General features: G+C 40.8%; 1 protein-coding gene across 3 annotated transcripts; it reads right to left on the reverse strand.

Annotated features, from left to right (window-relative positions):
• Nucleotides 1-39,457: 39,457 nt before the first annotated feature.
• On the reverse strand, nt 39,458-118,267 carry LOC148023288 (peptide transporter family protein). 3 transcript variants are annotated; one of them, XM_087695198.1, is made up of 9 exons: nt 118,111-118,267; nt 117,957-118,015; nt 117,825-117,884; nt 117,678-117,722; nt 116,903-117,557; nt 41,376-41,448; nt 41,113-41,230; nt 40,854-40,971; nt 39,458-40,129 (listed from the first exon to the last, which is right to left on the reverse strand). In XM_087695198.1, the coding sequence occupies exons 5-9, from the start codon at nt 117,491-117,493 to the stop codon at nt 40,082-40,084; spliced, it is 948 nt and encodes a 315-aa protein (XP_087551324.1). In that variant the 5' UTR covers nt 117,494-117,557; nt 117,678-117,722; nt 117,825-117,884; nt 117,957-118,015; nt 118,111-118,267; the 3' UTR covers nt 39,458-40,081. The 3 variants fall into 3 exon arrangements, with proteins under 3 accessions (XP_087551324.1, XP_087551323.1, XP_087551325.1); XM_087695199.1 differs by having other exon boundaries at nt 39,463-40,129; nt 41,391-41,448; nt 117,678-117,884; XM_087695197.1 differs by having other exon boundaries at nt 39,459-40,129; nt 117,678-117,884; nt 117,957-118,267.
• Nucleotides 118,268-144,179: the final 25,912 nt, after the last annotated feature.

Genomic DNA, 144,179 nt, shown 5'->3' on the forward strand with positions numbered 1-144,179 from the left:
TTGTGGAGTCTCTCTCTCTCTCATGCCAGTACTTTCCAAATCACTGTAGTCTAACAACCTACAGGCTACAAGGGTGCCACACTGCCGCAAGCTCCCCCGTTCACTCAACACTGTCACAAAAAAGGGACGACGGTCGACCCGACCCAGCGGGAGAGTCTGTCACTTCTGCTATTGCCCAAGGCATCTGAGCCGTTGCACTCCCCTGGCACTGCAACTTCCCTATTCATCTTTGCTGGCACAAAAGCTCTAATCATTTAGTCTCAGCAATGGCAAGTTGGTGCTATCACCCAAGAAGGAGTTGGGCCATGCGGCGAGGTTTGGAGGAAGAAGACTGACATCTCTCTCTCTCTCTACTCAAATCATGTAAATCAAACAGAGAGAGAGAGAGAGAGAGAGAGAGAGAGAGTAGCTACCAACGGCTAGCCTGTAGGAGATTCCGAAATCCACGCCCAGGAGATTCCGCCCCGACTAGCTTGAAGGGTAGCTTGCAGGTCCTAGAAGCTGGGCAGTGGGGGGGCATAGGATGCAAGAAGCCTGAAGCTTGAAGGGCGGCCCTTGCCTCAGGCCTGTAGGATGCAAGAAGTTTTACACATGAACTAGGAATGAGGAGGTAGCAGTGAGCACTGAGCAGAAATAACATTGAGGAAACAAGTCACTTGAGTTGCATGATGAAACCAAGTTTTTGACACACACACACACACTCTCTCTCTCTCTCTCTCTCTCTCTCTCTCTCTCTCTCTCTCTCTAGTTTGTTGACATCAGTCCAGACTCCTGAGTCAATTTTAATTATAATTAAGGCTAAAATGTTTAAACTTTAAATTTTAAACTTGAAAATTTAAATGGTTAATAATTATTAATTCAAAATTAGAATTTGAGAATTGATATATATTATTAAAAATCATTTTTCATATATATTTAGAAGGATCTTATCCTTCTACTTTAATCATGAGAAGGATATTCTCCTTCTATGATAAAGATGCACTTGCCTAAATCCTTTTCATTCTAATTTTTTACAAGTAGGCAATTCCTCCTCACATTGAATCAAATGAGTTTTCTCCTAAAATGAACCAGCCTTAGGATAAAGAAAACCCACCTTTTCCCAAACACTAGCCCACCCACCTAGGACATACACATGTTTACTCATACACAAACCTAGAAGTCGACCTCACACACACTGTTTGACTTGCACGAGGAATGGTGCTAAACAACTAGCCTACATTTTATGGCTAAAAAGAGATGGTGGCACTCACTTTGCATAAACATGAGTGCATGCTGCTAACTTAGAAACTTAAAGGTGGAAACCACAATCCTCTCATAATCCCACCACACTGTTGGCCATATTTGTCTCATTCTTGAACAATGTTAGCTCTAGTAGTGCCAAGGTAACCCATGCGTCCATTGGTCTGGCATACAAGATGCTCCCAAACCTCTCATGGATGCCTGTCAAGGTATTAATCCATTGAGATCATGCATCTTGGAATTGCAACTATCTAAGGTCCCAAGCACAGGGGGAGCATTGTGTTAGCATCACATAAGCAACTTAGCTATACCCAAGAGCATAAGACCTTGATCTAGCCAAGATATATGTCTACCTTTTCTCGATCGAGAGCAACCCAAGGTCTTGCTTGTGGGAAAACCTTGAGACTAGTGGACTCTTACCCCATACCTCCTTTTTCCTTGGCCTCACACTAATTTTAAGGTCTCGCACAAGATAATCTCATCATACTAGCACCATAGGAATACCTTGTTGGGACGACAGAAACTTTGCACTAGGAGGGACCCATATACCCTTGGATTAGCACCCTTGAGATATTATTAGTGAGCATGTAGGAAGGGTTATTTTAAGGAGCATCTCATCATCCCTTGCTTCAAGTGAAAGTGCTATGCACATACAATTGGAGAGCCTTACATTTAATCTTCGGTGCATTTAAAATTTGTCCAAGCTTTAAGAGATATGTTGGATCAAAGGCAATAATACTAGTGGGCATCCCACGAATCACAAGAGCACTTTACCTAGTCACCAAGCATTATCTCTAGGGGGTGTAGCTATTGGAGCCAATGACCACATGATCTTGTCTCCCAAAGGACCTCATTCCTATCTATCACCAAGGTAAGAATGCTTGGTGTGGGGATTCTGACTAGTTGCAACATAATATCTCTGCCCACCTAGGCCATGAACTTCATTGACCCCTCTAGGCCCACTCTAAACCAAATGCACCCTTGAGCAAGCATAAGCCCTAAGAGCATCAATAACTAGAGATGATTGGACTATCACATAGCTAGTTGAGGACTTTTGGGGAAGGGAACTCATTGGAGTCACATTATTAATATGGAGGGTGCTTCAACAATCATAAGGACTATCTTGCAATTGAAATTGCGAAGCAAACCCTATGACCTATTAGAGAGCCTAGTTGAAGCCATACTTCTTAGACAACCCAGCTAGGAGCACCTCAATGTAGCTAACTAATTCTTAGTCACAAGGCACAGTGGAGTTAGGTGCATAACACTTGTCCTAGATCATAGGAAGTAGCCTCATCTAGACCGTGGGATTCCTAAGGAAGCTCTAGAACTCTCTAGAACAAGAGTATCTTAGATAGCACCATTTGGGAGCCTTGTGAGCCAACCCATATTAATCGCTTTCCTAACACAGCCCTCAACCATAGTCTGTGACATTCTAGATGAATATTTTTAGACACTTGAGGGAGCTATTCTTAATCAAAACTATTAGAGCAACTAAGGGGCTTGGAATCCCTATGGAACCAACAAACTTAAATCAAGGGAATAAACCACATTCTGCTTGGAAAATCATTGTTTGAGAGACCGCGAAGACTTGAATTGAGAGTCAAGGAAAGAAACTATAGAGCTAACCCTCAAAGGCATGAAGTTGATCTTTAAACTAAAAGGTTTATGTGATCCTTAGACTTGTAATAAGCTCAAGCACCTAATTGTGGAAGACAACATCAATTTTTTAGTGCTACTTTATATCTTCTTGAGCTTTGGTGGTTGTGCTAACTTTTGAATAAAGATGAAATTGCATAACAATTGATGGAAAAGTTTGATTGAGCATCCCTAACATGATAAAAAACCACATTGAACTCATTCACCTTGCTTGAGAAAGAATTGAAAGCATGTTTGTGCATGATCCATAGTTAGTTACATTTGGCAAGAAAGGGATTGTCTACTGTGATAAGAAGCAAGTATTATACATGTTAAGTCATACGAAGAGGGGGGGAAAGAATCAACCAATCACATGAAATGAAACAAGAAAATGGAACTCAAAGATCACACGAGAATTGAACCATAACAATACTAAGCCAAAGGGGATATGTGACAAAACAAACTTGTAAAGTACATAAGTTAGAGTGAACCCTCATGGGATACGCATCTAGGCAAAGTGTCTTTCATGAGAGAATCTGATGCTCTACCAAACCTCATTAGCATCATCAAAACCTTAGTTGCAAAAGAAAAAAAGTGACCATGTCAGCATTAGGATCAAAAGCTAGCAACCTAGGGATTGACCCTCGAGAGTTTCCAACCAAAATCCAATAGCTCCTGGCACAATATAAGCACAAGGTGCGAATAATGCATGCGGGTAGACCGACACATGAAATCATCACTAAGATAGAGGAAGAAAGAAGGCTAGGAAAGAACCTATTGCCACAAGTCATGAGATTCACACAAGCACTATGGATCAATATGCAAAGGAGAGAGGCCAAGCTTGACCAAATGCAATGCATCTTGGCATTCACAAGGTGCATGAAATTGGGGTTAATGCTCACATAGACCGAGTGCTTGAAGTAGATCTCACACTAGCCAAACACCTCACCAAGTGACTATTAGACAATTCAGTCAATAAGTAAAATAGCACTACACTAGCTACCTCAATCTTAGCTAGATTAGGAATTGCTCCCAACACGAGAAACTCGATAAAACCAAACACACTGATTTTGATATCTCGAAAGACCTCTTTATTAAGAGATTCTCTAAAGCAAGATATGTGGATAGTCTAATTGTTAAATTGTTGAATGCCAATCAAAAAGTATTAGGGGAGTTTTGAGGTCTCAAAAATGCCCTATAAGCAATCCTAGAGAGAGAAAATATTTTAGGAAATAAAATTATTTTTTATATTTTTTACACCTTTTATATTTTGGTAAATAAATATATAAAAAATTGTTAATAAGTCATTGTCGCGATATTCTCATGGTCACATCAAATCTAGAAATCTAGGCCGCCATAAAGGTGTTGGATAGTGAGCATGAACCAATAAGGAAGAGAACAAAACCCATTACTATTAGAGAGTCTACGAAACATATACTCAGGTTTGAAGGAAAGAAGAATCTTGATCTTTGGTTAGATGGCAGGCTATATCCCAAAGATCCTAGCAAAAATAGCACTCCGCCTTTCTATAATAGCTCTTCATTGTTGAGGTTCATTGGTGATGGTTATAATGGGTTTCTAGGTTATACACTTAAATTGGTTTCAGAAAAGGATGTCCTCAAATTGAAGAATCATCTTTTATCAACAAAACATAACAACGAGTTACTATAGAAGTTAGAGGGCTATCAACAAAGGATTCATTCGTTGGAGAAAGGCATCAAATCTTCTCAACAAAAGCAAACTATTTTAGGCCTTTGAAATCAACAAAAGGCTCTTAGAAATATTAAGAGTCTTAGACAAGGAGGAGGTGGTTGTAGTAAAAGAATCCAAGCAGCAAGATACATTTTTTTCACTTTAAAAATATGAAATATGAATTTGTTTATAATTAATTGTATTGATTTGTGATGTTGATTTTGTATAGGTCTCTTCTTCAACCAAATGCAAGTGAAAGAGATTCTTTAAAAGCATATCAATTTTATTATCATCTTCTTCCTTCAGTAGTTTCAAAATGTATTTTGGAGAGAAAGAAATTTAAAAAGGCAAAGAAACAATGCTTGGAGTCATTTATAAAGGATCATTCTTTGGATATTGAGTTAGTGTAGAAGACACTAGATAATATAGGTATCAGTCAAGATGCTTATATACAACTTTTTCAACTTTTACAATCAAATATGAAGCAAGGACAAGTACATAATTGCATATTTTCAAGGCCATCTATGGTTAGAACTACTAAACATAGAGTGAATAACAAAGTGATGGAGATTCTGGTTGAGCCTTTCCATATCAAGGCTAGCTTCAAGAGCAAGAAAAAGGAAGTTGTACTCAATGAATTTAACAATATTTTCCTTGGCTTACCCACCCTACAATGTTTAATGATTAGATTCTATGACTTGTCACTAGAAGAGGCATAAGGAGTGGCTAGATTTGTGGTTAAACGTGATAAAAGTGAGATTCTAAAATATACAAAACTAGAGAGGGTCTCTATAAGCTTGATGAATATAGCACTTTCATCGGATCATTGCAATCACTCAATGTCATTTAGTGTTCAATTGGAACACAACATCTGGCAAATAAGAGCATTCAAAGTAGATACATAGGATTTTGATATATTGTATTGGGTTTTTCATCGAACACCAATGCCTGATGTTATTAAGAGATAACAAGAAAGAGAATAGCTATTTGTTGAAGGATTTGGGAACTATAAGATTGAGTGGCACATAGTTGGTGACTTAAAGACACTTAAATATATGTACAATCTAGATCTCCTTGCCTATATTGCATGTCCCCAGCCATAGAGTTGAACTCAAGCGATTGGAATAGAGCTCCCTCTAAGCACAATAAGGATCCACAGTTTAAACCAGTCCTAAATATTCCTTTAGTGAATGCCCATATCTATACACTTCATGCACTTGGTAGGATAATTGAAAAGCTTATTCATCTTTATATAGTATTTGCATGGAAGCTAAAGCCATTATCAGCTAGAACAGATGCTATAACAAAGATTGAAAAAGTCTTATCTGCAATTGGTTTGCATGGTGGTAATGTTGTTATTAAACTAGATCTTCAAAAGTCTAAGGATGGCAATTGTGTTTCCAAAAAGCCATCTATTGGTGGAGTGAAGGCTAGAAGGTTCTAAGACTTTCATGGGAGACTTGGTAAGATAAACTCTAGGAATGGTGGATGAACTATTAGATACAATCAATGAAAGTGCCTACATAATGCAATTAAGGATTGTGCTAATAATGGACAAGCTCGAAATAGAAAAGTCAATGTTTGGGAAACACTAGACAAAGTATTCTTTTATTGTGATATAACTGAGTGGAATGATGATGATCTCAAGGACTTTGAAAACCAATTGAACCTTTTAAAAAAGGCAATGACAGAAGCTTGGGAGGCAATCAATATTTCACTCACTATATGGTAAGAAGTTCACATGTGTATGTCTCTTTATTGTCTGACTCATATAAGGCTTTCTAATTGAATTTATTTATTTGTTAACTAAGTAGCATATTTTATACAACCATGCTCCATAGTTTATCAAGAAATATGGATCTCTATCTATCTGGTCAATCCAAGGTATGAAAAAATCACATTATCAAGAAAGAACAAAATACTTTAGATACACAAGACATGGAGGTGGAAGATACAAAGCAAACAGTTTATTAGAGGTCTTTCAATGGTTCTACATATAAATTTGGCACAAATTCAAGCTCAAAGACACAATCGCATCATGTAATACATCATCTTTGGCAAGGACTATATCCACTGTTACCCAAAGAAGAAAAGAGGGATATTTAAACTCTTGTGCAAAGCAAAGATATTCAGAATGGTTACAAACTAGACAAAGAGATGGAAAAAGATGGGTTTCAAGAAACCCCTAACATCTTTTAATATGACTGTGTTGCAGAAGAGTCTTTAGTTTTAGGAAATACACTAGGTCCTCTAAAAGAATCTTTTGTTTCATCCCACTCAATGAGACCTCTACATTTCTAGAACTCTTGTTTCTTATAGCATGGAAGGAGCTTCAAATTCTTGGCATCTTCTACATGGGATAGCAAATAAGAGCCAAGAACTCCAAAGTATCCTGCCCTAGATCCATTGTATCTAGGCATGAAGCCAAACACTCTTATAGCTTCTTTCTTCTCTACCAAAATTATATTATATGAACCTCTTTTAAAAGCTTGGGATCCAATCACCTTGCAGATAGCTTTCAAAGCCATTATTGGTCATCTTGGAGAGCTTGATAGCTTGCTATGATAATTTGCAAACTCTTTGATTATTTAAGCTTCCAATATAATGACCAAGTCCTTGACTTTTGCCAAGCTTCAATGTCCTTGAACCCTTGGCTCTTCCAAGAAAGTTGTCTGCATCTTCAATTTCTATCTACACAATAAACCACAATAGTATAAGATGCCAATAGATAAATATCCAATAATATTTGTCTATAATGCATAACATACTCTAATATAAATCACAATAGATATATTAGAATTATCTTTCATACCCTAGGGTTTTCATATTCTTCAAGAAGACTATCATCATATAGATTTATTGAACTTTTTGGTTTCTCCTCTAATGGAGACTTTAGTTTCTCTTCATACCCCATGTTATCAATACCAAGTCTCTGCTGAATTTGTAAGAACTCTTCCTCTATAGGTATCCCCCCTTTTCATATTCCACGATCTAATTAATACAAGAATGCAAGGCTATAGAGCTATCTTGAAAATTCTCTCCCTCAACATCGAGAGTTGCTAGCAATTTCTCTTCATAACCTATAAAATTCTTATCATTGTGACCCCATGTTGCAAGGATTGCCAAGAAGTAATCTTCTCTAAAATCAAAAAGGTGTTGAATATCATTTAGCAATGCATATCTCTTTTTGTTGATGAGATAACTGGGAAATGTTAGGACACATTCAAGAGGACCTATTTCAATCTCTACACTCAACTCTATCTCCTTTTCTTCCACTTTTGTAATGTTCTCACTTTTAAACAAAGCAACATGAAATCCCTGCACTAATTGGTTCTCAATATCCTCCTGAAACATTTTCCCCTTCTCTTTAACTTATTTGTCTTTGCATGCAATATTCTCTATCTTCTTCTCTTATATTGTATATGAAGAATAACTATCTATATATTGAAGATATACAAGAAATCCAACATCCTTCTGTACAAGAAGACATTGATGCTGGTTCTAATGAAAATGGCAATTTTATTTCCACTTCTTGAATTCCTTATCAATAAGGCTATACCTTGTTTGCAAAGTTGTTCTAGCAGCATTGGTAGCTTCCATTACATCACTATAACGGACAAACCCCTCAAACTCTAGGCCTTCCACATGTCATCATAATACTCCCTAAAATCCTTCAATTTATCTTCAAGATCCTTCAAGAGCTCTTGAGAATCAAAGGGAACATTGAGCATATCTCTGATATAAATAAATCTAGATGAATTTCCAATTACATAAAGAAAATCAAACAGCTTTTCATCACAAGTATCCTCCAAATCCTCCTCCTTCATTCCCTCTAAAGAAAACTTCATTTCGGTCATCCTGATCGCTCACAAAAACAAATCCAGAAAACAAAAAATTAAAATTAAGGGCATAATATACCAATCCACATTTGCTCATATCTAGAACTAAAGAAAGATTGCCAAAAAAATCAAGTCAAAACCTACAAGGCATTGCTTTTGAATTTTGACAAATTTAATATGTTTGTTATGTTAGAGATTAAGAATACAAGATGAATGAATTGAATTCGCTCTTTATGCAGCAGAGAAAGCAAAAAAATTCCACGTCTCATTGATCAAATTTTGTTATAAATTCACTACTCATGAAACGCAAAAACAATGATCCAAACCGTTTCATAGTTCATAAAATCGCATTTCACACGTCACTTTAACTTTTAAAAACTGAGAAATTCACATTTAAAACATTCAAAAAACTTGGTCACATTGCAAAATTATTCTTCAACGCAATGCAACTAAAGAAGGTTTCATCGCCCAGCATACACGCCGAACCCTCGAAAATGTAAGTTCTTTGACAAATATGAGCTTACTCTGTATCACTTAACAACTCTTGCCAAATTACACAAAAAAAGGTTCGACGTATGAAACGTGATAAGTCATGATCTTCCAATGGACAAGAGTTTGTTCGTGTTTCATACGTCATTGAGAATGCAAATTTCTTCAAATAGATTTCTTTTCCACAAATGTTCATGGCTCGACGAGTTTCTTCAAATGAATTTTTTTTCACTAATGCAAGTTTCTTCAAATAATCCCAAAAAATCTCGATGTATGAAACCTGATAAGTCACGGCTCTTCCCATGGATAAGACTTCTTTCATGTTTCATATGTTGTCGGAATGCAAGTTTCTTGATATAAAATCCTTACTCAACGGAAATTGATGACACAAGAGGATACTTGTTGATAATAAGATGTTCTATTTTGAGACTTGTAAAACTTCATGGCACTTATTATCTTTGATCAAATATGTATCCAAAAAAGGAGTGACATGTGAAACGCAAGAGGGTATTTGTTTCTCTAGTCTAGAAGGCCTCCTCGCGGTTTCATACATCTTCTACCTACTTTTGTTCAAATTGGAGGTAGACTATGTGATTAGTGCTTGTTTACTACTAAGTGATTTTAGATAACATTATGTCAGAGATTTGGAGATATGTCCTAATTTACTTGTATTATTTGTTTTCTTTGATGTTTTAGATGGCTAAAACAAAGGCCACTGCAAGGAAGCAAAAAGTTGATCGTAGAGGTCTTGCCTCAAAGATTCACTAATCCTCCAAGCCTTTCAGACTTACAAGGAAATCAAAGTAAAGGAGAAGGTTCTCACAGCATGTTAGATGCATAAAGGAGATTAGAAGTGCAATGAAGGCTCTGTGAATAATGCATTTCCTAAATTGTCTTTTCGGAGGCTTGTCAGAGAAATTTGTGACAAGCATAGTCTTGATAGTTTTAGATGGACTAGGGTAGCTCTCAACTATATTCAGGACGCTACATAAGATTTTTTGATTGAGTTTTTCCACGATTCTTATATCTTTGTTGCTCATGCACATAGGCTTACACTTATGGATAAAGACATGATAATTCTCAAGAGATTGAGATACAGGTTTTCAAAGGTCCTTGAGCCAGTCCCCCTTTCTTATGTGAAGGCTTTCAATATTTTAAATGTCCCTCCATATAGAAAGAAGAAAAATGATCCAGGTCTTAAGGTTGAAGATGTCACCTATGAAAAGGACACAAGACAACATGAGAAAGAGGAAAAGGCCATAAAAGAGCAGGCATATAAATGGAGGCAATATAAAAGAAAGAAGAAAGAAGACAAGGAAGCAAAACAACTCCCATCTTTTAAAGAGGAGTTATCTACCCTTCTTGAAAGGGCTGTCTACTCTTCTTGAAAGGGCTGACCCTAAGGGCTTCAATGTTTGTTGCTTTTTACCTGATAATATTAACAAAATATTTGATATGGTATTTTTGGACTCTGACTGTGTTCAAATTCTCAAGAATCAAGTGAGAGAAGTGAATGACTCTATTCTTCTTGCTGGGATGAGGTATAATATACCAAAATTTGTTTTTACTCACTATATTTTTCTAGCAATAGACTTTCATGTTGATGCTTACTATCTTCATTCCTTTGCTAGGTGTGTAATGCATGAGCTCCCCTTTGATATACAACAAAAGATTGAGGTTCTTAATCCATCTATCTCATATTATATGAGGAGTGAGCTTGATGCAAGTGCATTTGACCATTGATTCAATTCAATTGACTTTGAAACTTTGGAGGTTCTTCTAATTCCATACAATGAAAAATAAATAATATGATATTTTGTTAGATGTTATGAGATCTTGTTTTGCTAGATTATTGAAATATTTTTGTTTGCAATTCTCATTGGAGCCTAATTGGAATAGACTATGTGGAGAGGCAATGTTTTCTCATCAATTCTATAATCTAGGGTCTTCTTGATATTTTGATCTTTTTTTTGTAGTAAGTACTCTAAATATTTTGATCTTTCTTTTATACTTACTCTAAATTTTATTGCCTTTTTGGTACATAGTTATAAAAAGATTGATTGAAGTGCTAGAGAAAAAGCATCCCATGTCTTTTGACTTGCAACAATGCAATATAAACAAGTTGCGGTAAGGTCTTGATTAATATGGTTGGAACATAATATTAAAATTTATTCTAAAAACTACCATAAACAAGTTTTATAGTTTTACTTTATATCATTGATTGCATTGTCCTCATCACGATGACAATTACTCTTATGATTGGAGAGTAATTATAAATGCCAAAAGATTGATTCAATTTATTTATCTCAATGATGATAAACTTATAAAGGTAATGTGAAACATACTAAACTTTAAGATAGAGGTTTATTGCAAAATAGTCCATTGATGATAATCATATAGTCCATTGTAAAAAAATAACAATGAATTAATTTTCTTACAAATGTATGATACTTTACAAGGGATTGCTATACAAGTAAGCATGTTTGGTATATAAGAGTAAAGCTCATGAAGTACATAATGGTCAATTGTATACAACCGACAATAATGGACAATAGTGGGGTCTTGGAGATTGAAGGAGAGGAGGTACATATAACTACAGCAAGTGAATTTATGACTTCAACACCCAAGGCAACCAAAGCATCAAAGATCGACAAAAGAACTCCTAGAAAGGATGTCCCTTCTCCTAAGAAAAGCTCTCAAAAAAAGTAGCTTTGCCTCATTGATTGTAAGCCCTTATGTATAAGTCATGGAGATGGCTGACAAAAATTTACCACAAAATTTGTACATGTATTTGATATTGATAGTAAAGAGATTTTTTCTTCAATATCCTTGCATTGTATATTCTTTTCTCTCCTCATTGATATCTATTAAAAAAATATATTACAAATGTTTATTATTCAGGAAGTGAAATCAGATATACACCTAAGTCGATATAATATGATATAAAAACTTACTTGTTTGTTATTAAGTTCGAACATAAGTAAGTATGGTAGTTCAATATATTCATTTTGTAAATCCATCCTCACTTGATGTAGCGTACATGATGATCTAACCTTTAGGATTGCAATGTCCTCATTGTACCAAACATCAAGATCCACTATAGGATCTTGCCAAAATTAGCAAGATTTTAGTCTAAAGCAACTAGACTACCACCAACATAATGCCATCTACTATAATAAAAACTAAGGATTAAATTTTGAGTAGCAATCATATATTTACAAGCTATAGAGTCTTGATCTATCTTGCATATAATTTTTCATTCTGTCCTAGTGTCCCATCCCTCATCAACAAATTGTATAACATGATCATATGTTAGTCTCTTTACTGAAAGCACGGCCTTTGATCTTCTTATCTCAGCATTAGAAAAGAATTCAACAAATATATTAATAGGCATGAACAAAGTAACTTTGCTTAGCCTACTTGAGATACTTGGTTTTAATGCTCTCTGTATCTCAGAAAATATTTTATATCTATAGCCCTCACTAGTAGCTAGACTTGGCAAAGGCCACTCAAAGCTTGAAAAAACAGGCAAAGAAAGGGGGGATATTGATCCCCATTGGCTATGTTGCATGGGGACAATATAAGAATGGTCATAGAAAAATATTCCATTCTCTACAAGCTCTGTCTTCTTTCTACCTTTGTACATTTCTTCTCCAATCAAGCCATGCATCACATCAATCACATCAACAACTGATTGTCATTCCTCAAGATTAGAGGGATAGACATCTACAAGAAAAATTAACAAATGTTAGAATGGAAAACCTTAAACCAAGTCCAATAAAAGAAAGACCTTAAGAATCAAATCCTTACAATTTGGTTTATGCATTGGAAGATTTGAACTTCCAGGTTCCAAATATAGCTCTCTATGCGTAAACACATGTTGCACCAGAATCTCTTTTATGCTATTCTTATTTACTCCAAGCTTGAAATCTTGGATTCTACCCTTCCAAGCATAGATGAATGAGCTCTCATATCTTCACCTTTTCCCACATTTTGCATGTTGCATGGTGATCTAACTGCCTTTGCTAATGATTGTAGGAATCCATCTTCCATCTTTTTGGAATGAGTTAAACACTAATATGGATGTGATTTGGGAGTTTGGATGCCTTGTTGAAGGTCGAATTTCTGTATCCATGGCGCACAGAGAGAGAGAGAGAGAGAGAGAGAGAGAGAGAGAGAGAGAGAGAGAGAGAGAGAGAGAGAGAGAGAGAGAGAGAGAGAGAGAGAGAGGACTAAGCTACCACACAAAGGAAGGAAAAACATGAGGGATAAAAGAAAGGAGAGAAAAAATTAAGTCATCCCAAGCTCTTTATTAATTTGAATTTAGATTAAACATGTCATTATCATTAATTCAAACATACTATTAAATAAAAGTGACCGAGACTGTATAACATCATTAATGCAAAGATTGTATAACTTCGAGGACATCAATCCAACAGGAATACCAAGACCACCTCGATCCATAGTCACACATTCACCAAGTGACACACTAGTACACCTTGTGCAAGAAACAATTGAAGAGGAATCATATATAAAGGCCCAAGTCACATATGATGAAGGAAGATATCCTATCTTGATGGATTTTTTTACCAATTCCAGTCATGGATTCAGGTAGGGGATGGGGGAAGACATGGGAGGAAACCCACAATAAGGACCACTGACTTGTTGGACATGTGACCACCTGGGCATGTATCATCTAGATGCCTATAAAGGGAACAAGCAAACAAGGAAAAGGTGGATTTGAGGTGTCCAAATTGTCATGTCACACACATGTACATTGATTACCTAAGGTGGAAACCCTCCATTAGCTAGGTAATCATGCCATCTGTGCTACTTCAACTCTTCAATTTAGAAGCACCTAATGATAAGGGCACATCAATTCCATTAAATGTGATGACTAGAGCTCAAGCTAGACACACCGACATTGCAATGTTTGAACCCAAACTCTTGGATGCCTCATCCATGGCAAAAATAATCAAAAGAAAAGGAACCAAAGCAAAACTAACACTTTAGATCGATAATGCCATGACCTTGATGAAAGGGGAACAAACTCTTGATGTTAAAGCTAAGACTTCAACTCCCAAAATGAATGCAAGTGGGAGCACTAAAGTGGGGGAATATAAAGATCCCAAGCAATAATTGGATGCTATTCATCAAGTAAGAAGCTAGGTAAAGAGACTCAAGTGCACCTCCAAGATGCTGAGCCCATCATGGACAAAGGATTGCACAACTTGTCAAAAATGAGTCCACCCACTTCTCCTACCTACATAGGAGTAGATAAAAACCATAGCCCCAACACAACTCCTCTGCATGCAAACTCTGCATGCAAGCAGGGCCATAGCTCCAACCTCAACTGCAAAATGACCATTGGGAGCAAGACATGAATGAATGTGCACATGAAAGACCAAATGCTAGCTTGCTAGTTGCTTTGACCTCAACACCAGTGTTCCTATCATTAGGGTTGATACTGAAGCAAAGCCCTTCACGTTGGAATGCATTAAAAAAGTGGATCGATGGACCAAAGCAGCCAAAAACATCACTCACCTAAGGCAATGCTACTGACACACACATACCTAGTCTAACTCTAATCCCACAATAAGGCTTTTGCAACCAGTAAATGCCTTTGGGAAGGAACAAAGATGTACACATTACTTCCTATTGTTGCATTGGGAGACTCCACCAGAAAGAGAATTGTAGACATAGGAACAGGAGTTAGCATCCTTAGTCATGCAGTATTTCAAGCTTGGGACAATCCACTTGTAGAAATTGTATGATTTAACATTACATTAGCCAATGGAACAAAGGTCAAACCACTTGGTGTGTTGAAGGACTGGGCTATAAAAATTGCATGCTTCAGATTTTCAATGAACTTTATTGTCATGAAGGGAGTTGACTACGATGTTTTGTTGGGTTGGCCATGGATAAGAAGTGCTCGAATGATCAAGGATTGGGGTAACAACTTGACATTCTTCAAAAATCACATAAAAGCTGTTAGGATTGAGATGGATACTTGGAAGATCTCACCCATCAACCTTAATGCCATCTATGCCTTGCTAAAGGGAAACACCAAATCCACACCAAACTACAATCTCCTTACAAAATACATCCCTTGTCTTGATAATGAGAGAGATTGGATGCATATCCTTGCTACCATCGATTTACCCTTCTCGAATGATGAGGATGATAATAAGCTAGCAATCGATACAATTACCATCGATGATGAGGATGATAATAAGCTAGCAGTCAATACAGCTAGTAGTGTGGGGAAATTAGGAGAAATAAAGAATGACTTAGACCAAACACCACCTTTGGTTTCGATTTGCATGACGGCCCCACACAACAAGGCAACCCTTGGCATGTCCTACCATGTGCCTATAAGCAAGTTGGACTTGATGAAGATTCTGAACTTCTTGAAAGAGAAGTTGCATGATGGCCCTAGCGCAAACCTAAACTTTGAAGAGATTTTGAAAGCTAGAAACTGGAAGTGGACCAAAGTCTATGACTTGAATTTGCTATATAAATAGGCTCTCCTCAAAAGAGATGAGGATTGGTGAGAAGAAGTAGTTATGGATGATGAGTACTTTGATGCTAAAGATATAGAAAGCACGTACATGGATTGTGAATCAAAAAAGGAAGCCTCTACAATTGAACTGAAAACCATAGCATATGATATTGATGGGCATGCAATTGAGAAAATCATTACAAATTCCAAACCTAAGGAAATACGCACATTGCTTGTAAATGGAGTAGTCAAGATAGATTGTGACCAAACTTGGCTAGAATACTTAGAAGTATTAGATTATGCACAAGTGGGACTTAGCCAATCCAATTCAACATCATTGCATGAAGTCGAAATCACTTTTGAGTTGTGACCACTAGGGGAAACACCTTTGTTCAGTGAAGACCATGATTTTAACTCCGAATTGGAGGTCAACTTAGATAGAGGCCTAGAAATCCCTTCTCTGCTTCAAACCTAACACAACAAGGGGAATCTTCCAATCCACTTGTGGAACAAAAGGTTAAAGGAGGAGAGGAGAAAGAAGGCAATAGACATTGATGTTAAAAAAGAGAAAGCCACAAGACCTCCTTAAGTGATTTATTAAATTCAAAAATAGAGATCAGGTAGTAGTATTGTTAGGAGCCAAATGTCAAGGACAATCTAGCAAACCTATTGAGGGTTCGATGAAAGTCAAAGAGAGTAACTTAGCTATTGAGGGTGATAAACCTAGACTCATCTTCATTGCCAACGACCTCATTGAGGATGAGGAGACTAATCTTGTGCATCTCTTACAAGAGTTCAAAGATGTGTTTTCTTAGTCACTCAAGGAGCTCAAGGAAATAGACCCCAGTATTGTAACCCATAACATTACCATCATGGTTCCTCATGTGGTGCCAGTTAAGCAACACCCAAATACAACAAACCCAAAGCACACCAATGCAATTAGGGAAGAAATTGATAAACTCCTAAATGCTAAGTTTATCTACAAAATCAAGCACAAAAATTGGGTTTTGCTCCTTGTATAATTGTGTTAAAGAAGAATAGAAAAATTAGAGTGTACATAAATCATAAGAAAGTCAATGTAGCCATGAAAAGAGATAGTTATCCAGTGCCTTATATCGAGCACATGTTGGAAAGACTTGCAACCTATAACTTCCTCAATGGATTTTTAATCTATAATCAAGCACAAGTTCAACATCCAAACGACATGCACAAAATAGATTTTGGTATAGAAGGGGGGAGGGGCATTTGCATACATTGTAACGCCCTTTAGCCTTACTAACACAACTACCACTTTCAAATGATGGACTGATGTGTGTAATTTTCAATGATATGCTCCGTAATGGTTGGAAGTGTTTGTAGATGGCCTCTATGTATACATCACATGGACATATCATCTCAAGGAACTACTAGCAACATTCAAATAAAGTAGGCAATACAATCTTTCCTTAAACCCCTTGAAGTGCCAATTCTACATGAAACACAGATGCATTCTAGGATACATGGTCTTAAAGAGTGGCATTGCAAAATAGACTTCTTGAAATTCAAAGTCATTGTCGAATTGCCACCATCAACAAACTAAAAGGGAGTTCAATGCTTCCTTGGCCACATACGGTATTACTAACATTTTGTGCTAAATTACACACTTATTGCTCGACCTCTATATGAGCTTTTACCTTTTTCACAGATCACTAGGCTCTACTGTATCTTGTTAATAAGCCATGCGCTACTAGTCACATAGCTAATGGTTATTTCTTCTACTTAACTTTGACTTCTTAGTCGTGGTGTGAAAGGGGAAACAACATTACATGCCTAATCATTTATCATGAATACCTAATGGATAGCTAGTAGAATATGGCATTGCAAATGACTTGCCAAATGCACATTTGTTCAACATGTCTAAAATAGAAGTCCTCTTTAAAGTCAGGTCACATTGAGTTGATGATATTGTTGAGCTATTGGAAAATTGAATACTTGATAGACCAATAAAAAGGACATGACTTTGTTGACTGATAAATAATCAAAACATAGCCCTATAAGACGCTACAAGATTCGTCAAGCACTATGGTGAATGCCAATGCATGAAAGTTCCAGTTAGAAAATATAAGATTGAGCTAACACCAATGATCGCACAACAACCCTTTGAAAAGTTGGGGATAGGCTTCATAGGCCCTATAAGCCCCGCAACTCAATATTCTCAAGCTACATACATCATTGTTGCTACTAGTTACCTCATTAAGTGGGCAAATGTTAGGGCCACAAGGAAAAACAATGTGGGAAAAGTAGTAAAGTTCTTATGGGAGTAGGTGATCTCGTGATTCAATTGCCCATTGAGATAGTGAGAAATCAAGATACACACATCATTAATGAAGTGATTTCACAATTGTTGTCCAAATTGATGATCATACACCAAAAATCCTCCCCATATTACCCTCAAACAAATGGTCAAGTTGAAGCTACAAAAAAAATTTTGATTAATGTCCAGACCAAAACCATCTTTGCCTCTCAAAGAGATTGGGATAGTAAGCTAATGGCAGTGCTTTGGGCCTATTACACAATCTACAAGATTGTGACTGGCCAAACTTCTTGTAAATTGACTTATGGTACCAATGTAATTATGCCAGTTGAATTCTTTGTTCCAAGCTTGAGATTGGCAATACAAGAGTAGTGGGAAGGCAAGAAAGCTTAGACCAACCACAACACAAAATTGGAACGATTATCAAAAACCTAATTTATTGGCGACACACACTCTTATCTGTGAAAAAGCACAGAGGAAGGCCTAGTTTGATAAACAAGTCAAACAATGAGCTTTTAGGAAGGATCATCTTATACTGCTCTACTCCATCCAAGGGCATAAGCAAAAAGTGAAATTACAAAGTCTAGGCCCCTTTTGAGTGCATGTGATTAGTCAAATCAGTGATATCAAGCTTGAAACATTGGATGGTGAAGGTGTATGCTTCTTCAAATGAAAGTTGAGTCAGAAAATATTATCCACCTGCACACCCTTTGCAGCATGAAGCCCTAATGGCACTACCACCCATTGCTATATAAGCAGCTAGAATCACCGAACTCGACTCTAAGGATGAAAGTCCCATACCTATAGCTTACTCGAGTATCACCCCAACTGCAAGGATATCTCACCACATCACTATCCTAATTGATGAACGTGCTAATTGTAACATCCTAATATATAATTATTGGGTAGGAATTGGATAGCCACTCATACCAAACAAGGCAAGAGTAAATCCATATGGTGGACCTCATGCATTATTAGGGAAATGTCAAATCACCTTGACCGTCGAGACTAAAAGTCTACTTGCCATCTTCTACATGATGTTTGATATAGAACAAGTTGGTAATGAGGTACTATTGGGATGCCCATTTAAATGACTCACCAAGTGTATAGTCAACCTCGAGGAGTTACCCAATGTAAGGATCATCACAACTTTTAGCAAGGGTATTAACACCTCAATAGAGAAGATAGTACCATCTATGCCCACACACCCCAACTCCCCCCTTAAAAGGAGCAATGAGGCTCTCCTCAACAAATTTCTCGAAGCTCAGATAGACCATGATATACCAACCAATCATGTACATCCATCCAATATGAACCATTAAGAGTGGGTGCCAACACTGAATAGGCAAAAGGTGATGTGCTCACTCACATGTGTGTCCCTAGTGAATACCAAGTACTGTCACATGACACGAATGTTATACTCCAAATCTAACTCAATGGGTTCCTAAAGCTTTGCTCAGAGCAAAAAGCTACTACATTGGCAACAAGCTCATCAAGTTCTACTGAAGCTCACGCACGAGGCTACCCTAGTATCCTTATACATAAAATTCTCAGATACCAAACCCCCACAACTGTTATAAGATCCGAGATACACACTCCACCTTCTTATATACTTAAAAGATATATGGTGAATATTATGCTAGCATAGAGAGAGAACAGATGGGAGAAAAGAAAGATGTAGAGAGAGATATATATATATATTGACAACACACTAGGGACTGAAAGATGGACCAGTCCCCCCCCCCCTTGTGGAGTTATATTATTGACAAGCAGCAAGCTCCTCCGTTACACATAAATCAGTTCTTAACTTGTAGATCTTGGGAACAAGATCACGGTTCTTTGCACGGTATACAATCGGCTAACACTTGCATAACTTGGAAGTTGGCACCTTTTGATCCTTCTTGAGTCTCTCCTTCTCTCCTATACAATATGTGTAGGGATCTCCTCTTGGAGCTTGATTTCAGCAGACCTTCTGAAGCGCTTGCACAACTTGAGGGTTGGCAAGCTTGAACTTACACAAATCCTTGCACGATATATAACCAGTGAGCACTTGCACAACTCAGAAGTTGGCTCATTTGATCTTCTTAATTTCTCTTCTTCTCTCCTACACAATATGTGTAGGGCTCTCTTCTTGGTGCTTGATTTCAGCAGAGCTTCTGAAGCACTTTGTGAGACTCAAACCACCTTCTCTCCTCCTCTTGCATGTGTGCAAAGTGATGCTTCATTCACCTCCTCCACACCCAAGGAGAGCCTCCCTTTTATAGGCTCCAAGAGCTTCTCTTCTTGGAGAGAGACTTGAGTGCCAAGATTGGAAAGGTTGATCATCATGCAAGATGTGGTTGTTCTAGGACCTACTCTCCAGCACCAATTTTGGAATATATCTCTATGTGTTACTCAAATGGAAAAACATCCAACACAAAAGTTGTAGATCTCGTCGTTTCTGATAACTCACATGGGTTGTTTTTAGAGATCAACTTTCTATCACAAGATATTTTAAAAATGGATTCACCATGTCTATTTTAAGAAAAGTAGCTTTTTAAACTCTATTCTTAACTTATGGTCCATGCAACCACCTTGAGCCATGGATAAGGAGAGTTCATAAGATTGCCTTGGGCCTCAACCTTAAGATTGACTTCCACAAAAAATATTGTGTCATCTTAGACCTTAGAAAGAGAAAATCACTCCTATTCTCACTTCTAGAGGATCACGTCTCTCATCTTTCTTAGTGAGAGAATTGCCTCTCTCGTTTTTCTTAGTGAAAGAATTACTTCTCTCCTTAATTCATTAAGAGAGAAAATACCTTAAACCTTGACTTGTAAGGGAGAGGATGATCCCAAATGAATGCAATGCTCATCACACACAAGTAAACGTTCCCAGGTGTCCCCGAATGCACACATAAATGAAGATGGATTGAGTTCTAAGAAGAGGAAGTGCATTAGCATTATGTATATGTATTATTGTAAACCAATAACTCACAACATGCCATTGTGACCATATAGCATGACTATCTTGGATGGATGTGTCCCTATTTATGATAAATATTATATAATCTTGACTTTTTGGTGTATAATTAATTTCCCTACACATAGAGGACATCCCAATGTATAATCAGATCACAAAAACTACTAGCGTTTCCTTAACTTTCATGCACGGGTCCAATAGGCTCATTCGATCACAAGCGTTTGATGTGAAGTCTACAATGTGGATCTTAGTGTTCTTTGCACTTACATAGCTATCAAAGGCTCAAGCAATTTTAATTATTTGATATCAATTTTAGGTTGTAGATCCGAACACTCCTCCAACTTACAATCTCGATTTCAAGAGGCATATAAAATTTGAGGCCCTTATTATCAAGTTTAGGAATCGATCATAAGATTTTAACTTCTTACTATTAAGTTCTTATTATTAAGCTTAGGAAAGTATTAACAATATCATTTACCAAAGTCACAAGTGTTCATTTGTAATCAAACCTTTGTGGTTGCACATATTAAACCTACAAAAGAAGAAGTAACGATAAACTCAAGGGCAGTTTAACCCCAAACACAATTTGTGTCTACCAAGGAGTCTACTTGCACAATTCAAAATGAATATTTGTATAGAGAGAGAGAGGCATAATTCTCTCTCTCTCTCTCTCTCTCTCTCTCTCTCTCTCTCTCTCTCTCTCTCTCTCTCTCTCTCTCTCTCTCTCTCTCTCTCTCTCTCTCTCTCTCTCTCTCTCTCTCTCTCTCTCTCTCTCTCTCTCTCTCTCTCTCTCTCTCTCTCTCTCTCTCTCTCTCTCTCTCTCTCATGCATAGGGGAAAAGCGGGGAAAGAGGGGGAAGAGAAGAATAGGAGAGAGAGAGAGAGAGAGAGAGAGAGAGCCATGAGAGGAGAGAAAATAAACTAAAATAGAAGGTAGAGAGAGAAAGATAGAGATAAAGAGAGAGAAAATTAGACATGGGAAATTAGCGGGGGAAAAGAGAGAGGAGAAAAATTTAGAGACAGAGAGAGGGAAAAAAAGAGGAGAGAAAAAGAGAAGTAGATTGTTGAGCTTCTTGACAACGAAGCTAGAATAGGTGAGCATTACTTGGGAGAGAGCTATGTGGGATAACGACAAATGTTGCAAGCACACCACGACTTGCATTTCTAAGGATGGAGGTTTGGAGACACCTCGATGTCTTCCTAAAGCTCCTCAAGCAACAAATGAATACCTATACGTATCCAAAAGAGTTCAAATGTTCGATTACAAATCTTGATCAAGTAATAAAGGAGGCATGGGGAGAAAAAGATGTCACATTTTATTTGGTAAGAGAGAATATTTAATCCAAGCTTTCTTTGATAAAATTTCCATTAGCATAAAATGATCATTCCTCTTATGAATTTGCAACATATCCTTCATATCCATGGGCCTTATTTTGTGGAGGAGCAAGGTCCCCTAGCAACTTATAGCAGCCAAGGCATGGAAAAATCTCACTATCAAGCACGTACAAGTTTTTTTCGAAGCACAAGACATGGAGGAGGAGTTATAAAAAGCAATGCTCTTGAGGAGCTATTCAATTGGTTTTTTCAATGACAGCTTCAAAGAATGAATACTTCAACTTGAGAATTCATAGTATTTTTCAAGAAAGAAAAGTACTAAGCTAGCTCTCAGGAGCCTTTACATCATCCTCCCCCTCTAGGATATTCCCTCTATAACTGAGAATTTTTTTTCTCCTGTAGCCAACTATTGATTTTATATCAGTTCGGTTTGCTGCCAAAGCATAAGATGAGAGGGCCAGAAAGTATCTTGCTCTAGAAGAAGAGAAACCAGGACCATAACCAAAAATCTTAATTCCCGCAGTCATCTCCAAAAACATCACCTTGTGTGCATTGTCCTGTAACCTAGAGAAACCAAGTAGCGTTGTAAGTGCCTTGATACATAATATAGGCCATGTTGCTTCCTCTGAGAAGATGTTATGAAATACCAAAAAAACGTGCAGATCAATCCTTGCTAAGTGCAACATCTTCAATCTCCAACTGTAAAACAAGATAAATATCAAATGAATGTTGAAATCAAACATATTAATGCATATCTTACAGAATTTGAGATAATAATACCAATTGATTTTTATCATTCTCTAGCTTAGTTGGATTCCATATGTTAATTGATGATTGTGTCTCATTGGTATCTTCCAATTCTTTAACATATTGCCACCCTTCTCTTTCAAATTTGGAAATTCCAAGTCAATCTTGAAGGCCGTGAAACTCCTCTTCAATAATCCCATACTCTTTCTTAGCATTCTTTGCCTTATGAAAACAAAGAGAAAGGGCATCCCCTGCTTCAATAAACTTGTCATCTATAATTTCGATGTCAATTTTAAGTAACTCTTCTTTCGATGCAATGATCGCTAAACAATAATCCTCCCTAAGATTGAAGAGCCTTTGGATGTCTGCTAGTAGTATGTATTCCTTGTCCTTGATATGGAAAGTTGGAAGTGAAGCAACAATATAAAAAGAAGAGTCACATACAAGATCTGCATTTGCATGGTTTTCTTCAATAATGGTCTCAGCTTTGAATTAGGCAACATCTAGTTTGCCAGCAATATATCTTCTTGCTCAGGGTCCAAACATTCCTCTATATCCTTGTCATTTGCTACCTTGTCCAAAAGGCAAAATCTAGAACATTTTGGACCCTCTAATTGTTGTTCATCAAATTTAACAAGATATTTAACAAGAGTATACACAATGAATGCATTAGTTTTTGACATTATCCTATATTTCCTAGAATGAGCAGAACAAAACAAATCTAAGGTACAAAACCAGTCAAAAGTGAGATGTACACTTTCTTGAAAATAAAGCCTTCTCTGAAGGTGAGCTCCCAATAAATATGTGAACATATTCCTTTGCATCCTTTTCAACTACCGGAAATGTAAAACTTTCAAACTCAACAAACTCCTCCAGGAAAAACTTCTTACATGAGTTCAATACATGGTCAATATCCCAGTCAGGGTTGAAAATATCCTTTGCAGTTCCGTAATAAGATAACTCCATGCCATTCTGAATAAGAAAGTCTAGGAGCCTTTGTGATGGAGAAACCTCTGTGATTTGAGACAATCCAAAAACCCTCAATGGTGACTTGCCTTTGATTGGAGACTTCCTAGGCATTCCCACACTTGCTGTTGAACAAGCAAATGAAGCTGTGGGAATTTTAGGGAAGAAGGCAGCACAACCGGAAGCCCTTGTTGACCCTGATGACAATCTTCTTCTTTTCTTATTAGGGGTTACCTGCTCTTGGGAGCCTGCAACATCCTTAGGTTCAAACATGACTAAAAGCATGATATGGTGCGAAAGTGTGCACCCGACCTCATGAACAATGCCTCACTTCGTATTTGTGGATCTATGATATGACACGAAAGTGGGCAAGCGACCTTAGGAAATTGACATATGAAAAACTAAAAGTGGACCTCAACTCTAGCTAGACTTGATAATATGCCAAAAAATTCATAAATGTCTAATTGTTTATATAGACCAACACCTATTTGCCACATGAAAAGCCATGTAGACAGCCACATGGGTGGCCCACGCAAACCCTAGCCAATAAAATAGTGCCACATGTTGCATATCCCACAGGTATAAAAGATCAATGCTAGCTTACATGGCTCACTTTTCAAATCCACGAGCGCGAATACATAGCAATGTCGAGTTCAACGATTGTCGCATCGCCCTGTATCGGTCATCTACAAATACAACGCGAGTAGGTGATTTTTGAACCTGCGCTTCACTACATTCGCACCGTATCAATCATCTACAAATACGGTGCGAGTATGTTAATTTTGTGCGCACGTTTCACTTTTTTCACGCCGTATCGGTCATCTGCAAATAGGGTGAGAGTAGGTTAATTTGTGCCTGCATTTCACTCCTTTCATGTCATATCAATCATCCACAAATATGGCATGAGTAGCTTTATTTCGAACTCATGCTTCACTCCTATCATGTCGTATCAGTCATCTGCAAATACGACGCGAGTAGCTAGATTTCGAGCCCTCGCTCCACTCCTATCGCACCATATCGGTCATCTGAAAATAGGGTGCGAGTAGCTTGATTTCGAATTCTTGCTTCACTCCTATCGCGCCGTATCGGTCATCTGCAAATACGGCATGAGTAGCTTGATTTTGAACCCGCGCTTCACTCCTATCATGCCATATCGGTCATCTACAAATACAACACGAGTATCTTGATTTGGAACCCGTGCTTCACTCCTTTCACGCCGTATCCGTCATCTGCAAATACGGCGTGAGTAGCTTGATTTCGAACCCGCGCTTCACTCCTTTCACGTCGTATTTGTTGTTTCTGTTCGGGATTTAAGGTTTCTTATTTATAGTTTTAAAATGTTTTGACTTGTCTCATTTTCCAACAAATCATGGCTAGGACAAAGCAAACTGCAAGGAAGGTGTATATAGATAGCAAAGAGAGTGAGGAAGAGACAATGCTATATCAACTCCTCAATCTTTCTCTCTTGAGATCCCTCCTACCCCTAGTTGCCCTCAATCTCCTATCATGGAATCTAAGCAATCTAGTGCAAAGACAGTGTCTTCTCCTGCCCATAGTAAGCTTCATCATGTACAGTCCTCCCCTACAACTGCCAAGTTTCCAACCTCCCTTAGAGCCCCTATTCAACAAACAGAGAAACCTCTCGACAAGGCATTGAAGCCCGTTCCCACTACTAATAAAAAACCATTTGAGATCCTTAATGTTCCTCCAAAATTGAAGCTCGTGCCCACTACTAATAAAAAAGCATTTGAGATCCTTAATGTTCCTCCAAAATTGTCTAGGAGAGCGAAATGGCCAATGATTGAGGAGGTGACACATTTATACCCTACAAAGACCGCCCCCAAACAAGTGTCTGCCCAACAAGAATGACCACAAGAGATTATAAAGTCAGAGGATGAAGTTTGCAAGAGGAAAATTGTGGTCCTTGGTTCTGTCAATCTGAAGAGAATGGGGGAGGTATACAAGCAAATGCTTGTGAATGTCTCTTGCACTTCTTCAGAAGAAGACTATCTCAGTATTTCCCTTGAGGACAAATCCATGCTTGTTAAGAAAGATATTCAATTGTCAAATTCTGTAGTCTTTTGTTGCATAAGGTAAGGCTTTCTAACTCAAAAAAAATTTTAATGGAATGATAGTGTTGTTCATTGCAACTGACATTCCTTTGTTTTTGCAATTGGTTTTAGAGCATTGATTGCTTCTCTCAGCTAAGTAATCTCTAAAACTATATTTATCGTTGATCCACTGTTATCAGTGGAATTGTTTTCAAGACATCGTTTAAACACAGAATTATTTTTCAAAACGTTCGATCCAATCACAAACTACCATTTTTTTTTTCCTTACATTGAAATGTATGCACTTTTGCAAAGGGCTTAATATATACTTCTTTATAGTATGCATTTCTTACTAACATTTTACTTTGTAGAGGATATTGGAGCTTGCTTTCTCTTGCAAGAAGTGCCCTTGCAAAATGATGCGCATTCTTGTGGATGGAGAGTGATTTCAAATGTTTCTAGAATAATAGATTCAAAGATTCTCAAGATAGATGGGATTAATGTAAGTATCTTTCACATTCTTTTTTGAGCAACATGTCTTTCAGTTTTCACAACAATTGCATTATCATCAAATTTTAGAATCATTCCATTTCTTTGTTTTAACTCCCTACAAGTACGAACTATCACTGCCCTAGCTTTTGACTTCTTAAGATACATGTTGGGTACAATTTCCAACTTATTACAATTTTCATTGCAGTGCCAAGGTTACGCCGATTCATACACATAAGAGAGAGATGTATTGAGTTAATTTTGGATAGGGCAATCACGCCAGTTGACCCCGACTCTCCTCCACTTAAATCCTTAACTAAGAGTAAGAGTAAGGCAAAAGGCAAGTCATCTAGAAAGACAAGTAAGGTAAGCTCCAAAAAGACAAAAATGCTAACACTTTCTCATCCATCTCCTCATCAGCCCCCTAAAGAGAAGAGGTCCCCTATCCAAGTCAAATTCTTCAACCAACCAAAGAAAAAAGCCACTGTAAGGAGATTAGATATCTTTTCAAAAAGTGATGAAGAAGTTACAAAGCTGAAAGAAGACAAATAGATGCAAACGAAGCAAGATCCTTGTATATCTACACTTCAATTTTGTAACTCTTCATTCAATGAAAAGTTTTTTTTCAAATGTAAATGTCATCAATGTTTTCATATTTATGGCTCGAAGCTTACAATTGTGGGAGGCAAGAAACTCATGCAAGAGAAAGAGCGTTCAACTCTTTTCCCAACTATTTTACCGTTTTCTTTGAACCTATATTCTAGGGATGTACAGTCTAGCATCTCCAAGGTATCCCTTACATCTTTAAGATTCCAATTGGAAATGATATTTACCTTCTTTTCTATAACTTGCACCTTAAGTTTGAAGGGCGTGCAATCTGTATTAGAATCCAAGGGAATCCAGATGCCTAGTTTAAGTTTGTATCTCCTATCATCAAAGCCCAAAGCAAGAGTTTGTCGTGCTATATTATAACACAGAGACAAGGATTGGGGGCATACAATACACCTCATGGTGTCACCCTTATGGTCAACCTCTCTAGATTTCCAAAGATTTCCTCCAATGTTATCTAGTTCTTCTTCTATAAAATTTCTACTTAGCCGAGATACTTTTGCTCTTTATAAGTTTGTTATTTTGAAGCAGCCCACAAAGATATGTAAGGGGATAAACCATGACAGGCATATTCTTATTGAGATCCTTCCAGCTGTCATAGACTTTTGAATATCTTGACATATTTTGAATTTAAAATTATGTGTGGTTGCCTTATCAGGAACCTCCCAAATTAGAGATGAGAGACTTGGCAATGGCAAATCCTCAATATGTCCATATGTACCCTCTTTAGACAGAATCACATATTGTGCAAAATATATAAAAATTCCTCTCACTAAAAGAACCAACGGTCTCATCAGCATATATAACGTTTGCAAATGTCTTATGAATCGCACTGAAAGTTCCACTTAAACTCTCCACAGGTTGCCGTTCAGTACTTGTTGATGGAAATATATCTACAGCCAAGAATTCGATATTAATACTTGCTTAAATCAAATATCACATATGTTATCAACTTAAGACTTACAATGTGTCTGCTGGCAAACACGTTCGTTAGGAGACAAGTGCATATCCTTGGCCATGTAAACATGTTGCACTTTGACTAACCACCCTTCATGCGTAATTTTGAAAGCAATGATATGCTCTTTCCAGTGATGCTTTATATCCTCTCTTTTTCTTCTTTTGACCTTGTGAGAGCCTTTGCAAGAGGGCAACATGGTCACCCAATCGTTTTTACAAAAGGTTTTGGGCTCCCAATTTCCGTCTACTCCTTGGCTATAAACAGAGACAATGCAGGAGTTCATTAAATGCCATGGGCGCCTTTGGGTGCCATACTTAGATTGAATTTGCACAGAAAAGAGCTCACTAAGAAAGGTAAATGAGCAATGAAAGAAGCTCATCGAGAAAGAAAAATGAACAAAGAAGAAATACTGAAAAGACTAATAAAAATATATTGGGGGTGCCAAAAGCGGGTGACTTTCAAAAAAGTCATTATTAACTTCACAACATCTTTATCATAACCAATTTTGTCAACTTTTAAAAGTAAATACTTACCAAAACATGTCAGAGTTTGGAGATTTTGCTAAAAGAGAGAAGAGAATCACGAAGTGGACTCCGCTATCTCCCAAAAGGAGGAGACCAGAATACCATATTCTTACACATGTGGCACACTCTCTTTGGCCCTTTCCTTAATCTTGTGATTAACAAAAATGCATTTTTTGAAGCATTTTTGGCCCTAATGGACCATAGGGAAAAATATCTCATCAAAGTTAGCTCCCTTTTCTTGTTTAAAATACTTTGTAATCAAATGGGCCTTGTATGTTGGATTAGGGTAACCATAGGTGCTCTTCAACATATATACCCACTTGCATGGCAATGCATTTTTACCATCTAGCAAGGAAACCAAGTTCCACATATGATTTTTCTGCAATGAATCAAATTCAAACTGCATGGCTCTTTTCCAAGAGTGACTATCACCTCTACGCATAGGCTCCTCATAGAGGTAAGGGCCTTATCAGAATATGCACCATACATAATTCATAGAGGGCTCAAAATGATCAAGAGGATGTGAGGATCTAGCACATCATCTCAAAATTGAATGTGGGGCATGTATTGCCTATCCTCTCAATCTAATATCATGATCCTACATAATAGATAGATCATGGGCCTTAGAGACATATTCACCCCCAATGTCAAATTGTAGGCATTTCAACCTATGCCTAGTTTGGTTCTCGACCATAGCAAGGAAGCATTAAAATGTAGGGAAAACTTCTAACTTTTTCTTTATAGGATAGGCTAAGACCTTATGCGAATAACTATCAATGAATGTAAAAAAATACTTTGCAGCACCCAAGGATAGATAGGCCATGGGACCACAAACATTTGAATGAACTAGAGCAAAAAACGCACCCATCTACATAGAACCAAACATCTTATGCGTATTAAAAGTCTCCTTGCCATATAAGCAATGATCACTTTAACCAAAACATGAATAATCCAAGGGTGGAAGATGCTGCAAACAAATCGAGACTTTCATTCCTTTGAGAGACATAAATCTAGGACAACAATTCCAAAGAGATACAAGTAAGGGCTGAAGACTACCAACCTTAGGTTAGTACTTTTGGAAAAGATGAGGTTGCCAAGTGTAATCTTCCATTTTGAATCACCAAAAGATACATAGTATCTATCATCATCTAACTGTCTAGGTGAGATAAGGCTTTTAGTCAAAGCCAAGATATGACATACATCATTCAAAATAAATGGAGTATCCATACCAAACTACAATCTCACATCACCTATGCCAACATTATCATATATATAATCATCACCCAATCTAACTAAACCTATAATAATGTGGTGGGTATAAAACAAATGATGATATGGGGTTACATAAAAAAAGCCCCCAATTCAAGATTCCAACATTAATAGTAAGAGGACTAAACATTAGTCAATTGAGTAGCATCAATTGAAGAAGAGCAAGTATGTAATTATATGAACTATACTCCAATGCATTTATCTCCTCAATCTCAACAATGGACTTAGGAACAATGCGATCATCAAAATACTTGGCATTATCTTGCACTTTCCCTTGCCTTTTTCATGCTTACCATTGTGTATTTTATGGTACTATGGCTCCATAGAATCAATGTTCTTCTTGTTTAGTTCTTTTGTAGGAAATAGCATTTAAGGCCACCTTCAAGGGAATTGGCACTCATAGCGATACATAAGTATCCCAAAACTTGCGTAATGTTGACAAAGCAAGAATAAAGACTTAATCTTATCCTCAAACTTAATGCCCTATGAGGTAACCTGATTGGAAATGGAGTAGAACTCATTAAAATGATTAGGCATAAGGGTGTGCCCTCTCATATGAAGGTCCACAAGCTTCTTCATCCAATAAAAATGTGAGGCAATACTTTTCTTTTCATAAAAAATATTACATATATTTCTTCATAAATCATAAGCACCACCTTCATTTGCAATGACATTGAAGTAAACCTCCTTAAACAAAGACATGATAATGGTGGACTTGCATAGCTCATCCCAACCTCTCTATTCCAATCTTATGGCTTTATTCCCTTGGTTTTTAATGGTCTAACTTGCTTCTTTTGCTCCAATACCCACCAAATTTGGGTATTCCAATATTGGAATTTATCTCCATCCAACTTCTCTATATTAAAGATAGCCCTATCATTGGAAGCATTTAAAACACTTGCCCTTATGTTTTCCAAACAAGAGAGTATGTGCTACTATAATAATAGTAAATCACATATGTGTGCACGCACACAAATATGAAATTATGTGTTCATCTTTGGTAGGCATAGGAAATATGTTTGCCTTATCAAGGAGACATTACATTATTACATGTGAATCATCATGTTCAAACAAGTGGAATCCATATGCCTGATAGCGAGACCACATGTTGTCATTAATGGCAAAGCTTGCGAAAGAAAACTCTTTGAAGACTAAACGAAAAAATAGTCATTTGTTCTTTATCACTATATTTGCATGATCTAATTTGGTGTTTTGCTATTCCACCCATGTGCTATTTTACTATTTTGTAAATATAAATGGCCATGTTTTCAATATAATGGTAAGTAAGTCTCCTTGTTATGAATGTATAACATAATAGTAAGTCTCCTTGTTATGAATGTATGACATAATAGTACACATGGGGTGTTGGGGGGGGAGGGGTTTGCATATCCTCATTAGAGAAGAACCTTGTTACCTCTATTTGTGCAGGTGTAGCATGGAACATTAGACAACTAGCCCTTGATGGTAATTAGGAACCTCCATTTGTAGCTTAGACTTTATGAATGCAATTCATGAAACATATAACTAAATCTCTAAATGTGAAAGGGATAATTTTCTTACTCAACAACATCATTTAGAAAAATGGATAAGGAAATAGGAGCAATGCATTGATGGGGTGCAACAATTCTCCATCATGAAAGCAATGAAGTTACCTTCATATTGTGATTTCCTTAGAAAGGTAAAGGTATCGAGTTTGGATATTTTGGCTAATTTGGGGACATTGCCTTAAGGGATTGAGAGTAATCATGACCATGCACATGGACAAAATGTATAGCTTTGGGTGTGTCAAGTACCTCTATTGTGGTATGAGCCTACTACGAACTTAGATTAGGATTACCATATCAAAGATTGACATACAAGAAAAGCTGCTATTTTGCTAGTGTGTCCATGCCACCTTAGCTACCTCAATCGATCTTTAGGGTTTCCATGTTGAAGCACAGTCTGGCATAAATACCAAGATCATGCTAGCATACCCATGCCACCTCATTTAGCTCGATCAAGGTTTATCACCTCATTTACCCCTCATTTACCTTGATTAAGATTTAGGGCTACTGTTTTGGATTATTTGATACTAATTCATGCACTAATGGGTTCTATAATCAATGTAATAATATGCATACTTTATGACTACCCCATGATTAATGCAAATAGCATAATTGTTGTCATGTTGCAAAGTGCATGCACTATGGTACCACAATCAAGGTAACAATTTTGAGTACCTCAATCTTGTCACCTTGGTTGCATCAGCGCACCTCGATTAAAATCTTGAACACCATAGTTGAGATCTCAAATGTGGTGACCGTGCAACTTTTGTTTGGATACCTTGAACAAGGTTTTGGACAAGTGGCATGCATGTGCAATATTGCATCTAAATACCATGATCAATATATTCAACTGTTATACAGAGAGATCTTTATATTTGTACAACATTATGAGGTCCAACACTTGCAAATGTAATATTTAGTATGGATGGATGATCAATCTCTTTTACAAACGCATACCAAAATTTGCCTTCTAGGGAGCCCTACATGTCTATTCCCTTAAGAATGTAGCCTTTACACAATTAGCCTTAGCCTCTTAAAACCATTTAAGATTGAAATTTTGATCTCTTTAGGACTCATAGGATGACTATGCCCATCCCTCCCTTCAACTTTATATCAGTTCTTTGCTTTCAACCAATTGAATGCCAAGATTCTTGATCATATTTAGAGCACATGATCTAAAAGTTTAGCTAGTTATCGAATTCAAACTTTTACAAAAAGGGAGAACATTTGAGACAAAATAGTGAGGGATTGTAAGACATGTTTAGATCAACTATCTTGCTAATGAAGTCCCTCCCAAGACTTCATCTTAACCTTGATCCTTTGATACATCCAACCAAACCTTTGTCTCAGCATAAGGACATCCCTACAATTGTGCATCCCATGTACTTCATTGTCCTTAAGGACAACTTGAGCTAAAATTCTATGATCCATTTGAGAGAACAATAAATATGTAGGATTTTTATGGGAGTTCGATTGAAGGTGCTTATTAAACCAAGAATTTGATTGAAATTTACACAAACACATTATATAAGGGGGCCTTTTAAGGAACTTTTCAAAAACCAATAGGATTCTAAAGATAAATCAGTCATTTTACTAAGTTGAAGTTTGCAAAAAATGGAATTTTTAATAATCATTTGAACACACATAGCATATAGGTATTCTTAAGAGTGAACTCCCCAAGTCGATTTCTCTCTCAAAAAGAATTTTAGAATTTCAATATTTAGCTTTCTAACGAATGAATCAAAAACTATAAAGGTTTGATCATGGAGGGAAAATAAGTTATGGATTCTCTCTCTTTATCCTACTCAATGGCATTTAAGTTAATTCTATCAAAAAAAATTAGAGAAATAATTTTGATCAAGAACGGAGAGGCCCTTAAGGGGTCAATCATGTCAATAAAGAGAATAGGGGGGCAATGGGGTATTCCTATCTCTAGAAGTAACTAGCCCATCAAGATTCTCAATAAGGGGTCAATTATCAAAACAGAGAGAATAGGGGGGCAAGGGGTACTCCTATCTAGTAGGCCTCTTAAGGCTAAAAACAATATAGAAGAAAGCTATTAATGCAAGTCATAGTTGAAGCATTAAAAGACTAAGACCTTACCAAACCCCATCTTTTGAAGGGTAGTGATGAAAATTTTCCAAATGATCTGATCATAAGGCTTTGTCTAGGTCGTCAAGATTGATTATGAAAAACTCCTTATTTGAAGAAAGTATGAAGTACTAAGAAAATGCTAGATCCAAGATAGCCTCGTGAATTTTGCTCTTGTGTATAAACATTCATTGATTGGAGTGAATAATCATAGATAGAAGAAACTTGATTCTTGTGTCCAAGGCTTTGGCCAATACATTTTATACGATACAATGATCATCGCTAATGGTCTCAAGTCCTTGCAAAATTACTTCTAAGGGGTTATAAGGATGAGCTTGATGATTTTGGTGTTAAGAAAAGGGGGAGGGGGTATTCCTCCATTATTGCCTTCATTCACTAAGTTATCAAGATCTTGTCCAGTTGGCTAGTTGGCCATTCACTTGTCCCAAGCATCACCTCGTAGATTCCATGGAACATACAAGCTTAGTTGATTAGGTTGCTCTTGGGTCTACCTTGCAGGAGAGTGTTTAGCTTGATCCATGAGGATTAACTTGAGGTTCCTAATAACTCAACTATAGTATTAATAGTCCTCTAGGGTGGTCAAGCTAAGAAGACCACTACTGCATGATCAATTGTAAGTCAAAGTGAGCAAGCACCACACTTGGTTCAATGAGAGTAAGAAATGAGGGTGAATAGAATGTCAACCCACCTACTCATAAGCCATAGTCTCATACTGCCCCCCTAAAACAGTGCTATGCCAGGATGGAAGATGCGGGATCCTAAGGAAGTCAAGCTTTAGCTCTAAACCTAGTTGTAGAGCAGCCACTTGACTAATTGAGTCTACTAGTTGTAGGAAAACTCCCATTGGGGAAGTTGTTCTCCCACTTCCCACACACGCAATGTTCTTGTACCAAACCAAAACCTCCCTTGGATAGACCATGTGATAACCAAGTAAAAACCACTTTGTATTGGAACTATCGATATTGGGCCTTCACAAGAACCATCCTCTAATTGATATAGATACCTTTCGAACTACATCTAGGCTTGCAAGTCATTGATCTTCTCTTGGACCTGTAAAGGTCTCCCTAGAGCCCCACTAGTTATCGTGGTCTTGAGTGATCAATTGCCTTTGTGGAGAGACCTCTAATTTACAAGCCTAGTCCAACCACCTATGATAGAACTTAGCGATGTGCTCGGGGATATTCACACATGCTCCTTGTATACTCTGTATGGATTCAATTCGCCAGTAATTTTCTAACACAAAAAAGCAACCAATATTTACCTAAAATAATTCTTGCAAATAGTCCTTTCAAATATTGCTTGCTTAATTACACCTACTGCATCAAAGCAACAAAGTAAACATTAGTTCCATTACTTAACAACTGCAAAAAGTATGCTATATTCTTCTATTGATTGGTTATGTATCATGATTACAATATCATAGTTTCAATCTCATGGTTTTATGAGAAGGAAAAGTTTTAGGATAGCTACACCCACTCCCCATATACATTTTGTATAGATTCAATCCATTAGCAACTTTCTTTGGAAAGCATAAATAAAGTAGTCCGTATTCACTTAAAATATTACTTGAAAACAATCCTTTTCAAATAGAGCTTGCTTAATTACATCTAATGAATCAAAGCAACAAAGCAAATAATATTTCCATTACTTAATAGGTGCAAAATGTATGCTATGTTCCTCTTAGAAGCTCGTTATATGGTGACACCTAGCAAGAGACATTGAGATGTCATAAAAGGTATCATGAGATACCTTAAGAGTACTATATAGATGTGTGCATTTCTTATTGTGGCTAAGATATTGGAGTTGTGGGCTACATAAACTGAGATTATATAGGACATATAGAGAGTAGGAAGTCCACCTCTCACTATATCTTCACTTTTGCTAGAGGTGTTGTTTCTTGAATGTCCAAGGTGCAAAAATGCATAGCCTTGTCTATTACCGAGGCAATGAGTACATTGCAACCACTAAGGCTTGTAAGTACGCTCTTTTCACCATGATAACTACACTCCCCCCCCCCCCCTCCCCCAAAAAAAAAGACTTATGGGACATGGGTTCCACCAAAGAGAGTATATAACTATACCACTCTCCAAAAGTACCACATCAATAGGGTGGGTTGATTTTTAACCTAATATATCACTTTTCCATTTCTCACAAAGAAAAGTATATTTTTCCATTTAAAAGGTGTCCAAGTATATTGTATCTCCAAATAACTTTTCATATTGTGTTTTCCATTATAAGACCTCTAGCCAATGTTCTTCTTTGTAAATCAACCAATACCATCACCTCTCTTATATTGCCCAATGGAACCACTTAAAGAGAGAATTCATAACAAAAAAGTAGACTTGCGTGTTCATGTGATGAGAAGTATAGTATAACAAATGCTCCTTTTAGTAATAATTGTGGCTTAGATGCTACAATAGCTTCCCAATATTGCTCATGAAAAAAGAAAAATATTGACTTTGGGTTGATATTTCCTTGTATCCAATTGATGCTAGTACATGATTGGCAAATTTAGTGCATAAATGACAATAATAGAGGTTAAAATTGGATTTTTGGAAAGGTCTATTAAAATATAGTATAAATTTGGACAAATATCCAAAGAATGCTTGTGTAAAATTTTGACATTCTATAATGCTCAAAACCATCAAAAATCCCTCCAAATCAATAATAATCCCACAAAATTGGTGATGACTTTACAAGGTTAATAGTAAATGCATAGGGAGAAATGAGCTTCACCCACTACTAGTACTTTCTTAACACTACTTCATAAACTTAATTTTATTTCAAATAATTGGCCACTAGATATTGGTGGCCCATAATTTTGCTACACATTGTATGTCAGTCTCATGTCATGGCTCATACTTCTAGAGAAATATGGATCTTTCGAAATTTGGAGCATCTAAGGTATGGAGAAGTTGCACTACTTGGTCATGGTGCATATTAAGAACACACACATGCCATAGACATGATTGCATAAAAATCAAGTACCCCTTAGAAATATTCAATTGGTCTTATAGAGGCATCTCTCGCCGCTCATCTGAGAATGCCACAACTATAGCAAAATCCATCAAGCAAGAAGTACAAGCAAAAAATGGTGAAAGATCATGAAGCACTACTACAATAAACACACATGCAACATGGAATGACAAGGGTCTAAATGGGTTCCGCCTAAGCCTAATAATAAATAGTGTTAGTTTCTCACATGTGAACTCCCTCTTAAGTCATTCTTATTATAAGTAGACTTTGCATAGTTTATTTTCGTATTTAAGTTCATATCTCCATCTAAGACAACCATTCACATTCGCATCATGGAAAGGCTAGAAAATCCCAAGCTTTTTGTGGGGTCAAGACAATGGCAAGGAGACTAATGGTGGGGGAGAGGACTACAAGCCTAGCAACCATGAACAGGAGCTTAGAACAAAAGGCAAGAATGATGAGGGTGAAGGTGACAAGGAGACTAGTGGTGATTGCAATAAGTACCATGGTGATGATAACCAAGACCATGGTGATGGCAATGATGATTATAAGGATACTAATTGTGAGAGGACCAAGAGAAATGCCACCAAGCCGAAGAACCAACAACCTATTTAGCTAGATCAAGGGTGTGATAACGATCCCATGACATGTTCCCTCTTCTCCTAGAGCCCATTTAGCTAGATCGAGGATGTGATAAAGGTCCCATGACATGTTCCCTCTTCTACTAGAAGCCATATGTCCACGTTATCGCTGCTACCAAGCCACAAGGACTCCCCAACAACCAACATTAGCAACACAACCGCACCAAGCCTATCAAGCACTTGCATTGTAATGTATGCAGGCACAAGCACTTGCATTGCAATGTATGCAAGCACAAGCATTCAAGCCATGTAACAATGGCATTTAGTAGCACATTTGCCTAGGTCAAGGATTTGAAGGAGAAAAACTACTATTTGGTTACTCTATAGGAGATCAAGAAGCATCAAAAGAGGGTGGACTTGTTGATTCAATGAGGACGTTTTGCTTGTACCATGAAGGAGATACTTTGAGATTGAACATGGCAAATGGATAACGATCCATAATACAAGAGGCCATGCAAGAAGAACCCATAGCTTATCTAGTTTCTTTATTCAAAGCTTCATCTCTTTGCACACTCCATGCCAACCATGTAACTACTATGCATACGTATATGCGAACTAGCTAGGTGGATTAGGGGTAAAAAGGAACTAAATTCCTTTTTGTTCTGAATGTTCATGCCATCTCATATTAATTGTTGATTATGTAATACTAAGACCCTTTTGCAACACACTGATTTGGTCATTTTGAGCAATGGTTTAAATTATGTTAAATGTGATGCGATTGAACACAAATGGCATCATTACCTTTGGCTTGGTGAGATTCCCCTTTGTAATCACTTATCCATCATTTCGGATATCCTTTGGAATACAATGTCACTCTTAAACAAATGATTAGGTGGGTTATGCAAAAGCTTCATGTTGAACATGATGACAAGAAGCTATCTATATGGGCCCTACATGTTCACCTTTGAAATGCACAATCAAATATACATACAATTTTTCCTTCCAATAATTATATGAGAAAATTTGATATTTTAGCCTTTATTTCTATGGTCATTGAGATAATCAAGAAGACTTCCAAAAGGCAAGAAAAGAATCAAGTCTTTCTCAATTGACAAGTTGAGCTCCCCCAAGCCTCGTAGCTGCCTTAATAACTTCAAAATATATTGTTACATCCTCAATAGAAAAGCATCGTTATTGCTTGCAATTGTGCACAAAATTCAATCTTAGACTCAAATGCTTGTAGCCTCGTTTTAAAACATGAATACTAAGAATTCTAAAGATTTGTTTGCTTTCTTACATATTTAAGCTCAAAATCAGATAATCTTTGGTGACATTTTAGATGTTTGCTTTCTTTCAAGAGATCTCTTCAAATAGATTCTTTTGGCAATCAACCCCTTGGTAGGATCACATCTTGTACGCCTATCACTGACCCTGAAGAACTCAAGTGTCTCCATACAAACTTGAGTCTCCTCTTGCATCGTGGCTATGCTGGCTGCCCATGAAACTCACTCGACCTCTACCATGTCGAGACCATCCTTCGAGGTACTTGCCTCGCTTAAATTTCTGGGGCTTTTTGCTGAGAAGCTATCTGGAACGGTCTAAGGCCCGCTGCATCCTTGGAAGTTGGATGCTGTACATATCTTTTACCTCTGTTTTATATAACATCGCATTACAAAACTCAAGGGTGTCTATTCTTCAAATTGAAGAGTGCAAGCCTGATGGCCTAGATAGCTTGCCGATGTAAGTCCTACATTCCCCGTGGGAGTACAGTTTAATGATTTCAGAAATACTGGTTCTCTCCCCAAGCATCGTCACACAGAGTCCGAAGGTCCAGGTTAGGAGTAAGTTCCATGATGCAGTCCTTCGTTTTGGCTTCTACCACATGGACAAGGCAACGACGTAGAGAGATGGCGTCTCTTTTATCAATATGGACCTCACGCTGGGACTTTAAGATATAGCTTTCCAGATTTATCATCCAAGACGTGATTTGTTTCCCTGCAGTAGATGATTTTTCAACATTGTCGCTGTAACTCGAGAGCAAAAACCTAATCAGCTGCTCTATCCTCTGCCAGCATGTCATTCCGAATGGAATAGCAGATGCCACAAAATCAATCCATGAAATCATCACATGCTTAAGAAAGAGGGATTTTGGACCAATACGTGAGTTAAGCAAGTACCCCAGCCAATGGACATCCTACATATCTAAAGACGAATCCACATCCAATCATGTTCAGACATGAATTGATAATCCTATGACCGGCGTCTTGCCAACCCAACGTAAGAACCTCCGTCTTTTCGTCATGGATACTCATCAGTGACCGAAAGGATTATTTCTGAGAACAAGTAAGATTTGAATTATCAATAGAAAATTGCCAGCAAAAATGCTTGTTCTGAGCAACCTTACGTCCCACTCTGATTTCTTTGCTCATGATCCAGGGTCCTACGACCAGACGAAAGAAAAAGGGGGCTGTAAAGACAATCCTTCCTACTTGACCTGCCCAGTCAAAACTGTTGTCAATTGATGCATAATCTAGCACAGAAACACGTGTGGTCAATAACATTCTAAAAGAAGATAGCGATTATACCCTCAACAAAAGAACGAGACCTGACCCACTTTAATCACCTGGACTTCTCCTTTCCTCTTAAAAGCATGGAAGCTAAGAAGGTGGAAGGTGCTTGAGAAGGCTAGTTACAAGTGAATCTTTCAGAAGAGCTGTTTTTAGGTCGAAAAAGCATCTTCTAGCCGGTCCAAATGGGTTTGGCAGCCCACCCTTCTCCTTCTAAAAGGGAGAACATCTAGAGTATTACTGGTTTAAGCGGATTTATGTCAGCCTGTCCTCCTGCCCTTTGTGCAAAAGGCATGAAGATTCCACATTTCAGGTTCCTTTGGAATGTATTGAAGAGTCTTTGGAACAAAATAAGAAGATGCTTCAATTCCACTGGCTCAATGATAGCATAAATTGGAAAAGCATGCTTTTTAGGAGGCACGGGCAAGATTGATCCCAAGAGTATAGGAGGTAGTAAGAGCAGTAGTTCTTCAACAGATTTGGGAGTGTCACAATATTGTAGTGTATTCTCTTTCTATTAGACGAAATGCTTTCACTAACAGTAGTTTTGAGGTCTGTTAACATTTCAAGTATGAAATGATTAATAGTACATTATTAACAAATCACAAGGAAGAGAAACAAATTGTGTTCGAAGTAAAAGATTTAGCCCTGGAGTCATTGGAAAGGAGCTTGTTCATCATGTTGGTTTTCCAATCTGTACCTTACCAAGCAACACTTCCTGGCTTGTATTCACCTATTCCTAGAAGATCCTGCAGGAAAACAACATAGTGATGTCAAAGGTGTGCATGACATGATGTGAAATTGTAAAGGCACAGACATGAATTGCATGTTGAAAACCATCGACTGTGCTAAGATGCATGTTGTAAAGGCACACACATGAATTTCATGTTGAAAACCATCGACTGTGCTAAGATGCATTCCTTTGTGTTTCATGAACATGGACCCTTGAGTGTCAAACCATCCCGTACTAAATTGCTCCCAACAACATCAGAACACAACCTGCCATGAGGCTAGAGGCTTACATCCAAAAATCTGCATGGATGAACTAAGTCCTCTACCAAAATGCTTAAATTAAACTTGAAAGGGAGTAAGTACTCCTGCGAGTTAGTTTACTTGTAAGAACACAATTCATCTTTTATTAGCCTGTATGTTAGGACATCAAGTGAAGTGGAGAAGGTGGTTGAGAATTCTGTGCAACCACTTCAAATTAATCTTGTTGCACTACTATTCCACTACTCTTAATTATCTCACATCACAAGAAAAACAAGTTACACCCATCCTCATTAAAAAGTAATAAACTGCCATGTAGGGCCTAGGAAAACTATGGTACATGATAACCATGCTTTTCTTGTAATGCTGACGCCCATTGGCTCATAGCGTCACCGCTCACTCTAGCTCTCTGGGCCCCAACAATCAATTCTACCCTATTTAATGGACTCAATAAAACTATTTGGCCAAGGGAACATCCAATACCTGGCATGCTCTTGTTTTTGCACGTGTCTCTGCAGTACTAGGTATATCATGATTTGCCTTCAAAAATTTCTTTTCTCCACGATCGCATGAGCCCCATCCATCAGAGAACCTGCCAGACCTGTGAATCCAGACTCATGAAAGGCCTTCATTTACATTGATGCAAGACATTGAACCTATCCTTTCAACAACCTCAAAGCATTTTTGCTTAAATTTATGTGCTTTTCTATAAAGGCTGCAGTATCTAAAGTTAGATGCTTACTGCATACTAGCCCGAACAACAAACTCTGCTCTTTGCACATTACTGTTCTGATCAAACTGTATTGTCCTATCCTTGATCTCAAAGGATATGTTGAAAAAAAATGCAATTTTCCGCCATCCTGCAAGAAAGCCAAAACTTCAACAAAACAAGCACCCATGATTTTCAAGACACTGGGAAAACTTTTGCACTACTAATTGTCACAAAACTTATCCTTCAGAAAAAAAAAAAAATTTGTAAGTATACCACAAGTTAGAAAATGTCACCATAAAATAACCCACCACACTTTTTGATAAAAGGTTTGCCTTGCATCATCACATAATCACCTTTCTCCAAAACCTGTTCATCATCGAGAAGAAAAAGCAGTATCAAAGCCTCAGAGATCCAAACACATAGTTAGCTGTCATAGTTAAGACCTCCATAATACAATTGAATAGAAGAGCTAAAACAGCAAGGTTTGATGTTAGCAAGTCAATCCTTTAAGAAACTTCAGAGGTTAATCATTTGCTACATTTCAATTTAAATGTAATTGTTAAGTTGTTCCTCTAAAGTTTGTTGAAGGCTAAGCAATGCTTGAGACAACAACATACAACACCACCAAAGACTTCAGGTAAATCAAATGATTACCCGGGTCCAAGAAATAAAGCCCTGCCAAACCGCATAAATGAATAGCCTTGCAGCAACAGGAAACTACTTGTCTGGCAGAAAAGAGCTACAAAAGAAACTGCTAACAGACTCACCTAGAATTTTGAAATCATGACAGATTTCCTATATTAGTCACATCCTCTATGCACAGTGTGATTTGCATGGACCTCACTAGGTGAAGGCCACATTCTCGCCGCAGTGTGATTTCCATGGACCCCACTAGGTGAAGGCCATCCCAGAGTGGCTTCCTGATAGAGTTTAGATCCTTTCTCACCTTCCAATGTTCTGCTGCAACATTGTGCAACATTATGCCCACATAATTAATCCCATATCCTTACCAAGGTGTGTCACAAGCAACTCATGTTCCTTTTTACACTGACTTTGCAGGCAATTCAAATTCAAATATTGCGTTGTATCATCTTACTTAGATCAAGCCCTTTGTGGTTTGTACACATGCTTACAATAGCACTACTTCAACAGGATGGAAATTTGTTAAGCTACGAAAAACTAGGTCAATTTTGATCCTTATCAATTGGCCAATTCAATCTGCTCTCAAGCCTCAAAAAGAAATGCACTTAAAGTGAAGCTCCAAAAGTTGTGAGAGTGATCAACAGAAGAGAATCACAAACACGGAGAGAAAAGGAGAGAAGAAGAGAAAGCAGGAAGAAAAGATTGATCTGCACTGAACAAAGAAGAAAGCTGAATAAAATGAGGACTGATCAGTCCCTACACGTAGCCCAAGGCATCAATGATGGCACCAGATCTGGCTGAATAATGATGACAGCACCTTTGATGATGGAGACAGAGAGTGTGCAGCCTGCTGTCCACAACGGAGATGGAGAAGACTGCAGCCACCTGATGGAGCACCTGTGAGACAGAAAAGTGAATGATCTGCCCAGTCAGAGTGCCAGCTATAAATAGCTGAAAAACTCAAACTGATCAATCAGATCTGGCCAACCTGCCCTGACTGAGCCAAGTGCAGTAAATGCAGTCCAGCTGCAGCAAAAAATGGCACAGATGCTGATGTGGCAGTCCTGGGGCCATCACAATCTGGCAGGAGCCTGCTGCATAGCATAACACCAAATATCTTGTGCAAGAGCCTCATCAACTATAGTAGGCTCACAATCTTGAAGAATCTGTGACATAAGGGCATAGTTCACACAGAGTGAGCTATCCCGCTGAACCTGCAATCTCACTGATCTACATGGGCATATAGGGGTAGCAGGAAAATGGGAACCACCTGAGTCCTATAGAAGCTGCCAATTCCACCATGGAATCATGATAGGCTCATCCTGTTGCAAAGGAGACCAAGGAGCCTCCAGTACCTATAAAGCACCAATCTATGATAGGGACCCCCCTCACTAGGTGAAGGCGAATCCCCCTCATCCGAAGAGGAAGGTTTTCTTCAAGACCCCTAAAAGAAACCCGAGGGGATGGGGATAGAGTAGAAACACTCAAAGACAAAGTAGTAGTAGAAGAAGGAGCCATCCAAGAAGGAAGGGAAGCAAGTGGAGAGGGAGGAGGAGGGGGACGAGTCAAAGACCAAGAACTACGAACGGGTGACCTAGAAGGAAGGGGAGGGACTGATGGTGGGATACATCAATCGAATACGAAGAACCACCTACAAAAGAACCCTTAACAACATAAAGCCTCATCAAAGATCACGTCCTTGCTCACCTCGATCTTTTGTTTTGTCGGGTCATAGAGCCAATAGCCCTCCGTGGTCATGATGTAGCTAAAACCAGCCTTTCTTCTTGGAAAGGGTGGTAATTCCCTGATTAAGCACTTAATTATAGCATAGAAACAGGGAATGCCCGTTCCGGCACTTGGGAACCGATTAACGCATTCCGGGAGGTCCGAGCCCAAGAAACACTAGCGGAATGTTCCAGCCCGTTCCCTCTCTCGTTCCCACCCATTCCCTGTTTGGAACGGCCGTTCCAACAGCGGGGCTTTTTTTTTTTTTTTTTAACATTGATCCCATCCTATCTCGCCTCGCACCAATTGGCCTGACTCCCGCCTGACCTACCTCCTGCCTCTCGCACCTCTCTCAACTACCTGGCCCGATTGCCTGGCGCTCAACTGCCAGGCCCACCTCCCGCAACTCCCACCTCTCTCGCCTGCCTAGAGCCTCTCCCACCTGCCTAAATTGATATATATCTCTAGATGAATCTAGGCTTAAGTGTTGACTCTCTCTCTCTCTCTCTTTTTTTTTCGTAAAAGGTAATTGTATTAATTACAAAAAAAATACAAGATTACTTGATTACAAGATACATGACGACAATCCAAGCCATCATGTGAAGAGGTTCTAAGTACTACAAGTTACTATGTCATGGCAAGGATGCGGAGGAAATTGCCATATGCCAGGGACGGAAGTCCTCCGTAGAGAGCAAATCAGAACGATGGAGAAGAGCTAACTGCCAATACAAAAGGCCCTTAAGCCTCGCAATATGCCGCTGAACATTATAGGCGGAGTCAAACAGAAAAGCATTCCGAATGGTCCAGTTATGCCAACAGCCCCAGTATCGAAGAAAGTGATACATGAGCTTCATATGTGGCTGTGCGGGAGTAGGGTATTTGGGCTGGCCAAAAACCCAATCAAAGGGGCGCAGGGTGATACCAACCACCCCTCGCCAAACAGCCGACAAAAATAACCAGACTTTCTTAGCGACGGGACAAGAAATAAATCGGTGGCGGGCGGATTCCATAGTAGTGGTGCAAAAGAAACAGGTGCCATTGGAGATTCGTCGCTTGGAAAGAGCCGAAGCAAGCGGAAGACCCCCAATCATCACTCTCCAAAGAAAGACTTTATATTGTGTCTTGTTCAACCAGCCCTCCATCACAGTTGCCCTCCACCATGACCTGGATTTACGCAATCCCCATAAAGCATTCGCTTTAGTAACTAGCCATTGATGATCTTGAATCAGAAGATGATACACTTGGTTAGCAGAAGCTTTGCTCAAATTCAGCCGGCCTTGTAGGTCCCAATCCTGCCAGGGATGATCCGAAGCAAGAGCAGGAAAGGGTTGTCTGCTCTGGAGTACCATCAAAAGCTGTTCCCATAAAGGCCTACATCCGCGAGGGATCCTGAAAAGCCTCCTAGCTGTACGAAACGATATAAGCACATTGCGACTGGCAAGGGTGGCATCCGCAACCGAAGACAAGCCCAAACGTGCCATCCAGTTGAATTGTGGTCTAAGCTCATGTTTACCTTCCCATGAAAGTAGACGCGAGACTGCCAGTAATTCCAATTGAAAAGAGTTAGTAGCCAAGCGATCCTCCGTTGGATGCCACTGGGCCTTTTGAAGGATGTGTTTCCAACTACACACCAAATGAGTAAGCAGCGATGAAGAAGAACTGGAGAACCGCGAATCAGCATTAAGAACATGCCACCAAGAACTCCGGATTTGGGTATTGCCATGCAGAAGCCCATGGCCCTCAAGGAAATAACAGGCTATAGCGACCCACGGATGATGATCCGAGCGCATGGCGCGGAAAAGAGACCAATGAAGTGCCTGCATGTGAGTTTGGGCATCTAAAATAGCTCCGCCACCCATGCGTTTGGGGGTGCACGCATGCGACCACGAGATCCAGGAAATACCTGCATGCAATGAGTCCTTCTTCCATAGCATGAAGCGAATAGACTGAGTAAGAGCATTCAGAGTCGTAGTAGTCCAAGGCAACAATGGCAAGAAATATGTGAGCATTGGCAACATAATTATCTGGGCTACTTTGAGGCGAACATGGAAGGCCCAGGCCTGAGACTTCCAATACATAAACTTAGCCACCATTTTCTGAGAAATCCACTGCAAAAGCTGCTTTGGGGGAACATCAACACCCAAAGGGTATCCAAGGTGCCTGACAATGGAGCCACGGGGAACAACCAGACCCTGCCAGTCCAAGGACTGCAAATCCGACTCCGTGCAGCTTAGAATGGCTGATTTGAGCGCATTGATACGAAGACCTGACACCTGACCAAAGAGACCCCAAACATCCAATGCTTTTCGAATGTTATCCTTGTCCGCACGCAAAACCATAAAGGTATCATCCGCCAGGGATTGGCTAATGAAGTGTTGTCCTGTAGGAAGCGACAGTCCGGCCAACTGAGAAGAGGCTGCCATATGTGATAACATGGAAAGAACTGGATGAGTCGCAAGGGCAAAGAATAAAGGGCTCAAAGGGCACCCCTGTCTGACAGAACGGGCAAGGACAAATGGCTCAGTAACACCTCCGTTCAGCATGACTCGCGAAGACACCGCAGCACTAATGGTGTAGATTAGACGAGACATCCGAGCGCCAAACCCCATAGCAGACATAAGTTCAACAACGAAAGACCAGTCCAGATAGTCAAAAGCCTTTTCCAGGTCCAGTTGAATCAGTACCACCTCCTGATTAGAATGCCTGGCATAATCAATGGCCAATTGGGCATTCAAAACATTGTGTAGAATATTGCGGCCCTTAATGAAACCATACTGGAGAGGGTGCACAAGGGCAGGGAGATGCTTATGGAGCCGATTCGCCATTACTTTGAAAAAGATTTTGTACATTGAACCCATCAAAGAAATTGGGCGCCACTGTGTCAACTTAGATGGCGAAGGAACTTTTGGAAGCAGTTTAATAAGTCCTTGTTTCCATGAGGGAGGCATGATCCCCGTGTCCCACACCTGCTGAAACAAAGCCTGCAATGGTTTCGGCAGTTGAGAAGCGAAAGCTTCAAAGAACTCATTGGTGAGACCATCCCAACCCGGACTTTTATCTTTGGGCAAGTGTAACAAGACGTCCATAACCTCTGCCTCACCAATATCTGACTCCATAGTAGCTTGCATGTCCTGCGGAAGCTGATTGCGGACCAGGTCATAAAAAACCGAACGGGCCTGAGTAATTTGGGCTGAAGGTGGAGAAGCGGAACCGAGAAGGTCACGAAAATAATTCCTGCACATATGCACAATAGTCTGTGGATCCAGGATAAGGTGGCCTTCTGCATCCTCGAGTCTGGTCATATTCTCTCGAGCAAGAGAGGCATGGAGAGCTCGAAAGAACTTATGGGTCTGACATGCACTATCTTGGAAAGTCTCTGTGAGATGTTGCAATTTGGCCTGCTGATACGATTTTAACTGGAATTCTTTAATAAGATCCGCCACCCGCATGGCCAGTGCAAGCAGAAATGCATCATCCGGAGTATCCATCAGCAGGGAGCGAACCAAAACTAGCAGGTCCTCCGCTGCCTGTCGACGCCGCTGCCTGTCGACGACGCCGACAAAGAGAGGTATGATAGATCCCATACTGGCGAGCAACCCGCTGCACATTAGAGAGCAATCTTTCAAAGGACGCAGTGCCCTGAGAGGAAAAGTCCAAGAAGAATCTGTCAAGCAATTGCTGCATATAGCCATGAAAAATTGCATGCTTCAAGTATGACGAGTTGAAACACAAAGGGAGTCTCTCCAAAAATTGCTTGAAAGGTGCAATAGGCTGTGCAAGCAACTCGAACTGCAGAGGGAAATGGTCCGACAAGGCATATTGCTGCAACACTTTTATTTCGAGCATCTCAGGCAGAAAATCATCATTCTGCATGATATATATACGGTCCAACCGCGACCATGTTGTTGCATACTGGGCCGAATGGAAAGTAAATCCTATAGAAAACGGGTGTAACCAGGACCAGAGATCTTGCTTAAGAACAGCAAGAGCCAACTCCTGCCACATACGACTTTCCGGCGCATCCATTACCGAGTGCTCCGATGTGGACTAGGAAGAATCAACACACATATTGAAATCCCCCATGAAGAAGCCATGTCTGCCAAGTGACAAGGAAGTCTGCAAAGTCTGCCAAAGCTCCCAGCGAGATAACGAATCATTCGGAGCATAGAGGCCAAGTAACCATAAGATTTTCCCTTCGAATAAAATTTCAACCACCAAAAAGCAGCCATGAACATCATTTTTAATAAGAACAGGCTGATATTTGGCATGTACAATCATGAGCACACCCGAATAATGCATGGCCTGTGTTCCTACATAGAACAAACGAAAGCCATGGCAATCCACAACTTTTCTGGCGTCACCGTGACTCTTGTGCTTAACAGCGCACAGGACATGCCACTGATTTTCATACAATGCAGTCCACATGGCATGTTGCTTGTGTCGAGAACAAATTCCTCGCACATTCCACGTGGCTATTTTCATGTGTATGCAAAACAAAATCAGGTACGAGGCACAGCTTGCCTCGATTTGACTTTGTCGAAGAGAATGTGCAGGACTCCCTCATCCAAGAAATCCGCCAATACCGCAAAAGAGTTCTGAGGACCAGATTTGGAAGTAGACGGCATATCTGCTTGCTTGGGGGTGGAACGTGGATAACGACGGTCCCACGGGGTAATGACGTTGCCTCTAGTATCAAAAGCCAGCTTCGCAGGTGGAGCCTTGAGACGATCCGAATACATTTTCCTGGCGGGCTGAGGACGGGGAGCGGAGGAAACCATAGCAGGAGCAGAGCGCTCGGAAGGCAACATTTCCTTCCTACGCATATATGTACGCATGGAATCTTGTGAGGTAGTAGGCACAGTACTCTCCATGCCAGCAACAATCCTGTTGCCTTTTTTTGCACGTACTTCAGCCCAATCAGTGGCACGGGAATCCAGACCCAAAACCTGTTGTTTACCTTTGGCCAGAACTTGGGGCGGGTGGGTAGTATCCAGCGACGGAGCATCACACACCATATCATCCATGGGCGGAGCAACATGGCCCGCATCTGAAATGTGTTGCTGCTCTGGGCATTCGGCCATAAAGTGCCCCAACTGTCCACAAGAAAAGCAATGGCCTGCAAAATTGCCCCATTTCAATCGAAAGTGTAACGGATGCATGCCAGAGCAATTGAGGCGTAACCAAGCAGGCCTTTTCCTTGCAGTATCCCATAACATGCACAAGCGGTTGCGATTCACAGCCCTAAGACTGGGAGGGACCAAAACCGTGCCCACAGCGGCCGTAGCATCCTTCAATAGCGGCCAATAAACAGCCGGACAATTTTCCACTTCTACCCACACAGGGCATTCACGTTGCAGGAGGCGCTGAAAATCTGCCATCGGGCGCCATGGAACCACATGAGCCAACCGATGATCAAAAAACAAAGGCAGTTTAGATAGGAGAGCAGCACAGTGCGTCTCAGTTTTCAAGAGGACCTCAAAAAAACCTCGGGACCCAACAAAAATCTCTTCAACACAATCCCCTTGTAGCAGACTCTGCAGCCATTGGCGAATACGGGAAAGCAACGGGATTCGACCAGTGAAGAAGAGTATCACAGCGCGATCATAAAACACGGAAAAGGAGCGTAGGACAGTTTTTGGGTCAACGGAAGCTTCCAGAACATCGTCAGGTGGAGAGTCAGACAAGGCTTCTTGATTATGTTGAACATATTCGCCAAGCAGAGTGTTGGCAAATTCCAGCAGATGCTCCCAGTCCACCTCCTGAGAGTCCACAGAATCCGAAGCAACCTGCGCATAGGAACGATCTTGAATAACACCTATCTCTTCCGAGGTATGCTTGGTACATTTACCTGCACGCTGGATGTCAGGACCCGGGGGCATCTCTTCAGTGCACGGAACCATATCCTCCGGTTCCTCCGCATCAGAATCTGGGCCAAGTGCTGCCACCGTTTGGTCGATGAAATCCAGATCCAAACCAGCCATCTTGTATGATGAGCTGATCTCGAAGGAGGACTGACGCACAGTGCAGATCACTGTCGGCCGATTTAGAAATCTGCACTCCTGTAAGCTGGTTTCGCACACGGCGGGGGACGACCCGCAGGACGTCACACGAACAGGTTGCAAGCGTTAAAAGTTTGGGGCGACCACCACGGTGGCTGACTGGCAAGGGGCAGATGACCCGGGGTGCCGGGTAACAGGAGAAACACGGGGGAGGCGTAAATGTGGCTGCGTCAACCCCGCACGCGGCCACAGAGGAGTCTACCACAAGCGGAGCAGATGTCAGGCAGGGCAGACAACAGGTAGGGCAGACGTCAGTCAGGGCGGACGTCAGGCGGGGCAATCGTCAGGCAGGGCAGACGGCAAGCGGGGCAGCGTTCGACAGGAGGGGCAGACGCCAGACGTCGATGCAAGCGGGCAGACGAAGTCAACGAAGTCACAGGAGGCGGCCAGCAAGCAGGCGCGAGGTGCGAACGAACGCGTAAACAGGCGATGGTACCTGGGGCGAGCGAAGCGTCAGCTCTGCCAAGGGGCTGACAGGCGATGGCGGGCAGGTCCGTCAACAGTGATAGCGGGCAGGACCCGCAGGTCCGACAGGCAACAACGGCGACCAGGACGTGAAGGTTAAACGGGCGACGGCAGGGCAAAGTGCTCAAGCGACATCGCGGTCCCCATCGCTCCTGTCACGTTCCGCGTTTTCTCTCTCTCTCTCTGTGCAATATCCTCTCTCTCTCTCTCTCTCTCTCTCTCTCTCTCTCTCTCTCTCTCTCTCTCTCTCTCTCTCTCTCTCTCTCTCTCTCTCTCTCTCTCTCTCTCTCTCTCTCTCTCTCTCTCTCTCTCTCTCTCTCTCTCTCTCTCTCTCTCTCTCTACAAAAGTCATGGCAAAGACGCAGAGGAAATTGCCATATGCCAAGGAAGTAAGTCCTCCCGAGGGAGCAAGTCAGAGTGCCGAATGAGATCTATCTGCCAATGCAAGAGACCTTTAAGCCTCGCAATATGTCCCGGAACATTAGAGGCCGATTCAAAAAGAAAGGCATTCCGAGTGGTCCAATTGTGCCAACATCCCCAGTATCTAAGAAAGTGGAACAAGTTCTTCATATGCAACTGTGCCGGTGTGGGGTATTTTGGGCGTACAAAAACCCAATCAAAAGGGCTTAGCAAGAAACCAACCACAGCTCGCCAAAGCGCTGACAAGAGCAACCAGATATTCTTCGAGAGAGGGCAAGAAATAAATCAATGACGGGCCGATTCCACAGTAGTGGTGCAGAAGAAACAATTGCCATTAGAGATTCGACGCTTGGAAAGGGCCGAGGCAAGAGGAAGACCACCAATCATCACCCTCCAAAGAAAGACCTTGCATTTAAAAGGTGTCTTGTTCAACCAGCCCTCCATCACCGTTGCCTTTTACCATGACTGAGATTTCCGCAATCCCCATACAATATTAGCTTTAGTAACTAGCCATTGATGGTCTTTAATCAGAAGATGATACACCTGGTTAACTGAGGCCTTTTCCAAATTTAACCGACCTGCAAGGTCCCAACCCCGCCAAGGACGATCCGAAGCAAGGGCAGGAAATGGTTGCCTGCTCTGGAGCACTAACCAAAGCTATTCCCATAAATCATGGTATCCATGAGGGATTCCGAAAAGCCTCCTGGTTGTACGAAACGATATCAAGACATTACGACTAGCAAGGGTGGCATCTGCAACTGAAGTCAAGCCCAAACGTGCCATACGGTTAAATTTTGGTCTGAGCTCATATTTGCCTTTCCACGAAAGTAATCATGAGGCTGCCAACAATTCCAGTTGAAAAGAGTTAGTATGTAAGCGGTCCTCCGCTGGACGCCAAAGTGCCTTCTGGAGAACCAATTTCCAGGAGCAGACCAAATGAACAAGCAAGGATGAGGAAGGAATAGAAAACCGAGAATCTGCATTAAGAACATGCCACCAGGAGCTCCGAATTTGTGTATTACCATGCAGAAGCCCGTGATCCTCAAGAAAATAACGGGCTATAACGGCCCACGGGTGATGTTCCACGCACATGGCACGAAAAAGAGACCAACGAAGTGTCTGCATATGAGTTTCGACATCCAAAATAGCCCCACCACCCATGCGCTTGGGGTTACATGTATGCAACCAAGAAATCCATGAAATGTTTGCATGCAAGGAATCCTTCTTCCATAACAAGAAACGAATGGGCTGCGTAAGAGCATTCAAAGTAGTAGTAGTCCATGGCAGCAATGGCAAGAAATATGTGAGCATTGGCAACATAATTGTCTGAGCCACTTTGAGGCGAACATGAAAGGGCCAAGCTTGCGACTTCCAATACAGAAACTTAGCTGCCAGTTTCTGTGAAATCCACTCTAGTAGTTGCTTTGACTGAACATCAACACCCAAAGGGTACCCAAGATGCCTGACGATGAAACCACGGGGAACAACCTGTCCCTGCCAGCCCAATGACTGTAAATCGGACTCCGTGCAACTGAGAATGGCTGATTTGAAAGCATTGATACAAAGACCAGAAGCATGACCAAAGAGCGTCCAAATATCTAATGCTTTGCGAAGATTGTCCTTGTCCACACGCAAAATCATAAAGCTGTCATCAGCCAAAGATTGACTAATGAAGTGCTGTCCAAACAGAAGAGACAATCCAGCCAACTGAGTAGAAGCTGCCATAGAAGATAACATCGAAAGAACCAGAAGAGTCGCAAGGGCAAAGAAGAGAGGACTCAAAAGGGCAACCCTGTCTCACATAGCGTGTAAGGACAAATGGCTCTGTAATACCACCATTTAGCATAACTTGCGACGAAGCCGCAGCACTAATGGTGTAGATCAAGCAGGACATCCGAGTACCAAAGCCCATAGTAGACATAAGTTCTGCAATGAAAGACCAATCTAAATAATCAAAAGCCTTTTCCAGATCCAATTGAATCAATACCACTTCCTGGTTAGAATGCCTTGCATAGTCAATAGCCATTTGCACATTTAAGATACTATACAGAATGTTTCTGCCCTTAATGAAACCATATTGAAGAGGATGCACAATGGCCGGAAGATGCTTGTGGAGCCGATTCGCCATCACTTTGAAAAAGATTTTATACATCGAACCCATCAAAGAAATTGGTCTCCAATGTTGCAACATTGACGGCGAAGGAACTTTTGGAAGCATTTTGATAAGACCTTTCCATGAGAAAGGCATGAAACCCGTTTCCCAAACCTGCTGAAACATAGTCGTCAATGGTTTCACCAGTTGGATAGCAGAACTCTCAAAGAATTCATTGGTGAGACCATCCCAACCGGGACTTTTATCCTTGGGCAGGCGTAACAAAACATCCATAACCTCCTCCTCACAAATATCTGTCCCCAAAGTAGTTTACATATCAAATGGAATCTGATGGCGGAGCAGATCATAGAAGACTGAGCGTGCATGCGTAACCTGGTCAAAAGGTGAAGGAGAAGAACCAAGAAGATCTAGAAAATAAGTCCTGCACATATTGACAATAGTCTGAGGATCAGTGACCATTCGACATTCTGAATCCTAGAGTCTAGTCATATTTTCTCGAGCAAGAGATGCATGTAGAGCAAGAGATGCATGTAGAGCACAAAAGAACTTATGAGTTTGACAAGCATTATCTTGCAAATTCTCAGTCAAATTTTGCAATTTGGCCTGCTAATAAGATTTCAACCGAAACTCTTTAATAAGATCAGCCAAACACATTGCCAGTGATAGCAGAAATACATCATCTGGAGTGTCCACCAGCAGAGAACGAACCAAAGCCAATAAGTCCTCCGCTGCTTGTCGACGCCGCCGACAAAGAGAGGCATGATGGATCCCATATTGCCGAGCAACCCGCTGCACATTAGAGAGCAATCTTTCAAACGAAGCATTGCCCTCAGAGGCGAAGTCCAATAGAAATCTATCAATCAATTGCTACATATAGCCCTGAAAGATTAAATGCTTCAAATAAGACGAGTTGAAACGCAAAGGGAGTCTGTCCAGCAATTGCTTAAAAGGTGCAATGGGTTGTGCAAGTATCTCAAGCTGTATAGGGAAATGATCCGACAAGGCATATTGCTGCAACACTTTCGTTTCCAACATCTCAGGAAGAAAATCATCATCTTGCATGATGTACATGCGGTCCAACCGCGACCATGTAGTTGCATACTACGCCGAATAAAAAGTACACCCTGTAGAAGAAGGGTGTAGCCAAGACCAGAGATCTTGCTTAAGTACCGCAAGAGCAAACGCATTCCACACACATCTTTCCAAAGCGTCCATCACCGAATGCTCTGATGTAGACTGTGAAGAATCAACACACATATTAAAATCCCCCATCAAAAAACCCCGTCTGCCAAGTGACAAGGTCTGCAAAGTATTCCAAAGATCCCGACGGGATAAAGGGTCATTTGGAGCATAGAGACCCAACAACCATAAGATCTCTCCTTCAAATAAAACTTCAATTACCACAAAACGGCCATGTACATCATTTTTAATAAGAACAGATTGATATTTCTCATGCACAATCATAAGCACCCCACAATAATGCATGGCATGTATCCCTGCATAAAACAAGCGAAACCCATGGCAATCCATAACTTTTCCTACTTCACCGTGACTCTTATGCTCAACAGCACACAAGGCCTCCCACTGATTCTCATGCAATACAGTCCACATGGCATGTTGCTTATGGCAAGAACAAATGCCTCGCACATTCCACGTGGCTATCTTCATGTGTATTCAAAAAGAAAATCAAGAACGAGGCACAACTTGCCTCGATTTAACCTTTTCTGCTAGAATGTCAAGAACACCCTCATCCAAAAAGTTAGCCAACAGGGCAAAAGAATTTTGACGGCCAGCTTTAGAGGTAGACGGAATATCCACTGTCTTGGGGATGGAACGAGGATAACGACGATCTCGTAGGGTAATCACATTACCTCTAGTATCAAAAGCCAACTTAGTAGGTGGACCCTTTGGACCGTCCGTATATACTTTCCTAGTAGACTGATTAGGGGGAGCAGAAGAAACCATAGTATAAGCAGTATGCTCTGAAGACAACATTTCTTTACTGCGCATATACGTGCGCATGGAATCTTGTGAAGCACTGGGCCCAATATCCGCCAGGCTAGCATCAAACCTTTTACCTTTTTTGGGAACATCTACCCAGTCATTGCCACGGGAATCCAAACCCAAAACATGTTATTTACCTTTATCCAAAACTTTAGGTGGCTGGGTTGCATCCTGTGACGGAGCACCAAGCACCATATCTTCCATGGGCCGCCCAACATGCTCAGCATTTGAAGACGGTTGCTTCTCTGGGCATTCGGCCATAAAATGCCCCAATTTTCCACACGAAAAGCAATGCCCTACAAAGTTGCCCCATTTCAAACGAAAGTGCAAAGGATGCATGCCAAAGCAATTAATACGTAGCCACGCAAGCCTTTTCCTAGCAGTGTCCCATAACATACACAAACGATTACGATTCATGGCCCTTAGGCTCGGAGGGACCAGAACAGTTTCCACAACGACCATGGCATCCTTTAACAGTGACCAATAGACAGCCGAGCAATTTTCCACTTCAACCCACACCGGGCATTCACGTTGAAGCAGGCGCTGAAAGTCTGCCATAGGGCGCCATGGCACAACATGGATCAAATGGCGATTAAAGAACAATGGCAATTTAGACAGAAGATCAGCACGAGGCTTCTCCGATTTCAACAACATCTCATAGAAGCCTCGAGACCCAACAAAAATCTCCTCAACACACTCCCCTTGTAGTAGATTGTGCAACCACTGTCCAATATGGAAAATCGTTGGGATCCTGCCAGTGAAGAATAGTATAACAACACAATCATAAAACACCGAAAATGAGCGCAAGACATTTTTTGGGTCCATCGTGGCTTCCAAAACATCTTCAGTCCAGAGTTAGAAAAAGCTTCATGATTATGTTGAACATAATCACCAAGCAGAGTGTTGGTAAACTCCAGCAAATGCTCCCAGTCAACATCCTGAGAATCCACAGAATCAGAGCCAACCTGAGCATAAGAACGTTCCTAATGACCCATTGTCTCTTCTGAAGTATGCTTGGAATGTTTGCCCGCAGGCTGGAAGTCAAGACCAAGGGGCATCTCCTTTGTGCAAGGAACCATATCCTCTAGTTCCTCTGTATCAGAATCCGAACCAAGGGCTACCACCGTTTGGTCGATAAAAGCCATATCCAGACCAGCCATGCTTCTCTCTCTCTCTCTCTCTCTCTCTCTCTCTCTCTCTCTCTCTCTCTCTCTCTCTCTCTCTCTCTCTCTCTCTCTCTCTCTCTCTCTCTCTCTCTCTCTCTCTCTCTCTCTCTCTCTCTCTCTCTCTCTCTCTCTTTGTACAAGGGCAGGTCAGCTCTGTGATCTGTACAAAGTCGCAGTCGCGTGCTCCTCGATTATCTCTCTCTCTCTCTCTCTCTCTCTCTCTCTCTCTCTCTCTCTCTCTCTCTCTCTCTCTCTCTCTCTCTCTCTCTCTCTCTCTCTCTCTCTCTCTCTCTCTCTCTCTCTCTCTCTCTCTCTCTCTCTCTCTCTCTCTCTCTTATATATATATATATATATATATATATATATATATATATATATATATATATATATATATAATGCCGTTCCCTCCGTTTCCGTTCCATAACTTTGGCCGTTCCCCCCGTTCCCGTTCTTGGTAACTATGAATTATAGCAATCAGCAAATGAACATAACAAAAAATACACAAATTACCTTAATCAGACATTGGACATCCTGTTGGCCCCAAAACTGACGCCCCTTCTAGTATTTCTTTAACTTGATTGCTAATGGAATGCATACATGCTGAGATTTATTGGTGGACGCAATGCAACCTTGGATCAAATAGTGTTGATAAGCAATCATACAAGTTAGCCATTGACAAACTTGTGGAATCTAATGCTCAACTTTCATGCCAAATAACACAATGGATGGCCTTTCATATGGGAGACAGAAAATAGAGAAAGGACACAAGCAAGTGCTGCTCCAAGGGTTCCACTTCAACAAATGAATTCAAACTCCCGAGGCATTATAGGCCAAAGGGAGTTCCCAAACAGTCGATATAAGATTGGCAAGCCATCTCAATGAGGTGATGCTATTTTGGAAATGCTAGCGGCTTGAACTCTGAAGGGCAAAGAAATCCATTACCCACATGAAGATTTCAGCATCATTTTGGTCATCATTAGGGATAAATTTTTTCAAGCAATGGAGGTCAATTAGATAGTCGACATGATCAACCACTTAGTGGACAACTAGTCTTCAATGATCATGAGTTAAGCGATAAGATTGTGTTGTCCAAGTATAATGGTGAATCATCGTCTCCTTTGGACCTTGAAAACCCATTTTTCAACATTATCCAACCATTTAATTAATTTTCAGAATTAAGTAGTCCCGATAATTAATTTCAACCCTTCTGACCTTGCCCAAAATTAAATGTGCCCATCTATAATTAAATTGGCTAGGCCAATTACAACTCGGAGTGGTCTCCAACCTTTGTTGACCCTTAGACTAGCATTAATTGATTAATTAATGCTAGTCCCTAGTATCACTACCAACACTTGTTAGCCAAATAATTGTCCAAAGGTCAAAAACTGACACCAACTGACCCCCAAAGCCCAACTAGCATAACTTATCACAGCTTTTGCCTTTGACACCCACTGCATCCTCGCAATCCTTGGCCTATTACTATGAAATAATTGCCATGTGTATCACATGTGCTAAATAGCCTTGCACATTTGATTAATAACTTAATCAAATGTTATCATCAAGATTAAAGCATCTCAAAATTTCATGTCCTCATGATAGTAGCCCACGAAGATATGCTTCTTTGACTTGGAGTCGAGTTTGCTTTCACTTTTCTTCTTGTCCACATGGATAAATGCATCGTACCCAAAAATGTAAAAGTGGAAAACAAAAGGCTCATTTCCAAAGAAAACCTTATAGGGAGTCATATCCTATATACTGCAGAAGTAGGAGACCGGTTGCGGATATAAACCACAATGACCACCACCTCACCCCAAAGGGAGTGAGAACAAACCCTATGTTCCAACATCAATCAGGCCATCTCCAGCATGGTCTGAACTCCATCTGAATGTCGTTATCCTTGCAAAAATTAGAAAAAAGGTTATAACAAAACTCACCGATGTGGACTACTCGAACGCCTCGAACCTTGAAAGAGATTTGTCTTTTCACAAACACCTTCAAATCATAAAAGTTAGAGTACACCTCACTCTTGTACTCAAAAAAATAAGGCTACACATAACTTGGCCTTCCCAATGAAGGTTATGCCCATAGAACGGCATAGGTCAGTGGGAACCCAACTCTAGTGGGATAAAAGCTATTAGCCGGCATGTTTGTCATGCCTTGTCATCTCTTGCCTGTGAGCCTCAGTTTGAGTCTGATGAGGACTTTAGGAGCTCTCACCTGTCTACCACTTGTTTTGACGAAGGAGGTAGCTCATTCTAGAGCACTCAATTTATTACATTTCAATGCATTTTCTCCTCTAGTCAAGATTTTATGTGCATTTCCAAGGCAATTTTTGCATTCTTCAACCTACCTCACCTGCCAGACATTGTCCACCCTTTTCATGGGTTCGAAGCATTTTTTGCATTTTTACCAACATTAAATGTTTGTCGGCCATATTTTTGGCCCCATATGATATTTGGGCATTTATAGCCATTTTCCACTTGGCAGTCAGATATATCATCATCTTCCCTCCTTCCTTGACAAGTGCACTCTCTGATTCATCATTTTCCTCCGTCTTCAATGCTACCATCACCATCACCTTGATCTTGTGCCCTCGCAAACTCTGTGGGCTGCGTGGAGGAACTGATCAGTCCTCTCCCTGTATTCAGCATTTGTTCCTTGTTCAGTGCATGTTTCTTTTCTTGCAAGTTCTCTCTCTCTCTCTCTCTCTCTCTCTCTCTCTCTCTCTCTCTCTCTCTCTCTCTCTCTCTCTCTCTCTCTCTCTCTCTCTCTCTCTCTCTCTCTCTCTCTCTCTCTCTCTCTCTCTCTCTCTCTCTCTCTCTCTCTCTCTCTCTCTCTCTCTCTCTCTCTCTCTCTCTCTCTCTCTCTCTCTCTCTCTCTCTCTCTCTCTCTCTCTCTCTCTGTGTGTGTGTTCGAGTTCCTTCTTCCGTTGCGCACTCTCACATGGTATCAGAGAATGGTACCTAAAAGAGACACTGAGCTGACTTCTCATGGAGGAGACCACCTCAGACTACCAAGTGGCCTTGGCACATCAGCGATTTGCTGAAAATGAAGCTTTCTGCTTGGAGATGTCTGCTTTTCTTGTGTCAGGTACCTGTTTTACTGCCCACCTCCTCTCCTACTGGAGACAAGAGGCTTCCTCAATCAGTTGACAGTCTTCTACTGCAAACGCAGTGTTCCTTGGTCAAGTGACAGCTCTCCTCAACAAACACACATAGTCCTTGTGCAAGCAACAGTCTATCTTCCCCAAACGGACCCTTTACATTGACTTCCTTGTGATCCTGTAGCCGTTTCCTCCTATTTCGAGGTTGTCTACTGTCAAAACATAGATTTCTTATGGGTGTCTTGAGGATGAGGTCTCTGTTCCTTCCTCTAAGAGACGGAGAGATTTTCATGCTAGTTCACACACAACAACCGGAGATCACCTAGCCCATTTGAATGGAATCCCTCTCCTCCCCATTCTCTCCATGTTTCATAGAAGGCCCGCTTTGTTGGCCTTCATATGCCATTTGTGGCACCCTTTATACAAGTGCATGTACTCCCTTCTTTACCCAAAGAAAACCAGCTTGATGGTTCCAACTACTCGCTTTAGTCATGCAAGGCTTAGTGTATCCTTGATATCTTTGATCTTTGGGGATTTGTTACCCACCCTTTTCTCAGTCCAGTGGAGGATCCTACCGTTGGATCATCGATGGATCATGCAACCTTATGGGATCGGCTCAACTTTAGAGCCCGATCTTTTCTCTTTATAAGCTTACAAGATTCTGTCTTAGTGCATGTGCACAGGTTGTGCAAAGCAACAAAAGTGTGGACAAAGCTTGCTTCTTTGTACCATCAAGAGACATTCACCCACCAGATTACTCTCGAGAAGTTAACATACTCGTTGTTGATGACTCTCCTTCCATGAAGGATCGTATCAACACATTGGAGAACATGAGGGATGAGCTTGCATCCCTTGGCAAGATGATCTCTTCAAAGAATATGGCCATGATTCTTTTGACTCTGTTCTCATCTCTCCAATTGATGTCTTCTACACGAGCCTTCTTACATCGAGGACCCGTGAGAAGCTTCTATGGGAGGAGCTTGCCCCGCTTGTTTTGGAGAATGACGAGCATGCCAAAGAGATAGCATGAAAATCTCTCCGTTCGTTGTGTGAACTAGCATGAAAATCCCTCCGTCAAAGCTTTTGTTGCAGGTTCGAGAGAGGAGACAAAGAAGACAAGGACGCAAAGGCTAAACGATAGGAGAGTTCTTCAAGCTCTCACTCCGACTTGGAGAAGCCTAAATGCCTATATTGTGGGAAGGGGACACATCCCAAGGAGAAATGTTAAAAGAAGTACCCCTTACCTTTATCCTGAGCAAAGGATGGAGCTAACACATCCAAGCCTTCTATCTCTACTCAAACGGTTACCCATGAGTCAGTGTTCCTTCATATTGTTGACTTGGAGAAGCCTTCTTCAATGGTTGCCTCATCTTTTGAGAGGCCTTGGCTGGTTGATAGTGAAGCTTCTAGTCATATGACTCCACAAGGTGACTTGTTGCTTGATCTATGCCCTTTTAAGGGTTCAGTCACTGTTGGTGACATTGTTTCAGTGCCTATTTATGGTGTTGGTACTTTGCCTTTATTTCTCGAGCACGTATCGAGCTCCCTTTCATAGGCCCTTTATATTCCAAGCTTCAGCTTTCCACTCCTCTCGATTTATGGCCTCACTAGACTTGGTACCCGCATTGTCTTCACGGAGCAAGCCATTTGTATTGAGGATTCTACTACATGGGCTGTTATCGCGACATGTTGGCAAGAGAGCGGGCTTGACAAGCTCCATTCCCCTTCTCTTATACAGGGTCCTCCAAGGCAATAGTCTATTGCTCCACCCGTTCCCGCTTGTGCATCATCTTTTCCACAAGTTTCTTTCCATCCCCCACTCTTTCCTTCAATGGTTCCCTCGTACCCCCCCATCTCTTTCAGCGGGGATGATCTCGATGATGTGGCTATGGATTTCTTGGCCCCTAGTGTTTCAACAAGGGTTTCCCAAGATCGTAAGGAGCTTCTTCATCGGCAATCTTCATCGACAGACTTCATTAGCATTGGCATTTCTCTTGCCACCCCAAGATCTGTTTCTTTCGTGGCTTCTTGCCACATCAAGGATCTAAGAGGGGGTGTTAGCCATCATGTTTGTCATGCCTTGTTAACTCCTACCTATGAGCCTCAATCTGAGTCAAATAAGGACTTTAGGAGCTTTGATCTATCTATCACTTGTTTTGACAGAGAAGGTAGCTCATTCTAGAGCGCTCAATTTATTGTGTTTCAATGCATTTTCCCCTCAAGTCAAGATTTTATATGCATTTTCCGAGCAGTTTCTACATTTTTCAGTCTGTCTCACCTGCCAAACATTGTCCACCCTTTTTAAGATTTTTCTGAGCATTTCTAGTATTTTTACCAACATTAAATGCTCGACTATATTTTTAGCCCAAGATTTCAGGTCGGTCAATTTTTGTAATATTTAGCTACTTATAGTCATTTCCCACTCGGCATCAAATATATCATCATCTTCCCTTCTTCCTTGGCAAGTACACCCTCTGACTCCGTTATCTTCATCTCCAATGTTGCCGTCATCCTCAGTCTAATCTGGTGCCCTCACTGACATCGTGGCCTATGTGCAAGGACTAATGAGTCCTCTTCCTGTATTCAGCATTTGTTCTTTGTTTAGTGCAAGTTTCCTTTCTTCTTTTCTTGCAGATTGTCTCTCTCTCTCTCTTCCTTTGTGTTCGAGTTTCTTCTTTTATTGCGCACTCTCACACCTTGTAAGCAGCAATCTGCAGATGGAACTGCCTATGCTACTTGCCCCTCAAACAACTAGGGCAAAGAGTGTGAATGGGAGGAAAATCAAAAAGTTTCTCAACCATCTTCTTCCGAGAAGCCTGCATGATAGCATCGAAGCTAAGATGCTCATATCGGGCATATCAAAGCAATCCAAGCTCGTGGGAAGTTCTTGTGGGAAGGATTCTAAACTGGCATAGCCCACCCTCTTGTATACATGCCCAAATAACCACTCCTGTAGAAACACTCTTTACAGTCAGTGCATCTTACGTAAAGACCACTTGAGTACCTAGTTGTGTAAGACCATGAACAAACAATAGCTTAAATCCCAAATCTGGTACATAGGGAACTTTTGCTAAAGAGTTTTACCAATTTGTCAATAGGAGAATGGTCCCCACTCCACGAACAGGTAAGGAAGAGTTATCACCAATGGTCACGGATTCCTCTTTGGAATGCATGTCCTGAAGCCAATCATGCCGGTAAGTCATGGAAAGAAGCCCCACCATCCACGAGCCAAGGCTTTTCCATAGAAAAAGAAGCAAGAGTGGCATCCTCCTCCACAAACAAATGTGCAAAGACGGACTCAGTGGCAGTTAGGGTAGCTTTCTAATCCTCGGATCCTTCCTTGGGTTTCAAATAGGGATACTTCTACCAACACTTCTCCGGGAGTACCCTTCCCAAAGTGTAGACACTTGGGCTTCTTTTTAGTATCCTTCGTGTCCTCTTTCTTGTCATCATATTCTTGGCCTTTAGCTTCACCTTTTGCTCCCTACCTTCTAAGCATGCTTTCGTAGCAGCAAGAAACGTCAAAAACGTGTTTCATAAGTTTCTTTCAAGAGGGACTAAAATAAGAAGCACGGGTTTTTTTATACAAGGATTTTTTAATAGTTTTAACTAGGGAAAGAGATTTTAGACCTTTATGGAACTCTCTCTTAAACAAAGAAAGTTCAATCGAGCTTTGAGTAATAATACATGAGTCAATTGAGAATAATACGTTACATATCCATGATCCATTATTGACTTATGTCAAAGTTAGTCTTTGGACAAGCTATACTATCGTTCAAACCTCAAACATTATGATTCATACATATCACACAAAGAAAATTGAAATAAACATATAAATACCTCATGTACAAAATGAACTGAGCCAAGTTGCAACATCATGATTCTCATTCCAAAACAAACTAACCAAATGTCAAAATATAGAATGAATCATAATATATCATAAATAACTCATAACTGAGACTAAAGTCGTATAATAATCAACTCTCAAGACAAGAATAGATACTAGATTGACAGAGTCCAATAACTAAATAAAATCCGAAAAAATGAAGTCTATCATTCAAAATCTTAAGACCTCACAAGTCATTACTGTAACCAACCTTCCTCCTCGAATAAGGTGGTAAACAACTTCATCAAGCATTATTTACAACAAATTCACAAAACAAAAAAACACTTTACCATATAATCTTGGACATTGGACATCCTATTGCCCCAAAACTGGTGCCCCTTTCGGTATTTATTTAACTTAATTGACGAAGAAGTTGATATACAATGGGATTCTCCCAATCCCTTTTGGTATTCCAACTCCCCTTGCTGTTCAAAATGACCAACAAGTCTTTAATCTGATTTGGCCCTTCATTTGGGCAATCAATTGGCCTTCACCCACTTTGATGGAGATGAAAAATGCCCCAAATTAAATTATTTGCTGGTCCCTCCACTTGAATAGACTAAAAACAGCTTCAACCCTGTTGAATCCAAGTCTTGGAGCTTCCAATTTCTAGCACACTTCCCAAGGCTACTGTTAAACCCTAATTTCTGCTGTAGATTAGGACTTACAACAAAGAAATCTGAATTTTCTCAAGCTCTCGTAATCTCGATGCTACAATCTTTGGAGCAAGGCTGTAGAAAGACTCGGAGATGAGAGAGAATGCTGAGGAGAGAGAAAATTCAAACTTTCTTCGCGAAGAACTGAAGAAAATCTGTCATTTAATGTTGTTGCAATGTCTCAATAACTTGTAAATGCAAAGAACTGAAGAAAATCAATCATTTACTGTTGCTCCCCTATCTCAACAACCTGGAGATGCTGTCACCTACTGTTGATTGGTCTTCTCCTACCCTTGGGTGCCTCAAAAGGTCCTCTAATGACTGCAAATCAGACCAGCAACATCTTCTCTCTCTCTCTTGCAAACTGAATACACTAAAAATACCTCTTTAGTCTCTAAAGACGTTTTTCAATCTTGCATGGGCATTTTTTACAAGTGGTGGCCTTTCCAAATGGTTTTTTCAGCATTATCCATACTTAAATATTAATTTTCAATCTTTAAATACTGAAAATTAATCTAATAATTATTTCGGTGCCCTTAAAAATAATCTAACTAGCAAATAATTAAATTGGCTATGCAACTTCCATTCTTGAGTGTCTCTACACCATCTTTGACTGTCAGATTGACATTAGGCACCATTAAACGCCACTTCTCTAATGTCACCAACTGACACTTGTGACCAAATGAATAACCTAGGCCAACAACTGGCACCAAATACTACTAAGTATCTGTGTAGCATAACTTATAGCAACTTTTGCCATTGACATCTCGTGATTTCCTCAGATCTCGAGCTCGTAAATTTACTCTTAATCCCAGTTACACATCACGTGTGCAACATTTATTTAACCATGTGATTAAAAATTAATCCATATGTTAAGTGAGCTTTCAAAAATACATGTCCTCATGAAAAAATATGATTCATGGCATATGTGCATTGATCATCGTGCTCTAAATAAAATCACAATAAAGAATCACTTGTTGATTCCTCGAATCAATGATGTTATGGATAGATTGCAAGGAACAACCATATTTAGCCATATAGATTTTAAAAGTGAGTATCATCAAATACGCATTAGACCAGAAGATGTGCCTAAGAAAGCTTTTAGGACATCTTTTGGATTGTATGAGTTTCTTGTTATGCCTTTTGGACTTACGAATGCTCCTACCACTTTTAATCGGATGATGGATCGTATCTTCAAGCCACATAGAGAATTTATGGACACTTCTTTGATGACATAATTATCTATTCAATGAACAAGGCAAAGTACAAAAAACACTTGGACATTGTGTTCAATGAACTGCATGAGCATCGGCTCGTTATCAATGACAAGAAAAGTGAATTCTTCTTGAATGAAATCCACATTTTGGGGCATATTGTATTGGCTAATGGTATTCACATGGACCTTGCAAAGATTGAGGCAATACGATCATAACTACCTTTGAGGAATATGCATGAGATCCGCAGCAATATGTACGCGGGTTCGCTAAAATTGCATCTCCATTGTATGCCTTCCAGAAGAAGAATGTGTCATTTAGATGGACAGCAATGGAAATTTCAGCATTTGAAAAGTTAAAGGAAAAGATGACTTCATATCCTATGCTTGTGTTGCCTGATCTAAGGAAGTCAATCATAGTTCAATGTGATGCATGTGGTAACAATATTGGGATTGTTATTTTCCAGGATAGCCGAGTTGTGGCTTATGAGAGCTGAATTCTCCACAGTGCAAAAAAGAATTTGCAGGTCTATAAGAAAAAGCTCTTGGTTGTAATTCATGCATTGTCTACATGGAAACATTATTTGTTGAGGGCTAATTTTACAGTGCAGACAGACCATCAAGCTTTGAGGTACTTTTTGATGGAGACAAAGTTGTTAGAGAAGCATATGAGATAGGCAAATTTTCTCTCTAAGTTTCATTTTCAAATTGTACATATTTATGGTAAAAAGAATGTTGTGGCTAATGCACTGTTACATAAGCCACAAATTTCAACTGTCAACATGGTTTATCACACTGAGTAAGATGCCATGAAAGAGCAATATTTTGAAATTCAAGCTTTGCTAATGTATATGATCAGCTTTGCAATGGCCAGAGACATGGACACTTTGTGCTAAGAGATGGATTTCTGATGATACATGGACGACTATGTGTCACAAAGCAGTTAAGGCCTAGAGTTATCACTGAAAGTCATGCTCCTCTGTATACAGAACAACACAGAGGTATTAATGCCACAGTCAAGGCAATGGAGCATTTCTTTTATTGGCAACCTTTGAGACATGATATAGAACAATTTGCTAAGAAATGCATCATATGCCAGAAGGTAAAGCATGATAGGCAAAAAATATCAGGTTTGTTGTAGCCCTTGCCTATTCCAGATAGGCCTTGGCAGAGCATTGCAATGGACTTTATTTTTTAGCTTCCTAAGACACCTACAAGGAATGATGGGATATTGACTATCATTTGCAAGTTTAGCAAACAAGCCGATTTCATTCCCGTGAGGAAGAAAATAAAGGTTGATCATATGGCACGATTGTTTTTGCAGCACATCTTTAAGTATCATGGTATGCCAGAGTCGATCATTAGTGATCAGAACCCCTGGATGACCAATTTATTTTGGAAGGGATTGTTTGAGAATATGGGTACCACGCTGAAATTCTCATCATCCTTCTATTTGCAAACATATAGTCAGTCTAAGGAAGCAAATTCCACAGTGTTAAATCTTTTGAGGTGCTATGTTTCAAACCATAAGACACAATGGGAGCAATATTTGCCCTTGGTTGAGTTTTCTTACAACAACACGGTGCATAGTTCTACGAACAAAGCTCCATTTGAGATGGTTGAAGATAGCAAAAAGGTACCACCTATTTTGCAAACTAAGGATAAGATCTTTGAGACTAATCGTTATGTGGAAAACGGGCTTTAGATTTGCAAAGGGTGATTATGTATTGCTGTGTTTTGAAAAGAAAAGGCTAAAAAAGATAAAAGAAAGAGAAAGATTGTATCTGAAGTTAAGCATGAGATACTATGGGCCCTTCCAAGTGTTGAAAAAGATCACCGATGTGGCATATCGGTTGATATTACCTCCACATTGGCAGATACACAATGCCTTTCATGTCAGTTTGTTGAGGTCTTTTCATGGTGATGTGCCAGAGGATATGTCTACTAAAATTCAGCATAAGTTTGAGGAGCTGGATGAGATTTTGATATCTGAGCAAATTTTGGCACATAATGAAAGAAAGATCAAAGGTAAAGTTTCCAAGAGATGCTTGGTGAAATTTCAGAATTATTCATCAATGGATGCCAAATGGATGAAAAAAGATGACTTAGCAGACCATCCTCAATTGTTGTACCTTACCTAGATGCCTTTTAATTAGAGCCGACTTTAATTCGAACTCAGTCAGGTTCAATAGAGCAAGGGTCCGAAGTATTGCCTGATGCTCAAGGGAAAGATAGCACTTCCACTCCTTCAGTTATGGACAGCTCTCGTATGTAGTGGATCTCGGATGTAGTCAGCATGCATCCAAGGTACTGCGCTGACAGTATGTTTACCATGAGGTCACTACTTAGTGTACCAGTCACTGTGAGATATATGCAGATGAGTATAAGTTTTACCCGAGCATTGGAACTATACTTTTGTATCAACTTATGATCAATTGGGCATGAATTTTGCCTCAATTTTAAGACAAAATTTCTGATCAGTTTCAACTCAATTTTTGATCAGTTTGAGAACCATTTATGGTCACTTTTTGGATCAATTTTTACATTGATTCTTGGACAATTTTTGCAATGAGTTTGGGGTCACATTTACAACAGCTTGTAATCAGTTCTCAAATAAGCAAGTGATCCGTTTATGATCAAATTATGCTCAATTTTCAATGGTTTACATCTAGTTCCATGGACAACATCATATGTTATGATGCCATTGATGTTTTAGCCATGGTTTATGCTTGGTTATGCTATTCTATGATTTGGTTTTGCCACATAAGTTGAGCTCATGAAAAATAGACATGTCACATGATAATTTGACAATGTTTTTTTATAAGATTATTTGTGAGTCTTATGGTATGTTATGATTGTCTGGTAATTTTCAGCACGTGTTGGGCATATGGAATGGTTGAGCAATAGTACATAATGTTGTGTTAACTATGATGCCTTATGAAAATTCCAATCCACTATTGTGCTTTTGATGCATATGGCGATGCAATCGTGGACGATTGCAAGAATTTTAAGGGAAAGGGTTATCATGAGGATATGTATTTTTGAAGCCTCACTTAACATGTGGATTAATTTTTAATCACATGGTTAAGTAAATGTTGTAAATGTGAGGTGTAACTAGGTTTAGGGTAAATTTACGAGCTCGAGACCCAAGAAAATCACAATATGTCAAAGGCAAAAGTTACTATAAGTTATGCCGCACAAGTACTTGGTGATATCTGGTGTCAATTGTTGACCTAGGTCATTCATTTGGCCATAAGTGTCAGTTGGTGACACTAGAGAAGTGGCGTTTAATGATATCTAATATCAATCTGATGGTCAAAGATGACGTAGAGACACTCATGAATGAAAGTTGCCTAACCAATTTAATTATTGGTCAATCATATTATTTTTAAGGGTATCGAAATAATTATTAGATTAATTGTTAATATTTAAAGACTAAAAATTAATATTTAATTATGAATAATGCTGAAAAAACCATTTGAAAAGGTTACCACTTGTCAAAAATACCCGTGCATGACTGAAAAACTTCTTTAGAGGCTGATGGAAGGCATTTTTAGTGTATTCAACTTGTAAGAAAGAGGAGGAGATGTTGCTAGTTTGATTTGCAACCATTGGGCGACCTTCTAAGAAGCAGCCACAGTCAAGAGAAGACCAATCAACAACAGGTTATTTACCACCCTATCTAAGGAGGAAGGTTGGTTACATGTTAAGCACTATTTACAAAAATTAACAAATTCACAAAACTGAAAAGTACACTTTACCATATAATCTTGGACATTGGACATCCTGTTGGCCCCAAAACTGACATCCCTTTCGGTATTTATTTAACTTAACTAAAGAAGAAGTCGATGTACGATGGAATTCTCCCAATCCCTTTCGGTATTCCAACTCCCCTTGCTGTTCAAAATTACCAACAAGCCTTTAATCTGATTTGCCCCTTGATTCAGGCAATCAATTGACCTTCACTCGCTTTGATGGAGATGAAAAATGCTCCAAATTGAATTATTTGCTGGTTCCTCCACTTGAATAGGCTAAAAACAACTTCAACCCTGTTGAATCCAAGTCTTGGAGCTTCCAACTTCTAGCACGCTTCTCGAGGCTATTGCTAAACCCTAATTTCTGCTGCAAATTAGGGCTTACAACATAGAAATCTAAATTTTCTTAGCCTCCAATTATCTCAATGCTACAATCTTTGAAGCAAGGCTGTAAAAAGGCCGGAAGATGAGAGAGAATACTGAGAAGAGAGAAAATTTTGACTTTATTCGCGAAGAATTGAAGAAATCTATCATTTACTACTGTCGCCCTATCTCAACAGCTTGTAGATGCAAAGAACTGAAAAAAATCAATCGTTTATTATTGTTGCCCTGTCTCAACAGCCTGGAGATACTATAACCTGCTGTTGATTGGTCTTCACCTTACCGTGGCTGCCTCAAAAGATCCTCCAATGGCTGCAAATTAGACCTGCAACATCTCCTCCCTCTCTCTTGCAAGCTAAATAGACTAAAAATGCGCCTCTCCGACCTCTAAAGACATTTTTCGGTCTTGCATGGGCATTTTTGACAAGTGGCAACCTTCCCAAGTGGTTTTTCCAACGTTATCCATGATTAAATATTAATTTTCAGTCTTTAAATTAATTTTCAGTCTTTAAATACTGAAAATTAATCTAATAATTATTTCGATGCACCGAAAAATAATTTGACTAGCCAATAATTAAATTGGCTAGGCAACTTTTGTCGTTGTCTTCAACTTGTGAATATACACTAGGACGAAATCCTATAAGCTCATGAAAAGCAAGGGTCGACTGCTCGAGAGTTGAGCCTATACTATAAGGTTGCACAATTCATAGTTGTTCCCTCATAAGAATCCTCCACGAGATGGGGTATAGGTAAAGTAACAAACTACCAAAGATCGAAGGTGTCAAGTATGCATTTCACCTTGCATACTAAGCAAATAATCGAAACCATCTAGCCAGTCCTCTTGGAGTAAAAAAGGGAGAACAAGTACTTGGATAGGTGGTGCCATGTGAGGCAATTTAAAGCCAGTAGAACAAGCTCTATGGGAAACATGGAGGGGGGAGGAGAAGGAGAAGGCTGCTCCGAATGATGAGAGCATATAAAAAAGGTTGATGACCTCCTATAATCATGTCGTTGTTTAGAGTGAAGAGAAACCTCCTCGTCCAAATCATCAAAGCATGTAAACCGGGATCAAACATCTTCCTAGAACCTGCAAACACACAAAAGCAGCTGCATTTTGTTGTAGGAGAGCCTGAACGTACGGAAAATCACATAGTGACATGGGACAGATTTTGAGAATAAGAACGAGAATGGGGACGAGGACGAGGACGAGGATTAGAATTGCCATGCCCTATCACCATCAAAGGGAGCTCTAACAAGGGGATAGGATTAGCATGGTTTGAGGATAGGCTAGAACTGGGATAGAAAGCTAGAAAATGGCCATTCCATGTCACTATGGAAAATCAGCAACACGTGCTAAAAGAGAGTTGTAAATATCTCACCTTTGTCAAATGTCACCTCGAAAGCGCAATATTTTGTGGTTACAGCAGCAAACAGGCTGAAAGTTGAGTTTCCAGCAACAATGCGATCTTCTCTTTGGCTGGAAACTCCATGTCCTCGCGTAGCCTATGATACCAAGTCAGAGTGCACAACGGAAGAGAATCATGAACACGCAGAGAGAAAAAAAACAAGAGAAGAGAAAGCAAGAGGAGAAGAATGATCTGCACTGAACAAAGAAGAAGGCTGAATACAATAAGGATTGATCAGTCCCTACACGAAGCCCAAGGCATCAAGGAGGGCACCGGATCAATCTGAATAATGATGACAGCACCTTCAATAGTGACAGAGACAGAGATAGTGACAATGATGGAGACAAAGTATGCAGCCTGCCATCCACGATGGAGACAAAGAAGACTGCAGCCACTTGACGGAACACCTATGAGACAAAAAAGTGAATGCTCTTCCCAGACAGAGTGCCAGCTTTAAATAGCTGAAAAACTGCACTAAGCCAAGTGCAATAAATGCAGTCCGAAAAAAACTACACAGATCCTAATATGGCAGGCCTAGCAATCGCAAGCTAGCAAGGGCTGGAAACTAACTAGCAAAGGCTGTACATATTCTAAAATGCCTAACAAATCAAAGATACACACAAAACTCGGTCATAGCTCCCATGTCTTTGTCAAACCCTGACGGAGTTCACAACAAGGAGATGACATACAGACAAACTAAAATAGGTAGGCTAACAGTTTCAAGGCATTTTGGCACCCAAATGTTGGCTCACTGCTGACTTTGGGGTGCATCAAAGTTTGAACACTCCATACCGATTCACAATGTCATCCTTCAACACCCTACAACCCTACACCTCAAATGGCAAATGCTCAAGTGGGCCTTCTTTTATCTTTCCAATGAGCCTTACTTCTACTCCAAATACATTGTACTTACCTTCCTCCATTCTTTGAACATCAATTCGTTTGTACTTATTTGTTCAATCATCAAATTACAGTTTCATTTAATTTTATCTAAGCTTACATTTTTCGATCATGATATTCATACAATCTACCTACCCTAGTGTTTTCATTTATGAGGTTTGATCTGCTTATAACAAGCACAAGTTCTCTTGACACTTGTAGTTGTCACCACTCACATAGCCTCCTAGTAGTTCGGAAGCAAAGGCAAAAAGTCTTTGCCAAACAACACTTATCCAACAAATTGTCTAATGCATGGGGGAACCTTGACACTTCCGCAAATACCAAAGCCCCTTCCTCATGTACCCTTGTGCCTATGAAGCAACACTTGTTTTGGCACCACCAAATCCTCAAGCCATCAACATTCACTAACTCGAGCTCCTCTTGATCTGGAGTTGCCATAGGACTAGGCTCATTGTCAAGGGGACATGAACTTTTCTTTTATTGCTTTGCCAATAGTAAAGTTGTGCACATGTGAAGTACAAGTTATAATGGTCACGATTGACAATCCAAAATCCTAGTTGAACAATGGAGGACATTGGCAAAAGAAAGTTGTGATAATTTATGTTGGACAAGTGCAAGTGGGTGCCTCGTGAAAATCTTGGCTCTAGGCATTAAATGAGCCCTTCGAAATGACTTGTATCATTGGGCTAGAGAAAAGGAAACATTTAATGCTTATAGCTAAGGTTGACAAAAGTTAAAAGACTTTCATGTTCAAAGGTCTTAGCACATTCAATTGTGGATGGGAGATGGCCAATTTATGGGCAGGGCACCAAGAGAATGTTTGAATTTTCACAAATGAACATTACTGTAAATTCATATTATAGAGGCTGAGTAAACATTAGCAAGTATGCCACTTGTCAAAAGGAGAAAGAACATGCCATGCAAGGATGCCTAAGGCCATTGGGGGTTGGCTGAGACAGAAAGGGTCATTCCAACTAGAACGGCTACTATTGTGTACATTTTCAGTGGTACCAAATCAGGTTTGGAGCAGGCAACAGCAAGTAACACAGGCAACAAGACAAGGGCAGAAATTTTCTTCTTTGCCTCAATGCGAGGGGGCAGTAGAAGAGGAGACCTCAAAAATTATCCTAAATTTTTACCCCTTTCAAAGCTATTGGCGACATCAGAAACACCATTAGAGCTACCATTTGAAGATTCTTCCCCTTGTTGATTCTCATAATAATATTTTGCTGCCATCAAACATGATTACTGCTGTAATTAGGGTTTCTCATGCAGAGATATGCTAGGGTTTGCAAAAGAAAACAGTAAGTATACAAACAGAACTAAAACACAAAGAACTCAAACACAAATGCAAAAACACAAACAAAGAAAGAGAGTACTCTAAAGCAAATGAACAAATGTTGTAAGTGAAGGAAAGAGTGTGCAAGATGGTCAAGGGTAGAGTTGTCCAACAACCAATGGCTCTCTATGTGTTGTCCACCAAAGACGGATCCTAAGTGCTCTAACCACTAGTTGAAGGAGAGACTGATGAAGAAACTTAAAAAAGTGCTGAAAACGCAAAAACGACCTGCTATAGATAATTATGGTGTCACCAAGTTGGGATAAAACACAACCTATAGGAGTTGCCAAGCCAAAGGGCGATAGCTAGTGATAACCATGGCAACAAGTTGAATGAGGCGCTTGATAGATGGAGGCTAGAAAGAACTTGGGTAACTTGCAAAACAAGTATGAACTGATTAGTGTGGAGAGCCTCCTATTTATAGACGTGGATCCTTCCAAAATTTGGGTGTTTGCTTATGGGACACAAAAACTTTGGTAAATTTTTAGTTTTGGGTTGTTTTAATAAGCTAATGAAGATTTGATGTGTAATGCATCTTTTTTAGCTTAGCACCCCCTCTTAGACCCAAAATTGGAACTAAAAAGGGACTATAAGCACAGCTCAACCAATAATACCCCAAGCATCCCACCCCAAAGCAACTACAGCATCAAGCCAAGGGTGCAAATCGGCTGCCCCAAGGACCTACCAAGACTACAATGGCAATGGTTATCTTACCTCAGGAACCCAAAGGGTCATCCGCGAGAGACCAAGGCATGGGACAAAGGGTACTCGTCAGCTGCCCAATGGCCTACCATGGCTTACAATGACATAATTTTTTTGTTGATGTTCTCAAGAAGCAAGACGGTTGGTCGATGACTAATGTGGCATGGGGGGGGAAAAAACTTTTCGGCTAACATGTTGATGTGAATGTGGGTGATGAGACGTTGCATCCGTGTCAATGGGTGCCAGAAGACAAATGGCATCAAATTTGAGCAAGTTACAAAGGGCGACAACTTGTCAGTTGATACATGGCAATGAACATAGGTGGTTGTAGGCCATGACGTGATTGTTTGACATGATAGCCATGACAATGACGAGGCAGCTCTTGCACGCAGATCCACAGATCGTCACTAGGCTCTATTAGCGTCTAGAAGGTGACAATGAACCAAGTCAATTCGAGGCAAGAACAAGGCAATCAAGCCACTGATTTTAGCAACAACTTGAATGATGTTGCAAATGTGCAAACAAAGTGGCACACAACTGGTCTCACTAGCAACAACTGCAGGATTGGGTGTTTGCAGCCATGTAGGGCCCTAGGCCCAACACTCAACAGGGCAATAATTGGAAAAACAAGGCAAGAACAATAGTGGATATATGCTTGTAGGACACTCATGCATTGAAGAGACTAATTGGAGGCGACAATGGCAACACGATGACGTGTGATTGTCAAGGCAACAAAAACCAATGCTACAAAAATTGACCCGATGGCAATGGCTTTCAAGCAGTAGCTGGTCAAGGTGTGACGCTCAATACCAATGGTTGCATGGAAAATGATCAAGAGCGATAGTGAGAGAGATGAAGGAACTTCGCTCTAATACCACTCCTAGCCCAAGCGTGGAGCAATTGTGCGATTAATTTAATGGAAAATGAATGAGAATGAAAAAATTAATCAATCCACAATGATACTCGATCACAAATGAGAAGCAATGTATTAATGAGTGAGAGAAAGTACAACGCTCAAGGCGATCACAATAAATAATATTATACTTGTGTAGTAATGAGACAAAGTGTCTATTTATAATAAACCTAACGGCTTAGTTGTCATATGAAACCCTAAAATAAACCCTAACCCTAGTGTCACTTAGTACCTAGGGCACTAGGGGCAACAACTGCATTTAATGACAATTTAAATGCCTAGGGATCCCGGATCATGGATCAAAGGGAATCAATGCATAGCCCACAAGATAGCCTACACTTCTAAGCGCATCACTTCTTGTCAAGAATTATTCTCATCCATTTCTCATATACCTAAGGGGGGCATAGCCATGTGTGCAAACAATACCTCTTATGCAATTGAAGGCATTGGCATTGTGCAAGTTGATACTATTTCTAGCACTTCCATGACGTTACAAAATGTCTTGTATGTACTAGGGCATCAAGAAGAACCTTCTTTCCATCTCATCCATTGCTACTTCGAGCTTTCATGTCCTCTTTGATGGCCCTCAATGTGCAGTTTATGATGATCATGTAACTTCTTCTATTGTATTGACCAGCACTCTCACATCAAGACTTTATTATTTTGATACTCATGATCAACAGCATGCCGAACTTTCTCTTGATCATGCTCCTTCAATGAGTGATCTTTTTATGGCACATGTTCTTTCAGTAGCAAATACTTCAGATTTGCTGATTTTTCTTCCATATATTGATGATTTACTTACTATTGGGATTGATGCTGTCCAAATTGCAACATTACACCATCATTTCTAGCAACCACTTGCTGTCATTTATGTTGGTGTTCTTCACCCACCTATGGCTTTCCAATTTGTCACCATTGATGGGGGGGGCATATTTCCATCACCAACAAAGTATTCAGCTGCCCAATCAAGCACCATAACTGACAATCCTCTTGTGAATTATTGGCAAACAGTGAACAATGTCTTCCCTTACTTGAAGGACACCAAGGATTTAAGCCTTTTCTTCAAGGGTGTTTCTTCAGTTATGCATGGATTCGTGGCTTGTGATTGGGTTGGTTATTTAGAAGACATTTTGACGAATCTTTTTATGAAGGCTATTCCTCCATTTGAGTTTTGAGCTATTCAGCTATTTCTACTCATGATATCTTTTAAAACATAATCTATCATTCATTGTATTGTCATAGGTTGTTATATCCATTAGGATGAACATGTGCAGCCATAACCACATAAATCATTTTTTCTAGTATTTTGTTATTGATCGTAAATCAGTCCGCCCATTTCATGGAGAGGGCTTTGTAGACCATCTCATGGGCTATGTGTTGATGCCCTTTCATTTAAACTATCATTAAATGCACTCGTTGCCCTTGGTATCATAGGCACTACGTAACACTAGGGTTAGGGTTTCTTTTAGAGTTTCCTATGATGGTTAAGCCGCTAGAGTTCTATTTTATTATAAGAAGACACTTTGTCCCTCATTATCACATAAGCGTGGCATTATTCAATGTGATCGCCTACGGTGTTGTATTTGCTTTCACTCATTAATACATCATCTTTCTTTTTGTGATTGAATAATTTTGCATTGATTAATTCATTCTCTATCAATTCATCATGCAATTATGTCATGCTTAGGCCAACAAGGAAGAGCCTTTGTAAACAAGTCTACCAAGTTATCCTCTATCTTACAACACACCACATCAATAGTCTCATCCAAGATCTTCTCCCCCACATGAAATAGTATTGTATCTCAATGTGCTTTGACCAAGCATGGAAGATAAGATTCTGCACCAAACCAATGCAACTCTCATTGTCGTAATGATGTATAGTAGGACCTTTCTACATGCAACCAAGCTCTCCTAACAACCTTTGAAGCCACACTATCTCACATGGTAGAAAACGCCACTCTATGCTCCGCCTATGTAGACAATAGGGCAACTATGGGTTGCTTCTTACTACTCCAAGAGATAGCATCTGCACTCAAAGTAAAGCAATAACTTATTGTTGACCTCATGTGGTCAACATCTCCAATCCAGTCTGTATCCAGCCCTGTAGAACAGAGATTGTATCTCCTCTACTTGCTAGGTAATAAATACCTAGGTCAAGGGTCCTCTAAGAACCGCAAAATCCCAATAGCAACTTGCCAATGAACCAACTTGGGTTTATTCATGAACCCTATAAGAAAACCAATAACAAAGCACAAATCAATCTGAGTATTAAGGAGTCATATCGACGACCCAATCAACTAGTTGTAACGGATACCATGTACCACCAATGAATCTACATGGGCCGTAGCCTTCTAGCTTGGATCCATGGAAGTAGAAACAGATTGACATCCCTCCATCTCAAAAGGTGGTCAAAAGCTTCTACCCATACTACTACTAAGAGATGAAATTCCCCCTCAGAGTCTGCCAAATCTCATGACCTGGAAAAAAGCAAAGAAGTCCAATATTCGTCATCTCGAACATCTCATATAGTGTCTCCTTTGTTTGCTTGACCTTCTAAGCATAGTCACCTATCAAAATGAGATCATCCACATAAATCACGAACAAAACGCGCTCTCCAACTGATGTGTAGACGTATAACTAGGGATTAACAATGAATCGGCAACACCCTAACTTCCCTTGGAGCAACAAGTCTATCTTCTCATTCCAAGAACATGGAGTTGTTTAAGGTTGTAAAGGGCCTTCTTCAACGTGTAAACTTGGCCATCTAATACCTATGTAGGTGACCAATTAAGAATATGGACCACGGTGTCATACCAACCACAACTAATGTAGGTGACCAATTAAGGATGTGGACCACGGTGGCCACTATATCAACCCATACACATTGTGGTGTCTACGGATGCTCCATCATAGTCCATGCCATCTCGGTCACTGCAATTTTTCCGCTCCAATTTGGGAGGCCCCAAGCATTCTATAAATAGACAAGTTGCCCTGCATTCAGCCCAACCTTGTTTTTGTGGTTTTCAAGTGCTAAAGCTTTGCTATCCACACCCCATTCATGGAGGATGTCTCAACCAGAGCTGTCCATCATCATTATCCATCATCTCGTGCCTGTTTTAAACTCCTCTCAACCTGGTTACTACTGCACACACCCTAGTGATTGCTATCATAGCCTGTCGAATGTTGTACTTGCTACGTTTACCTATCCCATATTAAAAGATGACGTACCAGCGAGACAATAGGGTTTGCGAGGAGAAACACAGAGTGAATTTGGCAAACATGGAGAAGAGAAAAGAAGAGAAAAGAAACTCTGATGAAAGGAATGATGAAGTTCTGAATCATGAAATGAATGTGATACAAGGAAACAAGGGTGCCATAGCCAAGGAAGATGATGAAAACAGCTACGAACCACGAACCACAATGTCCTCTTGAAGGGGTGTGAGGGTAGTGGAGAGGCTGAAGAGAAGTTGACGGACTGAATGAATCAGCCGTGAAGAATGAGTGAGAGAGTGGCCTATAAATAGGCACAGTCAATCTAGGGTGGCACCCCTTTTTGGGACTACAAACCCTAAACGCAAAAACGCAAACTGCAAATGAAAGGTGAAGAGTTTCTCAACGCCCCCTCTCAGGCCCAAAAAGGGAAAGAAGAGAAGAGTGAGGTGGAGATGAAATGCTACATGCTGAAGAATCCTCATGCAGCACGTGCCACTTGAACAGTGTCTCTCGTGGAAAAATTGTTCACTTGCCCAAGCGCCCTAGTACAAAGATGATGAAAACATGCAATGTATAGGAGGAATGTCGGACTTTATGTGGTACTGAGAACCATAAGGATATGCCCGTACTCAATCTTGAGAGGTGGCTCCATGCTAACCAAGGGACAAAGAAGATCCACCCTATAATCTTAGAATACCACCTGAAAGGAGACCTTTGAAGATAGTCAGAAGACTGGATGAGCTATAGAACCCAAAACTCAAACTCGAGAGAGAAGCCACTAGCTCCATGACTCCATGCTGGAAGGAATACGAAGGCTTGGTCACCAAGTCGTTGCCGAAGACCCAAGGGCCCCGATCTAGGTAGATCCTCTAGATCTTGGGTATGAGTAGAGAAAATGACTGCTCAAAGGAAAGCCACTCCTTGAAAGTGAAAGGTGGTGGTGTGTGAGGAACTTCATGGCACATAGGGTCCCTCTATGTAACGTGCCCGCTTCTCAACTCGCGGGACACGTCTTAGCAATCCATCGAGAGATATATCCAGAAGACGCCGCCCGGCACTCCCAAGGAATGACATGGGGTTTGCCAACTAGGGTCTCTCAAGTCTGGCCCGCAACAGAACTAATCCAGTCATTCCCACTAGGATCGACCTGAAGTCCGGATTCCTAGTCAACATTGTCTAAGGTCATAGACCAACTTTTTCCTAACATTTCATGTTAACACCCCCTTTGAGAAAAACTCTCGGCTAACCGAGACCACCCTTTCGTAAGATAGACCCATTGGTCACATCCACCACGCTTCCCTCGAGGGTTGTTTTAGTTATCTAATTACCTAGCACATTATGCTTGACACATAAAAGCAACTTCCTTAATTAACCCGTTAGTCACACGTTCCTTTACGTAATTTAGGCCATAGACGCGAAGACAGGTTAAAACAAGATCAAACACTTCCTTAACTTATCTTCGGATTAATGTGTGTCCCCTGCCCATACAAGAGAATTAAGTGCTCCTTTCTGCCTCCGCAGAAAAATCCTTCCATTTTCCGACAATAAAACCCAAAGGTTTATCCTTCCAAGATTCTGCCTTGTAACTAGTATCAAGACCTCAAGATCCCATCTCGAGTCACGTAGAACACTTGTGTAGGGCCGGGAGGCATTGGGATTTACGGCCAGAGCCCCCACTGGCATCCAAGCATCCTCGTACACCAAGTAATTTCCACGGAGAGACCTCTCGCGACGGGTTCGGTCCACATTCCCGGTGCGGATTCACAACCCCCTTGGTTAGGGTTTGGCAGTTCGCGGGGGGTAGCTAGTGCCATCCTTCCTTAATTACTCCTTTAGGAAATCAATCACAGCTGAAGCACCCAGCTTCAAACAATTACTAGGAAAACATTCCTTTTGTTTCCATGGCAATTAGTCATCTCAAACCCGGCTATGCAATCATCAAACACACCCCATTCGGGTTAACATTCAAAACCACATTAACAAATAGTTAAATGCACAATTCTCTTGCTTCAAGGCATCGCAATCCCATTGCATGCACAGTCAGAATTTTAACCAGATGTATCAAAACAATTGCTTAAGGGATTCACAATCTTTACAAACCACCAAGCATAACTTGGGTCAACATTCCATTTAGAGTCAGCTTACTAGCCTAGCTTAAACTAGGGGGGTATCCACTTCCAATAATCTATCATTAAAAACAACTCACAAGCACGCGTGTTTAATCACTCAACTTCTTTTGAATCTCTCTTTCCCTTGGGTTTTATCCTAGGGTTCCAAGTTGTGAATCCTCGATTCTTTGCACGTCTTTTAACGTACTTGGTAATCTTTAAAACACATTAAATATATTGCAAGACTTGTCATACATTCTTTCCATCCTCTCTTAGTGAGATGCTATGCAGACTTTTACCATCAAACTCATCCCCCGTACACAAAGATCGTTTAATAAACTGACACAATCTTCGATCCTTAACTCCCTTCACATTTAGTCGATGACTTTTTAATCCTAATATGCATGTATTTGTGTGGCTTAAGTACATGAAAGCCTAAATTTCCATGCATTTGTGCATTTGCATGCTAAAAACGGAAACTATTATTTCATGTGTTTATTGTAATCACGAGCGCAAACCATGAATCCTAGATAACTGTTCATGTACTAGATTGGGTGAAAGCCTATTATTTTATGTGAAATATTGAAAAAAACCTATCATTTCATGTGTGCAAACCTATGCCGAAATCCATTTCTCATTATTTCATGCATGCAAGCTTATCAATACCCTATCATGTAAGTCTACCCTCATGTTTCCTTAAATGAATGTAAGATCTTAAAATACGTAAGCATAGAGCCTAGATCCTTAAAAAACCTGGTTTTAATTTGGGGATGGAGGGACATTTGGTGTGTTGGCCGCTTCACTTGGACGGTCTTAACCTTCGAATCTCTCCTTCTTCTTCTTTCACTAACTCCCTTTCTTCTCCTCCTCTTCTCACTCTCTCCTCCTCCTCTTCTCTCTTCCTTCTTTCTCCTCTCCTCTTCCACTACTCTCTCTCTTCTCTTTCCCTCTCATTCTTCCCTTCTCCTTCTCTCCTCTTCTCTCTCTTCCTTCTTTCTCTTCTCTCCTTCTCTTCCACTACTCTCTCTTCTCTTTCCCTCTCCTTCTTCCCTTCTCTTTCTCTCCTCCTCTTCTCTCTCTCTCTCTCTCTTCCTCCTCTTCTCTCTCTTCCTTCTTTCTCTTCTCTTCCACTACTTCTCTCTCTTCCCTCTTCTCCTTTTTCTCCTTCTCTTCTTCTCCCTCTTCTCTTCTTCTTCCCTTCCTTCTCTTCTCCTCCTCTCTCCCTCTTCCTTCTCTTCACCTCCTTTTCTGCTCACGGGGGAGAAATTTCTGATGTCACGCCAGGTGGGGCCGACGCCTGCACAGGGCGTTTTAGGGGGGGGGGGGGGGACTTAGCAGCCTGCAACCGTTGGAGGGGGCCACTACCTCTAAAGGAGGGAGGAGGGGGAGGTTTTATAGAGAGGGGTCGCTACCACCTATGACCTGCATGTCCCCCCCAGCTCCCACACGTTCCCCCCCCCCCTCTCTCTCTCTCTCTCTCTCTCTCTCTCTCTCTCTCTCTCTCTCTCTCTCTCTCTCTCTCTCTCTCTCTCTCTCTCTCTCTCTCTCTCTCTCTCTCTCTCTCTCTCTCTCTCTCTCTCTCTCTCTCTCTCTCTCTCTCTCTCTCTCTCTCTCTCTCTCCATGCCACGACAGGGGGAGAGGGAGAGATTTAAAAAAAATTTAAAATTTAGGGAGGGAACTTCCTATGGAGGAGGCCCGAGGGAGCACTCGAGGATTGGGGGAAAGACATTATACTCTATGAATCGGAAGTAGTAGAAGAAGGGGCCCCCTCTGAAGCCGAAGAAGAACTAGAAGCCCCCTCTGAGGGTAAAGTAAGAAAATCCCCCTCTGAATCCCAATCTGAGAGAGAAAGAGAATCCAACCACTCATGGCTCACAAACTGCAAAGCATCTGATGATGAAGGAAGTACCGCCAGATGTGCCGAAGAAGATATCTGAGGCTCAAAAGAAGAAGAAGCCAAAAATCACCCAGAAGTGGCCTCTCGAACCTAAGTGGAAGAGGATAGGAAAGGAGGAGGCTCAAGAGGAGCCAAGAGTGGGGAACAGTCGCAGGCTCTCAAGAGAGTGGACTATGGAGGAGATGTGGGCCATGGAAGCCATTGTACCCAAAGGTGGATGGGGAAAACCTCCGCACTATAGAGTGGTCTCCAAGAGGACTTATTGCCTCACAAGGTCTTAGAGCCTCTGTATGCTCGAAAGGACTTAGTGCACGTCGGGTGCAGCTTATTGCATTGAGCATAATACTCTGATCATCGATACAGAACAATCTTTGTGGCCTAGAAAGGAGAGGTGGCACAAGGAGTGCCTAGTGGAAGACGCATATACTCTGGAGGGGTGGGGAGCAAAGGTCGATATCAACAATCTTCAATGGAATGACCGTTCATGCCACAGTAGGAGCACCCAGTAGAAGGGCAATCTATCGATGGAGACGCCATGGTACCGGTGTGGTAAACTGGATAAGGAAGGGTGGGAGGGAAAAAAAGGATATCTCCCAATACACAGCAGTAAAGCGCGGCAGTAAAATGTCACAGTAAAACGCATTAGTAGAACGTTGTAGTAAAACGCTGCAGTAGAACACAACAGTAGAATGCCACAGTAAAACGGTGCAATAGAACGCCGCAATAGAACGCAGTAGTAGAACGTCGCAGTAAAACCCCGCAATAGAGCGCAGCAATAAAACGTGATAGTAAAACACAGTAGTAGAAAAAGAGAAGTGGATGCTGAACCTGCCACCAATCTTTGCCTTCACTAGAGTGGAGGATCTTTGCCACTGTTTGAGTAGATAGATCCAGCTCTGATACCATGTCAAAAGATGACATACCAACGAGACAGTAGGGTTTGCGAGGAGGAACACAAAGTGAACTCGACAAACATGGAGAAGAGAAGAGAAGAGAGAAGAAACTCTGATGGTTGGGATGATGAAGTTTTGAATCATGGAGTGAATGTGATACAAGGGAACAAGGGTGCCGTCGCCAAGGAAGATGATGAAGACAACCATGAACCATGAACCACAATGTCCTCTTGAAGGGGTGTGAGGGTAGTGGAGAGACTAAAGAGAAGAGGTGACGAACTAAATGAATCGGCCATGAAGAATGAGAGAGAGTGGCCTATAAATAGGCACAGCCAATCTAGGGTGGCGCCCCTTTTTGGAGCTGCAAACCCTAAACACAAAACGCAAAAAACGCAAACTGCGAGTGAAGGATGAAGGGTTTCTCAACATTCCATGCGTCCTAGAGCTTCCGTATAGTCATAAATGCTGTCTCCTTGATCTGTCCCCATCAACCACAACTGCATTTTCAATCTTTAACTGGTTTGCAGCTCTAAACGCAGCTCAAAACTGCTGTGTTTCAACCTAACATCTCAAGTCCATCCACATTTGGGTTTGCAGATTCTGCCTCCTCTTCTGCCCTCATCTAACACTAATCCAACCCTACATTGCTACATTTGCTCCTGCCAAACACCTTCGGGGGCTGCCTTGCTGTGTTTTGGGATCTGTCAGAGTATGACACTCTCCAACTCATTATCTCTACCTCACTCCTTGAGACACGAGAGTTTGAGGTTCTATATTCATTATTGCAGTGTGTTTGTTAACTATGTTTTGTTATCAATGTGTGTTTTGTCAAATGATTGAAATGCGTTTCTACGTTAGGGCATTTCTTTACATGGTATCAAAGCTAGGGACTCTCTAAAGAAACCTTGGCCCTCGACCTAAAAGCTCTTCTTAGAAGCCAAGAACAAAAGAAGGAAAGATGACTTTAAACACAATACCACCACTTCTCTCTCCCAAACCAAGCATGTAAAGAAACAACTCTCAACTTGAACTGCAAAGTTCCAACATGGAATAAGAGAAACCAAACTAACATGGAGTCCAAAGGCCTTACAAGATTACTCAAGCTGAGCATGTCCTTATTTTGATATATAAAGCTCAATAATAGATCGAAGGTAAGAATAAGATTTCCCCTTTAAATTCAAGGCACTGATCTACTGAATACGCAAGGACGGAATCCCCACTAAGGATTGGTCATCCCCATGTGGAAACTAGCACAGAGTACACATTGTTGGTCCAAGTGTGGAGAAATTGTGTGATTAATTTAATAAAAAATGAATGAGAATGAAAAAATTAATTGACACACAACAACACTCCATCGAAAATGAGAGGCAATGTGTCATTAGGACATGATATTTTATGGCCTACTTAGCATCTGATTATCAAATGTGCAAATGTGACTTGAACATATGAGACGAAAGTTAATTATTTCACAATGTAAAACCCAAGACCCCGAGATATCAATTGATGCCAAAGATAAAAGTTATAATAAGTTACTGATACTATGTGTCACAACTTGGCCTAAAACATTTAATCAGTCATCAATCTCAATTATAACATATTAATTAATTAATTAATGGCAATTCCAACCTAATGAATGCTCAAGATCGCTTCGGTAATAAATTGGCCTAGCCAATTTAATTGTTGGCTAGTTAGATTTTTTTTATATAAATATTTAGTAAATTAATTTTCAAAGTTTATATTCTAAAGATTAATTTAATTGGATGGATAATGCTGAAAATTCAATTTAAAAGATTGCCACTTGGCAAAACTTGCCCATGCAAGTTTGAAAAAACTGAATTGGAGCTGAGAGAGAAACAAACCTCATTTTTACATTTTGGAGCTGTTGGGAAGAGAGGTTGGGTTGTTGCTGCTTGCTTTTGGGACCATTTCTAAACCATTTGAGACCATTTTTAAACCATTGGAGACCATTTTAATAAAGGCGATCGCATATTCCTAACCAAGGAAAGTTGGTGATCGTAGCTAATGCACTTTTTCCCTAAAGATTACAGCCTATATTTCTCCCTTTGCTATCAATGAATCCATTTGGAATTGAAAAACCAAGTCAACAACTCAATTATACCAAATCCTCGCAACAAATCTCTAAATTTTCTCTCTACAACATTCTCTCTCTTTCTACAACCATTTGCTAGCTTTGCTCCAAGTTTCACAACAATCCAACCATTGGAAGTAAAGATTTTGGTGAATCTCTTTTATAATCCCTAATTTGCAACAAAAATTAGGGTTTGATAGCCACCTTAGGAGACGTGCCTAGATTTAAATGCTTCAAAATTGAATTTTCAAAGCTGAAATCATTGTATTTCAAAAGGATTCAAGAGACTAACCAACAACATTGAATTTGGGCTAATTTATTTTCCAAGAAGCACACGTGAAGGTCAATCCCCTAGCAAATCAAGGGGCAAATTGATTTGAAGGCTTTTTAGTCATGTATGATAGTAAGAGATACTTAAATTAGTGGAGGAGGTTGAAAAATCTCTGTTATACTCCATCCATTTGCAATACAAATTAAGGAAATACCACAAGGGACACCAAGTTTTGTGGCTAACAAGCTATCCAATGTTCCAGATTAAGTGATAACATTTGCATTTTCAGTTTACGTGAATTTTATACTTGTTGTAATTAGTGTTAAATCATATTAGTACCATCCTATCCGATGAGGAAAGCTGATTTCATGATTCCATTGCCGGTATATTTTCAAATCCCTTGATTTGGTGGACTCGAGTATGATTGAGGTCAAAATTTTTTCCTCTAATGCTGAAATTGTGTTCAATTGAGCACTTATGGCAAGTATATCATCTTACAATAATGATGCATCTCATTTTGAAAATGATGCATAATGAAGGGAAAAATACAATGTCTAATCTTGGAATAGGTTTATAGCATAGATAGCAAGGAAAAAAATGTGGTTGTTGTCCAAGAAGTGTATCCTTCAAGGCCACACGATGCTAATGACCAACAAGGAGATCAAGAATATGATGACCAATTCAAGGCTCGATTGAAGGCAACACCTGACATCTTTACTTAGTTCGCCAAAGATCCACAATTTGAGAGATTTTTGTATTCTCCTAAAAAGGATAACAAGGGCAAGAAGAAGATGTCATCTTCAAAGAGCTAAGGGCAATAAGAAGCTTCAAAGGCCACTATTGTAGCCTAAAGATACACCCCAAGGTTGGGGAAGAGCAAAAGCAAATGGTATGAGTGGAATTGGATACCCAAATGCAAGGCATCTTGATAGTACCAATCCAATGGGTTTTGGACAACCCGACATACATGTAATGATTAAGCAACCAAGATACTTTAGTAGTGGCAGTATTTTTCATGCTATGGTGGTCAAGGATTGCATACCAAAATGTATGGCACAACTCCTTATGGTATGCTGCTAGCAACCAATGCATGATGCCAAAAGCCCAATGTATCCAAGGATTGTTGGTAATATATACAACCCCATCTATAGCAGCATTGGTATGATGTGAAATCAACCTTCCTTCCATAGATGGGTGGTAATTTTCTAATTACAACCTAGTTACAGTAGTAACATTTATTACAAAAGTGAGAAATGAAAATTAACTTACAATCTTGGACAATGGGCACCCTGATGGCCCCAAAACTAGCGCTCTTTTAAATATTTCTTTAACTTAATTAAGAAGAAGTTGATGTACAATGGGATTTTCCCAATCCCTTTCAGTATTCCAACTCCAAAATAACCAACAAATCTTCAATCTAATTTTCCCCTTGATTCGGGCAGTCCATTGGCCTTCATCCGCTTTGATGGAGATGAAAAATGCCCCAAATTCATCAATTTGTTGGTCCCTCCACCACTTGAATTTAATTGAAAACAGCTTGAGCCCTTTTGAATTGAAGTCTTAGAGCTTTCAATTTCTGACACACTTCTCGAAGCTACTGCTAAACCCTAATTTTTGCTCTATAGATTAGGTTTTACAACAAAAAAATCTAAAATTTCTCAGCCTCTGATAATCTCAATGTTGTAACCTTCAAAGCAAGGGGGTAGAAAGTCTGAGAGATGAGAGAGAATGCTGAGAAGAGAGAAAATCCAAACTTTCTTCGCAAAGAACTGAAGAAAATTAGTCATTTACTACTACTGTCCTATTTCAATAGCCCGTAGATGCTATCACCTGATGTTGATTGGTCCTCTCCTACCCCTGGCTGCCTTAGAAGGTCCTCCAATGGCTGCAAATCAAACTAGCAACATCTCTTCTCTCTCTCTTGCAAGCTAAATGCACTAAAAATGCCTCTCTTCAACCTCTAAAGACGTTTTTCAGTCTTGTATGAGCATTTTTGACAAGTGGCAACCCTTCCAAATGGTTTTTTCAACATTATCCATAGTTAAATATTAATTTTCAGTATTTAAATACTAAAAATTAATCTAACAATTATTTTGGTATCCAAAAATTTTATATGACTAGCCAATAATTAAATTGACTAAGTAACTTCCATTCGCAAGTGTCTATGTGTCATCTTTGACCACACCATCAAATTGACCTTAGGTATCATAAAACACCACTTCTCTAGTCTCACCAACTGACACTTATAGCCAAATGAATAACCCATGCCAACAACTAGCACCAAATACCACCAAGTACTTGTGCGGCATAACTTACAATAACTTTTGCCTTTAGCATCCCGTGATTTTCTTGAGTCCCGGGCTTGTAAATTTACTCTAACCCTAGTTACACCTCACATGTGCAACATTTACTTAACCATGTGATTAAAAATTAATCCATATGTTAAGTGAGATTTCAAAAATGCATGTCCTCATGACATGATGACTAGGGCACAAAGTAGCATGTTTAGTAATGTGTCTACATCTTGGAGTGCTTATAGGGCTCAAGGAATGAGAGCTAGTCATATAAATGTTTCTTTTGGTGTTGTTCATGATGCAATTACATCAAATGCAACCTTTTTGCAATAGCCAATGTATGACAACTTGACTCCCAATGAAGCAACAAAAGTCTATGATAAGGGCAAAAAAAGCGTGAAGCTTGAGTCCTTCAATACTGCATAAGATAGATTGAAAGCCTTGACTTTTATTCAACAGTTTGATACAACCTTCTTGAGGAAAACTTTATAGAATCCTCAAAGATTCTGAAGAAGGTCACTTTCTTAAAGGGGAATGCATTGCAATGGTGGCCACTCTCTTATTACAAGGTAGAGTACCATCAATATGGATATAATTCAAGCAAATGTTTTCATTGAATTGGTTGACTAGTACATTTGAGGTAGATATCGTGATAGCTTCAAACAAGCTTGATGCAATGCAATGCAAGAACTGGAAACATTACAATAAGAAGTTTGGGGAATGCCTTGCTACTAGCACTAACCTCTTATCATTCAAATCCTCTTCATAAGCAAGTGGAAAATATTTATATGGGCTGCCTAAGGAAATGATGGATTCATGCATTGAATCCACTATGTCTAGCATCTCTTAGATTATAGAGACCGTTGCTACAGTTGATGCATTGCTGCGTGAGAAAGATTCAAGCTTCCAAAAAAGTAGTTAGAAGCCAAATAAGAAGTCAAAGTTTGAGAAAAGAAACAAATCTAAAAATCAACCTAAAAAGAGGTCAAACAACAAGAAAAGGGTTGGAAATCAGTTGCACAACATAGGGAATTAAGGGCTGCGAATAAATGCTTTGTTTGTGAACAAGATCACATGGCAAAGGATTGTCCCAATAAGCAATAAGCTAAAAAATCAAAAAATCAAAAAATCAAGAAGATCCCGAGGATAGAAAGCCTAAAACATCAATTGGATTGATGCTGAATGTTGTTCGTGATTAGTTCAATGATGATGCTATTGAGTTAGGCAAAGCATGGGGCAAAATCAAAGATCAATATGCTTTGATTTTCTTTGATAATGAAGCACAAGCCAATTTTATCTCTACGGATATCACAACCCATCTAGGCATCAGAGACGATAAAATGAGATCCATATTAAGATGTCGGGCTCTACATGAGTTGGAATCCACTACGTGTCTTGGTGATGTGGCAAGATATTATTCGCTGGCATGTTAGGTGACTAACATGAGAATACACTAGTGATTCTACACCTAGACTTCGTTATGGCATATTCATTATACCACCTCTTGTTTCCTTAGCGGGTTCACACTTAGTGACTGCGTATACATATGTTGTACTTTTATAATAGTCTTTTACACTATTGTAGACTTAGTTCTTTTGTGTGAAAGAAGAAAAAGAATAAAAATAAAAAGATTTCAATCCTATCTCTCTCTGTGCTCAAGTCTCCACTGCTTTCGAGTGAGTGCTCTTGATCTCTTCACCTCTCTCCCCGCTTGTTTGTTTTCATGGTATCAAAGCCGTCCCACAATTGCGCAAAGCTTTATTGAAAGCTCACGTAAAGGCGTTAAAGAATAAAAGCAAGCAAGCAATGAATAAGAAGCTCTTCCACCTTGCTCAATTTACCTTGGACTATAGTTGCATGAGGCTTCTTAGGCTAGCAAGGCTACAATCTCCAATTGCAGTGAAATGTGGTAAGCAAGAAAAACAGTGTATATACTAGACCTACAAGTGGTCCCAACATACTTTTTGGGTATACTACAGTTTCGACTGTGTCAACCGTTTACAGGTGCACAAGTTACAAATCTTGAATCTATAAGGTTTTACGTGTTTGCTAGGTTACAGACACAAAAAGCATCTGCATAAAAATTGCAGATTGCAATCATTGCAATTTTTGCAAGATTGTCTATTTTGTCAAAAGGTCTAGTAACTTCGAACAAATTATCAGTGAGAAGCTTGATTAAAATAATTATCATACATGAAAGTTCACAATGACAAATCTCTTGAAGGAGCAAAGGTATTTAGAGTTACATTGAAGAACACATGGTAATAGCATCCGAAGTTCTTGTGCGAAATGCTATTGCAGAACAAGTAAAAACTAAAAAAGATTGGGAACATACACAAAGTAAAGTCATGTATTAACTATCTGTCAATGTCACAGATAGTATGATGGGCTATTTGCAAGAATTTGATAGCCCTGCTATTGCACGGAAGAATCTGATAAGGCTGTTTGAAGTAGACACAAAAGACCAAAAAGCTACAGTACAAGTCAGAGCTGAACCAAGTGAAAACGAGAAGCTCGTCCATTAATGAATATACCTTGAAGTCAAGAGTATTGTGGAAACTCTTAGATCTATTAGTGTGATAGTTAATAATGATGATGTTATGCATATATGTTTAAATGGACTTGGAGATGAATACAGGAGCATCAAGTCATCTATGAATATGAGAGATGATATCCCTGATTTTGCAAACTTGATTTCTATATTGATACTTGAGAAAAAAAACCTTGGCTTGGATTCCTCCTCTTCTCAAAACGAGAACAAGTCTAAATAGGTATTTTACTCTACTAGCAGAGGTAGAAGCCGTGACAAAGGCCAAGGTGGTAGCCGTAATCAAAGTTATGATGCACAGCAAAATAGAGGAGAGAAAGGAAAAGTCAAAGCAACCAAGTTGCAAATTCTAATAGACAACAAAATTCTAGTGATAGCAGGAAGTATTGGCATTGTAGTCACAAAGGCCACATTTCTACAAGCTGCTTTAAAAAGAATGTTGAAATTAGAAATGAAAAAAAGCAACAAGGTAATTATGCATCCAATAACAAAAACAATAATGACAAAAGTGAACAATTGTTTGTTATGCAACACTTTATGAATACTATGACTGCTGATAGTTTATCAAGAATGATGTATGGTATGTAAACTTGGATATCTCTAACCACATGACTTCCCATGGAGAGTGATCTAGAGAGATACGTAATCCAAAATCTCCAAGCTATGTGGAAACAAGGGATGATACAACTCACTCCATTACTCATGTTAAAAATGTTCCTTTGAGTATATAGAATGGAAAAACTAAGTACTTGGCTAATGTGTTGCATGTACCAAATGTTATAAAAAACTTGATTTCTATTAGTCAAATGGTACAACAAGGATTGCATATTCGGTTCACATCTGATGGTTGTTATGTACAAGATCTCAAAAATGATTACAAGTTGATTGCAAAAGGAAAACATGCTAGCAGATTGTTTACTCTTGATGTAAGTTTGTCCGAAATGGATGTTGCCATGTTTGCACAAGGTTCACTAATATTAAAATTTGGCATTAAAAAATTGGTCATGTGAATGTACAATGGCTGAAAAACATACAACCAAAACAAATTGTTGATCGCTTGCCTAGCTTAGGATTGATGGAATGCATAAAGTATATAAAGTATGTCAATTTGAAAAGCAAGGTATGCGTTTCCACATGAAAAGCATATATGCAAGAAGCCACTTGAATTGATACATTCTAATGTGGAATGCTACAAAGTCTGCGACTTTAAGTAATTACAAGTATTATGTTTTCTTCATTGATGATCATACTCGCAAAGTATAGGTTTACTTCGTGAGTGAGAAAAATGAGATATTCACTTATTTCAAAAGCTTTAAGGCTTTGGTTGAGAAGGAGACAAGGTTTAAGGCTTTGATTAAGAGGGGGCTCCTATTCTTTGGTTGAGCCCCCTCTGAAGTCACAATAGATATAGATGCCCCCTCAAAGGATAAAGAAAGATCATCCCCCTCTGAGATAGATAGGAAATCCAAAAACTCATGGATCACGAACTCCAAAATGTCTGAGGATGAAGGAAGTGCTGTCAATCGTGCCGAAGAAGATATCTGGGGTGGTTAAGATTGCCCAGAGTTGGCCTCTCGAATCTGAGTAGGCGAGGGTGAAGGGTGGGGCTTAGACTAAGCAATGAGTGGGCTAGCATTGCGACAATCTCTAGAAGGTCATAGCGCCAATCAATCCTCTATGTGCTCGAAAGGACTTAGTGTGTATCGGATGCATCTTAATGCCTTGGGTATAGTACTCTGATAGCCGATGCAAAACGATCTCTGTGGCCCAAAAAGGAGAGGTGGCATAAGAAGTGCCTAGTGAAAGACGCATATACTCCGAGGGGGTGGGAAGCAAAGGTCGAAGTCGGCAAGCATTGGTGGTGTGTCCGATGATGCCACAGTAGGAGCACCCAGTAGTCCGATCATTGTTAGTAAAGAAGCCATGGTAACCAATGTGTCTTACTGAAAAAGGAAGAGGTCAACCATGAACCATGAATTGCAATGTCCGCCTCAAGGGCTAGGAGGACAGTGGAAGGGCTGGAAGTGAGCTACCACCAGTGGAAGGAGCATGCGATCAACAGAGTAAGAGGCTATTGCAACCAGTAGAAAAACACAGGTGAGGAGAGAGAAATACTAAAAACGCAAGTGAGGAGAGAGAAAGACAAAAACGCAAGTTGCAAGAGAGAGAAATACTAAAAACGCAAGAAAAACCAACAACACCAGTCCGTATGCTGAAATCAACTCCGAACAGTGTGTGGTAGGCTGGAAATAGACGCCAAACTGTTATAGACAGCAATGGCCAACTTGGACCACGATATTCTCCACGTCCGGGGTGTGGACAGTAGGCAAAAATACCTGAAATCTGCAAAAACGAGATTATTTTCTGAATGGAGAGTGATCAGCAACAGTTGCTCTGCTGAAAACAATTGCAAACTGCGGGTAGAAGGCTGGTAATAGGCGCCAAACTGTAGATGATAGCAAGGGACAGCTAAGACTACGATGTCTTTTACGAAAGGGGTGTGGGCAATAAGCTGAAAACACCTGAAACCTGCAAAACAACAGCCAAGTTGCAAAGAACAACCGCCAACAACAAGGAGGAGCCACCAGCAGTCTGGCTGAGCCGCCAGCAACAAGGAGGTGGAGGTGGCAGCAGCAGCCCTGAAAGCAGGCTGAAAAACAACACACGCAAGAGGGAGCAGCCACCAGTTAGGATGTTTATGCAACAGAAGAAAAAGAGAAGCAGATGTTGAACCCGCCACCGATGTTTGCCTTCACTAGAGTGGAGGATCTTTGCTGCTGTTTGAGCAGATCCAACTCTGATACTATGTCAAAAGATGATGCACCAGCGATACAGTAGGGTTTGCAGGGAGGAACACAGAGTGAACTTGACAAACATGGAGAAGAGAAGAGAAGAGAGAAGAAACTCTGATGAATGGAATGAAGTTTTGAATCATGGAGTGAATGTGATACAAGGGAACAAGGGTGCTATAGCACAAGGAAGATGATGCAAACAGCCACGAACCACGAAGCACAATGTCCTCCTGAAGGGATGTAAGGGCAGTGGAGAGGCTAGAGAGAAGAGGTGACGGACTGAATGAATCAACCGTGAAGAATGAGTGATAGAGACAGTCTATAAACAGGCACAGTAAGTCTAGGATGACGCACCTTTTTGGGATTGCAAACCCTAAACGCAAAATGGAAAAACGCAAAAACAGAAACTACAGGTGAAGGGTAAAGGGTTTCTCAACAAATACAATATTGTATAGAATGCAATTAGGGTTGATGGACATGAGAGTGTGGTTGTGCAAAAAATAAGTCAACAATCACAAACATTGAGTGAACCACAAGAGTCTCCTAATCATGGTTCTATTAATAGACCTTGGAGTAGCAAATTGAGGTCAAAAGAGAAAGGTGGGGACTCACCTATTATGATAGATGTATCATCAGGTTTCTCTCATGTTGATGTTGATTCAAATGGCTTTGAGCAGAGCCTGGATTTTTCAAACCAAGCTAAAATTTAATGGGACTTCAAACAAGTACAAGGCTTGCAAGTTGCCTTGTAGTGCAAGAGTTTCGACGGAAGCAAGGTATTGACTATGAAGAGAGAGGTTGGCATCGTTCCACTTGTTGATCGCACTAGCTACTCACCACGATTGACCGATCTATCAAATGAATATCGAAAGTGCATTTCTGAACGGTTATCTAAAGAAGAATGTCTATGTGAAGCAACCACCTAGATTTTCTTCTACTAATCAAAAAGACAAGGTCTTTCATTTGTAAAAAGCCCTTTATGGACTAAAGCAAGCACCCCAATCTTAGTTCCAAATGATGGACGAGTCTCTTAAGATCCACGGGTATCATTCTATCCCTATTGACCCAAACTTATATATTTGTATCAATTCAGAGGGGGCCAGCTATATCCTTCTATACATAGATGAGTTACTTATCACTAAATTCTGTTACCATAGCAGAAATTAAGACCTAGCTTAGTGTCACATTTGAGATAACCAATCTCAATCACTTGTGTTATTGCTTCGGATGGAGGTTACTTAAATACAAGGTAGTATTTTTGTGTTACAGCAAAAGCACGCTCTTCGATTAGTGGAATAGTATTGCACAAATCAAACACGAACTACGGCCACACTTCTCAACCCCACTGTCCCTTTATCTAAGGATTCTCTCCGTTTGCCCTTCAATGAGCATACCTATAGATTTATTATAGGGAAGCTTCTTTGGTTTATTCATACTATGCCAAATTTAGTATACGCTTAGGAAGTTCTCCCAATACCACCCTGTCGTGACCCATCTACCAACTGTCATTACCTGGTGAGTTCTACTATTTTAGTATTACTCACTTACTTCCTAAGCTCCCCTTAACCCCGTACAGGCGCCCAAAGCCCCCGGACAATCATCCCTCATACTTGCCTCCCCATATGTTACATTTATTAATGTAACATTTCCTCCCCCTTAAGAATCGGTTTCGTCCTCGAAAACGATGCTTGGAAGGTCCAACTGTAATTTGGGAAACCTTTTTCCTAAGGTACTTACTCGCTTCCATGTTGAGCTTTCTTCTGAACAATCTTTCCATTTTACCAGATATTCTTGATAAATAGTATTCCTCGTTCGTCTGTTATAAACACTTAAAATTCTTTCTGGTTCATGTGGAATAGATTGGTCACCTATTAGCTCCTCAATGTTATCATTTAAGATTAGATTATCCATATCACCTAGCTTTTTTCTTAGCTTACTTACATGGAAAACTGGATGTGTTTTACTACCAGCAGGTAGTTGGAGCTTGTAAGCCTGTTCTCCCACTCTTTTAAGTATTGTGAAAGGACTACCTGGGTGACAACTTTGAACATCGTCCCGTTTTCATGGTTTTAGTTTGTTCAGGCACCTTAAGATAGACCAATACCCCTTCTTCAAAGGAGATGTCTCTTCGGTGAGGATCCGCATAAGCTCTAGCTCGATTTTGAACTTTCTTAATATTTTCTTGAGCAAATTTTAACATACTATTCATATCCTCCAAAAAATCATTTGTTGCCTGAACCTTTTCCTTGTGCAGTCCTACTGCATGAGGAGCTCTGGGCTGAAACCCATACATTAGCATAAATGGACTATATCCAGTGAAAGACTGCTTGACAGTATTATATGCAAACTCTGCTATCGGTAAATACTCTTCCCAATTAGTTTGCCTTTTACTTACATATGCTCTCAACATATCTTCAAGGATTTGGTTAACCCTTTCAGTTTGCTGGTGGTCCGCCGTACTCATGCTAAGTTTAGTATCCAACTTCCTAAATACAGCCCGCCAAAATTGACTATCAAATTTTCTATCCCGATCAAACCTATCCACAATCACCCACACAGAGTCGTGCCCCCTCTATGTTCTAGGTAACGCGACAATAAAGTCCATGGAGATACTCTCCCATTTTCTCGAAGGAATCTCTAATGGGTGGAGAAGTCCTCCCATTTTCAATCTTTCAGCTTTATTAACCTGGCATTTATTACATTTGACCACATAGTCAAGGACGTCCTTATTCATTCCAAGCCAATAGAACTACCTTTTAATAAGACTATATGTCTTATTAACTCCCGGATGTCCCGCACTAGGGGTATCATAACACTCAAAGAGTATCTGGCGCCTTATTTCTTCATCTTTCGGGACACATGCCCTATCCTTGTAAAGTAAATAACCATTATCAATGATAAAATTCTTCCACTTGAATCCCATTTGAGCAACCCCTAATGCTCCATTTCCTTGTTGAACATCCTCAGATGTTCCTTCCTCAGTGGAGGCTCTTCCATTTGGATCCCCATTTTCTATTACTTCCCATGTGTTGAAATATGCCGGATCAACCTGGCATTTCCCTTTTAGGATTCAAGTAAATCCAAAGTGAACTAAGTAAAACTCAATTTATATCTGATGGGCATTCTACTGAGTGCATCAGCCACTATATTATACTTTCCTTTTCTATACCTTATCTCATAGTCGAACTCTTGGAGGAGTTCGGCCCATCTGGCCTTACGTCCTTGTAAATCCGGTTGGTCATTAAGCCACTTAAAGCTTTCATGATCTGACAAGATCAAAAGTTTGGCACCGTACAAATAGTGCCTCCGTTTCTTCATTGCATGTACTATTGCATACAGCTCCCTCTCATAAACAGAATAATTCTGTTTTGCACAGTCTAATTTCTTACTTTCGAAAGCAACTGGTCGACCTTCTTGTAATAAGACCGCGCCTACTGCCCTATTACTGGCATCAGCTTTAACCACGAATGGTTTATTGGGATCCACAATTTATAGTACTAGAGTTGTAACAATAGCTACCTTAAGTTTTTGAAAACTTTCATTTTGATCTATTCCCCAATTAAAACTCTTTCCTTGTCCGTCATTGGAACAGCTATCTTTGCAGAATCTCGAATGAATCTACGATAAAATCCAAATAAACCTAGGAAGATCTGCAGCTCTTCCAGGTTCCTTGGAGATGGCCATTCAATAATTGCCCTTACTTTTTTTGGATCCATCCTGATTCCCTCTTTCGAGATAATATGCCCCAAATATTTAACCTCTTGTGCGAAGAATTCACATTTAGTTTTTTTCGCATAAAGAGAATGGGTTCTTAACAATTGGAATACTAACCGTAAATGTTTCAAATGTTCTTCTCTTGATTTACTAAAGATCAAGATATCATCCAAGAAGACTACTACAAAGTGTCCTAGATAGGGCCGTAATACACTATTCATCAGCTTCATAAAAGTAGCTAGTGCATTAGTGAGACCAAAAGGCATCACCAAAAAATCATAGTGCCCGTATCTAGTACGAAATGCCGTCTTAGGAACATCCTGGGCCTTAATTCTTACTTGGTGATAGCTTGATCTTAAATCAATCTTTGTGAAAAAATTTGCCCCCTTGTAATTGATCAAAAAGATCTTCCATTCTGGACATAGGAAATTTATTATTCACCGTTATTTTATTAAGTGTTCTATAATCAACACAAAGTCGCATAGAACCATCTTTTTTCTTCACCAATAAAATTGGAGAAGCCCAAGGTGAATTGTTGGGTTGTATAAACCCTTTATCAAGGTAATCCTTAATTTGTCTTTCGACTTCTTGGTGTTGTGTTTCACTTAGCTTATAAAGTGGTTTAGAAAGAGGGTGTATATCCATGTCTATGTCAATTGGGTGATTTACATCACCTCTATCTGGTGGAAGGTCACTTGGTAAATCAGAAGGAAACACATCTTTGAATTCATCTAACAAACCACTTAATTCATTATTTACATTCAACTCACAAACATAAGAAAATTGTTGCTTAATATTACAAAAAGTAAAAGTGTTTTGTACATGAAGGGACCATAACATATATACCTCATAAGCTTCCTTCTTTATCAGCTTTTGAACTTCAAGGGAACACATCAAAGGGTTATCAGATACTTCATGTTCACCTTGAATCGCAAAAGTCTTACCATCCCTTTCAAATTCCAATGTATTATGATGATAACTACGCTTTAAGGATAGTTCCAATCCCCATAGCCACTCCCTCCCTAAAGCAATATCGGCTCTTTCCATATTCATAATTTGGAAATCAAGCTTATCTTTATATCCTTGGATCTTGATTTCCAAATTGGATACCATTGTATCCCATATTTTATTATCCTGACCTTGCATCATCATACAAACAACATATTGATGCTCACTCTTTTGTTGGGGAAGTTTCAACTTTTTGACAAGTGCATAATTTATGAAATTATGGGTAGCAGAGTTATCAATCATGACTCTAACCCTCTTTCCCGCTATCAATCCATACACTCTAACTAAATCATGTGGCCCAAAGGTAGGCTGCCACATAGAAGTTGACATACAACACCTGTGTTATACATCCTTGTGCAAGACCTCTAAAGATTTGTACTTTTCATGCCCCTTTAATTCCAAGGTCTGCACTACATGGATTTGTTTCTCTTTTCCCTTGCCCTTGTCATTATCCTTTCCTTTATCTTTCCCCTTTTTTCCTTTGAGGACAATTCCACGCAGCATGGTTAGAAGATAGGCAGTTGAAACACAACCTTTCTTTTTTGGCCTTATCAAAGTCATCTTGACTTAACTTTGGCCTTACATATTGTTTCTTTTCAAAGGGTTGTTTCTTACCCTTAAGGAATGGCATTTCCTTTTAGATTTGCCTACAAATTTTGAGGCTCCAAAATCCCTAGTCTTAGGCTCCGTATCAATGAGACTAGTGAGTGCACCTGGACGCGTATTATCTTCATTGATTAATGCAAATTTAATTGCCTCTTCAAGCGTCTTAGGAAAACTCCTTTTCACTTCCTTTTTACAGGCCTTATCTAGTCCCTTATGAATCCTCTTGTCTTTTGAAATTCATCTATTCCTTCCAATTTAAGGATTATCTCACGATACTCCTCGAGATATGTCAGCAAAGGTCTTCCCTTTCCAATCTTCCCAATTTCTTTCCATTTTATTTTCAGAAAGGAATTCTTTTAAAAAGACTGATTCAAATTGAGCCCAAGATTCAAGTATTTTATTTGCCTCCTTTAAAGTTCTCCACCATTTATATGCTTTCGGTCCCAAGGTTAGACTAGCCTCCAACACTTGGAGATGTGGTGAAGTATTCTTTAATTTATGCAAATCTTTCCATTTTTTAAGAAAATTAAAGATAGTATCTTTATTTCTGTCTTTTTCCTCCCCATGAAACTGAGGGGGGTTCATATATTTTAACACTGGGTTATCCCTCTACTTTTGGTGGGGTTCCCTAGAGTCTTACATAGTCACATCTAAATCTTTCGATGAAGATGGAATATCTAAGGTCTCTACCTTACCTTTATCCCTTTCTAATAATAAGGCAAATTGGGATTTTATTTCAGTGAGTGCTTGAGTTAGCAACTCCATTTGAACCCCCTGTGCTTGCACACGAGCAGTTAGATCATCAAATTGTTCTCGTGTAGCAAAAAATTATTCCCATTGTTCTTCTTGTATTTCCGTTTCATGGGGATCCACCATAGGGTGGTCCTCAGAACTAGAGCCTTCGGTTACCCTCTCTTTCTCTTTCCCCTCCATTAATACACTAGAATTTAGAAAGCAAATATAAGAAATTTGCGTACAAAGAAGAGGTACTGCCCTGATTACAGAGGGGCACGAAGAACGGTGAAGCTTTCCTCAAATCTGCGCTAATTGTGTGCAAATTACGTGAGAATAAAGCCTGTCAGGCAGGAACGTTGGGTAAGGATGTGATTAAACACCCCCCGGCTAGGTCACGTGGAAAAAATCTGTGACCAAAGTTGTAACTGGAAGCAGGATTTCGCCCGACTTGCACCGTCCCACCGAACTTCGCCCTGACTTGCACCATCCCACAGGACTTTGTCCGACTTGCGCCGTCCCACCGTACTCGCCAACACGGAAGTAATCATGTGGGCTTCACCTGCGCAGATTTGAATCCTGCCGTCCACACCAACACGGAAGTGATCGACAAGTCAAAAGACGGGGACTTAAACCATCCCATCGTGGTCGCCAACACGAAAGCGTCTAAAGAGTCTAAAGACGGAACCCGATCATGCTTCGGTAGGAATTTCGAAGCGGCTGAAGACGATAAGAAGCGTGATCGAAGCGACTGAAGACAAGGATAAAACCCTTTCGACAAGACGTGGCCCGACAACTCTAATACCAGTATTAGATGGCTCAAAGTAAGTATTACGTTTTGTATCAGATCTATCTTCTGCTAATGAACAACTCTGTTACGGAAAAACAAGCTTGAGAGCCCTCTCTCTCTCCTCTCGACCACGCTTAGAAAGTTCTCCCAATGCCACCCCGTTGTGACCCATCTACCAGCTGTCATTACCTGGTGAGTTCTACTATTTTAGTATTACTCACTTACTTCCTAAGCTCCCCTTAACCCCGTACAGGTACCCAAAGCCCCCGGATGGGAGCTTTCCATCAAATTGGTGAAATTCTACCCAAATTTTACTATAATATTTGGGGGCTTTCATGAATTTGGCGTTCTTCATTGACATTAAGACCCAATTCAACAAGAAGTGCAGCATTTGATGTCATTCGGGTAAAAATTTCACAAAAATCTTTGATTTCCTCTTGAATTTTCCAATAAAATTTGGGGCTTTTCAACATTCAAACTCCATTTTACCCAAATTTTATCAAAATTTTTGGGGCTTCCTTGAAACTCATCAATTTTCTTCATCATTGATGCTCAATTCACCTTGTGGCGTGGCACTCAACAATATTCAAGTAACAATTTTATCCAATTTCTTTTCAATTTTCAAATCAAATTTGGGGCCTTTACCCAATTCCACCTTTGAGGCACTTGAAATATGGGGCTTTTGCCTCAATTCATTTTCTTTGGTCTCAATGCACTCAAAAATCATATTATTTGACTGTTGACCTTTTTTTTTCCGACATTAAAGACAAATTTCATTATTTTGGCACATTTATTAGGAGAACTTTCATCAAATTCTGCTATTGTTCGCATCATTGAAGCACTTTCAACCATTAATCTCTAATTTGAGCATATTGCTTATTGCCTCCTTGATCATGTAATATTTTATTTTTGAAAATAATTATTTTTTGCATATATTTCTCTCCTTGCAAAAAAAAAAACAACGATGAAAATTTATTCCTCACATTATTCGACTTCATTGAGGTAGGCAGTATCTCTTTTATCAACAACTTATTATATCTTAAGCATCTATTTTCTCTCTTCACTTAGAAAATATTATTTTATTGCTGATTTCCATTCACGGCCAACAATAATAATGATTTATTGGGCCAACGACAAGCTCAACAATGCCAATTACCCAATGTAAGCTTACATGTACAATATGCTCTTGTCACAAAGAATCTATGGCATATTGTCAACATCACTAACCAAAGGCCAGCTTCCCCAACACCAGCACCACCTCCCACTTCCACATCACGAGGTGGCTCTCATGATGCCGAATCATCTTCTTCTACAACACCTCCTACTCAAGATCAAATTCAATGGAATGGCCGTGACACCCAAACGCAAGCCTTAATTGCTTTATCAGTGAAGAGAGGTATCATTCCACATATCCAATCAAGCAAGACAACTAAGAATGCATGGCATAAGCTTGCATTGTTATATCAAGTGCGCAATGAAGTACATGTTGCTTACCTGCGTAAGCAACTAAAAGGCATTTACATAGAAGAAGATAATATGGATGTCTATCTCACCAACATCAAATATCTTATTGAACAATTATTAAATATTGAGATAAAGAGGTCCCAAATGATCATGCATTAGCTTTACTTAAATAGCCCCAAAACATGCTTAATTAATGAAGAAACCTTGTTTATTTAAAAGAAACGCAATCCTAGAGAGTTTCTGTGTCCCATAAGCGCAAACCCACTTGGGAGGGCCCAAACTTTCTATGAATACATATGCTGCCCTCCATTCAACCCTCAATCTCGTTTTTGCAGATTTCAAGTGTTTCAACTTACTGCCCACACCCCGTTTGCAGAGGACATCTCAACCGTAGCTGTCCATTGCTGTCTCCATCAATTGGCACCTGATTTCCAAACCCTCTTCATGAAATTTGGAGCTGATTTCAGCCAAGCAACTGCTGTTCCTATGCAGATCTACTACCGTACAGCCTGCCACATCATCACAGTCCTGCAATCTACATTTTTAGTATTTCTCTCTCTTGCAAGCTGTCTTGCTTGCATTTTTAGTCTTTCTCTCACATTTTGCTTATGTTTTTAGTCTTTCTCTCTCCTGCAATCTACGTTTTTAGTCTTTCTCTCTCCTGCAAGCTGTCTTGCCTGCGTTTTTTAGTCTCTCTCTCACCTACTGCCTGCGTTTTTTTATCTTTCTCTCTCCTCACTGCTGTCTACATCAAATCCAACTTCTCACTGCTACATTTGCTGGTGTTCGACGTCCAAAGACTGCCTTGCTATGATTCGAGATCCGTTTGAAGTACGACACACTCTCCAGCTCATTACCCTTGCCCTGATCCTTGAGATACAGGAGTTCGAGGTACAATATTCATTCACTGTATAGTGTGTTTGCTGTATGAGCATCGTATATTCAGTAGTCATATCACTTCATTCATTCAATGTGTTCATTGTCTCTGAGTTACCCTAACCCTAACTATGTTCGTTTATCAGCCTGTGCTTTGTCATACAGTTTCTGTTTATGTTCCTGTGTTAGGGCATTTCTTTACATGGTATCGAAGCCTAGTACTCTCTCAAAAACCTAGGCCTTTGATCTAAAAGCTCTACACAAAAAGCAAGAACAACAATAGGTTCAAATGACTTCAAATACAACAACACCGATTCAGTCTCCAAAACCAACTATGCCGAGAATCGAGCGAGAGTGGGCTGATCAGCTTGCTCCACAAAGTTCCGACATGGTGGAAGACACTTCTGATTACATGGAAGAAAAGCTTGGTAAGCTAACCTCTGAAGAATACAAACTGATCATAGCTTATAGACGAAAGAAGATTGAGGAGCTCAATTGAAGGATTGCCCTTCAAGAAAAGCTTCTAAATGACGGTATGCACGAATTTCTCTCTTCAGATGTTGCGTGTAAATCTAATGATGTTGCAAGGCCGTCGAGACCTCCATCAAGGATGGGTTCCCCTCTTGGGGAACAAGACCCGAAGTATGTTCCTTTCATTCATCCTCTTCTGTCCACTCCGATGCAAGGTACTTTAGATTCGTCTTTTGTTCCTTCTTCTTTTACCGCTTCTGCTCAGTGCTTTGCAATATTCTAGTAGAGATCATGTGGTAGAAAGAGTCCAATCTATTGACTACAGAAAAGGTCCTCTTGAGAACCAGTTCTTATATGTTAACACACGTTGTGGGGATTATAAGAAAAAGCCAGGTACCTCTTCTTCTAACCTTTCTTCTTTTTTGTCTACTTCACAAAATCAGAATGAATTTGGTGTTTCTTTTTCTTCATTGCATGGTGCATCATCTTCTTCACATTTTCATTTCCAATCATTAAATCATAAAAATGAACAAAATACATCTGCACCTCACACACTACATTTTCAAAACCAACCTATCCCACCACATTCTTCCGCTGCTCCACTTCCATTCACACCATTTACATTTCCATTTCAAACGCCTCATGTCGCACTGCACATCACACCAAGGAGTTATGGAAACGTAGATACATCCTTTAGGACCTTAGTCGCGTGGTGTTCCACCTACTTCACACACGTTTACGGGATCATTGCAACTTGGGTGTATCCCCCCCCAGTCTCTTCGAAATGTGGATCAATTGACTCCACAATTCACCTCCATGGGTTTATCTAGTGGACTTTCTGGTCATACTGATGTGCCCCAGCCTCACTTTGGACAGGGCTTCCGTGTCCCAGTGCCTCCATCTACATCAGCACCTTATGGAAATATTCATGTTTCAATGCCTCCGCCTCAATCGGCACTCATTGGACACTCACAACCTACTTCTGCCTACCCACCTCTACCCCCTCCTTCTACCTATCAGACATATCCACCTCCACCACCTTATCCCCCACATCCATCTTACCCCAACTACCCGACACCTCATGGTTCTAACTTATCTTCTACCAAGCATGTATTTAATGACAAGACTCGTTTTCACAGGTTAAACTTTACCACTTGGTCGAACTTCATGAGACATGTCCTTGACTCCCAAAACCTATGGGATCTTGTGGCAAGGGTTAAAACCCCAACTCAATCCCGCACTTGTCCCATACGAGGTTATCTGCTCATGGAAGGCTAGGAATGCCTCCGCTATTATCGAGCTGATACAAGGCTTATTGCCTGAGTTTCATTCTCAGCTTCAGCATTTTGACTTAGCGTCTGAGCGATCTGCACACTTGACTGACCGCTATGCGGCTCGGGATAGCACCCATCGTATCAATCTTGACCATCAGCTCCAACTTTTCAAAATCACTGACCAAGATGACTTGAAAATCAAGTTGGCTGAGTATCGGCATCTTCTCACTAAATTTTCCACTACGGGAACTCCCAAGCCGTCTAACGATCAGGTCACATTGTTCCTAAATAAACTCCCCATGAAATATTTCAATTTTATGGAAGGTATAGTTTCAAAGCTTACCATGCCTAAATTCTATGAATTTGAGTGTCAGTTGTTGCATTACACACGGTTGTTCGATCAGTTTCATATGAATTCCTCTTTAGAGAGGGCTCTTGTTGCTCATTCTCAGAAAGGGCAACAAGGAAAGAGAAAACAAAACCAAACCTCCACTCAAGATCAAAATCAAAATCAAAATCAAAAGCAAAAGCAAAATCAATCCGGGAAATCATAAGGAACATCCAAATCTCTCAAACCTGGGTCGTAGAATATACCTAAAAAGAATAGATATTGTCAACATTGTCAAAAGGCTGGCCATTTTGACGATGAGTGTCAATCAAAGGCAAGAGGCACAGCACCAAAATCTAAGTCACAGACCCTCGCCCCTCAGTCGAGCAACCCCCAGCAAGGAAGGCAAGGTGATGGCAAAGGGCAATTTAAAGGTCAAACTCATACTGCCACCGCTCAACCATCTTAGTCAATCAACTCTAGAGGGCTTGTCTGATTGGTCTGCAGAGGCCCACATCATCTCCATAGAGACATCCGATGCGTGTCTCGTCCACATCTATGAGTTGCCTCCTAACGAGGTTACCGCAAAGGCCCACTCCTCACAACTGAGAACTTCAACTCCTGTTTGGATTGTGGACAATGAAGCTACACATCATATGACTCCTATAGCGGACATTTCCCATTCTTGAGCCCCTACAACCGAACGGATCCGCATCAGAAACAACTCCTCGGTCAAGATTCATGCTCAAGTTTGCGTCAATTTAGCCACTGACAAGGGTCCGGATCTAGCTTCGCTGGACAATGTATATCATGTCTCTCAGCTTGGGGTGAACTTGTTATCTGTTCAACAGCTTTGCCAGTTGGGGCGAGCAGTCTTCTTTACAGCGACCACTGTCAAGGTCATTGACACTCAGACTGGTTTAGTGATTGCTCGCGGTGAGACACAGCCTAATGGCCTATACCACATGGCACATTTTCTGACCGAGCCGACAATTGCAAGCTCCATATTCCATAGCTTCCAAGCCTTAGCCACATCTTAGGAGCCTACAAACAATGGGCGCCTTTGGCATTTTTTCTTAGGACATCTTGGTTATGACTCTCTTTATGAGTTGTCACGCCGTGAGCTGGTTGAGGGCCTTCCACACCTGAAGCTAGCTCGAGATGTCTGTAAAGCATATCAGCTGCAACACCGTACCCCATTCTCTCAACAAACCTCACATCGTGCTGAGACCCTTTTTAGATTGATTCAAGTTGATCTTTGTGGGCTGACATCCACTGCCGCCTTGAACGGCGCGCTATACTTCTTTTTTATAGTGGATGATCGTTCCAAATACATGTGGATGTATTTTCTCAAGCACAAGTCAAATGCTTTTACATATTTTTCTACTTGGATGCTCCTAGTTTAACCAAACTGGTCATCGTGTCGTTTGCATGAGAGTGATAGCAATGGTGAGTTCATCTCCAACGAGAATTTTGAGTTTCTACAGAAGCATGGCATCTCCCCCCAGCTCACCCTCTACCAACTCCCCTTCTCAAATTGGAGTCGTAGAGTGTAGAAACCAAACAGTCATGGAAATGACACGCTCTATGTTGTTCGCAGCAGAGCTTCTCGAGCGCCTTTGGGTCAAGGTTGTTAACACTTTGATGTACATCCTAAACCGGTGCCCCGATTGTGGCTCTTCCTCAGAAGATCTTGTATGAGGCATTTTTTGGCTCTCGGCCTATCATTTTCCACTTCAAATTCTTCGGGTGTCATGCGTACACACACACGTTTGATGACAAGATAGACAAGCTCACTCCCCGAGCTGATCTCCTTGTTTTTGTGGAATATCCCTCTTAAGCAAAAGCCTATCGTTTATTTGATCCACAAACAAACAAGGTGATCGTTAGGCGAGATGCCGTCTTTGAGGAGAGTCTCTACACCAAATTTCCATCCGATTCCATCTTCCACATCATCAGAGATCGTGTCTACTAAGCTTGGTCTATTTCTCGCTCCTGACATTTTCCCATATTCTCCTACTCCCAAACCCCCTCCACGTGAGACCCATTACCTTGCTAGTACCAACAAACCATGCCGGATTTGAGGATCCTACCGCCGGATTTGAGGATCCTACCACCGGATTCCACTTCAAAGGGACCTAGAAGATCTGCCCGGCTTGCTCCTCAGGCATCATTTGCATCGCTATTTATAGCTAATTACATAGAGCATTCTAAGTTGAATACATGACAGGAGGCTCTTCAATACCCTCAATGGCGAGAGGCCATGGAGAAGGAGCTAGAGAGTATTGACTGAAATGAGACTTTGACATTGGTGGATCGTCCGAGCCACAAGAAAGTCATCGGGACAAAGTGGATTTTTAGGACCAAGCTAGAAGCTGATGGGACTTTAGACAAGTATAAAGATCGTCTTGTATTGCAAGGGTTTCAACAAAAGCATGGCATTGATTATGAAGATACCTTCACCACTACTATGTGGTTGACTTTCTTTCAATTGCTACTCGTGCTAGCCGCTCACCACAGTTGGCCGATACATTAGATGGATGTCAAGAGTGCCTTCCTCAACGGTTTCTTGGAGGAGGAAATCTATGTGGAGCAACCACCGGGCTTTCCTTCAGGGAACCCTAGGGATAAGGTATTCCACTTGCATAAAGCTCTTTATGGACTGAAGCAAGCACTGCGGTCTTGGTTCCATAGGATAGATGAGTTCTTGCAGACTCATGAATGTCATTCTACCCCTAATGACCCGAACTTATATATTCGATCTACTGTAGAGGAGACTAGCTATATCCTGCTATAAGTTGATGACTTACTCATCATAGACTTAGATTCTACTGCCATAGCAGAAATCAGGGCTAAGTTTAAAGCTACATTTGAGATGACAAACCTTGGTTTGTTGTCTTATTTCTTGGGGATGGAGATAGTTAGTTCTAGGGACTGTATTTTTTGTGTCACAACAAAAGTATCCACCTCGGCTCGTGAAACAGTATACTCAGGATCAGCCACAGCCAATGGCCACACCTCTAGATCCTACTGTCCACTTGTCGAAGGATACACTAGGACAACCCTTCGATGAACATACCTATCGCTCTATTGTAGAAAAACTTCTTTGGTTAATTCACACTGGGTCAAATTTAGCTTACTCAGTTAGCATATTCAGTCAGTATTTCACAACACCTAGGATGTCACATTAGATTGCATGTCTTTGTGTGTTGCGTTATTTGCGGTGTACTTATTCTTATGGCTTGACATATGGTTCTGGTTTATGTTTGCAGGGGTACACTGATTTTGATTGGGCAGGAGATCCTGACACCTGACATTCCCATGGCAGCTACCTCTTTACCTTGGGCACGGCTCCCATTTCTTGGTCCAACTGTAAGCAAGGGACGGTGGTGGCTTCCACAGCCAAGGCTGCATGTTAGGCTCTCTTCGATGGCACCACCAAGGCCATCTATCTAAGGAGTTTACTAGCGGAGCTTCACTTTCCATGTGACTCTCCCACAATTGTCTACTGCGACAACCAGAGTGTCATTGCCCTTGCGGGTAATCTCATCATCACACCACAGACACGGCATGTGGGAATCCACTTCCACTTTTCCAACGAGCAAGTTAAGATAGACACTATTCGCCTAGAGTTTATGCCATCATTAGATAATTTTGCAAGTATCTTGACCAAAGCAGTCAACCAACCGATTCTTTAGTACCTACTATCCAAGATAGGCTTGGATACACCCTCCCCTACTTCTTCAACCTAGCGAGGAGAGGATGCTTCCCGCTTGCTTTCCCTTTCAGTTTGAGAGGGAGCGGCTTCTACTCTTGATAGTGACAGTAATGATACTTACAGTTTTTTTAAAACGTTACATTTATTTATTCTTTTGTATTGTATTATGAACATTTGTAACTTCATCCGCACTGTCAAGATGATATGATTGTAAAAGGCCACTTGAACAAGCGAATAATTCCCGTGTGAGGGCATTGTCCCAGTGGCACCGTTGCATAGCATATTGTATGAGCTTGATATCTTGCATCTCCCTTTGCATTACTCCATGCATTGGCATTCTATTCATATAAACATGCATCTGTGCACATTTATCCCTTTTTTATCATTTGGAGTGGTCGACTCTAGGATCCACCACATTCGTAGCATTGCACATGGCAATCTCCAATGCAGTCTTTCCCAACTTGCTTGCTCGCTTTGAGTATCTTGCTTGCTTAACATATTTGCTATACACACACCTTAGCCATTTTCTTCGTCATCGACACCCACTAATGGTAGGGATAGTATGCTTGTTTTGTGAAGGTCTTGGGTTTGGCCATCCCTTATCACTCTCTCATTTGAGGCACGGATACTCAATAGGACGAAACTTGATTTGCAACCCTCACTTAATGCTTAATCTATCAAATCTAAAAAGCCATTTTAGAAAAAAAACAAAAAAAAGTCCATACCTGATTCCATCTGCCTTTGTAGAGCTTGGTAGGCCACTGGGCAGCCGACGTGCACCCTTTGTCCGATGCCCTATCCTCTCTAGGGTGATCACTTGGACTCCCTTGGTAAGATAACCATCACCTTTGTAGTCTTAGTAGGCCACTGGGCAGCCGACGCACACCCTTTGTCCGATGCTCCAGCTGCTTTGGATGGAACGCCTTGGAATAAAAGATAAACCAAGAAAGGGCTTGGCTAACCTCTATTCTTGTAGCACCGTTGTTGGGCCTGAGAGGGGTGTTGAGCTAAAAATGAATTAGCTTTACTTAAACAGCCCCAAAATATACTTAATTAATGAAGAAACCTTGTTTATTTAAAAGAAACACGATCCTTCAGAGTTTCTATGTCCCATAAGCACAAACCCACTTGGGAGGACCCAAACTTTCTATAAATACGTATGCTATCCTCCACTCAACCCTCGATCTCGTTTTGCAGATTTCAGGAGTTTCAGCTTGCTTCCCATTCTCCGTTCATGGAAGACATCTCAGCCAAAGTTTTCCATTGCTGTCTCAATCAGTTGACGTCTAATTTCCAACCCTCTTCACGCAATTTGGAGCTCATTCTGGCCAAGCGACTGCTATTCCTGCGCAAACCTGCTGCCGTACAGCCTACCACATCATCACAGTCCTGCAGTCTGCATTTTTAGTCTTTCTCTCTTCTGCAGATTATCCTGCCTGCGTTTTTAGTATTTCTCTCTCCTACAAGCTGTCATGCCTACGTTTTTAGTCTCTCTCACCTGTTGCCTATGTTTTTAGTATTTCTCTCTCCTCACTGCAAAGCATCAAATCCAACTTCTCACTGCTACGTTTGCTAGTGTTCAACATCCGGAGGTTGCCTTGCTATGATTCGAGATCCGTTCAGAGTACAACACACTCTCCAACTCATTACCCTTGCCCTCATCCTCGAAATACGGGAGTTTGAGATACAGTATTCATTCACTGCATAGTGTGTTTGCTACATGAGCATCGTATATTTAGTAGTCATATCACTTCATTCATTCACTGTGTTCATTGTCCCTAAGTTACCTTAACCCTAACTGTGTTCTTTTATCAGTCTGTGCTTTGACATACGGTTTATGTTTATGTTGTTGTGTTAGGGTATTTCTTTATACTTGTTTCTATCACTCTTAATGATCTACCAAAGCCATATCAAGGCTTTGTTGCCACCTTGGGATTAATAACTATAGGTAACCAAGTTACCTATAGTTTCGATCAGCCTGTGTCTCTCTTGTTGCAAGAACAAAGCCGGCTCACCTACAATGCTACCACGGCAACCAAACAAACGTTTTTCACCCATCATTGTGGAAAACCCAAACCAAATGCAAAAAACAAAGCTATTGGTCAACAAACTTTGATCCTAATCATCCTTGTTCTTCCACCCCTTTTACATCAAAGACAACCTTCCATGCTGATCCATCCTTTTCTAACCCTTCAAGAGGTACAATCAATAAACCTACGGGGTGTAATTATTGCCAAAAGATGAGGCACATCATCATTGAATGTCCTAGGCACATTGCATCAAAGGAGTCTAGTCTTGTTCTTATACATGAAACCACGAACTATTCTCAGTTCAAGGATTATACTTTTTTTCATTCAGTGTCAGTATAATCCTTCCAATCATGACGCTTCTTTTTCTATTATTGATGCAACTTCTACTTGGTATTTTAACAGTGATGCATCTAAGCACATTCCCACATGCCCAACATTATTTTTCACTCTTTGATGTACCTAAGAGAGGTATAGTTATATGTGCTAACAACGCCTCTTATGCAGTTAAAGACATTGGACATATACAAGTTGTCTCCATTTTGGGCACTCCTTTGACATTGCGTGATATTGTCTATGTGCCCAATATCAAGAAGAATCTTGTTTCATTTCAAACATTGCAACTTCAAGGTTTTTACACCATTTTCAATGGCCTTTGATGTGCAGCATATGATGATCAAGTTTCTTCTTTCATTGTCTTGACAAGCACCCTCACTAAAGGTCTTTATCATTTTGATACATATGATCAGCAACTTGCAGAAAATCCTATTGACAATGCCTTATTAGCAAAGGAATCTTTTCATGATACACATTTAGGGTATCAAAGGCTTGGCCACATTAACTATTGAGCATTGATTAAGCTCTACTTAGATGATATGGTCAAAAATCTTTCAAAGATTTACTTGCCATCAAATCGCACCTGTAAAAGATGTTTGTTAAGATGCATCGATTCTCCTTTCCTAAGGATTCTTATATTCATTCGCCATTTATTTTGCATCTCCTTCACAGTGATGTTTGTGTTAGCGGTCATGTTTGTCATGCCTTGTCATCTCCTGCCTGTGAGCCTCAGTCTGAGTCAGACAAGGACATTAGGAGCTCTGACATGTCTGTCATATATTATGATGGGGGAGGCTAGTCACTCTTGACTGGCTGTCTTAGGATGTGTATTTCTTTTTGGCCTCTTTTAGTGGGCAGCCACTGGCTGCCCGGCCACTTTTTTGGTCACTGATATGGGGCACCCATTTTAGGGCATTTTTAGGGTTTGCGCCCATTTTAGGGTTAGGGTTAGGGTTTGTCCTTTTGCCTATTTATAGGCAGCCCCCCTCCCCACTTGATCACTTGTCTTCTTGCAGATTCCGACACTCCTCCCCCGTGGTGGTGCTGCCATCATCATCAGCCTGATCTGGTGCCCTTACTGACACTGTGGGCTACCTGCAAGGACTGATCAGTCTCCTTCCGCCTTCTCGTTTGTATTCAGCATTCATTTCAGTCAGTGCAGATTTCTCTTCCTTATTTTCTGCTTTCTCTCTCTCTCTCCCTCTGTGTTCATATTCCCTCTTCCGCAGCGCACTCTCACATGGTATAAGAGCCGAAGGAGAGTACACGGAGCTGAGATTTACGCGGGAGAACACCCACAACCTTGTGTTTGCTGGTCAAGACGTCTCCAACAGCTGAGGCGTCACCTTCTGCACCATCTCCTTGATCAACGCGGCCTGTTTTGGTGTCACATCTTTGCGTTCGCTGCTGGCGCCTTCTCCAGTGGCTGCCAGGTCATCAACAACCTCCCCTTCCTTGCGTTTTCAGCCAGGCGGCCTCCCCAACAGCTGGGCGATATCTTCCTTATACTGACATCTTGCTCATCAGGCGGTATCTACAACCTCTGGCGGCACTCTTCCAAGCTGGCAACCTCATTCCTACTTGCGTTTTGAGGCAGGAGGCTGTTTTTTTTTTTGTGATTCCATCGCTCGCACTTGCGTTTGACATCATCCTTGCGTTCTGTGCAAGGCGGCCAGCTCAAAAGCTTCTGGTGTTTGTGTTTCGGCACTGGCAACCTTCCCTTGTTGTGTTTTGGTGTTTGCAAATATCGAAGATTCTTCTCATCAATTTACGGGCTTTGATGACTCAGATGACGAGCTTTTGTCTCGACACTCATCTGAACGGAGGCGTGATTTCTATCACGACCATCGTCCGGAGTCTATTCCTCTTTCCCGTCCCCCTTCTATTCATGTATCTCGGCGAGCCCCTTCCAGTGGGCCAAAGATGCAGCCTTTGGTACCCCCTATACAAGTACCCATACTTCCTCAACTGCCCAAAGAGGACCGGTTGCATGGCTCCAACTTTTCTCTATGGTCTTGCAAGGTGGAGTGTATCTTAGACTCCTTCGATCTTTGGGAGCTTGTTTCTGTTCCTATTCCCCGGCCTCAGGTGGATCCCACGGATGGAACATCTATGGATCGCACAGCCTTATGGGATCGACTCAATTCTAGAGCCAGATCTTTCCTCTTTCTGAGTTTGCAGGATTCTGTCCTTGTTCATGTTCACAGGTTGAAGACTGCAGCCAATGTGTGGAGAAAGCTCACGTCTCTCTATCAACAGAAGACGTTTGCCCACCGGATATCTCTCGAAAAGAAGTTGCGGATACTCGCTATTGATGATAGTCCTTCCATGAAGAACCACATCAACGGATTACAAGATATGAGGGATGAGCTTGCATCCCTCAGTCGGACAATATCTTCTCAAGACATGGCTATGATTCTCGTGACTCAGCTGCCATCACCTCGGTTTGGTGTCTTCTACACCAGCCTTCTTACATCGAGGACCCGTGAGAAGCTTTTATGAAAGAAGCTATCCCCGCTTGTCTTGGAGCATGACGAGCGACTTAGAGAGGTCAGTGCTAGTAGATCCGACTCCACTAGAGCCTTTGTTGCAGGTTTGGGAGGACAGAAGAAGAAGAAGAAAATGTCAAAGGCTAAGAAAAAGGACAGTTCTTTAGGCTCTAACTCAAATTCAGAGAGACCGAAGTGCCCACACTGTGGAAAAGGGACACATCCCGAGGAGAAATGCTCGAAGAAGTACCCTCACCTTAGTCTGGAAGGGAAGGGTGGATCTACATCGAAGCCTTCTTCTACCTCTACACCAACTGTTACCCATGAGTCAACATTCCTTCATATCCATGCTTTGGAGGAGGATCCTTCTTCCGTGGCTGCCGTGTCTTCTGCACAGCTTTGGTTAGTGGACAGTGGTGCTTCGAGTCATATGACTCCACGAGGTGATTTGTTACAAGATCTCCATCCATCAGAGGGTTCAGTCACTGTTGGTGACATTTTATCGGTGCCTATTAGTGGTGTTGGCACATTGCCTTTGTTTACCGACTGACCTTCGAGCTCCTTTTCACAAGCCCTACATGTTTCGGATTTGGGCCTTCCCCTCCTCTCAGTTTATGGTCTTACGAGGCTTGGCACACAAGTGATCTTCACCGAGCATGCCGTTGTTATTGAGGATTCTTTTACAGGAGCTGTCTTATCTACAGGTTGGCAGGAGAGCGGGCTTTACAGGCTCCATTCCCCTTCTTTGATGCAGGGTCCTCCGAGGCAGTCTATTGCTACACCCGTTCCCGCTTGTGCACCTTCTATTCCACAGGTTCCTTCCCATCCCCCACCTTCTCCTCCGATGGTTCCCTCATACCCCCCATCCCTTTCAGAGGGAGACGATCTCGGTGATGCGGCTGTGGATTCCCTGTCCCCTAGTGTTTTAGAGGGGGATTCCCAGGATCATGAGAAGCTCCTTCAGCGTCAGTCTACATCGATGGACTTCATCGACATTGGCATTCCTCTTGCCACCCCAAGATCTATTTCTTTTTCGGCCTTCAACGACATCCAAGATCTAAGAGGGGGTGTTAGTAGTCATGTTTGTCATGCCTTGTCATCTCCTGCCTGTGAGCCTCAGTCTGAGTCAGACGAGGACATTAGGAGCTCTGACATGTTTGTCATATGTTATGATGGGGGAGGCTAGTCACTCTTGACTGGCTGTCTTAGGATGTGTATTTCTTTTTGGCCTCTTTTAGTGGGCAGCCACTGGCTGCCCAGCCACTTTTTTGGTCACTGATGTGGGGCGCCCATTTTAGGGCATTTTTAGGGTTTGCGCCCATTTTAGGGTTAGGGTTAGGGTTTGTCCTTTTGCCTATTTATAGGCAGCCCCCCTCCCCACTTGATCACTTGTCTTCTTGCAGATTCCGACACTCCTCCCCCGTGGTGGTGCTGCCATCATCATCAGCCTGATCCGGTGCCCTCACTGACACTATGGGCTGCGTGCAGGGACTGATCAGTCTCCTTCCGCCTTCTCGTTTGTATTCAGCATTCATTTCAGTCAGTGCAGATTTCTCTTCCTTATTTTCTGCTTTCTCTCTCTCTCTCTCCCTCTGTGTTCGTATTCCCTCTTCCGCAGCGCACTCTCACATGGTATCAGAGCCGAAGGAGAGTACACGGAGCTGAGATTTACGCGGGAGAACACCCACAACCTTGTGTTTGCTGGTCAAGACGTCTCCAACAGCTGAGGCGTCACCTTCTGCACCATCTCCTTGATCAACGCGGCCTGTTTTGGTGTCACATCTTTGCGTTTGCTGCTGGCGCCTTCTCCAGTGGCTGCCAGGTCATCAACAACCTCCTCTTGCTTGCGTTTTCAGCCAGACGACCTCCCCAACAGCTGGGCGACGTCTTCCTTACTGACATCTTGCTCATCAGGCGGTGTCTACAACCTCTGGCGGCACTCTTCCAAGCTGGCAACCTCATTCCTACTTGCGTTTTGAGGCAGGAGGCTGTTTTTTTTTTGGTGATTGCATCGCTCGCACTTGCGTTTGACATCATCCTTGCGTTCTGTGCAAGGCGGCCAGCTCAAAAGCTTCTGGTGTTTGTGTTTCGGCACTGGCAACCTTCCCTTGTTGTGTTTTGGTGTTTGCAAATATCGAAGATTCTTCTCATCAATTTACGGACTTTGATTACTCAGATGACGAGCTTTTGTCTCGACACTCATCTTAACGGAGGCGTGATTTCTATCACGAGGACCATCGCCCAGAGTCTATTCCTCTTTCCCGTCCCCCTTCTATTCATGTATCTCGGCGAGCCCCTTCCAGTGGGCCGAAGATGCAGCCTTTGGTACCCCCTATACAAGTACCCCTACTTCCTCAGCTGCCCAAAGAGGACCGGTTGCATGGCTCCAACTTTTCTCTATGGTCCTGCAAGGTGGAGTGTATCTTAGACTCCTTCGACCTTTGGGAGCTTGTTTCTATTCCTATTCCCCAGCCTCAAGTGGATCCCACAGATGGAACATCTATGGATCGTACAGCCTTATGGGATCGACTCAATTCTAGAGCCAGATCTTTCCTCTTTCTGAGTTTGCAGGATTCTGTCCTTGTTCATGTTCACAGGTTGAAGACTGCAGCTAATGTGTGGAGAAAGCTCGCGTCTCTCTATCAACAGAAGACGTTTGCCTACCGGATATCTCTCGAAAAGAAGTTGCGGATACTCGCTATTGATGATAGTCCATCCATGAAGGACCACATCAACAGATTACAGGATATGAGGGATGAGCTTGCATCCCTCAGTCGGATATATCTTCTCAAGACATGGCTATGATTCTCTTGACTCAGCTGCCATCACCTCGGTTTGGTGTCTTCTACACCAGCCTTCTTACATCGAGGACCCGTGAGAAGCTTTTATGGGAGGAGCTATCCCCGCTTGTCTTGGAGCATGACGAGCGACTCAGAGAGGTCAGTGCTAGTAGATCCGACTCCACTAGAGCCTTTGTTGCAGGTTCGGGAGGACAGAAGAAGAAGAAGAAAAAGTCAAAGGCTAAGAAGAAGGACAGTTCTTTAGGCTCTAACTCAAATTCAGAGAGACCGAAGTGCCCACACTGTGGGAAAGGGACACATCCCGAGGAGAAATGCTGGAAGATGTACCCTCACCTTCGTCTGGGAGCAAAGGGTGGATCTACATCCAAGCCTTCTTCTACCTCTACACCAACTGTTACCCATGAGTCAGCATTCCTTCATATCCATGCTTTGGAGGAGGATCCTTCCAACAATGGGACCTTGACCATGATGCCCCGCAATAGACGCATTTAAATTGACCACATAGAGCTCCTTCATAGGAGTGCAGAAATCTAACTCCGAAGAAGTAACCACCATATTTGCATTGTGGTCATCAACTCTAATGCATCCTATATTTCATTTTTCTTCTTAGACCACAAATATCCCTAAATTTGCAAATTTGATTTTTATGTTGATACTTAAGGAGAAGAATCTTTGCTTGGATTCTTCTTATTCTCAATGTAAGAGCAAGTTAGGTGTTTTTTCTACTGGTAGAGATAGAGGTCGTAGCCAAGGCCAAGGTTGTGGTTGTGGTCAAAGTTATGATTCATAACAAAATAAAAGAGAACAATCTTGATGAAGGAAAAGCCAAAGAGAACAATTTGCAAGTCATAATAGAGAGCAAATTTTTAGCAATGATAAAAAATACTAGCCTTGTGGTGAGAAAGGTCTCATTTCTAAGAATTGTTTTAAAAGGAATATTAAAATTAGAGATGGAAAAACATAGTAAGAAAACTATATTGCTATTAGCAAAAATAATTATGACAAAAGTGAACAGCTATTTATTATGCAACATTTTATAAATACTATGACTATTGATTCTTTGTTTAAGAATTATGTATGGTATGTAAAGTCAAGTGTCTCTAACAACATGACTTCTCATGGATAATGATTTAGAAAGATGTGCAACTCAAAGTCTCAAAGCTATGTGAAGACAAGGGATGACACAACTTATCCCATTCCTCGCATTAGAAATGTTTCTCTAAGTATGCAAGATGGTAAAGCAAAATACTTTGCTGAGGTGCCGCATGTATCAAACATATCAAAAGCACAAAAACCCCCTCTTCATCTTGGAAGCAACACAATACTTGAACTACCTTTTCAAACGAAGAATTTGGGAATGCATTACTCGTCTCTTTTTGAACTGCCCTCACAATAAACATATTCTCACTTGCTTGGTGTGGAATGCATTATTTGTCTCTTTTTGAACTACAAAATAGAGGTTCCTCAAATTCCTGTGATGCATAGTTGAGCTAAAAAGTAGCAAGTAGGCATAGCCTAAATTTCAGAACTTTGAGGTCCACCTCTGTATATAGAATTTTCTGCTGCTGGTTTACTGTAAAACATGTAACTATTTGTCTACAACCTGGATTGACTCAACTTGTGGTCTTTGATGTCTGCCACACTGTTGTCCAACCAGTCTTAGCACTGTGTCACTTGTGCCAATTGGTCAAATTTGTTCACTATAACCTCAAAAGGAGAAGAATGTGGTCAACATGGAAGATCAAATGAAATGTCCAGACAGTCTTGACATGTAACAGGTATCACACACGGCCAGCCTCAAACAATAAAACTGATGCTTCACCAGTCCATGAACATCATTTCCTCAATCTGGATCTTATCTCAAATGCATACCATTTTATTGAATCTAAGTCCAGACAACTGCCTAGCAACTGAAAGGGAACATTGTATTCAATACTTACTTTAAAAGTGTACCACACAGAATTAACATGATTACTTTTTTTTAATGACTACATTACAGCCACAAACTTACTCCAGCATAGCAAAACCTTGTGCTATGACAGACCTACTCACATCTATAGCATTCATAGGTTTGGATATGACACAAACTTTTTTCTCTGATTAAAGTCAGAGGCCACTGCACCCTAGTGAAAGGTTTGAAGCATGCCCATAATATTTTGCCCATAATATTTTGTCATTAAACATTTCACATATGACTACCAGGGAGAGAAATCAGAGAACACAACTCACACTCATAGCAGCATTCTGGATGTGCTTGAACATGGATGCAGAGGGCACGCTGGACATCCAATCTGAGTTATTCCCATTCACAATCCTGTTCTCATCATTCTCAGGCCATGCTCTGCTTGCTCTGTGCGACAAGGAGACATTAGGATTGTGTGGGACAATTTGATTCATGGGAAACCTTGCAGCTCCATAAGGAGAGTTTGAGTTATCATGAATTCCCAAGCTCCTTTCTTCACGCCGTGCAATCTTCTGAGGCTGAATCCATGAGTTCTCTGCTGTTTCTGAATTGTAGCCAGACTGAACAAATGGCCGATTCTTTGACTTTTCTGCAGAAGAACCTGATGTTTCCAACTTGCAATGGACCTGCCTTATTTGTCCTCTAGAAACCCGGGCTTGCTTTGAGGTGTCTTTGAAGGCCTCTGGAGATGGTGGAATCTCTGATATCTGGGGTTGTTTAATTGCATGCGGTGTTATAAGAAGAGATTTTGACTGAGGTTTAAAACAGGTGCGCCGAGCAACAGTTGAGTCAATAAAATCCCATAACTCTGCATCGTCTAAACAGTGGTCATCCGCAACCAGCGGAAGGCATGCCATGTGCTCTAGAGTGGAATTTTCAGGGGAGGCAAATCCAGCATGGTTGCATTATGCATCGAGATAGCTTCCATCAACAAAGAAGCAGAAATAATCCCTGATTTAGCAACATGTTGAAGCAGAAATAGCGCTAGTACACCGAATAAGGCATTTTCCATGTGATGAAACATAGTTGGAAAAACCTTACCTGCCGATCACGGACCATGGATGAAGAAAATGGAGAAAGGAATCCCTAGAAAGAAGAAGTGTTGTGGCTGTAATGTGAGGTTCTCAAGAAGCGGGTTACAAAAGACCTTTCAAGGACATCGACGGAGTGGTACATATGAAAGCTCACCAGAGACTTTCCTTCAGACTTCATGATTGCAGTCTGAGGTCTTCCAGAGGCGATTTTGAACTGCGAAAGGGCGATGGATTTGAATACATAACCAAAGAAAAACTAACCAGAATGGTCGATATGGAAGCTTACCAGAGAGTTCCTTTGAGACCTCGTGATTACAGTCTGAGATCTTCCAGAGGCGATTTAAACTGCGAAAGGGCATTGGATTTGAATACATGACGAAGGAAAGACAGAAAGGAGAAATGGAAACAAAATCCCGAAGCGAGAGTCATGAGGTTCTCACGGAGCAGTCACGGGGACGGGAAGCGGGGCACCATGAAGGATTGCAGCGATGGCGAATTAATGATCTTCCTCGTCCGTCGTGCATTTCATTTCAAGGATTTTAGAAGGCTGCGAAGGAGAGACCCGGACTTGTATTTGCCACCTTCTTTCATTCCCCATCTCGTATTTCAAACAATAGCTTGGGAGGGAACTTCAAAGCACAAATAGTTCTAAGAGCTCGGTCGCACATGGTGCTAGTGGGGGCAAGGAAGCCCAGTCCCCCCTGCCCCCACTAGCACAAAGTCACACACCCTATGCCTATTGTGATTGCAAGGTTTTCATAACCCCTTGAAGCCCTCACAAACCCTCCCAAGAAAGCACGTTCTAATGTAGCATTAACAGGGCTAACGATTCCGATTGGCCCATAAAAAGGGAATCTATTGATCTATTGCCTTGAAAATTTATTGTTGAGCCATAACATTCTGATGATAGCTTTTGATGTGCTTGTCATCTCCAAACCTGCTGGTGCGTGACCACTAGCTTGTGAAACCCCACTCAATCCTACCTTCGCCCCATTATGCTTGGCATGACATGGCTCTAACATTTTGCTTTGAAGTTTTGGATGATCACTTTTAAAGTCGGCATAAAAGCCACACCCAGCCTAAAAGTCATCCATCGTATTGGTGGGGTTTTGCCCCTTGGACAGGGAATCTCCCTCGCTCAGACTTGTTTGTCATGCACATTTTGCAAAGCAAATCACAAGCTACCACATTAGCAAAACACCCCTTCTTTTTGTGCATTGAATTGTCCAAGTTGGCCTAAATTTTCCCATGTACTTTTCCCTGCAAGGGTAAAGGGACCAATCAGTGAACAACCACTAGCAACAATACAAAAGTGGGCAAATGTTGGGGTCAAGTGATGGCACCCTTTCAACCTATTACGAAGACAAATATAAGTATTTTTCAGCACAATCCCACAAGTTCCTTTATTGTTTTGTTTTGGTTTAAGTCATTGCCTTATATAGGCTTTAGGCACATTGCAACTAGATGTGCTGAGCATTAGATATAGAAATATTAAAAAGTACCTCCCCTTTGTGAGCACACACTTTGCTCTTCTTCTTCATAGCGACCAAAACCCATGTCACTATATTGTCCTCATAGCAACCACAATTGCTTCATACCTACAAAACCCAAGAAGATATTCATGCCAATCAGCTGCCCTATCCCATAACTAATACAAGCCATCATATATAAACCCACTTCTTTATTTCTTACCTTCAATAATTAGGATTTTCCTATATACTTGAAAGCAATTAGATTCTACTAAGTCCCTAATCCAAGTCCCCTATCAAGTCGAGCCAATTAGGCAACATGCCATGGATCACCTTAGAGCCTTGCACAACAAAAGGAGGATGCTTGTGGTGGCTGCATCAATCAGTCAAACACTCTTGTTCCATCTCCTCTTACTCTATTGCCCTCTTTAACATCCCTCACAACAACCACACCTTACTGATTAAACATGTGCACATCAACGCTCTCTTCTATCTACCACCTAAACCTAGCCCCTCTCTGCCATTCTTCACTACTTGCTCTTCAAGGTAGCCTAATACCTTGCCTCGTAGATCTCATGCTTCACATACAAACTATTCTCTATATTCTTCAAGGTAGTTTACTACCTTGTTCTTGACAGGGCTCTACCTACTTCAAGACTATCCACGTCTACTTCAACCCAATGTCTTCCACCAGTCCTCCCTATGAATGTAAAATATGCATAATTGAGAGAATACCAATCATTGCCCAATTCTTATGCACCAAAAATCTACTACAAATAAATGGTGAGGGTGTTTATTGCTATGGTGGCATTCACATCAAGCCCATTGCATTCTACAGGGCTTTGAAACAACAATCCAAACCACACATTCAGCATATTCCTCCCTATACACTTCAATCAACATCTTCCAAACAGTCATCCAAGCTACAGATTCAATCTATTCCTCCCTTTACACTCCATTTAGCATCTTCCAACCCTATTTTGGGGGCTCTCCCTTCTTCAAAGAGGTCGCCCTTGTTTATGGATAATGATACACATCCACCCAATAAGAAATTCTCAATAAAGGAGTATTCATGTATTCTCAAGGATGTGGAGTAGTTGTCAAGCTTTGCCTTACAAGGTACATAGATTCCAACCTTTTTCTCTTCATGCAGCATCACTTATTATGGATACAACATTTATGCTAGATTGCATGTACTCATTCATGTTGTATTCACACCTTTGTTGTAGATGACAAGGTCTAGTATTCAAAGTTGTAGGTGCCTAAAGGGGAGGTTTAATCCCATGCAGCAATGCCAAGCATTGTCTCCACAAGTCCATTACAAGAAACCTTGCTCTAAATTAACTCAACATAAGCCCCTCTCATCAATACAACATGAACCAGCCCCTCTTGAACCACCAACAGATATACAAAGAAAGAGAGTCTGTTGACTCTTAAAGACACGGCTCAAGAAATTGTTGATCATGAGGCAGGAGTCTATTTGAGGAAGTGTGCTAACAAATATGGAATGAGTGCCTCAACAATTCTAAATTGGCAACAGGGGAGGAGCACCAAGAAAGTAAAAGAACCCAACAAAAATTCTGATCGTAGAAGAGTATGGAGCTCTATCAACTGGTGCCTTTAAAAATGTGATTTAGGCCATGGAGCACTATGCTTGATATGAAGCTAAAAATGGTTGAATCCCCGAGAAGAGCTAGTGGGATTGCTTTTCTAAGTGGCATCTTGAATTGGTGTTTTGAGTAAGTGAACCCTTGGAGCAATCTAGAGCCATTAGTTTTCGTCATGAAATTGTAAGGACCCTTCCATGAGAACTTGAAGGCCATGTATGACACAAAAAGTACCTCCCATGCAACATCTAGAATAATGATGATATGGGATTCCAAGGCTCAGGAGACAAAGGAAAGTACTTGGATAGAAAGGGACAAGAGCTGTATATGGAATGACCACAAACTCTAGGGAATGTTTTATGTTGTGTGGATGCTACTAATTATGCCATTCATGGACACTACATCTTCAAAGGGCAAAGGTTTGGTCGCAAATATATTCAAGATTGTGAGGGGGGAGCTATCATGGCCATGCAAAGGAATGCATGGATGACTAGGGAGTTGTTCCATGCTTGGCTAGATCATTTCCATGGATGCATTAGCAAGTCCATAGGCTTTATCGATAGGCATTTGTTGATTCTTCTTAATGGCCATGGCAACCATGTATTTATTTTAGTTGTTGAGAGGGCTCCTTTGCACCATTGGCCCCTTTACCCTAAATATGAAATTTCTCATGAATTAGAATCCAAACCCGAGGGATCACAAAAAAAAAAATCCAATCTCATGGATACATGTTTTTCTACCAATGTGCTTTGATATTGTATCAAGGAAAAAATTACAATGATATTTACATCATCGTTTAGACGTGTTTCAAGTAACAACCAATTGAGAAAAACCTTGTAAGCCTTAACACTCCCTCTATAGCCTTTCAAATTTGTAAATATGGAAGAGTGGAGAGAGCACACTGTTAGTGTGGTTGTGGTATACTAACGAGTTGAGTGGTGGTGCCATCAAGGGTGCTTATTGCCCTGACACCTAGCATCACCTCCCCTTTATAGTAGTGAGTCACTAATGCAAGCATTGAGGGACTATGGGGACCTTCTTGACCAAGGGAACACAACATAACAATCATTTTAGTCACCCCCCATTTAGCACTATGCGTGCCATTGCATCACGGCTAATGATAACAATGAAAGATGTCATGCAAGAACCAAAACCCATGGTATACATCAATTGTCAAAGCAAGGACCAACTAATATGATCAAAAGCATTTTCATGATCTCGATGCATCATTACCTGCTATAGCCTGCAAGGACCAACTAACATGATTAAAAGCATTTTTGAGATCTTGCTACATCATTACTTGCTATAGCCTACAACATTGGCAAAATCAATCCCCAACTGAACATTAAAAATGTTTTGTAGAATATTTTTTCCCTTAATGAAACCATACTAACATGGGTGAATCAAATGTTGGAAGACTTTTTGCAACTTGTCAACAACGATCTTAGAATAGATTTTGTACAAGGATCCCATAATAGAAATGGGCAACTACTTCAAAGTCTAAGGGAGAAGGAGGCTTTGGTAAAAAAATGAAGCATTGCAATCTTCCAATCTGAAGGCATGCAACTAGATCTCCAAACATGTTGACAACGGCAAGACAATGGGTTCTTAAGCTATTCAACATAAGTTGAAATAGTTCATTAGATAAGTCATCCCAACCATTGCTTTTCTTATGCAATAGATAGGACAATGCTTCTTCCATCTCTATCTTACTAATATATGCATCCATAAAATCTTCTCATTCAAGTTGCACCTAGTTATGGACCATGTCTAAAATATAACAATGGGCAACATGAACTATATTAATGAGAATCTATTATGGATCCAACAAGATCCAACAAAGATCCATAGTACTCTAGACACATCCAAATGATAGATTGAGACTCAAGGACCATACTGCCTCGTGCATTCAACAAGCACACAATGTTCTCACGTGCATATTTTTGACAATGGTGAACTGTGGGAGCTTTTTCTCAACCGCCAAGACCCACGGACCGCTTATTGCTTCAAGCGTTTCAAGCGAGCTCTAATGGCTATCTCTCACATAGCCGATGCGCCGTCGATCCTACGAGTGTAGTGAGCTTACCTTGATGCCAATGCGAGTAGCCTCCTCTCTTGCACACCTCGGTAGCTCCACGATTCTCGATGCTAGCTCAAGCATCCTCAATCCTCCTCCATCTCCAAGCTCCATCCTCCATAGCCGTGCGCGCAAGAGAAGAGAAGAGAAGAGAAGAGAAGAAGAGAAGAGGAGATGGTGAAGAGCTTCACCCTCTTGATCCCTCACTCCCACACACTCACTCCCTCACACTCTCACACTCCCTCTCTCAAGAGCATACACAAGCAAGAAGGAGAGAAGAAGAGAAGAAGATGAAGACTCCTTTTGCCACACACCAAAGAATGAGATTCTCATTCACTTTTCAACTTTATATATAAAACCCTAAATCCCTTTTGGACGGTCATCCCCTTTTCCCCCCTGTTACATGGTCGGGCGTAGCCTAGGCCCTTTTGTCCATTGTCCTTCTATTTTCCTAGCTTCCTTTCCACCGCCCGTCTACATTTACAAATTGCACGGGTGAGAGCTCGGCACTCCTTGAATTAAACCATGATGCGCTTGTGCCCTTTTACAATAGTTTGACTTGCGCTTTTCCTTGTGCGCCTTTGTCTTCCGTTTCTCTTTACCTTGGCCTTTGTCTTTATCTTCTGTTTTAGCTTTCCGAATTTTCCACCGCCTGGCACTCTTTTACAAGATTTCAGGGTGCGCCTTTGTATTTTAAAATGTACCTTTCCCCTTTGCATTTGCCTTGGACTTTTAAGGTTGCCCTTGCACTTTTGGCCTTTCCTACTCTTCTTTCTTTAGTCGAGCTACCTTTTTTCCACCCTTGCCCTGCGTCTTTTTTATTTCCTTTTGCTTTCTTTGTGTTGGGGTTAACATTACCCCCCTCCTAGACGAGTGCCAGTCACATGGCACTCATCGTCGTAGGTAGCAGGCGTTAGCATGCACCGAAGACGTGGGTGGCAAGGACGTCGGTGGTTGCCATGGCGGAGTGTTGGTAGTGGTGGAGAGGAAGGTTGTTGGGGGCACGTTGGTGGGTTAAGTGGTGGTAGGTGGTAGGGCAATGGGAGTTGGTGGTAGGTCTATTCTTTGGGGGGGTTGCACTGATGGAGTACAAGTGGCGGTTTGGTGAGGATTCTGTACATGACGATTCGTGGCAGGCTTACTGGGTGATAAGGATAGGAAGTCAGAGTTGAGTGTGGATGAAGAGCGAACGACACCTTCGTTGGATCGTAATACTTGCAATTGAAAAACCTCTCATGTGGTCTATCCTAAGGGGTAGTGCTAGTCTTCTTTATCGTGCACAAGACATAGTTTGATTAGTTTGGGAGACAGGTCGAACTCTAAGCAAGCCTGGAGTATTGTCCTGCACTTGAGGACCCAAACCGTGTATAGGTTATAGTGTGAATATTAAGTGAGTACACGTGCATATTTAGGTATTACTTAGTTAGAAGACTGTCGATCTGGTTCCTTGTATAGCAATGGGTCAGTGAAGCAAGGGGCTAAGTTGATGGAAAAATTTGTCGATGAAGACGGGGAGTACACTTGAAGAATGCTTTAGACATCATTATGGTCTTGTCAAGGCAATGTAGCATAATTGAGCTCCTTGATGTCTTAGCTGTTGGTAGCTAGTGGCTATTTGTAGTGCTTGAAAAGTATGGTGTACATTTCCATTGGCTTTCATGCCTTGCTTACCACTGTTGATTGTAATAGTATTGAGATGGAGTGCAAAAGAATTATGCAAGTGGTTCAGGGTGACAGGTCTAACCATAGGCGAGGCGGGCTCTCGAGGTATGTCCTGGCCTTGATGTGCCTTGAACAATTGTGGGGGATGTGCAAAGGGCTAGGGGATTAGGGACGGAGCCAGCCGACCAAGGGCACTGGACGCACCTCACTTAAGGACCCCTAGGTGTGGTGCTGTGAGCGTGGGTGCTTCTTATTGCTTTTTGCCAGAGTACAAACATTGCAATATGCTGAGGCTATGAGCCTTTTTGGCTGGGAAATGTCAAGCCTGGAAGGTTCAGGAAATGGATATGAAAATGATGATTGTGCCTGAGCCTCTTTGTTAGGGGAGCTGTTGTTGTGATATTGGTGTGATTGCGGGGACACCCATCGTGAGCTCATTGTATCGCTTGGCCCAAGACGAGAGTGGAGCCCATGACTATGCTTTGGTGCGTGTGATGTGGGTACTCGCAAGGGGATTTTTTGCGTTTTGCATCGTGGCTGTGTTGCAGTTCGCATGCGGTTGGTGGTCTTGCGGTGGCCTGGCCATTGTACACGTTTGCACGAAGACCTAGGTCATCCTGCATTCACTTGTCACTTCGTGAGAGTATATGCTCGCTTGCGTTAATTACATTGAACAAATGTAATCATGTTAAGACATCATTTTTCAAAATTCTACGATGTCTATTGGGATGCCTATTTCATTGCTTGTTAAGGTCGCATACAGTAATGAGAGGTAAAAGAAAAGTGTACAAGTGGGGATCTTGCCCCTTTACTCATAAAAAACAGAAAGTTATGGCATGCTGACTTGTCGAGCTACTTGTACATCATAGGGGTTTAGTCGATAGGTACGAGGCGGGGTGAGTCTGGTTGGCTAGGCAACCGGGGCGGTGCTAGTGCGGGGTTCCCATGAGGTTGGGCAGGGAACATGTCGGCTGGGACATGAATGGTGTAGTCTCGGGCCGCTACTGTGTCCAGAATGTCTTTAAAAAATTCATTAAATTTTGCCCTATCCCAAGTCGCCTTGTCACTTCGTGAGCACCTGGTGCCCGAGCGTGCATTGGGGGTCTGTGCAACTGGCGTTGCCACATGCTGCGCGTTTCTTTGAGTCTCAAATTTCGTGGCCCGGGGATTCTTCGGCCTCCGACCGGGACGGTGTCGCTTAGGGCCTTGCTTCTTCGCGTACCTCTTGAGGGTGGGCACGTACCGCAACGGTGGAGGGGCACGTGCCGCATGTTCCCCGCATGTGCGAAGAGCGTCCTTGCACGCCAGCTGATCGTGGTTCTCCATGTTTTTCTTCTGGAAACCTGCAAAATGCAATCCAAGAGTTAGGCTTTGATATGGGATAAGAGCGTTCCCATAGGAGGGACTTGGTGTGGGTTGTCAAACGTATGTGATTAGAAGAGGAAGTGTGGAACATGCTGGACTCTTGTAGTGGTGTCCCTCTGGCTGCTGACTACGAGCAGGTCTTGACTCACGCTGAGTTGGATCGGTTGGTGGTTCTGCGTTTGAAAGGCTCCTCCTCGGAAGGATAGGCCGTGGAGGGGATCGTGTATAGAGAGAGAGAGACTGCGCCCTGCTTACGTCCTTAGGAATGTTGGACAGAGCTACCATGGTGGTAATGAGGAGCACATGCTCTTTGCCCGGAGGCGGGCATGATCTGGTGAACATGGAACCGACCTAGCATAGCTTGGCAACCCTGATTTGCATGTCTGCGCTTGACTTGCCATGGCTTGTGTGTGTTGATAATGTCGATACAAGGTAATACGAAAATCATTGGATATATATGTGCACATACATTTGTCCGAGCCCTTGTCGCTTCACTAGGATAGAAACCAATGGTAGAACTCAGGATTGTACTGAAGCGTGGCACACGCATCTAGCACACGTGGTAGCTTACTTAATACTGATAAATATTTTGCCACATCGAGTAGCATGGAACCTTGTCCGAGTCTACTGGCAACATGTAACTCCTCCTCAGCAATAACTTTATCAAACAAAGGGTTTTCTTGGCCTGGTTCGGCCAAGTCCTTGCCCCGAATGGCAGTCAGCACTTGAAGGGAAGTTGGTGCCACATAGGTTGGGTCTCTTTGGGATCGCCATTTGGCCAATCGCTCCTCAGACTGTCATGATTTGAGCCCCTGGTTCGGCCATTGCAACGCCGCCTTCGCACCAATGCTACTCAAATTGACTCTGGCCTGCTGACAGTCGCTTTAGTTGCTCTATGTCTACGAGATTCGATCGATAGAGCATTGAATGTGACGGTTAAGCGCAGTTCGTCAGCTTCCTCGCCCGAGATGAGTCGCAAGCGTTCGTGTAGGAGCCTACTGTAGTGCTCATCAAGGTGTTCCTGCTCTTCCCAAGATAAAGGGAAGGGCAAGTAATCTTCAAGCTGCTCCTTGGGGATCGTGCCCATTTTCGCAAGGACGTAAATACGTGCGAACACCTTGAGCTTAGCCTCCAACTCAGCTAAGCATTCTGCGACACTTCTATGTTCAACGAGGGCTTGCTTGGTTGCTATCTCATGCAAGGTTCTAGGAGTTTTCCTAGGCTTTAGCATAGTTGGGGGTTCAAGCCTATATGAGCAAGATTGGTCAACGCTAGGATTGCTCATGCTCTTGGGGTTTCCATGTTTCTCTTGAGGCTTCGTTATTGCGTCATAGTTCTCCTTGGGTGTGACTGGTGTGAATTCATCACCCCGTCGTGACAGTGTTGTATCCACTCTTGATTTGTCAATGCGAGTTCTAGTGTCAGTGGATAGAGTGTTGCAAGCAGCCATTGATGGTAAGGAATGCTTTGATTTGTCGGAGCTCACGGATGTGTCTGAGGTTTCACCGCTATTAGGAGAGGCATCAGTGGGCTCATTGGTGGATGGACTCGATGCTTTATTCATCAGCTCTCCAGCGCTCTTCGTCCCAATGTACTTGGGGTCCATAACCACTAGCAACTGTTGTTGTTTTCGCTGTTTTCTCCTCTTTTCTTGGTCAGTGCAGGTCATCTAACGTCTCAGGACCCTGGGCTATATCGACAGTTGATGTGCTTGGTCGGGCCTCAACATTTCCTTTCTCTAGTGGGTCCTCATGGGACCTAGTCGTGGCCTGCGGAGTAGCCTTGCCAGGTTGCATGGGTACAACTGTCTCCCTTTTGGGGGAGTCTAGCTCTTTCGCCCATTCCCCTGTGCTTAACTCCTCCAGCCCAGGTTGTAGGCGCTTTGGAAGTGCTGGAGTTGTTAAGGACGTAGGTCGCGATACCTCCTTCACAGGTAAACTACTAAGGACGCGTTCCGCAAGGGGCGTTGTCACGGTCGAAGACTGTGACTATTATGGTCCCTGATTGGAAGTAGTGGTGGCTAGTACAGTGGACTGGCTACCATTGGTAGACTATGGCGTCAAGTCCTTAGGCAGATCAGAAGTGATAGTGTCTTTTGTTGCCCTTTGCGCATTCACTTGTGCAGGTTGAGCAGCGGCATGAGGCTGCTGCTGCTGTGCTTCCCGCGTCCATTTAGGTGAAGATGATGTAGGAGATTTGGGACTCCTACATGGGCTTGGTACTGACTGGAAAATTTGCTCGTGATTGTTAGGTGATTCTGTCATTAGCTTTGTTGAGCAATCGTCCTTATCATGAGCAATGTTGTGCATGTGGTGCTCATTATCCTCTTGGGAAGTCGAAGGCTCCTTGGGCACTCGTGGACCTTGTGCGCGCTCGACAACTACCTCTGATATATGCTTGCTAAGCACGCTAGTCTGAGAATCTGCTTTTTGATAGGTCATGTTCGATTTCTTGATTTCAATCATGAGGGGCTCAATCACTCCAATATTTTTGGTTCGAGACTTGGAGTTTCGTTTAGATTTCCTTCTACGCCTCTTTGCCTTTGACATAATTGGGGCTTCTGACAGAGGTGGTTTAGCCGGGGGTTTTGGTACCCAAATCCATTGGTTGCCTGCATAATACCCTTGAGCACGAAGCAACGCTTTGGATATCCATCATGGCATTGTACTGACCCTCCATCAATGCCTGCGTCTATAAGGCTTGGACTTCTTTTGGGATGTTCTACGATATTTGTAAGTCCAAAGCCTATCCTTGGCATTGTCTCTTGACCTTCTTGTTTTAGGCATGGCCTCACTCACTGGTTCTCATTGTTCGACCTGTGCTTGTATTAACTCTTCCAATAAGTCCTTGCTCTCATCAGCAAGCTTGACTGTTGTGTCAACACCTTGCTTGCCTTTCCCTCGAGGTTCGATGAGTTCACCCTCGCTAAAGGTAGTGACTATCCTTACACCCGATAGTGTCAGGTGTATCCTCTGTGCTACATAGTCGGCCTCACACTTGGTCACCCTTTTGAAGGGTCTTCCTAGGAGGGTTTCTTTCCCACAGCTCGCACTATTTGGAGGAACATGAAATAGGATAGGCAAGCTTTCCGTTTCAATTGTCGCAAGGATTTTGCACTTCCCTATGAGTGCTTGTGGGTGTCCCTCATAAGGGCTAAGAGTTGCAGTAGTCGGTGTGAGCTCTGGTTGGCCTAGTAGGGTCCATGATTCATAGGTCAATATGTTAAAATCTGCTCCTTCATCAATTAGAGCATCAATAGTATGCTCTCTTTTCGCGGTAAGTTTGACCCTAAGATAAGCAGGTGGTACTATGTCTTCATCTTCCGGGTCTTGGCTTGTAAATTTAAGCCTTCTGACAGATGCCCTTGAGTCCCCACTTGCATGATCGGACGTGGATTCTCCACCAATGTCTTGGGTTGTCTTTGCAGTGTTGCTCAAGGTACATCTCTCATCAAGAGTGTCATGTCTAGTCATCTTGGCATTTGTAGCTTGCTGATGTTGCATTTCGCTCTGACTAGACATGGTTTGAACACAATGTCTTTGTGTTCTAGTGGTGTGGCCTTTTTGCCCTTGATGGCTAGATTGGCTCGTTAAGGTTCTAGGATCTCTGTTTGCCCCTATTCGAGTGCGGGCTTCTGGTTGCTCCTCTGCAAGGGAGCCTCCATGCTCGCCTAGGGCCATTACTGCCCGAGGGTCTAAGTTAGAGGGCCTGATAAGCTTCGTCGCTCAAGTCCTGGCCGTTCTAGCCGATTCTAGGGTCTGCACTACTTCTTGTTGTTCTCTCGGGGGTCGACCACAGGTTCTACGATTGGATTTCCATTCTCAACGTGTCAGGTTGCTGGGGAGTGCTCCAACACTGTTCCCCTGTCCCTTGGTCATGACTCCTACATCGGGAACTGCCTACAAGGCGTTCGCTATGTTGTCCTAGAGCGATTGTGCTTCTAGTCGGTCGCGAGGATCAATTTTTGATGTTTTCTTTTTTCTGCCTAGGGTGTGTCCGATTCTCAAATTCAAACGTCCGATTTACCAGTGGTCCGATTCCTAGAATCGGACCACATGGGTCCGATTTTGAGCTATCCGATTCTCAGAATCGGACAGGGGTCAAGTGTCTGATTTTTAAAAATCGGACAAGTGGTCCGATCGAACCAGGTGGGTGGTTCGATTGCTAACGTGTCCTAATCCGTGGGTCCGATTCTACGAATCGGACAGGGTGGGTCCGATTGCCTCGATCGGACGAGGCGTCTGATCGGATAGGATGGTCCGAGTAGTCCGAATCCGAGTGTCCGAGTGGTTCGAGTGGTCCGATTTTCAAAATCGAACAGGTTGGTTCGAGTGGTCCGATTGGACGGTTGTCTGAGCGTCCGATTCTCAGAATCGGACATTGGATCGGTTGTCCGATTCCACCGACCCGAATGCACTTTCGAGCATGAAATCGTAAAAAATCTTAAGGTATTGATTATTACAAGCTACAAGATTCAACAAGAATGATGCTGGAGTGATGGGGAAGAGATCTATATACCTGGGGATCGCTAATAGCAACGTAACTCCTCGCACTGATCGATCGAAATGGGTCACCCAAGCTCTCTCTCTCTCTCTCTCTCTCTCTCTCTCTCTCTCTCTCAACTAGTTGCAAATGAGGATTTCCTTGCCCTCCAAGAACTTATACTCCTGCTGGACATTACCCAGATGTTACCAATCACTCTCTTTGCGATTCCTACACATTCAAATGAGCATTTCCTTCATTTTCCACTTGTTTTTCCCGATTTTCTCCCTGTTTTACAATAGCAAACTCTATGTCTCTTGGGTGCGATTTCCTAATGTTAGCCTACTCTAAATGCAACAAAAATGGAAAGCAAAAAACAGAAATAATGTCTCCATGTTTTCCAATCATCAAATAACCAAAATATCCCAAAATACTTACTTGTTTTGAAGATAAAAAACATCCAAACTTCCTACCTATCTCAAGCTCCGTTTTGGGGATGAATCCCCTACTTCGATGCTCGATATGAGACGCGCAAGTGCTCAAGCTTGAATTTGTTGGTCCCGGCAAACGGAACCAAAATGTGGGAGCTTTCACTCAACCGCCAAGACCCATGGACCGCTTATTGCTTCAAGCGTTTCAAGCGAGCTCTAATGGCTATCTCTCACCTAGCCGATGCACCGTCAATCCTATGAGTGTAGTGAGCTTACCTTGATGCCAATGCGAGTGGCCTCCTCTCTTGCACACCTCGGTAGCACCACGATTCTTGATGCTAGCTCAAGCATCCTCAATCCTCCTCCATCTCCAAGCTCCATCCTCCATAGCCGTGCATGCAAGAAAAGAGAAGAGAAGAGAAAAGAAGAGAAGAGGAGATGGTGAAGAGCTTCACCCTCTTGATCCCTCACTCCCACACACTCACTCCCTCACACTCTCACACTCCCTCTCTCAAGAGCACACACAAGCAAGAAGGAGAGAAGAAGATGAAGACTCCTTTTGCCACACACCAAAGAATGAGCTTCTCATTCACTTTTCAACTTTATATACAAAACCCTAAATCCCTTTTGGGCGGTCATCCCCTTTTCCCCTTTTTTACATGGCTGGCCGTAGCCTAGTAGGCCCTTTTTCCCATTGTCCTTCTATTTTCTTAGCTTTCTTTCCACCACCTGTCTACATTTACAAATTGCACGGGTGAGAGCCCGACGCTCCTTGAATTAAACCATGATGTCCTTGCGCTCTTTTACAATAGTTTGACTTGCGCTTTTCCTTATGCACCTTTGTCTTCCGCTTCTCTTTGCCTTGGCCTTTGTCTTTATCTTCTATTTTAGCTTTCCGGATTTTCCACCATCTGGCACTCTTTTACAAGATTTCAGGGTGCACCTTTGTATTTTAAAATGCACCTTTCCTCTTTTGCATTTGCCTTGGACTTTTAAGGTTGCCCTTGCGCTTTTGGCATTTCCTCCTCTTCTTTCTTTAGTTGAGCTACCTTTTTTCTGCCCTTGCCCTTCGTCTTTTTTATTTCCTTTTGCTTTCTTCATGTTGGGGTTAACATGAACAAAAAAAAAAAGACAATTCCAATTATCATTATCATGCAAATCATCCAAATTGGGCCAAGCATTTATATTTGTGTATTGGTTGTCTTGAAGAACCTAGACTTTGTATTTCAACCACTCTAGATAAGTAGCCAATTCATTAGATGTTACAAGGTCTCAAAATGTTCTAGCAAATATTGCAAATGCTACAATTCAACTCTAAAAGCGTATGCATGTTGAATCCCATATTGTGCATTTTTCAAAAAGAATAACCATTCATCCACATGCCTACACAAGACCTATCTACCAAATGAAGCAATCAATTACTTCATATACCCTCAGAACTAATCATGCAGCAAACAAGACTAATTGAATCACGAGGGCAACTAAGTGGGTAGGGCCTTGAAGGCATCCACCGGTTGATGAATCATTTTGAAGACCAAAGGGTAATGATCCAAAGGAACATGTTTGTCTCTTCGCTTGTGTATTAATCACTATATCGGAATGAAGGAATCACTTTAGCAAGCATGCATCCTATCCAATATAGCCCAAGTATTAAAACGTTGAAAATAACAATAGATAAATTTGGGCTTTGAAGGACGAAGCCAAGATCATGTATATTGTTTCAATGACGAGGCTACCAAAGCATCCCATGCTTGACGCTTAGGACCATCCATCACAAAACGAGGCAAAGTTGCCTACTTTACGTGCAAGTATTAAATCCTCCCATCACAAACCCCCAATGGCCCATAGAGAGACAGTGCAAGTCCTTCCAAAGCTAATAATGATTTTAGGCTATTTTGGGTGTATACACACTCACCAACCATAGATTCTCACCCTCATACATAGTCTCCACATCATGAACTTGTCTTGTACATCTTGGCAACACAATGATGGCCACAAGGAAGAGCAAACAATGAGCATAACCCCAAATCTACGAGAATCATGACCACTAAAAGACAATGTAAGATCCTTATATGCATAAATGGAACCGACTATCAAGTGTTGCTTGGGTTAGATAGCATAGAAAACATCCCATTACCACAAAAAACATCCTAGTTACCATTAAAAATAGTCTTGTACATTCTATACTATTTGTTACCAAATGAAACACACCCTTGATGTTCCATGATGCTATCCTTATGATCATTGGTCTATAGTGCTTTCCCCTTGACATATGCTAATTTACTTTCCTAGAACCTCTCAACATCCCTACGAATGACGCTCATAAGATTAGCCCTCTACAAAATTGGCATTGATGCTTGAGAATGATATGGATGCTATTGATTATGAAAAGCATCCCTTGAAGGAAGAACTCTTCCTTGAGGATCAAATAGCAATGTGAAATCTAAAACATTCCTTGCTGAAAAGTTTGAGCGACATTAACTTTAGATGAATGCACAAGATCCAAAGAAGATTCTTGGCGAGCATGACACAACTATACAATCACCCAATGAGCTTCATTTGAGGCTTATTTTTAGTCATGGTGCCTATACTTATGACAAAAGCTCTCATCATCAATATCTACCTCAGCAGCAATTTTCTTGCATTGTACTGTCAATTGTAGGATGAGGTACTACCCTTACATAAAAATTATGAGCATTAACCATAGCATTACTATTTCTAATAGCATTTAAAGATTCATTATTGTTTTAACATTTTCATTTGCCCTAATATCAACAACTTGAGAATTGGCCAAAGTTTTAGCATCTACCACAGGCTTAATCTTTTGCACTAATTGTACTTATTTTGTGTTGTAAGAGATGGCATACCAAAAAACAACATTGCATCACCAAAATTGCATCCTAATTCTTTGCCACTTTCACCAAGGTGGCAAGTGTGAGTTGCATCTACATCCACATCAATGATGTGTGCATTAGTTGCTACTTTAGCATTTATCGTTTTGCCGTCAATAGTGGAATCATGCACACTATCTATGCTACATCAATTAACATGCCTTAAAAAAATGGAATCATGCACACTATTCAGTGTTGCATCAATTGACGTGCCCAACAACTTTGTGTAGGTAGCTTGTGTCCCAATTGTTTGTTATTTTTAGCTTACATGTTATCTACAGTTTTAAATAAATGCAAAATTGAAAGACAATAGGTCACTATATAGCAACTCACAAAAATAGAATATACATGATGCACATAATTTTTATAAAAAAATATGAGTACCATAGGTTTCTTAAAAATACTAAAAATTCTAAAGACTACAAAATTGTGTGAGGGTTATATTCATCGAGACATGTATAGTAAGAGAATGGATCTATTTGACTACAAAATTGTGTGAGGGTCATATTCATCAAGACTTGTGTAGTAAGAGAATGGATCTATTTGACTTACAATGTAGGTTTTTTAAATGCATCTTAGATGACTTCTTAGACTTCATCAAGTGTGGCAAATACAAGTCTTTGTCTTCATTATCTAGTGGAACCCTCTTATGTCTCTTTGTTAGTGAAGGGGTCTCACATCCTCTCTTTGGGGATGGGGCGTGGAGAGCCAACGACTATAATGGGCCAACCCATGGGGCATGATCAACCCCCTAAATTCAAGGTTGAGGAAGATTGAAGGTTCATTTGGAACCTAATGAGTAGCAAGATAGGGGTTGAGTTTCTAACAAGAGGTAGTGACAATTTTGATGGTAGCCCCAACCTCCTTGTTCCTACAAGCATCTCACACATCCTCTTAAATGATGGGCTCCCATTAGGTGCATTATGTTAATTTGCGATGGAGGTGACATCACTTTTTCTATCTAGACATCCAGTAGGACCATAGGGTCAAAATTTTGAGAAGGAGTCTCCTCAATGATTACATTTGGCCTGGCCCCCCGTACTAAAAAATGCATGTTTGTTTAGTGGCATTTGGAGGTTGAGTCGTCATGGCAATTGAGGGAGACAACTTCTAAGTGATAATTTTCATGGGCTAATTGCTTTGCATGAGCATTCATGTATGTTGATAGGATAGCTAATTCAAGATACAAATACCAAAAAAAATATCCCACATACCTAGAGGCATGGCCAAAGAACTCATTTTCATCATCATGGTCAATGGAGATAGTTGTCAAATTCTTTGAATAAAACAATTAGGTTTGATACCATGATGCAAATGCAAAAACAAATTTGAAATCTAGGTAGACATAGACTTGCATTTACTTTTAAATTAAATCTTTGCATTTATAGTAGCCTAGATACATGACATAATCTTTAGTTGTTGTCAATGAGATACTTCATATGACCCTTGGGTACACATTAGCAAAACTCTCTCCCATAGTGTGCCAAGCATAACATGTGGAATGTATATCCAAACAGGAGATAGAAGGCTTTCAATGTATTACCAATTGCATATGGATGATCTAGAAACAAGAGCCCCACACATGAATCACCCAACTCATCTTCCTTTTCATGTGGAAAGGTGACAAGGATATTCTTCTTGTAACTCATTCTAACTCACAAAAGACAGTGGGAAATTTATTCCCCTCTTTATATCTCTCATTATGTCCATCTCTAGGGATCCCAATCGCGCCTACAACAACATCACCATCAATTCTGTAGGATATTCTATACTGCTATACAATATGATATAGAAAGCAATGTAGCATACGATAATAGAGTGCTACATAGTAAGATGTTGAATATTGCTATACAACCCAATTAATGTATAGGCCTACATTGCACATGATTGTATAGCACTATACAATAGTAGTATATAGAATAGAAGTAATATATAGTACTGTAGCACTATTGATAGTATTTTTACTATATAACATATAGAGCATTGAAATGTATAGCACTACATAGTGCCATATAGCATATTGCATGAAGCTATAGAGCATAAAACTATAGAGTACATAAAAATACATAGTGCCATATAGCATATTGCATGAAGCTATAAAGCATAAAACTATAGAGTACATAAAAATACATAGTGCCATATAGCATATTGCATGAAGCTATATAGCATAAAACTATAGAGTGCTTCTTAGTAAGACATTGAATACCATTATATATCTCACTAACTCATGGGTTCATGTGGTATACAATATATTAACTACATAGCACATGAGCTATTTAGCACACAAGGCTACTATATAGCCCTTTATAATTGATATATATGACCATGTTGCACATTGCATGTATACCATATAAAGTTGCTATTATACAACACATTAACTATATGCCATGAATTATTTAGTACATAGGCATACTATATAACTCTATAGCACCTTGACTATATAGCAAACTATATATTAAACAAACTATTTCACATACAAGGTTGTTATATAATGCTACATAGTTTATGTGAACTGAAATAGTATGGATTGACAATAGGTAATTGCAACTATAGAGATGTAGCTTACCCTTGAATCATGAAATGTAGAGTGTAAAGCCTCAAAGTTAACAATATCTTTGCTACTAGAACTTGCTCTTCTCTAACTTTCGTTTGCTAATCTATGCTTGCACAAGGCTAACCAATTTGACCTTTCATTACATGTACCGTAATGCAGTGTTTAACTTTTGCTTATGGTCACATCCACTACATTCTTTATGATAGTATAAAGGTCATGCACGATCTTGACCATCCTTGCCATGTTTCTAAGCTCTTCATTGTTGTAAGATTCCTTCTGTAACTAGCTTCCTAGGTGTCGTAGAGGATGTGCAAACCTTGGTCTCCTAAAAGACACTCACTTTGTGGCTTGAGCTTCTTCCTACCTCTTTCTCTTTCTTGAAATTGCACATTTGTCAAAGAAAAATCCATGGCCTCGTATGTAAATAGGGTCCATGCAATGACATCTCAAGCTATGTTGTCCTTATCTTTGGCCTCTTTTGTTGCTTTGCAAGTTTCAAGGATAAAAGCATTCACAAAACAAAAGCCCAATGTTATAAAATTTGAGATATCACTAATACCCACCCCAATGTTTATGTATGAGCCTTTCAAGGAATTAGTATTTACATTGTAAGATTTGACATTGCCTACCCACCAATGAGTTCAGCTTTGGACATAAGAAAATGTCTAACCAATCCTTCATTAGTATGTCATCCTCAAGGAATTTGGTCTTTCCATTGTAAGTTTGGATTTTGCCTTTGACATCCACAGATCGAGCCTAACTTTGGACATTAGAATATGTCTAACCAATCCATACGTCATTCTCCCCTTGTATGGTATTTGTCTATGTGGGTTAATTGAGCTCACATTACTCATGGAACTCTTGTGTGTAGCAATGAGAGATTCACTGAAGTACTGGTGCAATGTATGGGAGACACTTGGATCTAAAAGCTAGTATTCTTCCCACCCTTCAATAGTTCATTTGCTATATTCACTCAATATAGATAGAATGGTTGCCAAAGTGAATGCATGAAAGATATTCTCACTTTTGTCTCTACTACACACACATTTGAGAGGAGGAAAGTAAAAGAGAATGTTGATTTCTCTCCTCTTGGAAAGCTTCAATGTTGCTCAGTCTGTGTAAGCATTCAAAACCAAGTTGTTTCATTTGAAAACTAGCCATCGATGGCTACCCAAATTGTGCCAAATTGGGCAACGAGAGCCCCAAATCGACCCTCAATGACTAATCAAGCCAAAACACTTGTTTAACTAAGACCTAGAGCTTGGTCATGAGAGTAGCACCTCTTTCAAGTTATGGACAATAGGCATAAGTACCACAAAAAGAGCTCAAATCCTTAAACTTTGTGACAATGCTTCACTCCTTACACTCCTACCTCCAAGCATGAGCTCCCACAAATGCCTTTCTAATATTGGTTCAAAGGAAACCAATAGTGGGATGTCATGCACGAGCTATGAACTACAAGAGCATCAAGAGAGAAGAATACAAGGGAATTTAGTAGTGGGTACATATATAGGGGGTGCATGCCTAGCTATTGGCCATTAGCCTTTACCCCAGCAAACTAAATCTTTGAAGAAGAAATAATTCACAAATTTTGATCATTGGCTTTGCTTAAACCCTAGCTATATTATAAATAATAGGTAAACTATATTAGACAGCTGATGTGTATTGGGATATTATCTTCATAGTTATCCTAGTGGATAAATGTACAAGTATAATGGATCATTTTTGAGAATGTATCCCTAGTTTTTCTAAAGATGAGGACATCTCAGTTTTTTCAAGTGAGAGTGCTCGTAATGTTTTATCCATAGCACCTTTGACATCATGTAATATTTGGTGATAAAAGTAATCAATAATATTATGTGTTTAGTTCTAAAGTAACATGTTTAGGGTTTTTAAAGACCTGGTTTTTAGTTTTTTATTTGGGACATTAGTAGGAATTCTTGATGGAAAAATATGAAATTAAAATTTGGTTTTTTATAACTACTAAAACACATATGATAAAGTGATACAATTGTAGAGCCGCTTTCCAAAATTACAATAGTTAAAAGTGATTTGAATTCAAAGTTTTGGATCACAAGTTACCAATGTTTTAAGTTCTACCTTTAGTGTAGGAATTTTTGTGCGCAAGCCACATGTGAGCATGAATGGGCCACATTTTTGCTTTCCTTGGACTTATAAATTTATAATAATATAAATATTATTTAATTTGAGTTAAATATCTCAAAAAGCACTCAAATTAGCTTTCTTTAATCTTAAGGAGCCCTTCTCATTGTCAATATAAAAAGCCCATGGATAGCCTTAGAGACCCACAACTCTCTTGAGGGAGACACCACTCAATGGGCACAAATGGAGCTAGAGGGTCTCTCTCTCTCTCTCTCTCTCTCTCTCTCTCTCTCTCTCTCTCTCTCTCTCTCTCTCTCTCTCTCTCTCTCTCTCTCTCTCTCTCTCTCTCTCTCTCTCTCTCTCTCTCTCTCTCTCATTGAAGCTCTACTGAAATTGTTGGGGGTAAAGGTGCCTGTTGTACATAGCCGCCCATGTATTAGTTACATTGATAGTACCCGCATACCCACACATTTGTACATTGCAGGTGGTGGGCACCCATCACTATCACTTTATTCTTTATTATTTTAGTGACACTTGAATGAAGGGAAGGCTAATCATACATTGTGATTGTTGGAGTCCCCAAATTGCGTGTGTCTCTCTCTCTTGCTCTTGCTTCTTCCACCCCAACTCTTGCTTCTGCTCCGTGCTTCCACTTCAAGGCTTACTCCCTTCAACTGGTATTAGAGCCATCTTCCCCAAGAGCTTGAGCTCGACCCACAGCCGTGCTTTAGCTTGTGGAAAAAAACTTTAGCTCAGAAGTCTAGGTCTTTTACCAAGTCATATTCTTTGATAGGATCCACGGGCTTCTCCAGCCTACTGGGGAATGGGGCTACACCCATTCAATGGCAGCCATGGATTCTTCACCCTGAGTTATGCATTGAGCTCTATCTCCTACTTGTTGGCTTCTTCCCTCCCTTTTGCCACTTGTTTCGGAGCATTACTCAGTTCCTTTGAGCACCTTAGAGAGCTTTTAAACCTTCATCCTAGTAGTAGGAGCAACAACAAGGGCAACCACATCAATGTGATTTGTGCCTATTTGAAGCCCTCTCCTTCTTGATTAGCCTACCTCATCCTCTAGCTCTTGGCATCCCTCCCAGCTCTTGGCAATCATTGGAAACTTCCTTGGCATATCTAGAATGAGTTTGGACATCGGTTGGAGCTCTTGGGACCATTGATTCATAGTTTGTGACAATTTGCTATCATACAGTTCAAGCCAACACTTCATTCATTGTCTAGAGGTTGCTTTTGCTTCCTCGGATGTCTATTTGATGCTAGATCATCTCGAAATGTTATGCTGGAATGCTTTGGGATTGATTTGAGTACTCTTTGGCTTAAATTTACAGATGTCTTTTTACTGTTGTAATAAGTAGGGCTGAATGTTATTTTATTAGTGAAAGCATATGCCTATTGCTCCTAGGTGCTTACCGACTATTTGGGTTAATATACCGATGCTTATGGTTCATGTTACATGCTTTGTTATGCTTCCAGATTGCTTTTGAGTTGAGATTAGAGCTTTTGAATCTTGACATTGGTTGACATTCACTGCTAGTATGGTTACTTGATGCTCGAGTAAGAGATTTGTAAGATACTTGAATTGGATGCTCCCAAATGTATGCTACTTGGATCTTGGATGTGTGAATGTCTTCTACATGATGTTTTGAGTTTTATTTGCTCGCCTAGCATTTGAAATTTGTTCTAGTGGGAGCCACTTCTTGATATTTGGATATTACATTGAGTATATGGTTACGCAATTGAGCTTGAGGGTCTTATATTAAGACCATGAGACTTGGTGACATGTACATGCTCTTGTCATGCTTTATGTACGTAGTTGATGCTTAGTGGGATGATTTGACATTACCTTTGGGCCAGCACCTATCTCTATTGTCACAATGTTATCAGTGATGTACGCATCTTGGTTGGTTATGTACTAAGCTTCTATCACATTGCTCAGTCCGTTGCACCTCTAGTTGGTCTCTTCTATTATTTGTCAGACCCACTCCATTCATGATGGCTATGCCTATGGAATATACTCAATCTAACACACTAATTCTTTGATAGTTCTTGGTGCCAGTTGCATATTCACTCACTGTTAGTTGGAGCTATTCCTTGGTAGTTGTGGTTTGTCTTATATAAGTTATTGCCCCTTTTTGGCATTGATTTCTTACTAATGTACTTCATTTTCAACATGTTGTAATTGTAGTTTATTGCACTATTTATGCGAGAATTTAGCTTCATTCTAAAGTTCTTTGCATTGAGATTGTGGATAATTCATTACTCAATCAGTACTCCTTATTTTCAGCTTGATCCAATAGTGGGTTTAGGACTATTTGCAATACTTACAGTAGCTTGCCTTAACAATTTGTGCACTTGTTTGCCTTCATTATGGCTAGTGGCTAAGTGATAGTGCTATCTTTAATATTGACAAGTTGGATGACACCAATTATAGCTTCTCGAAGGCCCAAATCTGCCAAGTTTTAGTGCAAAAAATGCAAGTTAGCCCCTTGAAACATAAGGGAATCAAGCCCAAACTTATTGATGTAGATGACTGAGTTGAATTAGATGAGCTATGTAAGTCCATCATCATATTATCCCTCTCTAAGTAGTAGGTGTTCTATAATGTGTTGATGGGCAGTCCACATGGGATTTATGGGAAAAGATTCACAATGTCTATGAGAAGCAAAGCCCTGCTTCTTAGACATATTGGTTGAAGCAACTCATGGACCTTCGCATGAAGGAGGGTACTTTTATGTTAGCCCACTTAAATGAGTTCCATTTCATTATGAGTTATTTGTCTTCACAAGAAGGGATTGAATTCAATGGCACTCTCCTTCCCTTGTTTCTCTTAATTACACAACCTAAATCATGGGATACATTTCGTACTACTATGATTGTCAACATACCTACTGATGGGTTATAGTTGCAAGATGTAGACAGTGCACTATTGACTGTAGAGGTTAACAAGAAGAATGTCGATGCTTCCCACACATCTCATTCTTTGATAGCTAGAGGCAATAATGGTAGGCGCGGTAATGATCATCGCGGTAGAGACTCTCAGTAATCTCACTCTCAATTACGTGGATAGTCTCACAGTAAGTCCTATGGCCGTAATTCCTCCTTGACTTGTCATTATTGTGGGAAAGTAGGGCATATTCGGCCATAGTGCCATAAAATGTGCGAAGACAAGCAAAGAAAAGAGCAAGGGTAAAGCACAGGACAAAAAAGATGATCATAGCATTGTCCCTAGCAAGTTGAGTGTTAAGATTAAAGAGATTAATGTTGTGCAAACTGATTATGGTGATGATTTCATACTCGCAACTTCTTCTCTTGATACTTCACAAACTGATTGATGCTCATAGATTTAGGGGCTTCCTTTCATGTGACCCCTCATAGAGAGTGGTTTCACTCTTATCGCAGTTTGACTGTATCTATCCATTTGGGTAATGACCTGGTGACTAGATTTTCCCGTTTGGGTAATGTGACCTAACATTGGTAATAGTTGGTATTAGTGATGTCCAGGTATAGTTTGGTTCTGGTTGCATGCTTACTCTTCATGATGTCCATCATGTATTGGCTCTTACAAAGAGCCTTATCTTTGTTGGCACTTTGGATGATGCAAGTTATGTGGTTTCATTTGGTGATTCCTCATGGAAGATTACTCATGGGAATCTTGTCATTGCACATGATGCTAAGTCCAACACTCTCTATCCCTTGGTTGTATCTAGATCAACTGACCATATATTTGGTAGTGGATGTAGCTCCACATGTATCTTTGTGGCATCATCACATTGGGCACATATCCTTGAAAGAAATCAAAATTCTTACTCATTTGCCGTATCTTCCGTCCCTTGACTATAAGTGCTTTGCGTCTTGTGGTCATTGTTTATATGGTAGGCCGACACGTAATACACATAAAAAGTCTGGTATGACACGTGTGGGTAAGCCATTGGCTTTTGTTCATCTAGATGTATGTGGTCCCATGCCCTGTAAGTTAATAGGTGGCGCGAAGTATTTTGTTACTTTCATTAATGACTATACGCACAAAGTCTAGGCTATCCTATTTAAGTAGAAATTGGAAGTCTTGGCTACATTTCAATGTTGGCTTGCTTTGGTTGAGAATTAGTCTAGGTATAGAGCGAAATGTCTAAGGTCACATAATGGGGATGAGTATGTCTCTAAAGCCTTTGAAGCACTTTTGTAACAAGAGGGATATTAAGCGTTAGTTGACTACCTCATACACCCCACCTGAGAATGGTATGACAGAGTACATGAATATGACAATTAAGAAGGGAGTTCGTAGTATGCTTAGCTAGGCAGGCTTATCACAATATTTTTGTGCTAAGGCAGCTGCTACTACTGTACACTTGATCGATTAGTCCCCATGTACTACTCTTGACTATTAGGTTACAGAGGAGGTATGGTTTGAAAAACCTCCCTCATATACTCATTTGCATGTCTTTGATTGTGAGGCTTTCTGCCATGTACCCAAGGACAAGCACAATAATTTGGATTCTAAATCTAGGAAATACATCTTTCTTGGTTATGGCAATGTAGGTGAGATGGGCTATCACCTATAGGATTTGCAGGAGGCTCGGAAGGTTATCCGCAACTATGATGTTGTCTTCCATGAGGAGAAAATGCATAAGTAGCTTGAGCATGTCATTGAGGTACTACGTAGGGAGGAACCTTTTGCTACTCATAGCCAACTAGCTAGCCTATAGAGCAGCAGTTGATGCCCTAGTGGCCGAGGTCCCTGATGCTCCATAGGATGTATAGGCCCCACCACTAGTGGTTTACTAGAGATAGATGACAGCCTCCTGCGCAGTTTGCACCCTCTATGGATTATGTTATGGTGACAAATGCTAGTAAATCACTCTTGGGAGAGAGCTATGCAATCAGAGTATAACTCATTGCAAAAAAATCATATGTAGGTTTTGGCTCCTTTGCCTAATGGTAAGCACGCTTTGCCATGCAAGTGGATATACAAGTTGAAAAGTACCCCTAGATGCCCCAAGCCGAGATATAAGGGTAGATTGGTTGCTAAGGGCTTCAAGCATGAACATGGTGTAGACTTTGATGAAGTCTTTTCTCCTATTGCGAAGATGACTACCCTACTCTTGGTATTGGCTTTGGTTGCCTAGCTTGACTTGGATCTTTATCAGATGGATGTCGAGACATAGTGACTGACATAGCATTTACAGTGGGAGTTGTGGCACGTTATATGGCTACACCTAGAAAACGGCATTGGGATGCCATCAAGGGAAACAAAATAGTAGATATGACTTCATTAAAGTAAGACCTCTTATTTTTTTGTTTTAATTGTTACATCAATTTCATTAAGATATCATATGAATTTCAAAGTAAATGAAAACCACAAACATTTTCAAAGATAAATGATAGCATAACAATGTTTCTAGATTAAGGAGCAACTACAATAGACACTAAAATCCATGAAGTCAAGACAAAGATAATCACAAAAATTCAAAGATAGATGGATAGCACAACAATGTTTCTAGATTAAGGACTAATAACCATAGACTTAAAAATCCGATGGAATCAAGATAAAGACATGGAAGATTGGGCCATCAAGAGACAAAAGAGGTCCATGCTATTCATCATCAACAAGTGAACATCTTTGTGCATTTTCCTTAGTCAACATTGGCAACCATTGACTAATTTGTTTCTACAATTGTATTAGATGACAATACATTACATTTTAGCTCCTATACCTATTGATATATTTTCCTTCCTTACAATATAAAATATCATTCTTGAAATATTTGAAACTCTTTACAAACACATAAAAACCTCATGGGAATCACTTAGAAATGCACCAATGGACTATTTCTTACTACTCGAAGTCATATCCTT

This window comes from Lygodium microphyllum, chromosome 16 (assembly GCF_053477565.2).
Source record: "Lygodium microphyllum isolate KBCC chromosome 16, Lygodium_microphyllum_v1.1.10, whole genome shotgun sequence".
Lineage (NCBI taxonomy): Eukaryota > Viridiplantae > Streptophyta > Polypodiopsida > Schizaeales > Lygodiaceae > Lygodium > Lygodium microphyllum.

Coding starts and splice junctions, on each gene's coding strand:
- LOC148023288 (XM_087695198.1), bottom strand. CDS start 117,493: ATGGCATGCCTTCCGCTGGTTGCGGATGACCACTGTTTAGACGATGCA. Junction 41,449..116,902: donor TCCAGAATGCTGCTATGAGT/GTGAGTTGTGTT, acceptor GATGATGAACAG/GTTTTGGAGAAAGGTGATTA. Junction 41,231..41,375: donor GTGTGGTGGGTTATTTTATG/GTGACATTTTCT, acceptor GCTTTCTTGCAG/GATGGCGGAAAATTGCATTT.